The sequence below is a fragment of the Schistocerca cancellata genome, chromosome 8 (assembly GCF_023864275.1).
Source record: "Schistocerca cancellata isolate TAMUIC-IGC-003103 chromosome 8, iqSchCanc2.1, whole genome shotgun sequence".
In the NCBI taxonomy this organism is placed as follows: domain Eukaryota; kingdom Metazoa; phylum Arthropoda; class Insecta; order Orthoptera; family Acrididae; genus Schistocerca; species Schistocerca cancellata.
The window spans coordinates 185,885,226-186,029,404 of NC_064633.1; the positions used below are offsets into that span (position 1 = coordinate 185,885,226).

At 42.7% G+C, this 144,179-nt stretch overlaps 1 protein-coding gene, 1 non-coding gene and 1 pseudogene across 2 annotated transcripts; 1 reads left to right on the top strand and 2 right to left on the bottom strand.

Annotated features, from left to right (window-relative positions):
• Nucleotides 1-7,622: 7,622 nt before the first annotated feature.
• On the top strand, nt 7,623-87,083 carry LOC126095458 (insulin-like growth factor-binding protein complex acid labile subunit; the record flags this gene model as incomplete). Its single annotated transcript, XM_049910250.1, has 6 exons — nt 7,623-7,667; nt 14,450-14,671; nt 30,727-30,888; nt 37,935-38,321; nt 51,056-51,302; nt 86,992-87,083. Coding segments are annotated over 6 exons (1,155 nt in total), but the record flags the coding sequence as incomplete, so codon positions are not given.
• On the bottom strand, nt 38,577-38,651 carry Trnat-ugu (transfer RNA threonine (anticodon UGU)). The gene has a single exon. It is a non-coding gene; the product is annotated as a tRNA-Thr (tRNA).
• Nucleotides 52,608-52,725, bottom strand: LOC126096081 (5S ribosomal RNA; annotated as a pseudogene).
• Nucleotides 87,084-144,179: the final 57,096 nt, after the last annotated feature.

Consider the following 144,179-nt stretch of genomic DNA (forward strand, 5'->3'; position numbering starts at 1 on the left):
GACGACCGAGCTAACATACCCATCTGATGGACGGGTAATCAATAGCGTCACATGATGTCACATCACGAAACACTTCGGACTTGTTTTGAATTTAATCTAGGACACATCTCAATTGAAAACTGGAGACGTAGCTGTAAGTCGTTTCGCTTCAGTGCTTGTATAATCTGAGTTTTCCAATCGTGCAAGCGGAGCCGTTTATGTAGTAGCTTGTGAACTATGGAGAGCGGGTTGTTTTGGTCTCCTGATGCCCGGAGAACTGACCTTCATGGGCTTTTTGGAATTTCCCTCTGAGCTCCTCTAGCACATCATCAGCTCTGCGTTTTGTGTCAAAATATGACTGTCTGTTTACACTCCAAGTGGCCAGGAACTAATCATAAAAACTCTTAATCGTCTAACGTTAGGAGACTGCATTTGAAACTGACGTTGAAAATTTCTTTCGAGAGCTGTGGACGATTTCGTTTCCGCGTACACCACGCTCCAGGCTATCTCTTGAAGTGTAGATAGTTTTCGTTATTATTTACCAACCAACACCACAAAAGGAATCGTCTGGAAAGTACATAAGACTTCTTTTGTTGTTTCCCATGATGTCACCAAATGCAAGTACATATGTATCATTTATTTTAATTCCATTTGGGAATTCTGGAGGTGTCATGTGGAGACCATATTGATCTCACGTCGTGGTCCCGAGGATAATACACATTAGGCGCGTATACGCTTTACGATTGAAACCTTCCCGTCGAATAAGTAAAAGAAATAATTTAACTTACTTTCCGTCTAATGAAACAAAGAAAGAGAACTGAACTCTTCGGGCTTTGCATCTTTCCTGTTAGGACTTGCTTTTGACAACGTATCTGATCTGATAGTCTTTAGCGTTCACAATGTTCTACGCCTTGAGGCTTTATTGGTAACAATATTAATGTGACTGATCAAAAGAAGATTATTTCGACGTGAACACATAGCTTATGCCATGCCCTTAATACTGGTTGTCTATGCAGTGAACCTGAAAACATACGTATATATTTTCCTTACCTTTTATTTTTACTGGGTCGCCTCTGGATAACGTCATCTGACTGCATGTCTGAATAAACTCACTCTTATCTATTGTTGATAATCATTTGGATTGGCATTTATTTACTGGTATTGCAAATATGTGAGCTAAAACTGTACTTCATACTCATTTGCTTTTTGTGGTCGAGCGGTTTCGTGGCGCTTCAGTCTGGAACCGCGCGCTACGGTCGCAGGTTCGAATCCTGCCTCGGGCATGGATGTGTGTGATGTCCTTAGGTTAGTTAGGTTTAAGTAGTTCTAAGTTGTAGGGGACTGATGACCTTAGAAGTTAAGTCCCATAGTGCTCAGAGCCATTTGAACCATTTTTGGCTTTTTTTTATGGAAGTTATTGGTGAAAAATTCAATGTCATTATTAAATAAAAAAACTGACAGAACTCAACAAAAGTTAAATCTTGTGGTTACTGGTTTCAATGAAAAATAATACGATATTGACTAAGATAAACTAATCTATTCTGAAAATGATTGAATATAAATATTTAGCTCTTTATAATGATTCAATTTATAAAACTTTATTTCGGGGATCTTTTACATAAAACAGATTAAAAATGTGACAACGAACTTGCGATATGAGTTAGCGCTTAAATACCTTTGATGTCTTCATGACGTCGATTTTTATTAATTCATACATAATTAACAATTATACAATTATAGTATTCTTCATGTAATATATAGCTGATGTTGAACAGGCTCACTGCTCTGTCTCTGGACACAACTTCATTGCACAAAGGTTGACTCAAGGGTGTTCTATCGACAATACTGCGTGCTTCTCGCCGCGCTCCCTACGTATCAATGTGCGGGCTCTCCCGCCAACAAAGAGCTTGGTGCGAGTACATCACTGTCACTATCGATACGCATAGAACTTAAATAAATTTTACAAAACATTTTTCTTATCATTTTTCTTACACACTAAAATTGTTACTTACTTATTTCTTAGCTTATAAATATTTTTCATGCCCTGTTTGATTTTCTACTGACATATTTCACGACAGAAAAAAGAAAAAAAGCAGCGCACGACAAAGGAGTTAGCCATTATCCGAATGGGACGGAAATCGGTAAATGTGACGTACGTGTACAGACAAATAAATGGTTGTAATTTAATAGAAGTGGGATGATATATTCAAAATGATGATGCCGTGTGGCTAGGGCCTCCCGTCGGGCAGACCGTTCGCCGAGTTGACGCCACTTCGGCGACTTGCGTGTCGCTGGAGATGAAAGGATGATGATAACGACAACACAACACCCAGTCCCTGAGAGCAGAAAATCTCCGACCCAGCCGGGAATCGAACCCGGGTCGTTAGGCAAGACATTCCGTCGCGCTGACCATTCAGCTGCCGGGGGCGGACATATATTCAAGAGAAAGAGCCTCAAAAAATTGACTAAGTTAATAACGCTTTGTTCCACCTTTGGCCTTTATGCAAGCACATGTTCTGATTGGTATTGATTGATAAAGTTGTCGCATGTCCTCTTGTCCTCCTGAGTGATGTCGTGCCACTTTATGATCAATTGGCACATCAGATCGCCAAAATCACGTGATGGTTCGAGAGTCCTGCCATACTGCACCAAACGTTCTCAACTGGGAAGAGATCCGGCGACCTTGCTTGCCAAGGTAGGGTTTGGCAAGCATGAAGAGGTCTGTAGTGTTATTTTCGTAGCAGAACCGCTTTGGTTGTCATCTGTGGCATCCGTAAAGTAGAGCGGCACATTGACAATGTTCTACGCCTCGGTTTGTTACCCTTTCACGGAAAGTTATCTTGGGCTTACATTTCAGCAAGATAATACCCGCCCAATAACGATGAGAGTTTCTACAGCATACCTTCGTCCTTGCCAAACCCTGCAAGAAGGCCGTGGACCTCTCCCCACTTGATCACGTTTGGAGCATTACGGGAGGTCCCTCCAATCAGCTCGGGATTTTGACGACCTAACGTGCCAATCAGACAGTATTTGGGTCGATATCCCTCAGGGGGTCATACAAAATTTCTATCAGTCGATGCTAAACCGAATAACTGCTTACAAAAGGGCCAGAGTAGGACCAACGCGTTACTGTCTTGCTGAATTTGTGAGGCTCTTTCTCTTGCGTAAACCATCCAGTTTTTATGAAATTGTGATCATTTATTCCTCTGCACATGTACATCACATTTACTGATTTCCGTCCCATTCAGATAATTCCTTCTTGTTGCGACTTTTTGTCTTAGAATGTATATGCTTACAGGCAGTCATATTTGTCTCTCTCGGGACGTGAATGGAATAGGAAAGAAAATCGGTTGACATTGGTACGATTTTAATCATAATGATGGATATACATTTTTTTAAATAGTTGTGTTTCGTGTCGGGTAACTGGAATTAACATTACATGAACATATAACTTTTGTTATGTACTCTTTTAACATTCGTCCGACTGACGCATCTGCTCCCCGTATGTTTTTTTTTTAATGTAGATAATGTTGTACATATGTTCTTTTGTTTTTTAATTAATAAATGTGTTTGTTGTTGTTGTTGTGGTCTTCAGTCCTGAGACTGGTTTGATGCAGCTCTGCTTGCTACTCTATCCTGTGAAAGCTTCTTCATCTCCCAGTACCTACTGCAACCTACAACCTTCTGAATCTGTTTAGTGTATTCATCTCTTGGTCTCCCTCTTCGATTTGCACCCTCCACGCTGCCCTCCAATACTAAATTGGTGATCCCTTCATGCCTCAGAACATGTCCTACCAACCGATCCCTTCTTCTAGTCAAGTTGTGCCACAAACTTCTCTTCTCCCCAATCCTATTCAGTACTTCCTCATTAGTTGTATGATCTACCCATCTAATCTTCAGCATTCTTCTGTAGCACCACGTTTGGAAAACTTCTATTCTCTTCTTGTCCAAACTAGTTATCGTCCATGTTTCACTTCCATCCATGGCCACACTCCATACAAATACTTTCAGAAACGACTTCCTGACAATTAAATCTATACTTGATGTTAATAAACTTCTCTTCTTCAGAAACGCTTTCCTTGCCATTGCCAGTCTACATTTTATATCCTCTCTACTTCGACATTTTGCTCCCCAAATAGCAAAACTCTTTTACTACTGGAAGTGTCCATTTCCTATCTAATTCCCTCAGCATCACCCGACTTAATTCGACTACATTCCATTATCCTCATGTTGCTTTTGTTGATGTTCATCTTGTATCCTTCTTTCAAGACACTATGCATTCCGTTCAACTGCTCTTCTAAGTCCTTTGCTGTCTCTGACAGAATTACAACGTCATCTGTGAACCTCAAAGTTTTTATTTCTTCTCCATGGATTTTAAACCTACTCCGAATTTTTCTTTTGTTTCCTTCACTGCTTGCTCAATATACAGATTGAATAACATCGGGGAGAGGCTACAACCCTGTCTCACTCCCTTCCCATCCACTGCTTCCATTTCATGTCCCTCGACTCTTATAACTGCCATCTGGTTTCTGTACAAATTGTAAACAGCATTTCGCTCCCTGTATTTTACCCCTGCAAACTTTAGAATTTCCAGTCAACATTGTCAAAATAATGTAATGAAGGTTAATTAGACTTTCTAATATGATTCACTGAAATCAATCAGTGTAGAAGTTTTTCGAAACACCCTGACTAAATAAATCCATTAGTAGGTAGATTAATTTCTAACGTGGGGCTTTAACACGTATTCATCCTCGCAGTGTTACACGCATATTTGACGGAGCCACAGTATTTTGTCGGATATTCCTGTGTCATTCGTCACCAGGCGTGCAAATTGCGGGGCCCCAGAGAGACGAACGTACTCGGCTGGCGCCAGCAGCTGCACAGAGGAACTTAGGCGAGACGGAGTCGGGCGCAGACGGATGGGCCGTAAGTCGCGGACGGCGCATAATTGCTCGTTAACGGCGCGACCGCCACACACGCCGACCTCTGGCGCACCGCGGACCAAGTTCCCTCATTAGCGGCGGCGGCGGTGCCAACTGCCGCCTTCCCAGGTAAACTGGGTCCGCGACTCTCAGGTGGTCCGAAACAGTCGCTAAGCGCTCTGCGATAGTGTGCGAACAAGCCCGGGCTGCAAAGTCCACTCAAATTATTGCGACCACCGCACTTCGTATGCCGGCAGCGGGTACGGTTGCCTGCGCAACGTGACCTGTTTTGAGACACCGCCTTGATGTTTCGAGACACTTTAATCTATACCAGAACCTAAAACCTGTCGATACGTCGATAATTTTGGGACAAACACATCTGTACAAGAAAAACTGCAAGGTATTGTATCCTTAAACGCAGTTTCAAGCATTTCTTGTACACCTGGACTAGCTTTGATTATGAGACGAAATATGCAACTTATGCTATATTTTCATAAACCAGCCATTGTGTAATCTGAAGTAAAAAAATGTGGTGCGAAGAAAAAACACTCCAGTCTAAACATATATAAAAATGTATGTATGTTGTAACACCCCACCCGTCACTTATCTGATTTTGGTGTGTGTTCACCCCAGCTAATTGATTAACAGATCAACAAAGAGTGCAAAACTGCCGCAATATCGGATAAGGCAAATAAAGTAATAAGGCCCTGTGACTCCTGATTGATCTGCGGTGGCAGTGTTGACATTAATTGATTCAGAATTGATCCATTTTAATTAAAAAGGGGCGCACATTGATGTTATATTCAGCTGTTGAACACCAGATGCAAATGTTGAACATTAAATTAATTAAGAAAGTCACTTGGGATTTCAACTGCATGACTGAAAACAGATGCAGTCGATTAGCACAAATTTATTTTAACTCACGACCTTCAATCATCATATTACATGACTCTCCTAATAGGCAGTGAGAATAAATTGCGTTTACGTGGAGTAAAACTCGATAAGTCAAAATTAATTCCTATCTACTGACCCAGGCGTAATGTGAAGTGTGAGAAGAATTCTACAATACACGGTCCATGAAACCCACATGGAAACTTTCCTGTCGTGATCCAACAAATTAATCAGTGGCCTAACTCAAGCCGGACTGGGCGCAATATCACCGAATTCAGTGTGGCGGGGCGGCGTCATTGTGCGGACGTCAGCCGGCCTCGTGGTGCTGCAAGGCTGCACTTGTCTATTCACTTCTAGCTATATTGCTCAGTTCATAGCTGAACGAAAACTTTCTCTCTCCAAGCTCAATCGTTTCGTTTGCTAAGTCCTATACTGCATAGATGCTCACTCTCTCTCAGGCAAGCTGAGTCAAGAGTGCCACATCCGCACTCTAGGCAAGCTGGGAATGGAAGACTTCTACCGAGACTGCTGCCAGTCTGCTTTTCGCTTTGGTTTCCCCTCCAGCAAGATCACTTACACCAATTGCAGCGCAAGTCGCGTTAATTATGCATCGCTTCCCAGCGCCGACCAGTGCCTCTCAACTTCTTCTATTTAGCTCCTCCCAGGCCACCCATCAAGGTTAGCATCTGCATAAAACAATTTTTCCGAAATTCTGACTCCCAGGAGAGTACTTCAAATTCCTTGGTCCTACGTTCCCATCGGAGGCCGGCGTATTTCATTCTGTCGCTCTTCATTTGATTTACTTTACACTCTGTGAACCATGAATTCAGCATGAAGCTGCTATAGTCACGAACACACATATTTCGGCCTCTGCTGACCGCTCCACCGTAGCTTAGCGTGGCTTTCTCACATGTTTCACTGAAACAAGTTCTCCATCTGCTTCCCGGTACGCCAGCATGGGGTCAAGCACCCTCTCACTGTCACTCATCTTAAGGCAACCTCTTTCTCAGAGTTTGAGCCTCCATAAGCTGCCTATTGTAACTTCCCTTCGTCGCTCCCCAGCCGCTACCTGGCCACGATCAACTCTGAATACTTCCCTCAGATAAACTAGCCTCCAGCGTTTCCATAAAGTTTTCATGTCACATGAATTACTTTAAAACCATCACCCAACATTAATTATTCCAATACGTCCATACTATACCCTCTACATGATGCATTGTGCCTTGTCAGTCATTTTTGTTCAGCCCTACTGTTCGCTCAACGTGAGTTCGGTGCACTTTAATGACTTCATGTAAGGGGCATAGTTCTTGCCATCTCACAATGTATGTGTATATGTGTTTTTATGTTATGTTCCACATCTCCTCCTAAGCCACTGGACGGATTTCAACTGAACTTGCTATACACATACGAGTAGTTGACTGTCAGGCGACAATCACTATGGGGCTATGAACCACTTGCCCATCGAAGGAGGAAGGAGGGGGGGGGGGGGGAAGTTGCACAAGAAGAGTAGATCGTGACGTGTGAAATTCCAGACTTCATTCATCCAGTATTTGAGAATGAGAGCATTTACGTACTTGCAACAAACTCCACACATAATTTCAAACATTTAACATATTTTTTCGGACTGACAACTCCTACAAAATGGTGAAAGGAAAAATGTTAATCGCTTATCACTTTTCCGCTGTCAATATGCACATCTAACACTGTATGTAAGTGCAGACTTATATCACTGTACGACACGTAGTTATCGAGAAACGACGTCACAAACAGTGAGTTTCTTGAATAACTGCCGCTTCATTCATGACATGTAAATTTGTTAACGCTTTGCTACTAACTCTCTTCGCAATTAATTTTGCAGACAGCATCAAAATATGTCATACAATGTACCTACAAAAATATACCGTTCTAAGACATATAGTTAAGGAGATAAGTCGTCATAAACAATGAGATGCGTGAAAAACTGAGGCATCGCGCATGACGCTTAAGTTTTAACTTCGTTGCTACTACTCCAGTCGCAATACATTTCGCAGGTTTCCACATATACCGCTGGATGTAGCTACAAAATTATATCATTGTACGACACATAGTCCAGGAGATAAGACGTCATAAATATTAATCACAAACCCACACGCTGCGTGGTATGGACGTGGTCGCACAATTATAAATACCTAGGCAAGGTGGGTTTCTCCACTAGTAAAAAATAAAATATAGGACACATGGAATTAAAAAACATTAGCTACGTGTGTTCAAAAATGGCTCTAAGCACTATGGGACATAACATCTGAGGTCATCAGTACGTTAGACTTAGAACTACTTAAACCTAACTAACCTAAGGGCATCACAAACATCGATGCTCGAGGCAGGATTCGAACTTGCCATCGTAGCAGCAGTGCGGTTCCGGACTAAAGCGCCTAGAACCGCTCGGCCGCAGTGGCCGGCTTCTGCGTGTGTGCATTGATTCATATCAATGGTGCAAACTGAAATTTTTGCCGGACCGGGATATGAAGCTGGTTTCCTGGTTACTAGACAGATGCGCTGACCACAATACCATCCAGCCATTCTCTGCTAATACCTTACCCTACTGATGTAATGCTCCTGCTCATTAGCCCCACTGCTCGCGGAATCTCGTCGATTCCAGTAAGAGTTCGAGCTTGGGCATGTCTGGAAGGATTCTCACCACATTTTGGCGATGGTGGCCAATGATCCCTTCAGCGTAGATGCACGTCGCGCACGAACTCTTATGATAATCGCTGAGATGCCTCCACTAATAAAGCCAATGAGCAGGGACATTACATCAGTAGTTTGCAGTATAAATTGAGAATTCGGATCTGATGGAAGGCGTGCTAGGACAGTCCGTGCGGTTATGGTGACCACTATGTTTGGATGGCGAGGTGGTCAGCTCATCTTCTTAGAGACCCGAATTCGAATCCCAGTTCTGAACAAATTTTCAACTTGCCCCGTTGATATAAGTCAACACCCACTGGCAGCTAATATATCAAATTCCATTGGGTCTTGATTGATAGTGGTCGTGTCCGAAAGCACACTCAGTAAATATAAAATATAGAACTTGTGACAAATTTTATTATAGACATATACCGACGAGCAGAAACATTACTGCCACCTGCTTAACAGCGCGTTCGTCTACCTTTGCAAGAGAATACATCGCCGTGTCGGCCTGTCATGCATTCGACAAGTCGTTGGTTAGTGACCCGAGATATGTAGCCCCACATTGAGAGTAGGTCACACAGTTAAGCCATATTATTGCCTCGTGATATGTGGGTGTGCATCTGACGACCGATAGCGTGGGTGGTTAGTGTTTAACGTCCCGTCGACAACGAGGTCATTAGAGACGGAGCGCAAGCTCGGGTTAGGGAAGGATCGGGAAGGAAATCGGCCGTGCCCTTTCAAAGGAACCATCCCGGCATTTGCCTGAAACGATTTAGGGAAATCACGTAAAACCTAAATCAGGATGGTTGGAGACGGGATTGAACCGTCGTCCTCCCGAATGTCCGATAGCATCTCGGACGTGTTCCATCACGTTAAAGGTAGGAAAATGTTGTGGACAAGACACCAACGTGACATCTTCGCATTACATGATGCTCTTAAAACCATTGTAACACGATTCTGGACTTGCGACACGGACAGTTAATCCTGCTGGGAGATGCGTCGCCGTCGTGGAATATATGAAACATGAAGGAGTGTAGCTCGTCCACGATACTGTTCACGTGGTCCCGTGCTGTCACGAAGCTCTTCCTTTAATACTGCAGGTCCATGGCAGCCCAGGTGAATGCTCCTGCAGCCACCCCCTTCCCCCTCCTCTCCCCTCTTCACCTATCCTCCGGCCAGTGTATGATGCATATTTCGAGAAGCCACTGGCCTAGTTGACGACCCATATCGTGCATCGATAGAATCGTCGAATGAATGGTCGTCATCGACAAGACACGTGACTCATCAGACCAGCCGACACGTTTCCATTCAAACATGCGCTCCGAAACACTTGTGCCCGCACCAGTACTGTACTCTGTCGTCATATCTGCCACAGATCGCCCGCATCTCGTGGTCGTGCGGTAGCGGTCTCGCTTCCCACGCCCGGGTTCCCGGGTTCAATTCCCGGCGGGGTCAGGGATTTTCTCTGCCTCGTGATGGCTGTGTGTTGTGTGCTGTCCTTAGGTTAGTTAGGTTTAAGTAGTTCTAAGTTCTAGGGGACTGATGACCATAGATGTTAAGTCCCATAGTGCCATTTTTTTTCTGCCACAGATCGCCACCTATCCCGTTTTATACAGCGGGTGTGCCTCCGACCGCCACATCCTGTTATTAGGCGTAGACCTCCAAGACGTTGTCGGCTACTCGTGGTTTTACCGTCTTCGATTAATTTCTGTAGACGCTCGCTACAGTTGCAAGCGGACATCCGACCAGATTTACCGTTTCCGAGATGCTCATTACCAGGCACTGATCCATAACAGTGTGACTTTCGCCAAAATCGTTAATTTCAACTAATTTCCCCGTTATAAGCCTGTATCGTAACTAGAATGATTCCCTATTCGTCTCGCTTCCGTCCATGTAGGTTCCTCACCGCTTCCCGTATCTACGACGCCACCAGATGAACATTCACGATGGGTAATCGTTATAATGTTATGCCTCATCACTATAGGTCCCTTTTCTACAGTGGATCTGCTGAGCATCGTCACTCAATTCTGTCACTATTGCCAACGGCCTTGCCGCAGTGATAATACCGATTCCCGTCAGATTACCAAAGTTAGGCGCTTTCAGGGTGGGCTAGTTCTTGGATGGGTAACCATCCGGTATTCCGAGAGCTGTAGGCAAGCGGGACGCACTCAGCGAATTGAGCAGCTAGTTGATTGAGAAGCAGCGGCTCCGGTCTCGTAAACTGACATACGGCCGGGAGAGCGGTGTGCTGACCACAAGCCCCTTCATATCCGCATCCAGTGACGCCTATGGGCTGATCTTTGAAGAATCCCAAATGCAATTACCCTTAAGGGTGACGGGGCACGTTTCCACCTAAATGGCTCTATTAACAAAAAAAATTATCGTTGTGGGCCCCTAGGCAGCCTTGCGTTGTTCATGAAAGACCTCTTTACTTGCCGCGCGTGACTGTGCGATGTGCCGTAGATTCTGCTGGAGTAACCCGTCCTTATGTTTTTGAAGAACGACTACTTAACAGTGAGGGTGAGTTCCGAATGGTACCTAAGCATACTGAAAATGCTCTTTCTGACAGAACTGTATAGGAGACGGAGTGTGTTTCTAGCAGGACGGTGCAACATGGCACATTGCGTTCAAGGCAACAATGAGGAACCTATTCCCTGGACGCGCATTTCTTTCTTCAGTGACATGACGTGGTGAACAAGATCATCAGAATTGTCCGCTTTTGGCTATTTCTTGTGGGGGTATATAGGAGAGCATACCTATGAGAAAATCCAAAGTGTCATGAAGTTGAAACCTGCAATTAAATAATAAGTGACAAAATTAGGACGAGTTGTAACTTCTGGCGAAAATTGAAAATTGTATTCGAGAGAGCGGCCACATACAGATGATATAATTTTTCGTAAATGACTACGTTAATCAGATAAATAGATTATCTTAATCTTTGATTTTATGTAAATAAAACTGTTTTCTTAAAGATCAATATACAACTGTTGATTTGAACATAGTCCATTTCATAAGTCACCATGTATTTAAATCTTGAGTTCCCATTCTCAAGCCGAGATTATTTGCAGATCTTTAATACATAGTACTACAGCAGTTCATAGTCCTAACTGCAAAGTTTTACTGGTAAAAAGCAAACTAGACTGGGTAGTGAAAATATCACTATGAATCTACATCCAGATTTTCTTGCCGCACTCAAAGGCTCTAGTGTGAAATAAATTCTCGCAACGTACGAGGTGCGTTCAATAAGTAATGCAACACTTTTTTTTCTGAAAACAGGTTAGTTTTATTCAGGACACCAATACTCCTTATTATTCCCGATTCTTTTATCTACAAGACCCTATTTTCCAACGCGACTGGCTTACGCCACCTCTCTAGGAGGGCCTGTATGTCTAAATGGTACCAGTCCACTGGTCGACGTTTGAGCTAGCGTCTTTCTGCATCAGTAACCTCCCCGTCATCCACGTACTGCTTCCTACGGAGTGCCAACTTTATTGGGCCAAACAGACGGAAGTCTGAAGGTGCGAGATTCAGGCTACAGGGTGGATGAGTAAAAACAGTCCAGCGAAGTGAGCCCATCTCGGTTGCGCAGACTTGTGGGAGACATTGTATTGTTATGGAAAGGAGAAGTTCGTTTGTATTTTTGTGTGCAACGAACAAGGTGAAATCGTTAGTTGAATTTGCTGAGGGTAGCACAATACATATCAGAGTTGGTCGTTGCATCATAAGGGGGGATGTTGATGAAAAACACACACGATTTCAAAAATGCACCAAATCCACAGTCTTGGAGATATGGCAATGAAATTTTGTACCACGCTTTACATGAAAGTAACACATTTACACATAAAATCCTTTGAATATATATATTCAACGTTTTTGAATGAAATTTGAAGTTTTATTTTCAAAAAATAATGTAGTTCCCTTTTTCTCAGAAAGTATTCAAGAGATTTCTACAAAAATTTATCTGTTTCATATCTTTATATGTTGTAAGCTTCTCTCATGAGGTTTTTCGAATAGGTCAAATAGGAGGATTTTCATAAATTTTTTAAAGTATAATTCCACAAGTACAATTTTTGCCCCATATCTCAGCTTGCAACCAGAATTTCAAAATTTGCTCCTAAGACAACGTTTATTAGTTTTACAGAAATGTGTGTACAACATTTCATAATTCTAGCATTCATAGAATCTGAAACTTTAAACTTTAGAAACTTTAAAAAAACAAAACAACTTTAAACTTTAGAAACTTTAAAAAAACAAACTTTTCAGGAAACGCAATTTAAAGTGCAACCTCACGTTTTCCTTCATGTCTCTTCTTCAGATGGCACCACATTTGTACTCTGGGTCGTCTTTCCCTTCAAGTCTTCTTTTCTGGTTTTTTGTTGTCTATCTTCTTTCCTTTACCAGGTCTTCAACCGACCTTTCAGCTGCAGAGACGCGCTGTAAATCTATTGTTCTCAGGATGTCTTGAGTAAAATTTCCTATCTTGAAGCCCATTTTTTCTAATATCTTCATCCTCCCGACGTTTCCATCATTAAATACAATAACTGCATCATAAGTCGCAATTCTGACAACTGTAGCAGATGCAGATGTGTTTTTAGGGCATCGTTTCCATATGAGTGAATTTAGAGACTCATTTGGATTTTGGGTTTTGTCATGAACTCACTTTTTCAGAAGTGCAGGATCGGCCAAAGATGATCATTAAAACCAAAGGGTATGTATCACGGCCTTCTAGATGTATCCCGCGCACATTTGGTTGAAAGTAATACACAGAAACGTTGTTCACTGAGCTGATATTGAAGTGCTGCTTCAAAACGTGGGCGTGGTAGGGAGGCCGCGTCACATTTTTAATTTTCAGGCACTTTGTATGCGATTTCAACACTGAAACTTGGGGAACTTATTGTCCATGAGTTGTACTAACAAATAAAAAATAAATCGAAAATTGACATTTTTGGTCAATTTCATCAACGGCCCCCATAAGGGAGGACATCAAACAGGATAGCCCCGTCAGGGTCTAAGAAGACAGTCGCGATGAATTTAACGGCTGAGGATGCGGGTTTGAAAGTTTTCTTAGGAGGTGAGGTGGGGTGACTCCGTCCCATAGATCCCTCTTTGTTTCTGGTTCTAAGTGATAAAACCATGTTTCATCGCCTGTGACGATGTCAGACAAAATTTGTGTCGCAGTTCCGCACGAATGGTCCTTCGTTGCTGTTTATGGTCTTCTGTTTCACGGCGAGTAACTCAGAGGGCAGACACGTTTGATTATGATGATGATGATGATGTGTGGTTTGTGGGGCGCCCAACTGCGTGGTTATCAGTACAAGTTTCCAATCTTTTTTACTGTCCAGTCTCGACACTTTCCTGAATGATGATGAGACGACGAGGACAACAAAAACACCCAGTCCGCGGGCGGAGAAAATCCCTGACGCGGCCGGGAATCGAACCCGGCAACCCGTGATTCAGAGGCATCAACCATTAGACCACGACCTGCGGACGACACTTTTGAGTGTCCTAAGTGGTGGGCGAGTGTGTCAGCACTAACAGAAGAGACGTCCGGACGAGCAGTTAGGTGTTTGGTTCTGATCCGTCGACGACCTCGAATGAGAGTGTCCGCACGTTCCAACACTGCAGGAGTCATAGCTGTGTGCGGCTGTGCACAATGACTTACCCTCTTTCTCCTTATTGCCAGGTGTCCGTAGACATTCTCAAGCGCCGGTGAATATCCAACCAAAAGAAACTCAATAACAGCTCTCTGCTTGGAACGCACGACCGCTACAGACGACATTTTGAAGGCTACTTCAAAACTTCATGAAACTATAGGGGCTGAAACAGGAATATTCCTCGATGTCCCACAACAAACTCTGTTTTTTTCAACCAAAACTGGTCGCCAAAAAATGTATTGATTAAACATTGGTCGCCCCTCGTCCTACCGGCCCGTCGTCACGAGTGGGTGATAGTTTGTGGAGCAGCCACTACATAAAATGTCCTCACCGCAGGTGCTGTGCAACACGGGCGGCCTGACGGAGATCCCGGTGAAGGCGCTGCCGGAGACGGTGGAGCAGCTGTCTCTATCCAAGAACCACTTCCCAGTGATCCGCAGCGACGCCTTCTCCGGGCTACGCTCGCTGCGCAAGCTGTCCCTCGATGGCAACAACATCTCCGTCATCAAGCCGTTCGCCTTCCGCGGCCTGCCACGCCTGCGTGAGCTCTCCATCCAGGTAAGTCCACACTATCCACCAACCCATCCTGCATCTAAATCTCGTGTCGTGACTTCGTGTCGCGTCAGCAAGTGTTTTCTTCAACAGCTTCTAAGTAGGCAGAAAAGGAGGCTAGAAGATTAAGGTCTAACGTCCCGTCTGCGATTATGTCAGTGGAGTCGGTGCAAACAGCAGGATTTGGAAAGGATAGAGAATGAAATCTTCGGCTCATTTTCAGAGGAATAATACTAGAATTACCTTAATTTCCTTTTAGATACCAAATCCGATTGTTGACAGTAAATCTGGACGGGAATGCGAACCCCGGTACAACTGACTGCAAGTCTCTAGTGAGCAGCGCAGTGGTAACACGGTAGACTCACAGTGGGACGACGGCGTTCAAGTCCCTGCCTGGTCATCCAGATACACAGATGAAACTGGAAAGTATTACCATTTCGATATTTTCCAAACACTTTGGAGTTGTTTATCAAGCAAAAAAATATTAAACGATTAAACTTCCTTTCCATTTGGGACTAATATCCTTCATCAACATCAGTATGAGGTGTGGCCCACACAGGCAAAATGCACCCTTGTATTCATTGTGGCATGGAAACATACAGCCTCCGGATGTCATCCTGAGGAGTGACTGGCGATTGCTGAGACTCAAGCTGAATTAGTTGACGACGATTGCTGACAGGAAACTGGTATGAATATATACGTGTTCCCATCACATCCCAGATATGCTCTGTGGATGACAAATCAGAGGACTGGCAAGGCCTGTCAGGGATGCATACGTTCCTCAAGACGTTAGTGGTGTGAACGAGGGTGTGTCTTGCATTAAATTGCTAGATTTTTACATTTGGTATCCAGGTCATTAGCGGTCAGAGAATTCAGTCTTCCTACAGCACTAACCGAATCAACACTTTCGTCATAATGCACCATAATTGCAAGAGTTGGAGAGATATCACTTATTCCTGTGACATTTCACCAGGTTGCTTGCTGACAAGTTGCCGTCGATCTGACTGCCACAAGTAAAGGCGAGACTGAGCTGAACACCACTGACTTCTACTAAATGTTCCAGTTAACTTTCACTCCACACCACACAAGTCTCTGTTAAAAATGGCTCAAACGGCTCTGAGCACTATGGGACTTAACATCTGAGGTCATCAGTCCCCTAGAACTTAGAACTACTTAAACCTAACTAACCTAAGGACATCACACACAGCCATGCCCGAGGCAGGATTCGAACCTGCGACAGCAGCGGTCTCGCGGTTCCAAACTGACGCGCCTAGAACCGCTTGGCCACACCGGCCGGCAAATCTCTGTTATTTGTGGTTGTGTGCCACCGATAACGGAGCATGGCAGCTCAAGATCTCTATTTATTTCACGCTCTGCATATAACCTATGCCCGGTTTTCAGCTGTTGACATCCGTCTATTCGTGACAGCCAGCCGGGCAAGCCTACGACCTTCTCGTGGTTTCGATCTTCCGGAATAACCTCTGCCTATTATTCTTCCCACACAGTTCTCTTGTAGTCGTCCCTCGTTTAGCATTCATTGGATCACAACAAACTCGCTGTGCAGTCTGTCGGTGTAATGCCTCCATATCTTTCAAACCAATAACTTGACATTTCTCGATGTCTGGAAGATGATGATAAGCTTAACGTGTCCGTCCTTTGGGCGTTCTGTGTTCCAGTATCTTCAGTTTAAAAGTTCTAGCAACGTTATACCCATCAAGCAGCAGTCATGTACTAACACCATTCCACGTCTGTAGGGATAGCTTATTTCTGTAATGATCATACCACATATCCTGAGTAAGCATGAAAAATTAATCAATGTATCCAACCGGTACGATAATACTGGAGTTCAGTTTGGTACCCTTTGGTCCAGGTGTTCATGAGGTAATACTTCTCAGTTCCATCATTGTATACGTTTTCTCTGGTTTCCTCAGAGTGCTTAAGGCAAATCCTTAATAGTTCCTTTGAAACAGCAGACCGAATAGTTGCCCATCATATCTCAGTCTGGGTTTCTGCTATGCCGCAAGAGACATCATTGTCCACGAAAAGTCAAATCCAGAGTTTCCTAAATTATTTTGGGAATGATAGTCCAATATTTTATCCGCTGCGCCAACTTGGTCGATGTAGACAGTATAATGCGGCTCTAAGTGACGCCTTTAGCACGAGAACACTATATCTGAAATAATTTCAGCACATCTTATTTCATTCTAGTGATTATATAAGCTGTAATATATAAGTATTTCCATACCGTCATCTATGAATCAAAATTTCATTTAATTAATACTCGTGGTACACGAATTTGGGAAAGACCAGAATGCTTCTAACGAGTGGGCACCCCAACTTTTTTTTTTTCAACTTAAACCCAGCGTATTTTCACCAAAACACCTTTTTTGGCTACCTCACCCCGTTATGAACATGGTTTTTAAGGAACGTTTCTTCTTAGCGTGCATAGTCTCCTCCCAACTTCTTATACGCTATATAACATTATCAAATCAACCTATAAGGCGTTCTTCGTTGAAGACCATGATATATTTTTACTAGCTGTTTTAATGAAATACACCCTTCTTAAAGCCTAAAATTCTTCGTCCAGAACTTCTCTTTCAAGCTGCGTTTTGTGATTTACGTAGACACTATTTCATTCATTAATATTTCTATCGCTTATTACTCCTAGATGAACAATTAGGCCATATGAGCATGCCTCCTGATCCAAACCGGACGCTTTTCTTTTTAATTATTTCTACATAGTTATGTTACCAGTGTTGATTGTTTCGTTTTGTGCTGCTGGGATTGTGAGAAGACATAACTGCTTAGGGCGCCTACTCGCGAGAAACAAGAGGTCGAAGTTCAATCTGGTTTTTTTCTCTTTTGTCCTTTTTTTTCTTCTGACTGGTTTGATGTGACCCGAATTCATCTCCTGTGCCAATCTCTTCATCTAAGAGTAGCACATACAACCTGCGTTCTCATTTGCTGGATATATTCTAATCCCTGTCTTCTTACCGAGCGAGGTGGCGCAGTGGTTAGCACACTGGACTCGCATTCGGGAGGACGACGGTTCAAACTCGCGTCCGGTCATCCTGATTTAGGTTTTCCGTGATTTCCCTAAATCGCTCCAGGTAAATGCCGGGATGGTTCCTTTGAAAGGGCACGGCCGATTTCCTTCCCCGTCCTTCCCTAATCCGATGAGACCGATGACCTCGCTGTATGGTCTCCTTCCCTAAACAAGCCAAGCCAAGCCCTGTCTTCTTCTAAATGTTTTACCCTCTACAGCTCCTTCTACTAGCTTGGAAGTTATTCCACGATGTCTTAACAGATGTCCTATCATCCAGCTCCTTCTTGTTTTCCATATATTCCTTTCCTCGCTTATTCTCAGAGAACTTCTTCACTGCAAAACTTACCAGTCCACGTGATTTTCAACATTCTTCTAATGCACCACATCTCAAGTTATTGATTCTCTTATTTTCCGGTTTTCTCACAGTGCATGTTTCACTGTCACACAATGCTGTGCTAAAAAACTACATTCTGAGAAATTTCTTTCCCAACTTGAAGCCTATGTTTGATAGTAGTAGACTTCTCGTGGCCAGGAATGCCCTTTTCGCCAGTGCTAGACTGCTTTTTATATCCTTGCTCCGTCCGTCATTGGTTATTTTGTCACCTAGGTAGCAGAATTTCTTAACTTCAACTGTTTCGTAAACGCCAGTACTGGTCTTAAGTTTCTCGGTGCTCTCATTTCTGCTACTTCTCACTATTGCCATCTTGCTTCGATGTACTCTCAATCCACGTTCTCTACTCATTCATTCATTCCATTCAGCAGGTCCTGCAATTCTTCTTCGCTTTTACTGAGAACAAAAATGTCATCAGCGAATGGTATCATTGATATCCTTTCATCTTGAATGTTAATTCCACTCTTAAAACTTTCATTAAATTCGATCATTGCTTCTTCTATGTAGAGATTGAAAAATAGGGGTGAAAGACTACATCCCTGCCTTACACCATTTTTAATCCGAGCACTTCGTTCTTGATCTTCCACTATATATTTCCCTCTTGGCTCTTGTACATATTGTGTTTACCCGTCTTTCCCTATGGCTTATCCCTGTCTCGATCAGAATTTCGAACACCTTGCACTGTTTGACGGTGTGAAATACAAATTCCACGACGAAAAATCCTATGGACGTGTCTTGATTTTTCTTTAGTCTTGCTTCCATTATCAGCCGCAACTGAAGAACTACGTCTCAGGCGCCTTTGCCTTTCCTAAAGCCAAACTAATGATCATCTAACAAATCCACAATTTAATTTTCAATACTTCTGTTTATTAGTCTCATCAGCAACTTGGATGCGTGAGCTATTAACCTCATTGCAATGATTCTCGCACTTGTCGGTTCTTGCAATCTTCAAAGTTGTGTGGATGATGTTTTCTTGAAAGTCAGATGATATATCGCTAGACTCATACATTCTACACACCAACGTAAATCGTTTTGTTGTCATTTACTCCAATGATTTTAGAAATTATGATGTAATGTTATCTATCCATTCTGCCTTATTCAATCTTCAGTGTTCCTAATCTCTATTAAATTCTGGTTCTACTACTGGTGACCTTCTCTCTTCCGTATCGAATCCTGTTTGTTCTTCTATCACGTCATCAGAAAGTATTCCTCCTCAGAGAGACATTCAGTTTACTCTTTCCTCCTAACAGCCCTCTCCTCTGCATTTAACAGTGGAATTCCTATTGCACTCTCAGTGTTACAACCATTTCTTTTAATTTCACCCGAAGGATGTTTCGACTTTTCTATATGTTGAATCAGTCCTTCCGACGACAATTTCTTCGTCGATTTCTTCACATATTCCATGAACCATTTCCCCCATAAGTTCCCTGCATTTCCTTCTGTTATCGATCAGCTGAAGCTGAAGTATTTCTTCTGTAACCCATGGTTTCTTCGCATTTACCTTTACCTATGTTGTTCTTTCCGATTCCTGTGGTTGACCTTTTCATAGCTCTCCATTCCTGTTCAGCTGAACTGTCTACTGTTTTTCCTTATCGCAGTATTTATAGGCTCAGAGAACTTCAAGCGTACCTCTTCATCCGTTAGTACTTCTTTGCACTTTGTTTCTTCCTAACTTGTCTTTTAAACTTCAGCCTACTTTTCATCACCACTTAATTCTGATCTGAGTCTGTATCTGCTCCTGGGTAGTGGGTAGATTTACAGTCCAGTATAAGATTTCGGAATCTCTGCCTGACTATGACGTAATCTAACTGAAATCTTCCCGTACATACCGACATTTTCCACATCTTCCTCCTTCTTTTTTGATTCTTGAACAGATTATTCGCTTTTGCTAGCTGAAATAAATCACAAAATTTAATTACTCTTTCTACTCTCTCAGTACTAGTACCAAGCCCATATTCTCCCGTAACCCTTTCTTCTACTTCTTCCCCTACAACTTCATTCAAATCCCCCCATGACTATTACATTCCCATCTTCCTTTACGTAGTGAATTACCCATTCAGTATACGCATATACTATCTCTTCATCTTCGGCCTACGACGTCGGCATTTCTATCTGAATTATTGCTGTCGGTTTTGGTTTGCTGTAGATTCTGATGAGAACAATCCTATCATTGAAATGTTCACAATATCTGACTCTGTGCCCTATCTTCTTATTCATAACGAATCATATTCCCGTCATACCATTTAGTACTGTTGTTGATATACCCCACACTCATGTGACCAGAAATCCTTGTCTTCTTTCCATTCCACTTCACTGACCTGACTATATGTAGACTGAGCCTTAGCACTTCCCTTTTCAGATTTTCCAGCTTCTTTACCACTTTCTAACTTCTGACATTCCATGCCCCGACTTGTAGAACACTGCCTTTAGCGTCCTCATGCCATTGGTCGTTGCTCATTCTTCCGCATTTATGGGCAGTTCCCCCCCGCCCTCCCCTCTCGTAAGGACAACAACGTGCTCAGAAGCTCTGTCCGCTCTTCCGCCCTATTTCACCAGGGCCTTTGGCAGAATGAGGGCCACTGCTTATATTGGAAGTCTTAAGTCACCATTGCTGGTACAGATTTAAATTTGCCACAGATATTCATTAATCTGCTGTTCAGGTTTTCTGAACGGATTTCCTTTCATTGATTTAATCCTCATCAATCGAAAAATTACTCGTAATTTCCATACAGATAAAGAACAATTTGTAACTGAATACTGACAACCTTTATATCTAGATTAAAAATAAAAAGACGTAAAATATGAAAAATCACTCAAAAATAAAAAGTAGTAAGAGATAAATATGCAGAAAAAAAGACAGAACGTTTCCCTATCCTACAGCGTCGTTCTATTGTGTTTCCGGGAATGACAGTTGCGCACTAGACCAAACTGTCGGTTACTAATCCGTAATCTGTTATACTCCACATCATCACATACCGTCAATAGTGTGGCTGATTCTTTACGTTCAAACAGTAACTATTTTAGTCAGCTAAACGTTCACTCCTGATCACACGGTAATGATTGTGTTACTATTATTCGTGACATTATAGAACTCAACTGCTTCGAATGCAATTCAACTCTATTTTCGATACACGGATACTTGACAGATACACGACCGGTTCTTTTCAAAATACGTTTCTTCAGTTACATATACATCTTTCTATAATTTACATCAGGGTATATTTCATTATTATTTGAATTCGGTTTAATATACCTTATGGCTAAGAGCTTGGTACAAATGTAAAAACGTATACAGAGAGTGTAGAGAATATAAAGTGTTTGAGCAATGTCCAAAATTATTTTATGGTATCAACATAGGCATAATACCAGTCCTCGGGCAGAGAAAATCCCCAAACCGGCTGGGAATCAAACCCGGACCCCCGTCATCCAGAGGCAACAACGCTGGCCACTAGACCACGAGCTGCGGACTCAAGTTTGTGTAACCGCAGCCGGTACACCATAGTTAATGAACACAAGTTACTATCTCATGTAAGGGCTGTATGTTTCATTAAGGGTTTTATGTTTCAGTACCTTCATCACACAATAGAACCCGAACACTTGTGAGAATAGGTACCTTCAATTTCACAAAGTTTCACAGTAAGCAGTGTTGCTGTGGTTCGTAGAAACTATATGAAAACCACAAGTGCCTTAAATCTCCGTCTTCTGTCCTCTGACAGTCACGGAAAGTGTTAACCTTCCTACCTATCTAATATTAGTGGAAAGGAACTGGCACGTAATTGGTACGCTTTCGGACCAGTGTAGATACCAGCTTCTTGTTCGCTGTAAATTTTCGAAATCTGTGGGACTTCCTACTTCATTTTGTATTTACAGATGGCCAATAAAAGGAAAAGCTCTCCTGCGCGCACGCTTGCACACACAAACGCACACACACACACACACACACACACACACACACACACACACACACACACACGCGCGCGCGCGCCCTCACACGTTACCTGGACCATCACTATGTTAAACACCTGTAAAAATCAATCTGCCCTTTTAAACAGTTTACATTGTTCAAACCGACAGTAATTGTTGCCATGCGGAGATTGAAACGTATATTTGCACTATATCGAGCGTTGCTGTCCTGAGACAGAGATTAACACCAGCAAAGTAAAGGATGCCTTCAGACGCTCAAACCTTTGGAGAAGATCATTTCTTTGGATGGATCAGGGTAAGAGTAAAAGCACGGCGAAGACAGTGTACGAAAACGTCGAAAATCACATGTGACAATGCATCACACTTGTTGTTAGGCCGCCTTCCCATAGTATGTACCATCTACAATGCAGAGTTCCACGTAGCCCTTAAGGCACTGCAGCAGCTGCGGAGAATCCAGATTGAGAATTTATAACCTGCTCCGATTTTTGTATTATCGTGCTGGCCGTGCAAGAAATGTACTCCTTGGAGAAGATGATGCAAAATATATTACACACAATCTACTTGGGGTTGAAGCTCTTTTTTCCCGTGATTGCTTTAACAATACGTATGTTTTTGGATGGAGTCCGCCTTTAGCAAAAGAAACTGTTAAATGAATATACAGCTCTCTGTAAAGGAACTCTGTTCTCTGCCCTCAAAGAATAATCAGATAAGACCAACCTATAGAGCTCTTCGCCCCCTCTCCACACATGTGAACAGTCAAACCTGCTCTCTCTCTCTCTCTCTCTCTCTCTCTCTCTCTCTCTCTCACACACACACACACACACACACACACACACACACACACAAAATGCACAGACACCTCTGAAAGATTCAGAACAATCGCCAGAAACACCTTCAATTGTTCCACGGTCCGCAATGTTTGTTTTTACAGCTGGTAAACAGTGAAACAGTGACAGTGACAGCTCAATATACAGGGTGGTCCATTGATCGTGACCGGGCCAAATATCTCACGAAATAAGCGTCAAACGAAAAAGCTACAAAGAACGAAACTTATCTAGCTTGAAGGGGAAAACCAGATGGCGCTATGGTTGACCCGCTAGATGGCGCGGCCATAGGTCAAACGGATATCAACTGCGTTTTCTTAAATAGTAACCCCCATTTTTTATTACATATTCATGTAGTACGTAAAGAAATATGAATGTTTTAGCTGGACCACTTTTTTCGCTTTGTGATAGATTGCGCTGTAATAGTCACAAACATATGGCTCTTAATTTTAGACGAACAGTTGGTAATAGGTAAGTTTTCTAAATTAAAATACAGAACGTAGGTACGACTGAACATTTTATTTCGATTGTTCCAATGTGATACATGTACCTTTGTGAACTTTTCTGAGAACGCGTGCTGTTACAGCGTGATTACCTGTAAATACCACATTAATGTAATAAATGCTCAAAATGATGTCTGTCAACCTCAATGCATTTGGCAATACGTGTAACGACATTCCTCTCAACAGCGAGTAGTTCGCCTTCCGTAATGTTAGCACATGCATTGACAATGCGTTGACGCATGTTGTCAGGCGTTGTCGGTGGATCACGATAGCAAATATCCTTCAAATTTCCCCACAGAAAGAAATCTGGGGACGTCAGATCCGGTGAACGTGCGGGCCATAGTATGGTGCTTCGAACTCCAATCCACCTGCATGAAATACACTATTCAATACCGCTTCAACCGCACGCGAGCTATGTGCCGGACATCCATCATGTTGGAAGTACATTGCCATTCTGTCATGTAGTGAAGCATCTTGTAGTAACATCGGTAGAACATTACGTAGGAAATCTGCATACATTGCACCATTTATATTGCCATCGATAAAATGGGGGCTAATTATAATTTCTCCCATAATGCCGCACCATTCATTAACCCGCTAAGGTCGCTGATGTTCCACTTGCCGCAGCCATCGTGGATTTTCCGTTGCTCAGTAGCGCATACTATGCCGGTTTATGTTACCGCTATTGGTCGCTTCGTCGCTAAATAGAATGCGTGCAAAAAATCTGTCATCGTCCCGTAATTTCTCTTGTGCCCAGTGGCAGAACTGTACACGACGTTCAAAGTCGTTGACATGCAATTCCTGGTGCATAGAAATATGGTACGGGTGCAATCGATGTTGATGTAGCATTCTCAACACCGACGTTTTTGAGATTTCCGATTCTCGCGCACTTTGTCTGCTACTGATGTGCGGTTTAGCCGCGACAGCAGCTAAAACACCTACTTGGGCATCATCATTTGTCGCAGGTCGTGGTTGACGTTTCACATATGGCTGAACACTTCCCGTTTCCTTAAATAACGTAAGTATCTGGCGAACGGTCCGGACACTTGGATGATGTCGTCCAGGATACCGAGCAGCATACACAGCACAAGTCCGTTAGGCATTTTGATCACAATAGCCATACATCATATCGACCTTTTCCGCAATTGGTAAACGGTCCATTTTAACACGGGTAATGTATCACGAAGCAAATACCGTCCGCAATGGCGGAATGTTACGTGATACCAAGTACTTATACATTTGTGACTATTACAGCACAATCTATCACAAAGAGAAAAAAGTGGTGCAACTAAAACATTCATATTTCTTTAGGTACTACGCGAATATGTAATAATAGATGGGGGTTCCTGTTTAAAAAAACGCAGTTGATATACACTCCTGGAAATGGAAAAAAGAACACATTGACACCGGTGTGTCAGACCCACCATACTTGCTCCGGACACTGCGAGAAGGCTGTACAAGCAATGATCACACGCACGGCACAGCGGACACACCAGGAACCGCGGTGTTGGCCGTCGAATGGCGCTAGCTGCGCAGCATTTGTGCACCGCCGCCGTCAGTGTCAGCCAGTTTGCCGTGGCATACGGAGCTCCATCGCAGTCTTTAACACTGGTAGCATGCCGCGACAGCGTGGACGTGAACCGTATGTGCAGTTGACGGACTTTGAGCGAGGGCGTATAGTGGGCATGCGGGAGGCCGGGTGGACGTACCGCCGAATTGCTCAACACGTGGGGCGTGAGGTCTCCACAGTACATCGATGTTGTCGCCAGTGGTCGGCGGAAGGTGCACGTGCCCATCGACCTGGGACCGGACCGCAGCGACGCACGGATGCACGCCAAGACCGTAGGATCCTACGCAGTGCCGTAGGGGACCGCACCGCCACTTCCCAGCAAATTAGGGACACTGTTGCTCCTGGGGTATCGGCGAGGACCATTCGCAACCGTCTCCATGAAGCTGGGCTACGGTCCCGCACACCGTTAGGCCGTCTTCCGCTCACGCTCCAACATCGTGCAGCCCGCCTCCAGTAGTGTCGCGACAGGCGTGAATGGAGGGACGAATGGAGACGTGTCGTCTTCAGCGATGAGAGTCGCTTCTGCCTTGGTGCCAATGATGGTCGTATGCGTGTTTGGCGCCGTGCAGGTGAGCGCCACAATCAGGACTGCATACGACCGAGGCACACAGGGCCAACACCCGGCATCATGGTGTGGGCAGCGATCTCCTACACTGGCCGTACACCACTGGTGATCGTCGAGGGGTCACTGAATAGTGCACGGTACATCCAAACCGTCATCGAACCCATCGTTCTACCATTCCTAGACCGGCAAGGGAACTTGCTGTTCCAACAGGACAGTGCACGTCCGCATGTATCCCGTGCCACCCAACGTGCTCTAGAAGGTGTAAGTCAACTACCCTGGCCAGCAAGATCTCCGGATCTGTCCCCCATTGAGCATGTTTGGGACTGGATGAAGCGTCGTCTCACGCGGTCTGCACGTCCAGCACGAACGCTGGTCCAACTGAGGCGCCAGGTGGAAATGGCATGGCAAGCCGTTCCACAGGACTACATCCAGCATCTCTACGATCGTCTCCATGGGTGAATAGCAGCCTGCATTGCTGCGAAAGGTGGATATACACTGTACTAGTGCCGACATTGTGCATGCTCTGTTGCCTGTGTCTATGTGCCTGTGGTTCTGTCAGTGTGATCATGTGATGTATCTGACCCCAGGAATGTGTCAATAAAGTTTCCCCTTCCTGGGACAATGAATTCACGGTGTTCTTATTTCAATTTCCAGGAGTGTATGTTTGACTTATGGCAGCGCCATCTAGCGGGCCAACCATAGTGCCACCTGGTTTCCCCCTTCAAGCTAGACGAGTTTCATTCTTTGTAGTTTTTTCGTTTGATGCTTATTTCGTGAGATATTTGGCCCGCTCAGTATCAATGGACCACCCTGTATAGTGCTTCACAGTGAAGAAGATGGGGAAAAGACAAAACGTAAGAGAAACATAATGCGAAGACACACACACACACACACACATACACACAACCTTCCAGGCAGAATTAATTAATTTGAGGAATGTACACAACAATATTGAAATCGGAATTTTGGCTTAAATAATTTGTCTACTTTAACGTGTATGTGGTTGCTGATAACAAAATGTGAAACAAAACAGTCACTGTAGCAACATAATGCATCAGGAAAACCACACCATGTGGTAGAAAGGTATGAATTCATAATTTTATGTGTTTCTTCAAATATCTGTAATCACGGTTTAGAAAATAATATTTACTTGCACACAAAGAGTAAAGAACGTTCTTTATATTTAACAGCAATAAAGTAAAAGCCCACTCAAGGTGCTGCAACTGCAGTAAACATGTGCGGATAAAAAACAAAATTCAGTTTTTCTAAAGACGGACCACATCCAATAAACATATGAATATTGTATATTCTTTCGTTTCTTATTTCTGAGCAGTAACGGTAGCACGTTCATTCTCCTTGATACCAGGGACATTTAGGAATGTGGGGAACCGAACAAGTAGAGCTAGCAAGCAAGGAGATCTACAGGAAACATAACGTCGTACAGTGTGCCAGTCCTCCACAGGCTGTCACTTGGCTGTTGAATCGGATATCCACGCCAGTGGTAGGAGTGGCTAGCCGTGAGGGACAGTAAGGTGCAGTCGAAGCAGCCGATTATGGAACCAAAGGAACCTCATACCAGTGAGGCTGATGAGGTGCAGTAGCTCTGTCCGGCCACTGAATACCTTGCCGTGCTGACAGACCGATATGCAGCAGAGCCCGAGCTCTAGATCAGACTGTAAATCGATTGTTTGATGGTGAGTCTGCGAAGCCAAGAAATGTGGAAGCAGAAATCTACCAAAACTTCTTGGTCTCCACATAAATGTCAACACATTTCGTATCCTGACAAGTGTCACTCCACATTTTTCATCCGTTCTACACTCATGTTCATAAATTAAGGATAATTGCAGAATGTGGTGCCACACAACCGTGAATTACACAAAACTGGTGCTAATAGCATAGGGGAACACACACGATACAGATCTGTAAGTCGACGGTATTGGTGATAAGTTGAGAAAACCGTTCCGAAACACATATGCTACAAACCGCCACTGTTTCCTGCGCATTTACCCCGACATCAATAAGTGATATGATCACCATGCACACGTCCACAGGCCGCACAACGGGTTGGCACACTCTGGATCAGGTGGTCTAGCAGCTGCTGGGGTATAGCCTCCCATTCTTGCACCAGTGCCTGTCGGAGCTCCTGAAGTGTCGTAGGAGTTTGAAGACGTGCAGAGATACGTCGACCGAGAGCATCCCAGTCGTGCTCGATGGGGTTTAGGTCTGGAGAACAGGCAGGCCACTCCATTCGCCTGATGATGATGATGATGATGTTTGGTTTGTGGGGCGCTCAACTGCGTGGTTATCAGCGCCCGTACAATTATCCAATCTTTGCTCAGTCCAATTTCGCCACTTTCCTGGATGATGATGAAATGATGAGGACAACACAAACACCCAGTCATCTCGAGGCAGGTGAAAATCCCTGACCCCGCCGGGAATCGAACCCGGGACCCCGTGCTCGGGAAGCGAGAACGCTACCGCGAGACCACGAGCGGCGGACAAAGCCATTCGCCTGATATCTTCTGTTTCAATTTACTCCTCCACGAAGGCATCTCGGTGGGGCGGTGCGTTATCATCCATCAGGAGGAAGCTGGGACCGACTGCACGCCTGAAAATGCGGAAATACCGGTGCAAAATGACGTCCCTATACGCCTGACGTGTTACAGTTCCTCTGTCAAAGACATGCAGGGGTGTACGTGCACCAATCATAATCTCACCCCACACCATCAAACCACGACGTCCATACAGGTCCCTTTCAAGGACATTAAGGGTTGGTATTTGGTTCACGCCAGATGAAAATCCGGCAAGAATCCCTGTTCAGACTTTACCTGGACTCGTCCGTGAACATAACCTGGGATCATTGTTCCAATGACCATGTACTGTGTTCTTGACACCAGGCTTTACGGGCTCTCCTGTGACCAGGGGTCAGTGGAATGCACCTTGCAGGTCTCCGGGCGAATAAATCACGTCTGTTCAGTCGTCTGTAGACTGTTTGTCTGGAGACAACTGTTCCAGTGGCTGCGGTAAGGTCCCGAGCAAGGCTACCTGCAGTACTCCGTGCCCGTATGCGGGCACTTATGGTGAGGTATCGGTCTTTTTGTGGTGTTGTACCCTGTGGACGTCCCGTACTGTAGCACTTGGACACGTTTCCTGTCTGTTGGAATCGTTGCCATAATCTTGAGCCGGCCGTTGTGGTTGAAGGCGCTTCAGTCCGTAACCGCGCGACCGCTACGGTCGCAGGTTCGAATCCTGCCTCGGGAATGGATGTGTGTGATGTCCATAGGTTAGTTAGGTTTAAGTAGTTGTAAGCTCGAGGGGACTGATGACCTCAGATGTTAAGTCCCATAGTGCTCAGAGCCATTTGAACCATAATCTTGAGATAACACTTTGTGGCACACGGAGGGCCCGTCCTACGACTTACTGTATTTGACCAGCCTCCAGTCACCCTAGTATTGTACGTCTCATAACGCCCTCAATATGTGTTCTTTGAGCCATTTTCAACACACAGTCACCATTAGCACGTCTGAAAACGTCTGCATACTTACTCGCTGCACCGTACTCTGACATGCACCAACACACCTCAGCCTATGTGGACTGCTGCCAGCGCCACCGTGCGACGACCGCTCGTCAAATGCACCGCATGGTCATGCCCGGAGGTGATTTAAACCCGCAAACCGCCAACCAGAGCGTTGTTTCACCATGTATCAGCATTATCCTTAATATATGAGCATGAGTGTAGTTTCATAATTATTTATTATGGGCACTAATATTGCTGTTGTGCGTCCATGTCAACACGTTATCATCGTTGTGATCATCATCATTGCCTCTAGACGGTTGTTTTGGCAGCTGGTGCAGTTATTCATCAGTGGGGGATATTTGTTTTGGAATGACGGTGCTTGTGGCCTCCTCGTTCGCAAGTTATCTGACATGGCCCTCGAGCAAGACAGGCACTATTTTGAACCAGGTCCTAGAAATTTCCATTAGTGGTGAGAGCCTTTGGGGCAGTCATAAACTAGGATGACTGTGTAAGGTGTTTACCGCCCTATTGGAGCAATTGTAATCTCGATGTAATGCTCACTTGCTGGAACGACAATTCACAGGCGCTGCTTGAGACACAAAATATCTTTGCCCCTGTCGCAATAGAGTCGCAGGTCAGAGCAGCCTCAGCCGCAGTTGCAGTCGCTCGCTGCAACAGTGTAGTTGTAGACTGTCGCTGATACAGTGCTGTTTATAGTTAGTAGTTGTTAAAGCCACAGTACACAACAAATTGTAAAGTTTTATTTTATGCAACTGAATAATAATTGTGATCAGCCGCAGAGCTAAATGATACTATGGAATGAGATGATGATGAACGAATGAATAATTTTTAATATAATGAAAAATCAACAGTGTAATTAAGGCAACAATCTATTGTAAGGTAAATTTTATTATTTTTATTGCCGTGCGCGTAGTTGAGTCACTTGTCTGAGATGTTAATATGAATTTGCTTCAATCTTTTATTTTATGACTCGTCAGCGCCAGTTGTCCCAAATTTGTAATATATTCAGTTTTCACGTGTAATGGTTCAAATGGCTCTGAGCACTATGGGAATTTACTGCTGTGGTCATCAGTCCCCTAGAACTTAGACCTACTGAAACCTAACTAACCTAAGGACATCACACACATCCATGCCCGGGGTAGGATTCGAACCTGCGAGCGTAGCAGCAGAGCGGTTCCGGACTGAAGCACCTAGAACCGCTCGGCCACAACGGCCGGCTGACTTTAACAACTACTAACTATAAACTGCGCTGTACCAGTGACAGACTACAACTACACTGTAGCAGCGAGCGACTGCAACTGCGGCAGAGACTGCTCTGACCTGCGACTCTATTGCAGCTCTCTTTTGACAGGGACAAAGATATTTTATGTCTCAGGCAGCGCCTGTGAATTGTCGTTCTAGCAAGTGAGCAATACATCGAGATTACACTTGCTCCAGCAGGGTGGTGAACCCTTTACGACTGCCCAATGGTTACAGTGCCTTGCGGAGCCCACGGCCTGACTCATCGTCGCCAACATAAGTGTGAAACGGGATGCCACACACCGCTAAGTAGATGTGTCCGGACCACTTATTTTCGACTATATTGAGGTAAAATCTTTCCTAATTAGAATGAAACATAGCGTAGCCTGTGGCAGGAGATGTGGGACTGGTGGCAGGGAACTGACGGATGCGTCTCTGCTTTTCTCTGTCCCACGCGGCAGCACACTCCGCTGACGACGGTGGCGCAGTTCGCGTTCGCGGGCCTGCAGAACCTGACCGCCATCCTGCTGGCGCACAACCGCATCACCCGCGTCGAAGGCTACGCGTTCGCCGGCACCTCCAGCGTGCGCCTGCTGCTGCTCACCAACAACCCCATGCAGAAGGTAAGCGCCCTGCGCGCAGCCACGTGCACATAAAAACTGTGCGACGCTTTACTTGCAAGTTGTTTGTCGGGAAAATCTTCTCTCGTTATCACCCCAGTCTTGGCGTCCTGCTATCACAACGTTTCGATGAGTTTGCTACTCGTTATCTTCAGGGAAAGATGACGAACGTGGAAACGCCACGACTCGACTGATAACACGAAAAGCCCACTGAAATTCCCCGAGAAAGCCCAATTTCCCTTAATTTTGTTTCCTGCACGCTGAAATTATACACCGCACTAAATGATGAGTTCACCAGATTGTATTAGTAAACCAAAAGTCACACGTCCCCGTCGTAACGAAGTGATGCCGTTAATACTAATGAACTTACGTTTCTTGTTACAATTGGTGTAAAACAGTAAGAATGAAGTGTGAACCTAAACAGTGCTGTAGCTTTGTTTACACGGCGTGTTCCTGGAGGAGTGGTTAATATAATGGGATATGACAAGAATACTCATTTGAAGCAAAAGCCTTCCCTAATCCAAATGTTTCCGAGATAGAACATATTTAATGTACGTTGTTATTAGTTTTCTGTATTATTCAGTGCATCGTCAGGTTTACACAAATACACGTGTACAACAATTTTTAAGCATACAACATTCATTTTTCAAAGCATCAATAGAAAAAACCATTCAGGGTGAGTCAGGAGGAAAGGTACATGCTTTAAGACGCGATAGTATTAGTGATTCTGAACAAAAAACTTGATACGGACAATGCCCAATTGCGAATGGTTTCCGAGATAGAACTCGTTTAATACCATTTTTGTACGTTTTTCTTTAATAACTCGAAAACCGCACACTCCAATAAAGACGTGTCTCCCTCCGTACACAATTAAACTAAATTAAATTTGCTACAAGAAAGGTCCTATTTATTTTCAGTCCAGGACTAACAGTTGGGGCGGAGAGATCGTGGGAATATTGAAAACCTAGCGCGACGCGGGTGCATTGTAGCTTACGTACTTTTTGTAGGCCAGTTTGAGGTAGTTTTCTGGTTTGATACACCAAAAGCATCCGGTATCAAAATGTTCGTCTCAACTTCCTCTGTATTACTGTGGTACGTTGTAAACAATGACAGTGGGTAATACAGAAACTAAATAGAAATGTACATTAAAAATATTCTTAATGGTTCAAATGGCTCTGAGCACTATGGGACTTAACATCTGAGGTCATCAGTCCCCTACAACTAATTAAACTTAACTAACCCAAGTACATTACACACATCCACGCCCGAGGCAGGATATGAACCTGCGACTGCAGCGGTCGCGCGGTTCCAGACTGAAGCGCCTAGAACCGCTCGGCAAAAGTGTTCTAACTCGGAAGCCATTCGGAATAGGGCATAGGTCCACATCAAGTTTTTTGTTCAGAATCTGTAATGGTATCACCCGTCAAAACACTTACCTTTCCTCCTCACTCACCTTATATTTTAACACAGTCGTCTCTATACTTTATGAAACACGTGCAGAAAGTCGCCGTGTGCTGGTAGAATCACTACGCGATTTCAACAATGCGTTGCTGTCACTGCACAGGTTGTTGAAGTACATATTCAGTAGAAAAATGGGAATTTGGAAGAATATCTGTTTCACTCAATGCGCTGAACATTCTGGGTAAACATCCTATGATCAGGAATTCGAAGTGTCGGAAACGGCGTGTTCTTCGACAGCAACAGGATCGTTACCGTGCCAGAAGCCGTAAACGTACACCATATCTACGTATTCTTTATTAGCGTACATGTGGGACATCTTAGCCAACGCGTGCACAAACTCAGTTAGCAGACAACTGTGCGTTCGATCGACTAACTTAATGGCAGAAAGAGGCTAAAACCAACGCGGCAGGTGAGGTTACAATTAAATGTCAAGAGACGTTGGCAGGGTAAGAAAATTATTTAACTATATGAAATAAAATCGACTTTTTTTCGCTAGGGCGTTCAAACTGCACGATTCGTCCTGGGGCATTATAGGAATTAGTATGACCAGAAAGGTTTGGTTTAGCGATGATGCCAACTTTCATTTGGATTGGCTCGTCAATAAACAAAATTTGCGCAGTTGGGGGACTGGGAATCCGCGTCTCTACACCCTCGACGGGTGACTTTGTGATGTTCAATGTCCAGTGACGGAATAATCGGTGCGATATTCCTTGATGGCACGCTGACTACCGAGCGGTACGTGAAGGTTTTGGAAGATGATTTCATCACCATTAGTCAAAGTGGCTCTGATTTCGACAAGATGTAATTCATGCAATAGAGAGCTCGACCCCATCGGAGCAGGAGAGTGCTTGTTGCCCTGGAGGAGCACTCTGCGGACCGCATTCTAGCTCCGGAGTACCTAGAGACCATTCGCATGGGCCTCGATTGGCGGCCATATTCTCCGGATCTGAACATCCGTGGCTCATTCTTGTGGGCCTATATTAGAGTCAAGGTGTACAGCAATAACCCCCAATTCATTACTAAGCTGAAAACAGCCATTCGGGAGCTCACCGACAGCTTCGATGTTCCGGTTCACGAATATTTGGCTATTCGTCTGCGCCACATCATCGCCAACGATGGCGGGCATATCGAACATATCATAACCTAAATCCGAATATCTGTAGTGACGTTTACGTGTTGAATAAAGTGTGTGCACGCCGTATTGTAAGTAATATACGATTATTTCCACATGGTTCAATACGTATGCGGCACTAGCTCAAAAGCAAATGTATATTAAATCCGTTCTTTCTCGAAAAATATTCTGAATACGGGATATGTCCATATGAAGTTTTTTACTTCAAATGAACGTTCCTGTCTCATCTTTGAACATTCTCCATAACATTCACATTTTGCTCTTTTTAATGATAAATATGAAATCGTTGTACCAAGTGCCCGCAGAAGAACCTATTAATATCTTCAAGTGTTTAATATGAAAGGATTATCTCCATGTAGAGTTGGCGATTTATAACTGGACTGTCCCCTTGTTAAAAACTGACTGAAACGTTTCATCAAGGCACTGTTGATCGAGTTTGTTCCACTCCTCAACGGCGATTCGGCGTAAATCCCTCAGACTAGTTGGTAGGTCACGTCGTCCATTAACAGCGGTTTTCAATCTATCCCAGGCATGTTCGATAGGCTTCATGTCTGGAGAACATGCTGGCCACTCTAATCGAGCGATGTCGTTATCCTCAAGGAAGTCATTCACAAGATGTGTACGATGGAGGCGCGAACTGTCGTCCATGAGGCGAATGCCTCGCCAATATGCTGCCGATATGGTTGCACTATTGGTCGGAGGATGGCATTCACATATCACACATCCATTACAGCGCCTTCCATGCAGCGGCGTACGTCGACCCCACATAATGTCACCCCAAAACAACAGGGAACCTCCATCCAGCTACACTCGCTGGGCAGTGTGTCTAAAGCGTTCAGCCTGACCAGGTTATCTCCAAACACGTCTCCGACGACTGTCTGGTTGAAGGCATATGAGACACTCATCGGTGAAGAGAACGTGATGCCAATCCTGCGCGGTCCATTCGGCAAGTTGTTGGGCTCATCTGTACCGCGCTGCATGGTGTCGTGGTTGCAAAGATGGACCTCACCATGGAGGTCGGGAGTGAAGTTGGGCATCATGCAGCCTATTGCTCACAGCTTGTAACACGACGTCCTGTGGCTGCACGAAAACCATTATTCGACATGGTGGCGTTGCATTCAGGGTTCCTTCGAGCCATAATCCGTAGGTAGCAGTCATCCATTGCAGTAGTGGCCCTTGGGCGGCCTGAGCGAGGCATGTCATCGACAATTCCTGTCCCAGTCTATCTCCTCCATGTCCGAACAACATCGCTTTGGTTCGAGACGCCTGGACACTCCCTCTGTTGAGAGCCCTTCCTGGCACGAAGTAACAATGTGGACTCGATCGAATCGCGGTATTGACCGTCTAGGCATGGTTGAAGTACAGACAACACGAGCCGTGCACCTCCTACCCGGTGGAATGACTGTAACTGATCGGCTGTCGGACCCCCTCCGTCTAATAGGCGCTGCTCTTGCGTCGTTGTTAGCATCCTTGCGCGGGTTTAGTGACATCTCTGAACAGTATCCACAGTCAAAGTCAATCTTCAGGAGTTCTGGGAACCGGGGTGATGCAAAACGTTTGCAAAACGTTGGTTTGGTGGAGTCTTCCACAATTTTCGTAACCATATCAGACTCTTCATCTCAGTGTGGCATCTGCATCCCTCATGCACAGTTAGTTGTTGTATTATTTGCAATATCTCTCTTCCTCGGCAGGTTTCGTCCTCTGCAGCCACCTTTGGTACCATGGACTATATTTTTTCCAACGCAGTAAATACAGGGTGATCCAGAATGCGTTACTTCACGGAATAAATGCTTGAAGTAACATGGGGTTTATTGAAACAAAAGAAACAGAAGAAAGGTTTAGAAGTGATCAATATATGGCCCTTCATGTGATGCAAAAGCAATAATCTGCATAACGATTGATTTTTAGCAAAGGCGATATTCATTTTGACAAATACTGAACACTTCGGCCGTCATTAATCAACAATGCTTGTAGTTAACGGACAGTGTTGTGAACAGCATTGTACAGCATATCAGTAGGTGTGGTGAGAAACTGTTGTCAGATGTTATCTTTTCGGATTCCTAATGAGATCGGATGATAGCGGTAGACTTGCGATTGCAGCTAACCACACAACCAGTAATAACACTTATTCAGATCTGGGAACCTCTGAGGTCAAGCACAATGTTAGTGACGGCTCAGTACGCGATCCTCACCAAACTATGCGCACAAGAGACCATTCACACGCGTGGAAATATAGGGTGGAGCGCTATTCTGCATAAAAACAGTTGTTTATCAGTCATTCTAGGGATGATATGACCTTACTGAAGTGGTAATACCGGTTCCCGTCAGATCACTGAAGTTAAGCGCTGTCGAACTTGGCTAGCACATGGATGGGTCACCTACCTGGTCTGTCGAGTGCTGTTGGCGAGCGGGGTGCACTCACCACTTTTGAAGCCAATTGAGGAGTTGCTTGGTGAGAAGTAACGGCATCAGTCACGAGTACTGACAACGGGCGGAAGAGCGGTGTGCTGGCCACATGCCTCTCCATTTCCGGTGACGCCTCAGGGCTGACCGTGACATGGCTGCCGAACGGTACCGTTGGCCCTTCAAGGCTTCTTCGGATGTTGTTTTTTTTTTTAGTTTTTTAGGGATGCTGTGATTTTGTGACATATCGGCGTACTATGCACCGGTCATACCGACAGTCTGAAAAGCGGCACAATGCAGTTCCTCGAAGTAAAAGTTCCTATCACGACTGATATGGTAAATCTACACCGATCACGATTGAAATGGTGTCTATAGCACACCGTAACTTTCCCGTCATGCAGTAGGGTTTCCGCGACAGTTCCAGGATTTTCGGTAGCTCAAATTCTGCAGTTTCGGATGTTCACAGACCCTCGGAGTGCGAAATGGACTTTGTCGAACCACAACACGATAGACAACTAATTGTTATCTTCCCCTATTTTTTGAAGTGCCTGCACAGCAAATGCTCTCGGCGTCACAGAATCGGTAGTAACAGTTTATGACGATGCTGGATTTTGTACGGATAGCATTGGTGTGTACGCCTTACTGCTCTCCAAACAGTAGTACGTGGAACACCGGTGCGACGTGCGATTTCACAAGCGTTGACTGCCCCGTGCGGAGATGAACCCGCTGAAGTCTTCATTTCTTCCAGAACTGTCCGAGCAGCAGTACCACTTGTGTCTGGTCGCCCACTACGGGAGTGATCGTCTAAACAACGCGTAGCTTCGATCTTCAAGGTCATTTTCTTCACAGTGACACTTATCACAGGACGTTTACCAGATCGAATAACCTTCTTTCGGCGATAGGATCGTTAAGCTGTAGTTGCGGATTCTTCTTCCTCATAGTAATAGTGGCTTTCCTGGTAAAGTTCACATGCCGCGATTGCTGGCGCATCTGGCTTCATGTCTCACTTTGAAAAATCCCCTTAGAAAAATTAATGAATTACTGTGCTGATAAATCTCTTACATAATTTGGTTTTCAAACAGCTGAGCAGAACTGAACGTACTCAGACATTTCTCTCTTTGCTTATTCTGATCAACACTAAACTGACACACAATATTTTTAGCGCAACGCAATCTGAATCTCAATAATCCCTACAAAAGAATGGCCCTGAATGACAATAACCTATACCTTCCATGAATCACTTACCTCACAAAAATCTTCGTTACTCGAACTACTGCAATACAGCGAGGGCTAATATTGCCAGCTATATAAAAGATTTTAACTACTGAAGGCACTAACTACTGATAGGCATAGTTAACAAATGAAAGATTTTGCTAAAGAACAAACAATGTATTTACCTTAATAGTGTTCAAAATTCATTATATATATATATATATATATATATATATATATATATATATATATATATATATATATATATATATATATATATATATCAGTTCATGACATCCAGTCTTACAAATTTACTCTCCCTGATGGACGCACGTCCAGATCATCCGCTCTCAAAACTCCGCCATCTCACTCCCCACATCCACCACTTCTGGCGGCTCACCTCCAACTGCGCAATGCTACGCGCTGTTCACACCCAACTGCCCAACACTACAATGGCGACTATTCCAACAATGCCAACCAGCCACAGACTTCACACAGCACATCCAGTGATTTTCATACAGAGCGCTAGGTGACGTTACTCAACATAAAAACCTAAACAGCCTATTGACAACTACAGCCCGTTTTGTACACGAGTCTTACGAGCCTTAAGCGGCGTCCACAGTCATATCATGGCCGATTTTTGCACCCGTTTCTGATTAAAAAAAAAAAAAAAGAAGTCATTTAAGACACTTCCGTCCCACTGTAGATTATTTACCGGTTTTCCAGCTGGCTGTCGACCTAGCAAACCCTCTTTCCTTCATATTTTGGGTGTGGGAACGGACAAGGGCGGAGTGAACTGCATTGCACCGACAGGAGGTGCACTGACTACCGTCTGTCGCAGGTGGAGACGTCGGCGTTCTCCGGCATGACGAACGTGGAGCGCCTCATCTTCCCGTCGGGCATCCGCAACGTGGAGGTGGACGCCTTCAACGGGCTGGACACGGTGGGCGTGATCAAGATGGCGTTCATGGACCTGAAGTCACTGCGCGCGCACACGTTCCGCGGCCTGAGCCACGTGCACGTGCTGTCCATCCAGGAGAGCGACCTGGGCGTGATCCGCGCCGGCTGCCTCGAGGGCCTGACGCACGTGGGCACGCTCAACGTCGTCAACAACAAGATCGACGCCGTGCAGCAGCTCGCCATCCGGCCGGCCAACCGCATCCGCGCGCTGCGCTTCCTCGGCAACCACCTGCTCGAGACGCCGCGGCCCGGCGCGCTCATCATTCAGGTGCGGCGCTCGCGACGAGCCTAACGTGTCCACTGCGACAAACTATCTGCCGTATAGTTTTAGACGGCCTGCAGCCAAATTTGTAGTCGAAATTAAATGAAACTATAGGAAATGAATTTGCAATTGTGAATTATGTATAGTCCAGCAAGGTTGAACCTGAAAATTGGACAAATCAGAAATAAAATGATAATTAAATGGACACCCTAGCTGCAAGCAGGCGTTGATGTACTTCATTGGGGACATGTTGAAAATGTGTGCCCCGACCGGGACTCGAACCCGGGATCTCCTGCTTACATGGCAGGCGCTCTATCCATCTGAGCCACCGAGGGCACAGTGGATAGCACGCCTGCAGGGACTTATCCCTTGCACGCTCCCCGTGAGATCCACATTCCCAACATGTCCACACCACTACATTCGTAGTGCGCCTAATAGATGTTTGCCCATCATACTCATTACTCGTGGCAGATTAATCTACCAAGTCCCGTACGAGTTCGGGCATAGCGTGTGCGTTCGCACAAGAAGGTCAAAGGCCGGGAACCCATATTTTTAACTATATATGACGGTAGTATCTGTCCCCGAAAGAACAGTTACCGTAAATGACCATGCAGCTTTGCTAGAAATGAAATGATAATTAAATGGACACCCTAGCTGCAGGCAGGCGTTGATATACTTCATTGGGGACATGTTGAAAATGTGTGCCCCGACCGGGACTCGAACCCGGGATCTCCTGCTTACATCGCAGACGCTCCATCCATCTGAGCCATCATATATAGATAAAAATATGGCTTCCCGGCCACTGACCTTCTTGTGCGAACGCACACGCTATGCCCGAACTCGTACGGGACTTGGTAGATTAATCTGCCACGAGTAATGAGTATGATTGGCAAACATCTATTTGGCGCACTACGAATGTAGTGGTGTGGACATGTTGGGAATGTGGATCTCACGGGGAACGTGCAAGGGATAAGCCCCTGCAGACGCACCATCCTCTGTGCCCACGGCGGCGCACATCGATAGAGCGTCTGCCATGTAAGCAGGAGATCCCGGGTTCGAGTCCCGGTCGGGGCAGACATTTTCACCATGTCCCCAATGAAGTATATCAACGCCTGCTTGCAGCTAGGGTGTCCATTTAATTATCATTTCAATTCTAGCAAAGCTGCATCGTCATCCACGGTAACTGTTCTTTCGGGAACAGATACTACCGTCATATATAAATCAGAAATAATTGATACAGAATGTTTTATTGCGTTAATCTCGCCATTTGTGGCCCAATAAGACTATGTTAGGTTTTTCCTCTCGGCGGAGTTGTGGAAAAGTGGTGGGGGGCAAAAATGTACCCGAAAAAGGGGTATTTTTCGGTTTTTTGATTATATCTCGTAAATGACTCACAATATCGAAAACATAGTGGAACTCTATCTTTCAAATTCTAATGGTGGCAGGGGTAAAGTACAGGGAGCGTAAGGCTATTTACAATTTGTACAGAAACCAGATGGCAGTTATAAGAGTCGAGGGGCATGAAAGAGAAGCAGTGGTTTGGAAGACAATGAGACATGGTTGTAGCCTCTCCCCGATGTTATTCAATCTGCATATTGAGCAAGTAGTAAAGGAAACAAAAGAAAAATTCGGAGTAGGTATTAAAATCCATGGAGAAGAAATAAAAACTTTGAGGCTCGCCGATGACGTTATTCTGTCAGAGACAGCAAAGGACTTGGAAGAGCAGTACAACAGAATGGACAGTGTCTTGATAGGATGATATAAGATGAACATCAACAAAAGCAAAACGAGGATAATGGAATGTAGTAGAATTAGGTCGGGTGATGCTGAGGGAATTAGATTAGCAAATGAGACACTTAAAGCAGTAAAGGAGTTTTGCTATTTGGGGAGCAAAATAACTGATGATTGTCGAAGTATAGAGGATATAAAATGTAGACTGGCAATGGCAAGGGAAGCGTTTCTGAAGAAGAGAAAATGGCTCAAATGGCTCTGAGCATTATCCGACTTAACTTCTGAGGTCATCAGTCGCCTAGAATTTAGAACTAATTAAACCTACCTAACCACACCCGAGGCAGGATTCGAACCTGCGACCGTAGCGGTCGCTCGGCTCCAGACTGTAGCGCCTAGAACCGCACGAAGAAGAGAAATTTGTTAACATCGAGTATAGATTTAAGTGTCAGGAGTGTACCCATGTGTGGAAGTGAAACATGGACGGTAAATAGCTTGGACAAGAAGAGAATAGAAGCTTTCGAAATGTTGTGCTACAGAAGAATGCTGAAGATTAGATGGGTAGATCACATAACTAATCTGGGGGTACTGAATGGAATTGGGGAGAAGAGGAGTTTGTGGCACAACTTGACAAGAAGAAGGGATCTGTTGGTAGGACATGTTCTGAGGCATCAAGGGATCACAAAATTGGCAATGTAGGGCAGCGTGTACGGTAAAAATCGTAGAGGGAGACCAAGAGATGAATACACTAAGCAGATTGAGAAGGATGTAAGTTGCAGTAAGTACTGCGAGATGAAGAAGCTTGCACGGGATAGAGTAGCATGGAGAGCTGCATCAAACCAGTCTCAGGACTGGAGACCACAACAACAACAGTGTAATTAAAAATTGTAGGGCATGAAAATCTACATTGAATGAGACCATCCGCATATTTTTTGGACCACCCGTTTCCATACTAGTGCTCTTCAAATTTGGACCAATTTTACAAGCTCATGAAAAACTTCCGTTTTAACCTCTGTTTTTTGGTAATATCGTTGAAACCAATCCATCTATCAATAAAAAGGTTCATACAAACGATATAGAGGAATATATTCTGCGTTTGATGAGACCAAAAGTGAAATGGACCACCCGTTTCTATACAGCTAAGTTTGTACTTGCATTGCTATGCATGTAAGGTATTCCGCATTTACAAATCTAGGTCTCTAGATCAGTTTTATGCAGAGAACTCAAAAATAATATTATAATGAGTAAAGATTGAAAAAAAAATTAAAAAAGACTGTTCAAAGTCAGGGGTAAATTCCGTGACAAGAAATTTAAGGTCAACTTTGGTAATCCCTTATTAAAGGGCTAAGCCTTTTTGCCCCTTGTTAATCTGCCTTTGTGTGTATGTTCTACCTGGCAAGCCAGTGTAATAATGAAGTGCTTTTTTTTTATAATTCCTAATGGTAATCGTCCAGAAAGTTACCTTCAAAAAATCAGAACCTTACATTTGACCAAATTTGGAGGCAAATATATTTATACAGGTCACCTCTGATTTTAATTTAAGTTGCACCATTTGGAAGAGCAGCTTTTCCTTTAGTCGAGTATTGTGCATAATGTGAGTGTGCAGTTACGAGGCGGCAGCATCCTGCGTCCGGTCACTAGGCGACGCAGTTTATTGCTTTCTAGTGGCGCCTGGCGTCACCCGTGGGCAAAAGGACAGGTGTGGCCCAGGTAACAGCTTTTTCTGGCCGAGTTTCGCCAGTTCCCACCTGTCTTCCGGGGTGGATGCCCGCCAAACGACGCAGTTCTTAACCCATAGAGAACGACACGCCACGCGGCGATAAGTGCTTCCGCGCCATTGGAATGATGACACTGAAAATTTGTGCCGGACCGGACTTGACCACGGATTTCCCGCTTTAGTTAAGGGGTTGCCTTTAACCGTTTTCGTTGTACGTGCACGACCCATGGCCAGATCCGAAGTTCCGCATGTCGTCGTTCACGCCTCACAGCCTGTGCTCGTACACACATCATACAACTCGCGTATAGGGGAAGACGTTTTAACTGATTGGCGCTGCCTGGTTGTTGTTGTTGTTGTTGTTGTTGTTGTTGTTGTTGTGGTCTTCAGTCCTGAGACTGGTTTGATGCAGCTCTCCATGCTACTCTATCCTGTGCAAACTTCTTCATCTCCCAGTACCTACTGCAACCTACATCCTTCTGAATCTGCTTAGTATATTCATCTCTTGGTCTTCCTGTACGATTTTTACCCTCCACGCTGCCCTCCAATACTAAATTGGTGATCCCTCAATGTCTCAGAACATGTCCTACCTACCGATCCCTTCTTATAGTCAAGTTGTGCCACAAGCTGCTCTTCTCCCCAATTCTATTCAATACTTCTGCTTGGTATTGGTGGATAAATACGAAATAGTAGTGCCTGTGTTATTAGGAAATGCAATGCAATGCTCATTCGCACACACATGCATGTCCAAAGAAACAGGCACTGCAAGCCATCAAGGAATAGTTGAAATGTATTCCCAATTGCGAGTGTGAACCGCCATCTGCTGTATATTGGAACGACGACAGTGAAAATTTGCGTGTCCTAAGGAGCATTTGGTTCTAGGCGCTACAGTCAGGAACCGCGCGACCGCTACGGTCGAAGGTTCGAATCCTGCCTCGGGCATGGATGTGTGTGATGTCCTTAGGTTAGTTAGGTTTAAGTAGTTCTAAGTTCTAGGGAACTGATTCCCTCAGCAGTTAAGTCCCATAGTGCTCAGAGCCATTTGAACCATTTGGATGGGAATATACGAAACGAACGAGTGCAGTTTGTTACAGATGGACGACGACATATGAAATTTTGTGTCTGGCCGTGATTCGAGCACGGATAGCCGAAGAGATTGCGGCAAATGCTTGCTTAAAGCGGTCAATCCGGTTTCAAGTCCCGGTCCGGCACAAATTTTCACTGTCATCATTCCATTATACAGCCGACGGTGGTTCATATCCGCAATTAGCAATACATTTCCTATATTTCTTTATGCCTGTTGTCCCTGCAGTGCACGTATATCCGAAGGAATATTGAATTGTAATAACACAGGTACTGTTGTTTAGTAAATTAAACTAATTTTAATGTGTTCATTGACACCATAGATGATAATAAGAAGGTTTGTAGCTATAATAGTGGCAACTATTTATTCACAATGTTGACTGGAATGTTGTCCCCGAAATTCTCAAGCTAGCAGGGGAAAACTACTGGTTGCGAAAATGTATCTACAACTTGTGCAGAAACCACTCTATAGGTCAAAGAGTCATGGAGGGAAAGCTGAGAAGGGATGAAGCAGCATTGTATCCCCTCGATAATATTATTTAGTCTGTACAATGAACTAGCGGTACAGGGAAGCAACAAGTAGTTTAGAAAGGGAATTGAAGTTCAGATGAAATATGAAATTTTTGTTGTTTGCCAGTGAGACTGTAACTCAATCAAAGTAGTTTAGAACTTGAAAGAGCAGTTTGAACGAAATGTTTAGTGTTTTGAGAAGAGATGAACAGCAACAACAGTAAAAGAAGGGTAATGGAATGTAGTCAAATTAGGTAACACTGGTAGAACTTTATTAGGAAATGAGAAACTAAAAGTATACACTATATGTCCGAAAGGATAGATACCGTTTTGATCCTGCAACCACTATATATTAAGAAGCAAAAAAATTACAGAAAGCATAAGCTGCCAGTGGGCATTAATTTATGTCAGTGGGCCCTTCAGTGAAGATGCACACCGAGCTCTAACTTTTATGGAGTCGGCGAGACGCCGCGAGTACCATGGCTAATGAGCAGGGGGCGCTACATCAGTAATGTGTGGTATAAGTTAAGGAAATTAGGTCTGACGGGAGGCCTGCTAGGGTTGTGGTGACCAGTGGGCCCGGATGACGTAGTGGTCAACGCAAATGGCTAGTAAGCAGAAGACATGAGTTCGGTACCAGTCCGGCACAAATTATGAAGCTGCTGTCTCACTGCTTAGCTGAGTGAAAAAGTGCTTGCCTATCATGCTGCAGGCCCGGGTTCGACTTCCGGCTTTTCCCCCCCCCCCCTCCCCATGGACTGGGTGTTGTGTTGTCGCCCAATGTGGCTTCACCTGCAAAAAGAAATAAGACTTGCATTGCATGCGGCCGAACGCGGCCTCCCCGCCAACAATGCCAAATGATTATTTCATTTTTTTTCTTGGTCCTGTTTTTTTTTTTTTGTTGCCCTGTTAATATAAACCAGTGCCCACTAGCAGCTGATATCTTTAATTCCTTTGTGTTTTGACACTAAAAGCAGTCCATGAGTATTCTGTGTCTGTGCAGCAAAATAGCGAACTACTGCCTAAGTAGAGATCTACACTGGCAATAGGAAGAAAAGTGCTCCTAAACGAATTGTGCTAGCAGAAGATTTAAGGATTTGGAAGTCTTTTGTGAAGGTATTTATATAGGATGTAGCCTTGGACGGAAGTGGAATATGAAGGGTAAGCTGTTCAGGCAAGAAGAAAAAGAAGTGCTCTCAATCATTGAACGCTGCGTACTTAAGAACGACTCCCTATCCAGAGGCGAAGTACAGAATCGTATAAGTTCGAACACTACAATGCCTAAGCGTTCACAAACTAAAAAATCTCCTGAGATTGCAAAAGGCGACTCATATTCCGGAAACCACGGAATATTCTCCTCTCTACAGATTCTTCCGAGCTACAAAACCGGCCAGCCACTGCTCTATTGTGCTTCAGCGCTCAGGTGGCCCTACCGTCCGTCGTGGGCTACTTACTGTGTTAAGCAGCCAGGATCTCAAACTGGTCATTTCCTGTCACTCAACCTGTGTTAAGCTGGACCAACACACCTGACCGGGATTTTCCATCCAGGGCCTGAATTACGCCTGCCGTTTCGTTTCCACTGGCATTCCAATCTCTACTAGCACCAGCAATCGTTCATTACGCCATTTTGATAATAAAGACAATCCATCACATTTCATGCAATAAACGTTAACAACTATTTACCAAGTGTACGTGACAATGTCAGTCTTCGTATTTGTATATACGATGTACAACCTATCAAATGGTACCTAATTCCGATTGTAAATCACGGAGAAGTATGTAGATGAGTCATTTTAAGGTGCGAAATTATAGCCACCTTACAAATTCATATGCTTATACCTTGAATTTTAATTCACTCTTTAACCTTCATATTATTTCCGTCAATGCTTCTTGGATGTATGTATTGAACAATAGAGTCGAAAACTATATCGCTGTCTTACACACATTTTAATCCGAGTTCTTCGTTCTAGATCTTCGTCCTTTAGTGTTCCTTCTTGGTCCTTGTAAACATTGAACATTACCAATCTTTCTCTATAGCTAACCCCAATATTTCTCAGGATTTCGAGCATCTACCAAAATTGTTATTGCCGAGCGCTTTTCCCAGTTCGACAAATCTATGACCTTGTCTTTATTTTTCTTTAGTCTTGCTTCCATTACCAGCCGCAATGTCAGAATTGCCTCTCTCGTGGCTGATCGTCATCTAGCGTATCCTCAATTTTCTTTTCCGTTGTTTTGTATATTATTCTTGTCAGCCACTTGGATGCGTGAGCTGTTATGCTGATTGTGTGATAAATCTCGCACTTGTCGGCCGTTGCAATCGAAATGTTGTTTCTTCGAAAATCAGGTGGTATATCGCCAGACTCATACATTCTACACACCACCGTGAATAATTGTTTTGATGTTACTTTTTCCAATGATTTTAGAAATTCTGATGGAATGTTATCTATTCCTTCTTCGTTATTTGACCTTACGTCTTTCAAAGCTCTTCCAAATTTGGATTCTAAATCTGGGTCCCCTATCTCTTCTATATCGAGTCCTGATTCTTTTCCGTCACGTTATCATACAAGCCTTACCATTCATAGAGTCCTTCAATGCACTCTCTCCTTCTATCCGCTCTCTCTTCTGCATTTAACAGTGGAATTCCCATTGCACTGATAATGTTATCACCCTTGCTTTTAATTTCACCGATGATTGATTGACGTTTCTATATTCTCAGTCCTTCCGACAATCATTTCTTTTTCGATTTTCCCACGTTTTCTGCAGCCATTTCGCCGCAACTTCTCTGTACTTCCCATTTATTTTATTACTAAGTGACTTGTATTTCTGTGTTTCTGATTCTTCCTGAACATCTTTGTACTTCCTTCTTTCATCGATCAATTGTAACACTGCCTCTGTTATCAATGGTTTCTTGGCAGTTATCTACTGTGCAACTATGACTCTCTTTCCAACTTCTGTGACTGTTCTTTCTGAGATGTCAATTCCTCTTTAGCTGAAGTGGCTACTGACCTAATCATTATCGCGTTATCTGTAGCCTTAGAGTACTTCCAGCGTACTACTCCTTACTGCTTTCGTATCAGTCATCTCTGCGCATTCGTTCCTCCTGACTAATCCATTAAACTTCAGCCTACTCTTCATCAATTGTACATTGTGATCTGAGTCCATATCTGCTCCTGGGTACGCCTTACAATCCGATATCTGACTTCGGAATCTTTGCAAACCACGATGTAGTGTAACTGAAATCTTTCCGTATCTCCCGGTCTTTTCGTGGGTACCACCTCCTCTTGTAGTTCTTGAAGTCACGCCATTACTAGCTGAAATTTATTGAAGAACTGAATTATGCTTCCTGCTCTCTCGTTACTAGTAGAAAGCCCGTATTCTCACACAACCGTTTCGTCTGCTACTTCCCCTGCAACCAAATTCCAGTTCCCCATGACTATTATACACTTCTGGAAATTGAAATAAGAACACCGTAAATTCATTGTCCCAGGAAGGGGAAACTTTATTGACACATTCCTGGGGTCAGATACATCACATGATCACACTGACAGAACCACAGGCACATAGACACAGGCAACAGAGCATGCACAATGTCGGCACTAGTACAGTGTATATCCACCTTTCGCAGCAACGCAGGCTGCTATTCTCCCATGGAGACGATCGTAGAGATGCTGGATGTAGTCCTGTGGAACGGCTTGCCATGCCATTTCCACCTGGCGCCTCAGTTGGACCAGCGTTCGTGCTGGACGTGCAGACCGAGTGAGACGACGCTTCATCCAGTCCCAAACATGCTCAATGGGAGACAGATCCGGAGATCTTGCTGGCCAGGGTAGTTGACTTACACCTTCTAGAGCACGTTGGGTGGCAGGGGATACATGCTTACGTGCATTGTCCTGTTGGAACAGCAAGTTCCCTTGCCGGTCTAGGAATGGTAGAACGATGGGTTCGATGACGGTTTGGATGTACCGTGCACTATTCAGTGTCCCCTCGACGATCACCAGTGGTGTACGGCCAGTGTAGGAGATCGCTCCCCACACCATGATGCCGGGTGTTGGCCCTGTGTGCCTCGGTCGTATGCAGTCCTGATTGTGGCGCTCACCTGCACGGCGCCAAACACGCATACGACCATCATTGGCACCAAGGCAGAAGCGACTCTCATCGCTGAAGACGACACGTCTCCATTCGTCCCTCCATTCACGCCTGTCGCGACACCACTGGAGGCGGGCTGCACGATGTTGGGGCGTGAGCGGAAGACGGCCTAACGGTGTGCGGGACCGTAGCCCAGCTTCATGGAGACGGTTGCGAATGGTCCTCGCCGATACCCCAGGAGCAACAGTGTCCCTAATTTGCTGGGAAGTGGCGGTGCGGTCCCCTACGGCACTGCGTAGGATCCTACGGTCTTGGCGTGCATCCGTGCGTCGCTGCGGTCCGGTCCCAGGTCGACGGGCACATGCACCTTCCGCCGACCACTGGCGACAACATCGATGTACTGTGGAGACCTCACGCCCTACGTGTTGAGCAATTCGGCGGTACGTCCACCCGGCCTCCCGCATGCCCACTATACGCCCTCGCTCAAAGTCCGTCAACTGCACATACGGTTCACGTCCACGCTGTCGCGGCGTGCTACCAGTGTTAAAGACTGCGATGGAGCTCCGTATGCCACGGCAAACTGGCTGACACTGACGGCGGCGGTGCACAAATGCTGCGCAGCTAGCGCCATTCGACGGCCAACACCGTGGTTCCTGGTGTGTCCGCTGTGCCGTGCGTGTGATCATTGCTTGTACAGCCCTCTCGCAGTGACCGGAGCAAGTATGGTGGGTCTGATACACCGGTGTCCATTTCCAGGAGTGTATTTTCATCTTCCTTTACGTACTAAATTACCCTCTCAGTCCCCGCATATACCTCCTCTGTCTGTTCAGCTTCGATCTGCGGCGTCGACATGTATGCATGAACTATTGTTGTCGGTGTTGGTTTGCTGTCGAATCTGGTAAGAAGAATTCTATTATTGAATGGTTCACAGTATCTCACTCTCTATGTTACCTTCCTGTTCATAACGAGTCCTACACCTGTTATAGCATTCTCTTCTTCTGTTGATATGGCTTTATAATCAGCTGACCAGAATCCTTGTCTTCTTCCCATTTTACTTCACTGACCCCCAATAAATCTAGACTGAGCCTTGGCATTTCACTTTTCAACCTCTGGCAGCAGTACAGGCGTGATAACGACGGAGCATGATGTGAGTGATGTCATCAGTCTCATGTTGAGGCAATAACGCCCACTCTTCCTGCAGAGCTGCTCACAAGTCTTGGAGAGTGGTTGGTGGATACTGACGTCTCCCTGGCGCATCCCAGACGTTCTCTACGGGATTCAAATCGAAAGAGCGAGCAGGCCACGCCATGCAGGCAGTGTCTTCCATTTCCAAGAAAACATCGACCACCCGTGCTCTATGTGGTCGAGCGTTGTCGTCCATCAATACGAATTCTAGACCGACAGAACCTCGCAACAACCGCACGTAAGATCACGTCGCGATACTTGAGAGCAGTTAAATCTTGTCGTTTCACCCGTACAGTTACATGAAGAGGTAACCGAATCGTCAATATAATCCCTGCCCACATTATTAAGGATTCTCTACGATATCGGTATCTTTACACGTTCCCTCCATATGCGAATACGTCGAGAATCACTCTCCAGACCAAAAAGAACGTTGGATCACTGTTTGACCGTCCAGGTCGAATGTTGACGACTACTCTAGACGTTGCCTTCCGTGGAAAAGTACACAATAGAAGGTAACCGACAATAAAGGCTACTCTACCGAAGCCTTCTGTACACCATTTGTCTCAATACAAGTCCAGTAAATGCTGCGAGGTTAGATGCCAGTTGACGTGCAGTACTAACGCGGAATCGTCTTGCCGTTACGCCCAAATAATGGTCCTCTCTTTTTGATATCACACGTGGGCGGCCCTGCCCTGGTCTTCGGTATACTACACTACTGGCCGTTAAAATTGCTACAGCGCGAAGATGACGTGCTACAGACGCGAAATTTAACCGACTGGAAGAAAATGCTGTGATATGCAAGTGATTAGCATTTCAGAGCATTCACACAAGATTGGCACCGGTGGCGACACCTACAACGTGCTGACATGAGGAAAGTTTCCAACCGATTTCTCATATACAAACAGCAGTTGACCTGCGTTGCCTGGTGAAACGTTGTTGTGATACCTCGTGTAAAGAGGAGAAATGCGTAACTTCACGTTTCCGACTTTGATAAAGGTCGGATTGTAGCCTATAGCGATTGCGGTTTATCGTATCACGACACTGCTGCTCGCGTTGGTCGAGATTGTTAGCAGGATATGGAATCGGTGGGTTCAGGAGGGTAATACGGAACGCCGTGATGGATCCCAACGGCCACGTATCACTAGCAGTCGAGATGACAGGCATCTTATCCGCATGGGTATAATGGATCGTGCAGCAACGTCTCGATCCCTGAGTCAACAGATTGGGACGTTTTGCAAGACAGCAACCATCTGCACGAACAGTTCGACGACGTTTGCAGCAGCATCGACTATCAGCCCGGAGACCATGGCTGCGGTTACTCTTGACGCTACATCACAGACAGGAGCGCCTGTACTCAACGATGAACCTGGGTGCACGAATGGCAGAACGTCATCTTTTCGGATGAATCCAGGTTCTGTTTAAGAATTATGATGGTAGCATCCGTGTTTGGCGACATCGCGGTGAACGCACATTGGAAGCGTGTATTCGTCATCGCTATACTGGCGTATCACCCGGCGTGGTGGTGTGGTGTGCTATTGGTTACACGTCTCGGTCACCTCTTGTTCGCATTGACGCCACTTTGAACAGTGGACGTTACATTTCAGATTTGTTGCGACCCGTGGCTCTACCCTTCATTCGATCCCTGCGAAACCCTACATTTCAGCAGGATAATGCACGACCACATGCTGCAGGTCCTGTACGGGCCTTTCTGGATACAGAAGACGTTCGACTACCTCCTTGGCCAGCACATTTTCCAGATCTCTGACCAATTGAAAACGTCTGGTCAATGGTGGCCGAGCAACTGGCTCGTCACAATACGCCAGTCACTATTGTGGTATCGTGTTGAAGCTGGTTGGACAGCTGTACCTGTATGCGCCATCCAAGCTTTGTTTGACACAATGCTCAGGCGTATCATGTCCGTCATCACGGCCAGAGGGGGTTGTTCTGGGTACTGATTTCTCAGGATCTATGCACCCGAATTGCGTGAAAATGTAATCACATGTCAGTTCTAGTATAATATATTTGTCCAATGAATACCAGTTTATCATCTGCATTTCTTCTTGGTGTAGCAATTTTAATGGCCAGTAGTGTATTTCGGTCTCTATAAATTGTTGCCACAGAAGCAACAGAACGTTTCACATTAAATCTTCGGGCCAAATCAGTTTGCAACCGCCCGCTTCCATTCTTCTTATCGCCCGGCATCATTGACGTGATTGTTCATTAACCGGAATGCCATCTTCCGCACAGAAGACGACTGTACGGACACCGGTTGACACTTTGTATGATTTTATCGTGAATTAGACACAAGACGTTGAAACAGCGGGTATGTTGCTTTAATTTTTGACACCAGTGTATGCTCCTCAGTTCTGGACGTCAAATATTTTCAGTATATCAAACATTTCCTACACCGACTTGTTTGCATGTGTTCTGGCAGGGCGTGGACACGATGGCTGTGCACGGCAACCACTTCCCGTGCGACTGCCACGTGCACACTCTGCTGGAGAGCGCGCTGGCCAACGGCAGCGCCGAGTTCCGCGCGCGCAACTTCTGCATCTCGCCGCTCGAGATGAACGGCAAGCCCATCTCCGAGCTGGACCTGGAGGCTATCGGTCGCTGCCAGGAGCAGGTGACGCGCGGCAACCTGGAGGCGCCGCTGGGAGCCGGCGCCGCGACGCCTTCCAGCCGGCTCACGTTGCTGCTCGCCGCCGCCGTCGCCGCCGCCTCCCGCTTAGGCAGCTGAAGGCCCCGACTCACATCTCGAGCGGCGATCACCCCTTCGCCACACTGCCGCTGTATACTACATCCCAAACCTACCAACACTGCTATACACCGTGGAAAACATCACTTCTTGTTTACCGTTATCTTCCAAATTCTTTCATTCCCAATATTTCATAGACCTTCACGTCAACTCTAGAACATCTAAAGTCTATTAAATTTTTACGTCTCCTTGGAACATTCAACGGACGTTTTTCCGAGAGCTAAAGACCTGATGTTACGATCAAGTATACTCTAGTAGGCTTCGTTGTCATCAATTCTGACGCAACAGAAACAAAAACAAATCGAATGAGGTACAGTGAGTCATTCAGGATTAGTATGCATTGTTGGGTTTGGTGAAGCGACGTTGGTATAAACGATTAAGGCCTAGCAACTAACATTTACCCTGGTTGTAGTAAGATGTTACAGATTTGTGCACTGGTCTGTTATTACCTCTAAATTCTAATCATTGAAGGATATCTGTAAAATGTAACAGGGTGGACTATTTGTAAGGGAAAACTTCTTGACTGACGAAGGAACCTCATAGAATGGACCCCATCGAATAGCTTCGGACTTATATAATTTGAAAATCACTGACCAACATCAGTTTCTTCAAGCAGTAAAACACGCTTTCAAAAAACGCCCATAAGAAATGTCAATTGTGAGGATTTCCAACAGCTCTTAAAAAAAAAGTGGAGTTGTTTAACAGAGCTGTTCGCTTCTTCATGTGTAACTGTCTAGTCTTGTAACCGGCATGTATCTCGTTCAATTCCCGTGATGCGTAATATTTAATTTTTCACTTTTATTTGGATCGTATATTTATTATCAAATTGAAATTTGAGTTAACAAATACTCAATAGCAAGTGATTTAATAACAATAATATTTCATTTTTAATTATAGCATAATGCTATTATTTACTATAAATTAAAATTGAGTACAAAAGATGTAAATGTCTTATTAGTTATGAATACTCGATTTACCATTCAATTTACAATTGAAAATAAAAGTTATAATTTTTATTAGGCCACTAAAGCACTCCGTCGTCAGGCCACGAGTGGCCTTCCAGGACCATCCGACCGCCGTGTCATCCTCGGTGGAGGATTCGGATAGGAGGGGCGAGGGTCAGCAAACCGCTCTCCCGGTCGTAAGATGCTATTCTTGACCGAAGCCACTATTATTCGGTCGAGTAGCTCCTCAATTGGCATCACGAGGCTGAGGGCACCCCGAAACATGGCAACAGCGCATGGCGGCCCGGATGGTCACCCATCCAAGTGCCGACCACGCCCGACAGCGCTTAACTTCGGTGATCTCACGGGAACCGTTGTATCCACAGCGGCAAGGCCGTTGCTTTATTAGGCCACTATGGTTCTATATTCGTTTATTAAAATTTAGACTTGGTAATAAATACAGAATGCAAAAGCAAAGTAAGAAAACGTATAACAAGAGTCGAAATCAGCAACATCACGGTTGCGTGCTTGACGTAATACCCACACAGTTACAAGTGGTTATGACAGTTACGAAGTTTGTTGTCCCTAACACTGCTCACAAAAAAGTAAAAATTTATTTTTCTTGGTGTTTTTGAAAAGTACTTTGTACTGCTACAGCTAACTGATTTGCGGTCAGGTATCTGCAAATCACGTAAGTATGAGGTAAATTTAAAAATGCTAGTTCGTAAGGTCTCCTCGATAGATACAAATCCATATTGGCAGTACTCCAGAGTCAAAGTTGTCCATAATATCATGTGTTCGATTTCTCCCTAAACAATCTGTATACGACAAATATTAATTTGCTATTTTTCTGTCTTAAGTGTACTGTAATTTCACTGAGTGCTACACCTGGTGTGTTCGGTTTTCATCGAAAAACTTCAGAGGTAGCTATGTAACTGATGAATACATTTTGCTGCTGATACATTAAAAACAATTTTGACTCATAAATTTTTCCGCCTCTAATAATCAAAAAGTAGAAACGTTTTATATGTGAAACATTTGCTGACGGAAAATAGTTTGTCAATAGAAGCAAAATGCATTTGTTGCAACGCTCTCCTGCACTTCGGTACACTGAAGACAGAAGAAAGTGATAATAACAACTACGGAATATGGACACCTGAACATATAGTCTGTTTTCACTTTTTGTATGGAAAATAACATTTTTTGTGGTGCAATAACATTCATACGTTGACGTTCCCCGAAGATAACATCATGGTTCGCATGCAAAACTACCTTCTCTAAAATCCCTAAACGAAAATTTCTGCTCACCTCAGGATAACGAATATGTGAAAATAAATACTTGAAGTATTCATAATTTCAATATAAACTCAAAGGAAGGGTGACATAATAGCTTACATTTACGTACAGTTGACGGCAGTTTATGTCGAAAGGCTTCATACTTTTTACAGTGTTTCAGGTAGGAAGTAAAGTTAAGGTTGCTAAATGTTTGCAACCCATGTATTAATTCTCCAGCTCCCAAACTTCGAGGCTAAAATCTTCCTCAAAGGAACTTTCGGGGAACAGCATGATGTGTCGGACCACAATAGTCACTGCAGTTTCTGTTACCGTAATGGAATTGTTTGAATTGTAGAACTGTGCTGGAGCCATTTCTTGTGTGTTGCTGGCGACGGAATATCTGTTTATCTTATGTGTGTGAAGACTGAGAAACCCCTAAACTACTGTGCCAAAAATCTCACGCGCTTTTTTATTTGGTGTCTGCAGCAAACTGGAAGGTACGAAATAATCTGAAAAATAAACAATATGTGTTATTTTTCCCATGACGAAATGTATTTGGCTGAAATATGAACGGTACCTTAGATCAAACTCATAAGCTCTGTTTGAATTTGTTTATCGGAATTGTTCAGGTCTAAAGAGAGAAAGTGTAGTTTTCATACTGTTACAACCACTGCAGTCAGCATGTTCAGCATGAGAGCTTAGCAAACATACACGAAGAATACTCAGAATGAATGTGTCTGATTCATTTTACAAACATTTTTAATTGCGAATAAGATGATGATGTGTACTGTTTTCCTTTATCTTTAATGCACTTTGTGACACCTATTCGTTGCAATTACGCATGTAATTTTCAAGGCATGGAAAATAATATGGGCTTGATATTCATAGCAGGTAAAAGAATAACAATACACTTCCTATATGTGTTTAATTAAGAATAGTATGTGAATATTAACAGACAGTTTTGTGTTAGTGATGTTCAGCCTCAAAAAACTAAAGTGCTTTCCTTTCAGCTGCAGTACTTTACATTAAGGAAGCGTTGTTTTAAGGAAATAAGGTTTTATCATCAGATGTTGTTCCACGAGTAATTGCTTCAGTTTTTCAGAACTCTTCTAAAGTCTCTTCCTTACATGAAACAATACATACTACCTTTACTTATTGCTTTGCGCAGCATCTGAGGGAATCTGGAAATGTGTCGTGAGCCTGTCTGTGGCTAAAAACTGATGCTTTTGTATTCCGTCTCTGTGACACAATGAACCAATTAAACGACAAGTGTTAGTGAGTGAATCCCAAGTAAAAAAATGAAACATAAGATAAGACTAACAATATGAAGTCATTTAATAAATGAACATCACTCTCGTTTGATTTTTGGTAGAAAATGAATTTCATATCCCAATGCTGATACGTTTAATGTATAAGTGATGAAAAGTATACTAAATGTTAATAATGAATGTTGCTGAATGTTACTATATACTACCCACGTCCAAGACGTTAGTAGCTCTTCTATAGGTCAAGAAACTACGCTTTAAGTGGGCGGTCGACATATTCGCAGAACCTGTAATAACTCTTTCAAAAGTGTGGTAAGTGCATCGCCAAATGGCCTAAATATATTGAAGATGATATTTCCTACGCAGTTGCGTATAACCACTGGTTTAATTAGCAAGCAAATAGTCTAAAAATAATATCGGGCATTCACCGCAAAGTTGTATATTCATACTGCACGTCTTGATGTAATTCAATATGTTTGTCAATGTTCAGTGTGAAACGGTGGACAGCGAAACGTTTCGAGGACTCTGTAGTGAATGGAAATGAACGACTTACTTGTAATCAACGAAATGAATTTTTAACTTCTCCTTGCGAGTAATCAGGCCAATATTTTGAAGACACTTTGCTAATGCATAGACTTTGTCTTTCTACTTAATGTGAGCTCGCAGAGAGGAATATGGGTAGTATTCGATACGCCAGCCAGCTGTCCCCTCAGATGCCACATTCTTTTTTCCACGTACCCCACTCTCTCCCGCTCTCTCTCTCTCTCTCTCTCTCTCTCTCTCTCTCTCTTTGTCTTTCTCTCATTCTCTCTCTGCCTCTTTGTGTCTGTCTCTCGTTCTATGTGTTTCCTCGTCGAGTACGGAAGACAGAGGAAATAAATGCATACGACGTCACCATGTTCAGCTGAAGTAGTTACTCATATCCCTAAGTTCCGTCATAGACGAGTGACAGTTTTGCGAATCTGTTCTGTGGTCACTGTACAGGAAACTTTAGCCATATCGCCTAGACACTTTTACTATAATTCCTTAAGTATACACAAAACGTTTACTGAAAATGTGACACCTGTTTCCTCTGTTACGCAACTGAGTCACGTCATAATTTTTTCGTAAGTTGTAATTAATCATCATTAGACATTAATACCTCTTCTGTGTCCTGTGATTCAGGTTTGCTTAGCAATGTCGAGGACGTAGTGTTTTAGTTTTTAGGCTTGTATCATACATTGTACGACTACTAGGTAGTGTGGTTAAACTAGAAAGCGATAATAAGAGAATGTCGCCTTTACAGCCACATGAAAACGTGTGTCCCATACTATAAAAAGTAGTCTACTTGTCAGTTTCATAGAAAAATACAATTAGTCTGTGACGTTCAGAGTCTGAGACAATATGTAATCTTACCTGAACCGTTAGGCCTCGGAGACTGTTACATGCTGCTTGTCATGATCAGAGTATTATTACCGTATCCCTGTTAAGAGGGCTATTAGAATAAACAGGTTTTGCCCTATGAATCGCGCTGGGTATTATTCTGAACGCACAGCCACAGTTATCAGTTACCGATAACATATTTCTGCGTCCATGAACAAAATGTTTTTCTCGTCTCAGTCATTTTTGTCACATTCAGGACGCTTCCCTATGCTTACGCCGTCGTCTTTAGACGGAAACTGAGTCGGTGAGTTCGCGTGGTTTATTTAGCACTGCTGAGCAAACAGACCAAAACGTCATGTATTGCATTGTATCAGAAACCCGGAATTTAAAATTCGATGATCCAATTTTAAACATAAAAGTGTTTATGTGGCTAACAATCCGCTAAACGTAAACATCTACTTCATCTGTACAAAACATAAAGTTGTTGCTGGACTTCCGTATTAGAAATCGAGGTATTCGTAACTGCAGATGAAGTGACACAATAATTTTCGAAACTTGTAAACTGTTGTAAGTCAATCAAGTACGGTAAAGACGTCTGTGAATAACAAAGATTCTCACAGGAATGCCCGTAATGTTGCTTCACAGTGAATTTACGAGAGTAATGATGCTACATATTTAAACAAGAAATGCCAATCTACAAAATGTGCAATTACTATTTTTTTGTAAATGGAGAAAAATTTGTATGGCAGTTTCCGATGTCTATCCCAAACGAATGGATAGCCCTGATTCCAGGCATGGAATAAAATGTAGATCCTTCTATATAATTTTCGTTGGATAAACCATCGCTTTTAAGGACCCTGACAAAACAAAAATTCCTGATAAAAATCGGGGAGTCAAAATAAGCGTCTGACTGCATAATGTAAATATTAAGCAGCTGCACAGAGCCTCTCGTCAGACAGACGAATTAAAAGTTGAAATTCCAAAGAATAAACAGTTGCCGTAGTTTGTAAGCGCAAATGATGATTTTTTTGGTCACAAGTTTTATATACTTTAAACAAAATGTAGCAGTTGCAGGCACACTTTTCTCATCAAATATTCCATACTTCATAAAATGCGGAGCGGTAGGAAGGTAAACAGTTACTAATTTGAAACTTTCTGGCAGATTAAAACTGTGTGCCCGACCGAGACTCGAACTCGGGACCTTTGCCTTTCGCGGGCAAGTGCTCTACCAACTGAGCTACCGAAGCACAACTCACGCCCGGTACTCACAGCTTTACTTCTACCAGTACCTCGTCTCCTACCTTCCAAACTTTACAGAAGCTCTCCTGCTCGCTTCGGTAGCTCAGTTGGTAGAGCACTTGCCCGCGAAAGGCAAAGGTCCCGAGTTCGAGTCTCGGTCGGGCACACAGTTTTAATCTGCCAGGAAGTTTCATATCAGCGCACACTCCGCTGCAGAGTGAAAATCTCATTCTAGTTACTAATTTCTTTATGCAATATGCAAACTCTACGTCCAGTTGTTTTTACTAACATTGTGAGTCTAAAAGAGGACAATCGATAGTTCGAGCCCGACGTAAATAACATTCGTCAGTTTAGTGCGAATATAAAGAAACAACTGAACTTCTTACGAAACCATCTTGAAGTTCTTTCTTCACAAAACTTCTGTTGGTTGTGGAAGTTATCTCTTCGTATTCTGAGTTAGACCCAGTTCGTCTCGGCCTCCATCGCATCTACATCGGATTTCCGGGTACTCCGTCCCCCCGTATGCGAAACTGTGCGACGGCTCCCATGTTCTTTGCGTACCATCAGTATGAAACGTGTTCTTCATAGTATGCACCACAGCCAAATGTTTATTAAATGAATGCGGAATTATTCCACTTGTGCTATAATTTAAGCCATTAATGAATGTTTACCTGTATAAAAGATCACACTGCATTACCACCATTAAACATGAACACAATGTTGTGTAAGTAAAAAAATAGAAATATGGTTACACAGAAAAATGTGCCATACGTAGCAAATGGTAGCGAAGGCACTTTATGTGTAAATTATGTAAACAAGTCTACCTGTCAGAGTGGAAACTAAAAAAGGAATTTCTAAATTGATTTCTGTTAGTCGTAAGTATAATGTGAGTAAAGTTATCGAAATACCATATGTTTTCTAGATCAGTTTGTGTATTTGTATGTATGAAAGATTGGATTTTTCTATTAGTTAATTGTTTTAAATTTTCGAATATCCCAATTAAGTAAGCCACTTTTTTGTAATTTTTATTAGTTTTTATTTCTTTAAGGTATGTGTATAAATTTACGTGAATACACCCCGAAATTTTTTGTCCGACCAGAATTTTATTCTTGTTTCATCGTTATATCGTATCGCATTTTCCTGCATTACACGCACCAACTATCTGTCAGAACAATAAAATTTCCTAACCAAAACGAAAAGAAATACAGCAAGTGAATACCCTACGATTTTCACACTTATCGCTCGCTCTTTTGGGCAGCTAGCTCTCCTTCCGTTAATTTACATTTAGATCACTGTGTTCACATTTCCTGGAGGTGATGTAGCACGGTTTTGTACGGAGATGTACACTCGATAATGGCCTAAAAAGCCGAAAGTAGTTCTGAATCGAAGTCGAAGACTAAACTCACAAAGAGTTAGCGGAAAATTCAACATTCAGTTAAAATGAAACATTTTATTTATTATTCCCCTTTTGTTTCTCTTTTTCTATCATTCATTTTCGATACACACTCTTTTGATTTAAATTAATATTTTACGGGGAATAGCACCTGCTGATAGTGCTGGACAGCTGCAGTGAATGCTGTCGTCTAACTAGCGTCAGGGCATTGAGAGAATGCGAGGAATGAAATCCAAGAGCGTAGTCCCACTTTCCCAATCCTCCCTGCCTACTACCCACATCCCAAATGTGGAGCTGGCCTGGACTGGGGCAACTGAGTGGCGCACCCACGGCCGCGGTTCCCACTCTTTGAGTTCTGCAAGGTTCTGCGTAGTGTCGAGCGCCCACGTTTCTGTCCCAGCGGCAGCCAGCTGCAGCTTACACAGCACCTTGCGACAGCCCCTGCTTCCCTGGCGGCTGTTAAGCCGTTCCACCAAGTAAAAAAGTGTCCAGAAGCTTCATGTCGGAAAGAGTGCATTTTCCGCGGGAGAGGTTTCTGCTGTTTCTGTAACTACTGAGCGACGGATTTTACCACTCGTGAACTGGAGGTACGTTTCGGGCGCACTGTACCTTGTGCACACCAGGGGTTACCTCGCGTGGTAAGGCGGAACCGTATTCCTTAAATGTAGGAAGCAACTGACAAGAAAAGGTACTGGTTACAAACATATAAATCTGTCAAAATAGTTTCATTGCTATAGTGTCACTGCTGTTGTTCTTTAAACAATCTGACAGGCGATGGTATCCTGGTAAATCCGGAAAACAGAAAACACAGGTGCTTGAAACATTCTGTTGGGATATGATGTGACACAGACAACTATATAGTACGGAGCTTGACTCCGGTTTTTTTCGTACGCAACAGCAGAGGACCGCTGATTCACAATGCGTGTAATATGCGTAAGACTTATTTCATGAAATTATACGTTAACTTCTAGCGTATCAGAAGGGACGTAGGAAAACCAATTTCTGCTCTACGTACATCCCCATGTTTAAGGGAACAGCCTTTGTGCAAACACGTAAACAATCTAAAAGCTTGATACCTCGAAGGAACTAGGCGTAAGAGCGGTGTTTGCAACTCGATTCCAGACACCGGGTCATTCAGTTTCAGCACATTTCTCGGATATGTATGATAAACGTTTCACGCTAATATTCACAAGCGCTATGCAGGGATTAACGGCATAAGTGCAGGACGGTGTACTGAACAACATTACATTAGTATTTACTTCGTTTGTACACTGTAATTGTAGCTATTACGAGTAGTACGTTTTTAGATTGGTTAGTACCTACAAGTACATATGGCAAGAGAAAGCCGTTAATGATTATTTTCCCATGGACAGCAAATCAGGTTTTGAAGTGTAGACACGTGGACGAAGGAAGGTTAGTCTATATATCACAAGCGTAATCCATTTGTTGGGCAGTTTTGGCCATGCAGAAAATATCAGGTCGTAAATTTTGCGACGTGTTTGTGGGAAGACTCTTCCGCGGAGAGAAAAAACAACCAGCGCACTCACGTGTGCGTGTATATTAAGGTATCACATACAAAAATATTTGAACTTACACCACTTACACCATGCATAATTGTTCGTTTTTTCAAGAGCTTTCGAATGTTGTTTAAAAATGAGCACTGCGAAATAATAAAAGCATATTTGATTCAATATCTCGAATTCCAGAACATTTAGGAACATTTGCAGCAAAGTTACTTGATCCTCTGGATACAATTATTTGTGAGAAACCACATAAAGATATCTTCGAACCGTTTACGAAATGAAAAGGGTGTTACATCTCATGTTACCTACCATACATTATTGTAACGTTCAGGTATCTTAATAGCCCTTGAAACATTGTTTCATCCTGTCGCAGTCAGCAAGAGGCAAAATTATTACAATTGTATTTGCAATCAATCTAGTCTTCCTAGAATTCTTTAGAGGGCACAGACGTCAATGCACCCAACCTGAAGAAACATAAAGTTGAGCATCAGTCAGTTATCCGAAAAACAACTAGGGATGCAGGGGCTGGGGGAAGGGGTGTGTTTGGATAACTGACCTCTCACATAACCAATAATTTATGAAAAAAATATTGTATCTGTGATCATAGGAATATGAAACAAGGAGGCACAGAAATAAATGCAGAATTAAAAGTATATACTTTCTATCACACATCTTACGAAGCAGAGAACGGCCTACACATCTTAATTTGAAGAGTTTGAAATGTTTATTGAAGTAAGCCATAAGTAACAAAATAAAATATAAGAGACTTAAATATGAATGATTTCTACGTTGTTTCTGCCCATTACTTGAAATTTCTCCAGAATCGTTCTCACCATTGGGTTGGTATCAAGAAGAACACAAATTCTGGATACTATATTTAAATGTGAAATTCATAAGATGCTTATTTTTATTTCAGTTCGCTAATAAGGTCTACCAGTAGAGCAGAAATTGGTGAAATCTACCTTCTAAGTAGAGGTAATAGTTGTGTTTATCACAGTACAGACATGGTCCGGATTAAGGCATAAAAACGTTACTGAAGAAATGGGAAGGCGACCGCTGTAAAATAACATTCCATATAGAAATGAGATGTGACTAAACGTGATTAGACCGCCAAGTAATGGTATATTCTGTTAAGAAATGGTACTAATTTCCAGAAGACATAAATTGTCACTGGACAATTTCATTTGCATAATTGCTGCTTTCGTTCAGCCAGTGAACTGTTTGGTGACTGTAGAGAGGGACAAATCTTCAGAATTTCACGTGCATGCCCAGCAGTTTTATTTCTAAGAGCGTTATAATTACTCTCTGTAAGGGCGAATCTGTCGCTCAGACAGCAGTAGTAACCAGGTGATGTTCTACAGGGGCCGTCGCAAGTTGCTATGTCTGGACTACGAACTGTCTTTGTGTGCTATACTCACATGGTGGTACTTGTCGTTATATGTATACATGTTGATATTGATCGAAATAAATCTACTAATCAAACTGTGTAAGATAATTAATTCTTTTTCTGACTGTTCCTCACAAAAGAATAATAAATTCAACCCCACCCAATTTTCTTAGTATAGTTTAGATGGTTATGACAATTCTTGTACAACGTATTGATAACAGTAGTATTAGTAGTATGGGATTAGTGTGTAGAATTCCTTCCGCTAGTGCTAAGCTCAAATCGATGACAACTCCATCAAGAATCGGAAGGGAAATTGTACAAATGATGAAGGAACACTGACATTTAGAATCACGAATGACATTTTATTTGTTTCTTTATCACCTAGTACCCACACAGATTCACACCGAGGCACAATAAAGGGGGTTCCGAAACTTTTTATGCGGATTGTCGATATGTGAATTTCATTACACAGTCCAATCAGTGACACAGGCTCAACAGCTTACGTCAGCTCCACTAGCTAAATGTTCCCTAACACTACAAGTTGACTTCAGAAACCATATTACATTCCTTATCGAAATACATTTGTTTTGATGTTCTTGTTGTAATTCTTTTAAATGAAAAGTTTTGGAACACCTTTTATTTAGCTTAGTCACCTGCATCAGTCGACAGTGCTTCATTTTCAATGTACAACTTGTAGATAACTCTTACCAACACACATGCCAGAGATACAATTTCCCTTGCAGAAGGGTCATTGACAGTCCTCGGGACATGCGAGCGACTCACAGTTCACGTCCTTGTTATGAAAGATGTTCCTAACATTCGGCTTTCATTACTTACGGAATATTGTTAAATTACTGTTTAGAAAACATTCTGCTAATTATTTAGCGGGAGATGTTTCACAAATGACTTAAATCACCAGACATATGCAGGATGTACTTTCTCAGAGTACTCAAGCGAATGTTCTCTGGTGTTTGCAGTTTTGTTACTTCAAAGTGTAGATGGAGTCAGTGCTGACACGTCATTTGTGCGACGCTCAGTGTCTACGGAGAGCGTCGGTTGGTTTTCCATAACAAAGGAAACGATATTTAAAGCGGAATTTATAGTTGTCTTCTCGATAGAGCGATCCAAAGTTAGTCTAGTGCAGTATTCGCTTCATCGATATGTATTAACAGCAATAATAAAACACCAAGAACAACAAGTACTCCAGCAACGAATGAGCTCCGTGGCTGCGTGGTGCTAGCAGTCAGCGCAGGCCACGGTGGTGCTTTTATTAGTGGAGTGTCGGTTGTTCATCGTGTTTAGTATTCCTGTTAATACACACCGCCAATAAGGAATACCGCAATATCGTAATTTGGGACCTCTCCATGGAATGGCCAAAAAATATTCTGCGTTAAAAATCATATTGTTTGTAACGGAAAACAAACCAACGCTTTCCATCGACACTGAAAGGTGTGATGACAACATCTGTTTGGCTTGGCTCCAACTATACATTGAAAAAAAAAACTGCTGAAACAACATAGAAATACCTATTGTAAAAGATGTAATAGATAGGAGTATAACACCTGTTATTATTTCTCAAAGTAGCACAAAGATTCATCATTAAAACAATATGCAGAACATGAAATGAATGTGAAACAGTCCTGCCTGTAGATTAAACATTAACATAGTTAAAAAGTAAAGAGGGAAACTGTTATTGAAATATACTGAGGACTGATACACGTTCATTTTTTTTTTCGAGTGAAACGTAATCATAATTGTGCGTAAGAATAAAAATTATTTGTCCAAACAAAATTTAAGCACAAAAATTAAGAAGGTATCAAGTGGGAATGCGACATTGTGATGATATCCTTTACTATTCAAGGTCTTGCGATTTACTTTTTAAGAAATGAGTTTTCCCGAAACCTAAACGCAGAGTGAGAAAAATTTATTAACTTCATTCATCAAACATCCATTTGACTTAGCGGCACAGGCTCTAACGCACAAGCAAATGGGACTTAGGTGTGAGGTGACTTCAGTTCTTATTGCGGAGTTTGCAAGCGACAGTTGGGAGGGCTGGGGGAATCTTCCTGTGAGCAATGAATAACTTGTTGATGGTGCGGACTAATGGCAAGATGCATCGCTCTATTTACTATATGGCTCATGACACACTTTTTATTGATCCCATATCACCACATGCGACTGCGGTGGGCGCCCTTCCACTTCACACCCCAGTGGCAATGAAGTCAAACTTTGTGAAGTCTGTACCTCATCCTATGTGGGAAACTGATTTCAATATCAGTCAGGTGTTAATATCTCTCTGCAGGGCTACTGACGTGTCGCACTGGTCCTCCATATTGTCCAAAGCTCTCCACCGATCGAATTACATGATTTTTCCGTCTTGTCAAGTTGGAGAGCTTTCCAGAAATTACCAGTCTGTTAATCTGTTAGTGTGATGTCCCATATTGCTTCGTAGTAATAGAGTAAAAATATTTATGATGAGAGTATGGAAGAAAACACCTGTGGCCAGTCATCAATACTTCACCTACCATATGAAATAACTCTACATATTCATACCAGTCAGGACAAAAGGAACTGCACAGAGCACATAGCAAATTAGATTACCAAGACAAAAAATACACAAAAAATCTGGATACACATTCCGAATAAAACTATCATATGCAAGAACACTCTACTCGTTTTCATCAGTCACACATAAAAAGTGTACACTACCTCATGTTATATTTCTCACATTATGTGCATAGAGTAGATAAAAATAGAACAGATAAAAATCTCATGACTGCTTGCAAACAAAAAAATCTAAACGCATCAAAATTATCCCAAAAAGAACATGTGGAATATCCTTGGCTACACCAATAAAGACTGCTAAATAATAAATAGGTCAAAAATAGAATTTTTCGTAGTGGGACTGTAACATTAGAAAATGTGATGCTCCCAAAGTTTCTCACACTGAGATCTGCTCTCGACTCAGTTAAAACCTGTGAAGTTGGTATCTTATTCTTCTCCATTTGGGCTCTATGTATCTTACATGTAGTGTCACATGAATTGAAACATGAGACAGTACGTGCCGAAACTTCCCTCTTAAACTCACCAGCTCCCAGACACATTAAAATCCCATTGCATTGGTGCCACCACATAAAATCAGGCGATTCCTCACCCACATCTAGAAACAGAAACGAACACATTTTGAAACATTAGCACTTGAAAGTATTCGCAAAGTTACACTCTTTTCTACAAAAATTGTCACAGCAGTAGTGACCTGACCTCTCCTAACTAAAAGTTTAATCATTACTTCCTCGTTTGTTATTGACTGATTTTCAGTAATGTCCTGACAGGTTCCACACCTTGTATGTTCTGTTACTCTTCCATTATTTCAACAGTTAAATCATGCTGCACATTCACTGTAAATAATTCTGTCTCATATCCTTTCTCAAGCTGTTATCAAATACTGTATGGTCAGCAGCGGTGGAGAGCGTTGGACAACATGTAGGACCAGTGCGACACACCAGTAGTCCTGCACAGAGATATTCACGCCTGACCGATATTGAAATCAGTTTCCCACATAGGACGAGATACAAACATCACAAATTTCGACTTCATTGACCCTGGGGTGTGTAGTGAAAGGGTACCCACTGCAGTCGCATGTGGTGATAGGGGATAAAGAAAAAGTGCGTCATGGGCCGTATAGTAAATACAGCGATGCATGTTGCCATTAGTCCTTACCATCAACAAGTTATTCATCGTTCACAGCCAGAAGCACGTTCTGAAAAGCTGTAACCTGCTACTTCAGTCTACTCCGTTAATTAATAAGCCTTATTTTTTGAATGGTTTTGTGCTCCCCTTATCAATTCCTTAACATTAGTGTCCATCTATTCACACTTTTCTCCTAACACATTGTAATAAGCCTTCTTCTGCCTATTAAAAGATTCCACTTTGTTTCTTTCTCTTTTAAAACTAGTGTCAAATTGGAAATTCCGTTCTTCAGGGAGTTGTATCTATTTGTTCCCATAATTCATTAGTATTAGCCTCCATTTGCTTTATTCAGCCATCAGTGTTAGTCTTAATTTTGTCAGCATTAGCTCTTAATTGTTCACTACACTTTCATAAACAGCCTCTTTCCCCATCAATGCGTTCAATATAATCTCAACTCACTTTTAGTAGCGACACACCCATAAGCGTAAAGTGGCTATCATCCAGGTACTCGAACACTCTACATTTCCACACAAGAGAGTTGCAATAACTACAGGCGATTTTCACTACACGTTCACACAAAATAATTGAATAATAAATCATCAAATCACTTGTATTAAGCACAAGCAATAAATGGTCAGTATTTACAGACAAATGAACACAAAAAGTCAAGTGATACCCAGGAGTATCTTATACTTCATCGGGCTACAACATTTTCAGATTTTCTTTTCCAAGGATACATAAATCAAGCAAAATTACTAGCATGTATATGTTTGAGAATTAATACACACACCATCGTAATGATTCTCACACGAGATCATCAAGGGTGCGGACGGAGGTGCTTGATCACTTCCTGTATGCTGTGAAGACCTGCAGTTTCTTTCCAATGGAAATCGTGTTTATGGAACTGACATTCAAAACTTGGCCCACAGTTCACATAATTCAGCTGTCACAATGCCACCTGTTACAGCAAAACACATGAACTCTGAAAGTGAACTTTATTAAAACAGCCAGTTGCTAACTGACAGACTGCGTACCTACATGAACAGTCTATAGTACACACATAGTTCCAGTTAACTGTGTATGAAATTGTCAAATACAAATCATAGACAAGGATAAGCATCACATTCACAGCCATTTCACGTAATCTCAAGTGAAGAAAAGGTAAGTTGCAAGCAGACTTACATATTCAGTTCCATAAACAACTTAAATCGTAAAACTCCACATCAAGAGCACAAAATAACTGCCGAATGCAAAATAAAAATTTGTATTCATTCCACAATGGTGTAAAATATTATACAGCATCAACAGAATCTCGAAAACGAGTAACATGCCTCAAAAAATCAAAATTCTCTACGTGCATATTATTACAGCATCACTACAAAATCCTGATAAATTCACCTAGTTTCTCAACTTTCCTAGCAATACATCTTCACAAAGTTATGGAAACGTCTGATGTTAACGATGCAGAAAACTCAGTTTTCACCATATTATTGAACACATAACCCACCGTCAACTAGAGAATATATTACATCTATCACACATAAGATCACGCACAAAAGACAGAAAACGAAAACTGTGTATCAAAGAACTATATACGGTCTTGCACTATCTTGTACAAGTGTAACACTCCCCCTAATCAATTTCCATTAGTTGTATAGGGAAACAACATGTATATCAAGGTAAGTGCAGTAAGGTAAGTATGTTGTACCTTATTCAAAGCATTAACAAAATAATGAAGCATGATTGACATGGTCACTTGAAATTCAAGACACAACAAAACAATTCAACCACTTAAGCTCCAATTAATGAAAGAAATACGAAATATGAAAAAAATATGTTAATGCTCTCAATTGCGACGCTACACATCACAGTATTTGCACACAAGCAATGCAGTATCCCCCCAAGTGAAATTCAGAGCTAACATTCACAATTTATTGAGTAATTTCAGCCTGAATGCAGCATGCCAAAGACATAGCTTTCACGTTGTCACCATTACACACAAAATAATATAGTTAAAAGCAAGATTAATGGATGCAGAGAACCTTCCCAGTTAACTAGCAGCACCAAAACACCACAAAGCACCAGTTAACGGTATCACCCCTATTCAAATTCATTCTCCTTACATCTTTCTTAGTTATCGTTATCTGAAAGAAACAATGTTTTACACTGGCATATAACTGTATGTTAAAACAGAAAATCGTAGAATCACCAAACAATAGAATATGCTCTATAGTTTGCATAAGAAAATTGTAGCTATTAAAGATACATATTATATTCTTATAAAATAATTACTTCTGCTGAATCTCATCAAAATATTCAGCACAACTGTACAGAAGTCTTCTCACAAGTTAACTGAAATTCGTATAGAAACAAAATGAACTAAGTACAACTTCAACAGATAATCACGCTTTCCATTAAAACTATCTGCAACGCGCCTTATCAACTCAAGCTCCCAGTGCTGCATTTATAGCAATTTGAAACCCTCATATCATGAAATTTTCACCGAGTTTATCTATATGAATAGTTGCAGCATAAATGATCTTACCGACAACACACTTCTTTCAGCTGATTTCCAAGAGAAGATTTGAAATATATTAATGTAAAAGTGAAATTGCAATTAAGCTGAATTTTATTCCTTTCAGGAGATTCACAGAAAAGAAATCTTGGAACTGATGCCAGATGAGTGGTTAATGCTACTTATTAGACTTTAAATGGAGTGCATATGAGCTATGTTTTTGGTACTAATACCCTGAACGTATTCCATCTCTTGTACAAAATTATGACCCATGAATGAAAAAAACGCCATCTGACTGTTGTTAAGGAAATAGAATACATAGAAGAAAATATGCTGTCTACTGAAAACAGGTTGTAATCCTATTAACTCTGCTTAAGGCAATTTGTTTTCAATAAGCAGTACCACTGGATCTCACCACTGAATTGGGCACTGACATTAATAAGGGAGTGAGCATAAAAGTAAGATCGACTAAGGGAGGAAAATAGTTAAGTAGGAACTTGAGATTAATTCCAGTTATTCAATAAATGATCATCAGAGTTCAAGAACAGTACATGCATATATCCCCCAAAGGACCACATGGAAACACAATGCCACAAGATAAAAAAAAAAAAAAAATCCGTACGGCTCCAATCTCCGTAATTTCTTAACTGAGTGAGGAAGTAAAATAGAAAGTGATTAATATCTGTAGATGGCTCGAATGGAAGTAGATGCTAAGGTTAAAAACATCAGGCAAAGATGCACACTGGCCAAATGCCTAATATTGCAACAAAAACATATTTACAAAGCTTAAAAAAATCATGCAATACAGAATTACCTCAATGCAACATTAACAAGCAACTCTCTCCCCATGGGTACTGCATACTGTAGCTTAGGAATGCGTATCTCAGCAAAGCACAACACAACAACGTATCAACGGAATAAATACAATGATCCTGGTTGCTGTGGGTGGCTAGCTCGCAGAGAAGCAGAAAAAAAGCAAGCGCTTGCCATGTGGCCCTATTGGAACTGAATAGGTTTAGCCTAGTCACCTGATCAGTGGGCACGCCTCTGTTCTCAAAGTATAACTTGCAGATATGTTGACCATGCAATCAGAGATGTGACTTCTCGAGGAAACAAGGGCTTTGAATACATTGTTGCGCGTTTGGAGACTTACGGGTTAGTTAACACTACCCACTACCTGAATCGGTGCATGCATGTGTAGCCTTGCTTCTCTTGTTACAGGGCTGTTACATTCTTCTTCTGAATTTGGTGCCTTATACTGTGTGTTTATAAATTCTCTTACCATTTCTGCCTTACCTTTTGAAGTTTGCTGCTGACCAACTACATCCGGGACTACCTGAATGCCACATTTCCTAGGAGATGGAATGGCAGTGCATTGTCAAGCCTCTGGGCTCCCCGCTCGCCTCATGTGACCCCAGCGAAATTTTTCATTTGGGGTATCAGGTTCGAGGTGAGTCAAGTGAAAATAAGTAATCTTCAGAAACTGCAAAACCGCAATCCAGTGGAGTCACATCAGCCGAGCGGATAGCCCAATGTCTTGGCGACGAACAGCAGTTCCATCTGCTAGGGAACGTGGCACTCAGGTAGTCAAGACCAACAGCTGTTGTGTATATTCCTTTACATTTCCTTCAAAAAAGTCAAAATGTGTAGCTATAAGACGTAGATGGTAAAGGACTTTAGAAACACCCCGAATAATGGGCAGTCAAATGAAAACGATATGTATAGAAAAGAAGAAAGTAACCTGATTATCATTTCTAAGGTAATTGGCATAAAAGTTAATACATTTATCCGGCTGTGAGACATATGGAGAAAAGAAAGGAAACTGATTATTTTTTCCAAAATAATTGTCCTAAAGTTAATACATTGACGCGCCTCTGAGGCATGACTGTCAATGGCTTCATGAAAAAATGTTTGCGGTTGCCTACTGAATCATGAAAGTAACTAGGTGTGAAGCTCTTCGTCCAAAGCAAATCGACGGCTACAGATATCTTACTTCGGGGTTCAGGAATATACCGGGTGATCAAAAAGTCTGTATAAATTTGAAAACTGAATAAATCACGGAATAATGTAGATAGGGTGGTACAAATTGACACACATGCTTGGAATGACATGGGGTTTATTAGAACCAAAAAAATACAAAAGTTCAAAAAATGTCCGACAGATGGCGCTTCATCTGATCAGAATAGCAATAATTAGCATAACGAAGTAAGACAAAGCAAAGATGATGTTCTTTACAGGAAATGCTCAATATGTCCACCATCATTCCTCAACAATAGCTGTAGTCGAGGAATAATGTTGTAAACTGCACTGTAAAGCATGTCCGGAGTTATGGTGAGGCATTGGCGTCGGATGTTGTCTTTCAGCATCCCTAGAGATGTCGGTCGATCACGATACACTTGTGACTTCAGGTAAGCCCAAAGCCAATAATCGCACGGAGTGAGGTCTGGGGACCTGGCAGGCCAAGCATAACGAAAGTGGCGGCTGAGCACACGATCATCACCAAATGACGCGCGCAAGAGATCTTTCACGCGTCTAGCAATATGGGGTGGAGCGCCATCCTGCATAAACATCGTACGTTCCAGCAGGTGTTTATCAGCCGGGCTGGGAATGATGCGATTTTGTAACATATCGGCTTACCTCTCACCCGTTACGGTAGCAGCTACAAAACCAGAATCACGCATTTCCTCGAAGAAAAAAGGCCCGATAACGGTAGATGTGGTAAATCCAACCCATACCGTGACTCTCGTCGTGCAATGGAGTTTCCAAGACAGTTCTAGGATTTTCGGTAGCTCAAATTCTACAGTTGTGGGCGTTGACAGACCCTTGGAGCGTGATATGAGCTTCGTCGGTCCACAACACGTTACTCAACCAATCGTCATCGTCCGCGATCTTTTGCAACGCTCACACAGCAAATGCCCTCCGCTTCCCTAAATCGTCAGGTAACAGTTCATGCTGCAGATGGATTTTGTACGGATAGCATCGGTGGATACGCCTCAGTGCCAACCAAACAGTAGTGAATGGAAAGCCGGTGCGACGTGCGACTGCACGAGCGCTGACTTCCCCGTGCATAGACGAAACCGCTACAGTCTCCATTTCTTCCTGAACTCTCTCAGCAGTATTACGCCTTGTGCTCGGTCGGCCACTACGGGGTCTACAGTCTAAACAACCCATGGCTTCGAACTTCGAAATCATTCCCACCGCAGCTGCATTTGTCAATGGACCTTTACCCGTTCGAATCCCCTTCCTATGGCGATATAACAGTAACGCTGAACTAGCACATTCCCGATTCTGATAATACAGCTTCACTAAAAGCGCCTTTTCAGGTAACGTCAACATGCTGCGACTGCTGGCGCATCTGATTTTCTCTCTCATTACAGCTCATTTTATACACGATTATCATGCGCAGCCACTGACGTTTTGCTGTCCAGCGCCATCTGTCGGACATTTTGTGAACTTCGTTTTTTTTGTTCTAATAAAACCCCATGCCATTCCAAGCATGTGTGTCAATGTTTACCTCTCTGTCTACATTATTCCGTGGTTTATTAGGTTTTCAAATTTATACTGACTTTTTGATCACCAGGTAGAAATGGCATGGGGAAGAGAGAGAGACTGTACGTTTCCCAGCGACGCTTCTGCTGCGTGGTCGAAGTAACAGGTATGCCAGCTCGGTCAAAGTCATCATGACCTTTTCATTGATTGTAAGGGCCCGCTGCTCATTGACTTTCCGGAACACGGTGCCATAATTAACGCACAGGGGTACGGGGGACACTTTGCAAATATTTAATCGTGGCATCAAGTCCATACGGCCAGGAATGTTGACGGAAGTCATCATTCTGTCACAAGACAATGCCGTTCCATACATTAGTGTTATAGAGAAATGAACAGGACCGTATCTCTATGTATGTAGTTTAATTTTGTACTGAGAAACATTTTCGGTAGAAGACGGAGTTTTCGATTTATTCATGAAAAATTTTAAAAAAAATAACTTTTTACCTCCTCCCCACCCACGCTCATACCCCACCGGTCGAGAATTTTAGTATTTTAGTCATGGTATTCCTTCCTCTTAAGGTTCATAAGTTTGCGTCTGCACCAATTTTTTCCCCTATTTTTTCTTCGCTGACTGGGCTATTAATGTCATCCACCACCTTTTATTTTCTTCTTATCTTTGAAGTGGCATAGGTCAAGTGAGACAAGCCTGGTGCCGTAAGCAAGGCACTTGCATCATCATCTTGCCATGACAGCAGCTCAGTAATCACGATCCATTTGATGGGGCAAAAGTCAGTATTCAAGCCATTTTGGTGGCTGGCTGTGTATGCGACACCTACTGCAGGAATACATTGCCTGACATGTATAAATTCCAGCTGTCTGGTTAAGCTGAGGATGGGTACAGCTGGGCTTCTAATCGGCGTCCGTAGTATGTCAGCTTTCTCTGTGAGGTCACCAACTTCCTTCTGCTAACTCGATGGGACTGCTAGCCAGGTGGTCCAATCACAGCCTGGATGGACAGAGCATGGAACTAAGCTCCTCCCAACTCCAAGCCACTTGACTCCACCAACACCAGCTGCCCCTGTCTAGACATCATTTCAGGATTTGACCCTGGACAAAACTGCCAACTGCCACTGCGACTGAATGTGTGAGCATTCCACTCACAGTTGCGAGAAATGATGTGTGACTGTACAATACAACGCTGAGAGAAGCCAGGAATGCGCTGCTAAACAAGGTCGCTGCAGAGCCACGTGGACGAGAAATGCCGATGCTGGCACTTATATGCCAGCCTCCTCCAGCCTGAAGTTCATCAATTCACATCTTATTCCTGCCACCTGTCGGGACACATTTTATATAACTTTCTAGCAAGAAAATCAATGAATTGTTTCGCTAAATGCTGGCTGCCTATGTCTTCTTCACTTATCCACTCCCACCAGAGAATTTCACACCCAAACCCAAACCCAAGTTCACCTGGCCCAAAAAGAAGAGTTGTTGGAGGTTGGAATGATTGTCCAATGGAGAGCAGTGTTCATAATGGCAGTGAATCAGTGGCTTTTAAAGAAAATGTACAAGTGAGTGTATTTTAATTTTTTATGTAGGAATGTATATTTGGATCTGTATGCCCGTTTTACTTTTCTGCTATATATTGTACGTTTCTGGTAGTAATATACGTTCGATTTCTTTCAGATCTGGCGATCTGGGGGGTCAGTACATCAATTGTAACTTGACACTGTGGTCCTTGAGCCATCCCATTACACTCCTTGCCCAGTGACATGGAACATTATCTTGTCGAAAAATGCCACTGCTGTTGGGAAACATGATCGTCATGAGGGGGTGTATGTCGTCTGTAACCACATGGTGCCTTGCATGAGCCCCACTGGGCCCGTCAGTACCCACGTGAATGTTCCCACGAGCATAATGAAGCAGTTGTCAACTTGTCCCCTACCTGCATTGCAGGTGCTATAGAGCTGTTCTCCTGGAAGACGACGGATTCGCACACTACCATTGCCATGATGGAGAAGGTATCGGGGTTAATAATGCCATTAAACGCTATGCTACTGCGCCAACATCCAGTGCCATTGGTCACATGCCCATTTCAGTCGCAGTTTCCAATGTAGCAGTGTTAACGTTGGCATGTGCGTGACTTGTCGACTACAGAAGTCCATCATTAGGAGTGTTCCGTGCACTGTGTGTTCAACACACTTGTACTCTGCCCAGAAATAAAGTCTAATGTTAGTTCTGTCACAACTCACCGCCTGCCTTTTTTTACCAGTCTGCACAGCCTCCAATGTCCGATATCTGTAATGAGGGGTAGGCACCCAAATCATGCAACTCTTAACTGACTGATATCATCATAAATATGTACCACATGCCCTTGGGTGTCCTTGGAAAAGCATCTAACGTCACCCAGGCAAACAATATATTGTTTTGCTTCAAGACTTGTAGCACACCATCCAATAGGAAATCCATGGTCACAAAGTAATGCAATTGCCAAATGTCTTATGAGGTCTTTGTGATGACAGGCAGTGGGTATGCATCCATGACTACCTACTGATTTAAATAACGATAGTCACATGAAAATCTACAAACCTTGCATCCATCTGAGCACTTTTTTGATACAATTGCCTCTAGCGCCCTCTTCCCCCCCCAAGGCTGGTACTCTCTTTTTTAAACCAATTACAGTGCTGCTGATTATTAAATTTTTAGATTGTACTAGAAAGATAATTATTAATAGAGATGAATTAATAGATAACACCACTGTGTGATACACTATATTGAAAGGAACATTATCTCAAACCAACGACGATGAAATTTATTAGTGAGCACCTCCATGATGGGATTAGAAAGGAGAGTACCAGGCTTTGGGACACATGAGTGGTAATTTCTCCAAAAAGATACACCGACGGATAGGAGGCTTATACTTCCACCACTCCTCTGTGTATATACTAACATAGTATATACATATATGAGTGCCGGCCATTGTGGCCGAGCGGTTCTAAGCGATTCAGTCTGGAGAGAGAAAGCCTAGCATGCCTGCTGAGATACATGACACAAGTCAAGTTACTAATGTTATGTTTAGACAACGAGCAGCAAAGAGACTGGTACACTTGCGTAATATCGTTCAGGACACCCGCGAGGACGCAGAAGTGCCGCAACACGACTTGGCATGGTCGTATGGACACGACTAATGTCTGAAGTAGTGTTGGAGGGAATCGTCACTATGAATCCTGCAGGGCTGTTCAAAGAGGACGAGGGGGTGGAGATCTCTTCCGAACAACACATTGCAGGGCGTCCAAGATATGCTCAATAATGTTCATGCTGGGGAGTTTCCTGGCCAGCGGAAGTGCTTAAAATCAGAAGAGTGTCCCTGGAGCCACTCATTTGCAATTCTGGACGTGCGGAGTGTCGCATGCCCCGCTGGAACTGTTCAAGTCCGTCGGAATGTACAAAGGACATGGATGGATGCAGGTGATCAAACAGAATGCTTACGAATGTGTCATCTGTCAGAGTCGGGTCTAGACGTATTAGGGGTCCCACATCGTTCCAACATTACACGCCCCACGCCATTACAGAGCCTCCACCAGCTGACGTACAGGGTCCATGGATTCATGATGTTGTCTCAATACCCGTACGTGTCCACCCGCTCGATGCAATTTGAAACAAGACTCGTCCGACCAGGCAACATGTTTCCAGTCATCAACAGTCCATTGTTGGAGCTGACGGGCCCAGGCGAGGCGTAAAGCTTAGTGTCGTGCAGTCATCAAGGGTACAAGAGTGAGCCTTCGGCTCCGAAAGGCCATGTCTATGATGTTTCGTTGAATGGTTCGCACGCTGACACTTGCTTTTGGCCCAGCATAGAAATCTGCAGCAATTTGCGGAAGGGTTGCACTTCTCTCACGTTGAAAGATTCTCTTCAGTCGTCGTTGGTCCAGTTCTTACAAGGATCTTTTTCCGGCTCCAGCGATGTCGGAAATTTGATGTTTTACCGGATTCCTGATGTTCACGGTACACTTGTGAAGTGATCATCAGTGAAAATCGCTACTTCATCGCTCCCTCGTAGGTGCTGTGTCCCATCGCTCGTGCGCCGACTATAACACCTCGTTCAGAAAAACTTAAATCTTGTTAACCTGCCATTGTAGCAGCAGTAACCGAACTACCAACTGCGCCAGATACTTGTTTATATGGGCGTTGCCGACCGCGGTGCCGCACGGGGTAGCCGCGCAGCCTTGGGCGCTTTGCCAAGGTTCGCGCGGCTGCTTCCGTCGGAGGTTTGAGTCCTCCCTCGGGCACGGGTGCACCTGTTGTCCTTACCGTAAGTTAGTTTAAGCTAGATTAAGTAGTGTGTAAGCCTAGGGTCCGATGACCTCAGCAGTTTGGTCCCATGGGAATTTAACACGAATTTCCGAAAATATCCGACCGCAGCGCCGTATTCTGCCTGTTTACATATCTCGTATTTGATTACGCATGATTACACAAGTTCCTCTGGCACTTCTTTTGCGTGAAGCGCAACCCAAATATTTCTGAGGTAATGCGGAATGAGCTGTGTCCGCTCGTTCTGTGTTCTTACATCCATGGCTACTGGCGCAATCCGTCTCTGTTAGTTGTCTCTTTGGTTGTAGTTTCTTGGAGCAGGTTGTTGACTACTTGGGCAGGCAGTCGCTATCAGGGAGAGAGAGAGAAAGAGAGAGAGAGAGAGAGAGAGAGAGAGAGAGAGAGAGACAAGAGGAACATATAACTTACAGTGAACTGTTCACAGAGCTTAGGGGCGCACGACTGTATAAGAGGCTGGTGGTCGGTAGAGTTGTGATAGTCGGCAATATTTCGGCCTAATGTCGACGCAGCCGGTTTACTCTAGATTAAGGAGACGTAGTTGCTGATGTGGGTGTTGGAGTGCTAATCATTTTCTGCTGCCATCTGTTCTCTCCTCTGAGGGTAAGGTACATGATACTTGATTCACATACGTCCCCACGTTTTTAAGTTGCCCCCGCTGTGCTGGATTGTCTGTGGTTCTCCATCACTCCATCTCAAGTATCAAATTTACTTTCTTGTGCCATATTTGTTGTGTTTTAAAATTTCTGTTAACTGCAATCTGTTCAGTGTCTGCCTAGCTTGTCATTCAGACCAGGAATTAATTGTGTCGTATGTTCTACGCCGTCAAGTTTATTAGTGACCGCTGAGGTCGAAATTAATTGAGTCTTATTTGTATTCGAAGTTGTTGTTTCCCTCACTGATGTAACGACTATAAAATTGCCTGCGGCCACCGTATGCAAACGCTAGCAACCCAGTGAATCTTGGCTCATCTGGGTAATTAAGTTCTGAGACCTTGTTGGTTGGTATTCAGAGAGAGCACAGGATGAGGTTATGATTGTGGACGGGGCAGTAAGCAGTTATTGTGAGTTGCAAAATCAAACACACAACTTTATTTTTCTGAGAACCATTTATTTACACATTGCTTTAAAAGATCACAATTAGACAATACGGCTCAAGGCCTAGTTAATGAAATGAAAAGCAATTAAAAACAGAAGGGAAACATTTTTAAAAATCATGGAATTGAAAACAATTAGCGGCTGAAAGCCTTCACTACACGTCTGAAAGACAACTATAATTAAAACATATTATTAAAGAATTTTTTCTAACCAAGAAATTTCTTTTTAAACTTACAACAGAACGGCCGAAAGCCTAATGAAAGAAATATTAACTTATTGCAAGCCTTAAGGTCACAAAGAAATCTGAAACAACAGCTGAGGGCCTGAACAACAAGTCAGACAAACAACTTAAAATAAAAACCTTCCTTCTTATAAAAAATTTTCCTTTAAAGAATACACACGGCTGAAGGCCTTATTGAAAGGGGTCCACGTAAATCCTCGGCTGAGGGTCACACATAACACACCGAACATGTAATGGCTTAGGGCCTAGATTACAAACAATTTCAGAAAGAACAAATTTTAAGGAATTTTTTTTAAGATAAAATCAATCTTCAAAAATTTTAACACGGCTGAAGGCCTTTATGTAAAATGTAAAAGGAACTGAATTAATACACGGCCAATGGCCTCGCACAATACTTCAAACTAAAATGAAAATCACAATATAAAACAAACAGAACAAGCGGTGCTCAGAAGTGTTCCAAGGGTCGGCCTGAGAAGGTAGCTCAAACATAAAGTGAGGTGAGACAGGCAGCCAAGAGGTGAAGTTTAATAATCGGATGGCAACCAAAACTAGGGACGGCTCAAGGACCAACCAACAATTTAACCAATTCCCTTCCGTCTGACCAACAGCACAACGATGGAAAATATCGGCCTAGGACGAAGACACTAACAGCACTATGTCTTCAGAAATTGGAGTCTAAAACAGCCAAAGGAACAATAACCACTCTAAGCAAAATATGAATCAAACACTTAAAAGGCTGTCGAACTACACGCCGTGCCAGACAACATTAATATGACGAGGAAAGGCTCACTGCCGGAAAACTACACTAACGACCAGGGTAGGTAAATGGGGCGTTAATGGCCACAGGGCAGAAAATACCGCTGGTACACTTCACTGGCAAGTAACAATCAATTTAATAATTAATCACAATATTGGAAGACGGCTGCAAGATTTCGGCATCTCCAACACATCATACGTTTCTCCTAGACCGAATGGTCCAGGGAGTAACAACCCACAAATGAATGAAGAGATGTCACAAGAATTGAGGTTTCATAACAGGTTAACTGATCGCTCAACGTCAGCGTCCAGGTTCGGTGGACAACGAACTTTGCACTCTTGCAGCTAGCGCCTCATGTTTCGACAGTGTGTGCACACCGCCAGTGGTCCCAGCCTGGACGCGCACTGCGGAGACTTCCTCACTGCTCTGTGGGAATCGACTAAGCATCACACACACCACCACCACCTGGAAATACTAGCGGTCACACCAAAGATAGTACGACAGTACCAGTATCGACAAGCGCTGCTGCTCCCACTCAAGGAGGCAAGCCAGCAATTTCGTTACGCCAGTAAGTAAGGAAGAAACAAGACGCCACTCAATGTTACAAAAATGCCAAAGAACAAATGGCGTGAACACGAGCCACACACGGCTCAAGTTCCCTAACTCAGGTGAGATTTTACCCTTTCAAAAAATATTTATTCTTCTAAATACAATTACTATTATTGTTGTTTGAGCGTTAGTGCTTAAGATTTGTCTGTTGCCTTTTAAGTCACTTAAGTTCATGTGATTTCTTGGTTGTTACATTAACTTGTTGTTACATTTTATTGCAAGATTAATGGGTTAATCCAGTTAGCAATCCTTATTGAAATATTCTTACTGTAATTCGTAAGATTTGGTTGGGACTTGGGCCACGCTCACATCGAGTTCCTTTTCTTGGCTTGAGCATTTTTGTACGTTTTATGATTATTATACATGAATTATATGTCTGCTTGTTTGTTCTCGGCTTTCCGAGCTGTTCGTAGCGTTCAGAGGCACTGCCACAGGGTGTTATCTGTTACCCACTGGTGCATCGAGCATAGCCTGTCCTTGTCAGTATCCTGGTTATGCCAAAGTGGATTCTCTCATTGATTAAATATTGGATACGTAGGTTGAGAATTGTTCCTGTGCTCGATGCATATAATGTTAGTACTTAACTGGCCTCAGCTCCTCAGATACCAGACTTGTGAAATTTCATGTTACTACCCTTCTGTAAGTTATACTCATTAATGTCAATTACCCCCTTTGACTAGCCAAATGTTGGAATTGTAATCGGTAGGATCATTGCTGTCATTTGCACAGCGCTAAGAAAAAAATGGTTCAAATGGCTCTGAGCACTATGGGACTCAACATCTTAGGTCATAAGTCCCCTAGAACTTAGAACTACTTAAACCTAACTAACCTAAGGACATCACACACACCCATGCCCGAGGCAGGATTCGAACCTGCGACCGTAGCAGTCCCGCGGTTCGGGACTGCAGCGCCAGAACCGCTAGACCACCGCGGCTGTCACAGCGCTAAGAGCGCAATAGAGTTACATTTGATTGTACTACTTGCTTATTAGTCATTCCTAAATTGGTGCATTTTATTCTTTTAAATTAACTAATTCATCATCAATTGGTTTAATTGAAGAAATTTTGGATAAACTGCCTGGATTCCTTTCCTTAATGATTTTATCTAATTTTCTGCTGAAATTCGAACTGCTGTTAACATTTTAAATCTGTTACTTGCGGTAATTTATGGCACTCATTAGTTGCACCTTCTTAATTACGTTCATTGCAGCAGCTGTATTTTATTAGAGTTTTTGGTATCTGCGCAATAAGAGATTGTTGGACTGTGGTGGAGTAACAAATGACTTGTGATAAGTGGCCTGCACCATTCGCATCCCCATCCGGTTGTTCCTTTATACTGAGCGTCCACCAACATTTCAGGAAAGAAAAACAAAAAATATCTACATATTCCAAAGTACATTACTAAAATTTTGACAAATATTTTACATTCTATGGTTTATTATTTTTGCATTCTCATATCATGATTTTCTATTCAGTATTTTTACATTTTCATATCAAGTTTTTATAAACATCCAATCTTTTTACACTTTCATTCAGTATTATTTTATTCAGTTTTATTACGTGCCAGCATTTTTTGGATAATTACAATAAAATAAATCCTCAATTTTTCACATATTGATGGCCCCAAGCTAATTTATTTACCCTATCCGGAAGTTTCAAAAGTTTGTCGTGTGGCACAGATAAAACCTTTACTACCAAATCGAACGCACATTGCCTGAAATCATCGATCATATTAACAGAATAATGTCTTATAACTTTTGGTTTGCAAATTATGCGTTGATAGCATAGATTTGTCCTCGTAGCCTGAAAAATTATAGAATAAGTTCACCGTCAGATTCAGCCTTCATCAATGGAACCTCCTTTTTATTTCAGTAGAATATTTTATATGTTATTCGCAGGGAAAACCGAAGTATCAAACCTTATTTGGACATCATTCCTGATTTCCTCATAGATATTTCGAGCTCTATTGTGATAGATTAAGTTATCAGTTTCTATGATGCGCATAATACATATCCGTAATGGAAATCAAAAAGGGTTTCTGAAATATCTAAAACAGCCATTACTACTACAATGGGTTTATCAAAGACTTCAAGAAGCATGTTCAGTTCACTGACAACTTAAATTCCGTTAAAAATTACACTCCTTTCAAAATTAGGTTTGACAACTAATGCAACTGCTCCGTATCTGTCTTCCCAGTATATTGGTAGTCTGATTTCCTGCATTTGTCGTACATTTTGCATGATTTATCCAAGCACACTATTATAAATTTCGAAAATTGTTTCTAAAAATCATTGCGTCCACTCGTGCGTTTTTGAACATTAATTTCAATTTATGGCGTCAGCCCGTCAGTTTGCCTAAGGAATAGAGTTCAATGATTTTTCATTAAAAACCAATCATTGTGGTAAACATTGTTCCAAAATTGCACATGATAATAATGTAGTTTCTCATATCCTTCCTTCTAACTATGATATGGCGGTGACACTTTTTCCAGATATAAAGGCAAATTTGTATCAAAATCGTGACTAGTCTCGGGTTATTCCTGATACACTTCTAAAATGTACCCTACATCAGAATCGCCCGATGCATTTTCCCGTAGAAAACTTTCAGCACTATGTGGAGATAGTCATACAAAATTGGACACCAGAATATACTGCAACACCACCAAGCTGTATAGGTATTCATGTGAATGGAACTAATGTAAGATTCGTTCATTTTGGCATTATAATTGAACATGAATCTATTGGTGGCAGCTGCGTGTCTACGAGAACATTGGACAGTAACACTTATAATGCCTTTTATAACAAACTGTTATAAGCTCCAATTCCTCTTTAGTAATTTTCAGCAGAAAATTCCATACCAAGCAATGTAAAGTGAAAGATGAATTTCATATAACTTAAGGCAAAGATCGCAATCGTTTTCGACCATATAAGCAAAGTGTAGCATGTCATTTTTAAATATATATCGGATCATTCTCCAGGTGTTTTGCGCTTGAACACATTACACACTTTACAAGGTTTCTGTTATCATTTCCCCTGTTAATAAAGTATTAAGCCGTTCAATTGAGTGTAAGTGACTTTGCAGTGAAATCGATTCATTACTCACATACTTATAGGAAAAAATTACCTTCTCATTCACCACATTAAATTCTTAATCACTGGGAAAATATGTCCTCATTGTCTTGAATGTAGAGTGAGCACGTCAAGAAATTTAGTAAATCGATGTATCCGAAATTTATATTGCGGTGCCGGTCTTCATACAATACTGCAACATTTTTCATAAAAGATTTACACTGACGAGCCAAAACATTATGACCACCATCTTAATAGCTTATTTGTTCGTCTTTGGAACGAAATACATCACTGATTCCGTGTATCGGGTATCCGACAGTTTGTTGGTACGTTTGAGGAGGAATGTGGCATTAGATGTCTACTCAAAGGTCATGTAATTCACGTAAACATCTAGGCGCCGATTTCAGTACGCGTTGATGGCACCCGATAGTGATGCAGGTGGGTTCCATAGGATTTACATCATGTGAATCTGGACACATCAACATGAGTTCACTATAATGCTCCTCAAACCACTGTAGCACGGCTCTGATTCCGAGACACAAACAATTATACTGATGAAAGACAACGTTGCCATCGTGGAAGGCATCAAACATGAAGGGATGTAGGTGGTTCGCAGGTGTCAGCGTGTCTTCGATTACTACCACAGGTCCCATGCAAGCGCAGGAGAATGTCAGAATGTCTCCTGTAGCAAAATATTGCTCTCACCAACATGCGTTCGTAGTGCACTGTACGTTTAGAGCCGCCATTCACTTCGATGACGGTGGAGACGACAATCGACCTAGTGTAGCAAAAATGTGATTCACCTGAAGAGCCGACACGTTTCCGTTGATGGACGGTCGAATCCGATGGTTCCGTGCCGACTGCTATCTTAATTGACGATTTCGTTGGATCAACACGTGATCACGTAGGGCTGGTTCGATGTGGCGCTCCGTGTTCAACAATGTACGATGAACGGTGTGCACTGAAACACTTGTTCATGCACCAACACCTACTCTTTTGGCAGAGATGCCACAGATCACCATTTATCCTACTTTACAGATCAGAGAGGCCTCAGAACTCACGTTCTGTGAAGAGTTGTGGGCGTCCAACCATTTAGCGCCTAGTGGTACTTTTACTGTCCTTCTACCTCCTTCAGTAGATTCTCACGACAGTAGCACGTGAACATTCGAGCAGATTCGCCGTTTTCGAGATACTCGTCGTCAGGCTCTGCGTGATAAGAATCTGCCCGTTGTCAGAGTCGCTTATCTCAATGGATTTCCCAATTTGGAGCCCATATCTTCTATAGGGTCTTCCTCCTCCGCTTACATACTTTTGGTACCACCTCACTTGCCCGCAACGCTACCAGGCGGCATCCAGGCATCCAACGTCGCGGTGGGCAGTGCTCATAATTCTTGGCTTATCAGTACATATGTCTCCACACTATCAGAAGTGAAATGTGACCTGGATATAAATTAACATCTTCTTCGGCCTTATTTTGTTCACAAATGTTTGTGATCAAGAAATACCAGTCATAAATGCTCGGATTTTGAAATATTGAGGGGAATGTGTAGTTCATGTTGCAACACAGATTGAATGTCATTGTTTGCTTTGTTTAGTATCACCTTCCTTGAATGGTTTCCAGCAAATATGGCAGACCTCTACTTAGCAAAATGCTAACTCTTCTTTGGGACTTATTTTCGTGTTTTTATTTTGCTATATAAAGTCGTTCACAATCTCGATGGTGCTTGCAGCTATTCAGTAAACCATTCCAAGCAATCACTGCCACTGAAAAAAAGTTTAAACTTGCGAACTCCTTCGTCATAGCTGCAGTGTTTATAGTTGACAGTGCTGAACGGTATATGCAAATGTATCTCATCAGGGTATGCATTCTCTATCATCGTGGATTACAAACTGCAGCTTCAGTTTGTTGCTGAACTTGGTATATCAAATAAACTATTTTTTGTAACTAGGAAATGTACTATTGTATGGTTTTAATTGTATGCAGTCAACTAAATGAGCACGTCGGTTTTCCTTGGAATGAAAAAAGCAGATGCAACATTTACTTGTTGATAAGCCGTAATGCTACTTTGAGCAGTCTTCCATAAATTTTTTATGCACTTGATATGGTATGTACTTGTATTACCAACCAACATTAATAAGTTTATATCTTCCTGCCGATGACACTTCTTGGCACGTAGTTTTACAACTGTAAATTTTTCCTCATCTGTCCTATCTTCTACAGTCACCTATTCACATTCTGAATATTGGAAGCCGGAGACGTTTCCATTCTGTTTTTCGAATAAGTTAACGTCTTCCAGTTCACTATATGTTAGAAAGTGTAATTAATTTCCATATACCATAGATTTAAAGTTCTGTATGATTATTTATTTGATATGATCCAGCCATCATTGACCAGCTGAACCAGGCATTGTCTTTTGACTGGAAAATTGATACTGTTGGTTTATCGGCTATCATGATTGTCTCTTTTTGTATAGTCCTGGGTAAACCCCTTTGTTTTAATTGAAATTGACATACAACTGAACTGTTTCTTTCAGCTTCCAGCTGTAATCTCTCTTCAAAGGTTTCAAGTTTCTTTAACAACTTATCAACGGCACTGGTCAGATGCTAATCATTACTAATTTTGCATGACATTAAACTTCGATACCTTGTGTAGAATTACACTTATCCTTTCCTTCAGCTGAGTTTGGCAAACCAAACATGCAGAGTAGCAACGAATTGATTTTAAGAGCTTTGTTAATAAACTATGTTCTCGAGAACACGAAAACAGGCATCCAAGATATATCTAGGTTCTTTAGACCCAAAAATATTACCTATCACACCTGTACATATTCGACTTCTGAATGCAGACTTAACAGAAACCCACTGAAGATCATTGGCCGCATCGAACTAAATGCGTTTTGGTGCTAGTTCACACATTTCTATTAATTCAGTTACAAAATGAGACTAGTATCAAAGTCGATGACACCCACGAAGTTCAGTCTACCAAGAGAACTCTCGCCTCTGTATGTCCATCTTTTCAGTAATGGTTGCTGTCTAATTTCCGAACTTATTGTATTTGGTTGCCAATTAGTTACCAGGTTATGGTTGAAGGTATCGCTATAGCAAGCAGAAATTTACTAATACCAGTATTGCTGGTTCCTGTTTGGATCAGAACTGAGGTGTAATCTTCCTACACGTCGGTCAGGAGCCTGAAGATGGCGTGGTAAATCGCCGAAACTGGTAGCCAAATAAAATAAGTTTAGAAGGCTGAAAGGTGTTTAATTGAACATCCTGAAGACAACTCCCTGTCGACAGTCTTCGGCGTCCTTGTTTGACCGCTTCTCCTAGTACGAATATTTAACGACAGCTACTGCATTTCTTCGACTGCTGCCCTGATCAAGTACTAGGAAGCAGCTGCTTGCAGATTCTGCAATAGTGAGTGAGAAAAACCATGTCTGAGGTAGAGATGGCTGCATTCATAAATGTGCATAACAAATGCGTGAACAACAGAATGCATAAGCATATTTCAGAAACCAAAATAAGTGTTGCGTTTCTTTTTTCAGACAGTTGCTACACACGTCGAATTTTGGTGTACTTTTCAGGGAGATAACAAACGGTCACGGCTATCTCTGCAACTGTTTGCAAAGTCAGCAACACTGAATGAGAAAAGAACATGCATGAGTTACAGTAAGCAACTGGTAGGTTAATTATATAAGATCGTTAATACTAACGTGAATTTCTCAGGTTCAAATTTTTGGTTGAGCATGTGTCTAAAAAGAAAAAATTGTTGAGTGATTTTGACAGCTAGGATGACACACTACTGCCTTCCTTGACCTAAAGCTTTGTTTTTATAATTTCACCTCCCATTGGAACAGTTCTGAATATTTCTGAATAATTCTCAACCTTCCCGTTGGGGGAAGAGTCTACACATAAATTTTCCTGTAATTTCTTTTCTCTCGTGAAATTCCTCGTGCCACCCAGTTCCCTACAGCTGTGTTCTGACAGGCAATAAAGCGACAAGCTCTCCTGTTGTAAACATCTTTCTCATCCTCATTTCCAGGAAACATGGTGTCGCTTCCTTATGGCTCAAATGGCTCTGAGCACTATGCGACTTAACTTCTGAGGTCATCAGTCGCCTAGATCTTAGAACTAATTAAACCTAACTAACCTAAGGACATCACACACATCCATGCCCGAGGCAGGATTCGAACCTGCAACCATAGCGGTCGCTCGGCTCCAGACTGTAGCGCCTAGAACCGCACTTCCACTCCGGCCGGCTGTCGCTTCCTTAGCTTTGTGCTGCATGCATTACATTTGTTGGCAATAATTATAATTTCGGAATCCAATTAACCACGTTTGGCGGCATGTAAGAACCCATTATGATATGCAGGTCAGGAAAGCTCTGGTTGGAGACTCACGTCACATGCTGGCCATACTGGGGCACACGTTGCTGTCCATCAGCAGGCCTCCACAACCCACCAGAGTATGCCTCAATGCTGAATGTCTTCTCCCCCAAATACACACGATCTTCCGTTACCGTGTCAGCACTACTACAGTATGAATTGTTTTCTGTGCTTAATTTTAGAATCTTTGCATGTGAGATCTGATTTCTCTAGTCATTTCTCGCTATATAGGCAAGAATCAACAAAATATTTTCGTTATATTATGAGTATGTGAAAATCTTCAAGTCACCGAGATATTGCACAGAAAAACGAAGAAAGCACCAGACCCAAATGGTTTTCTTGTCTCTGCACAATGATCTCTTTTCCTCGCCTATATTTATTGAGACGTTATAGTCCAACGAATAATCACTCCTGACTGGATAATACTGCACGTCATCTATAAGAAATGAAGATAAAGCACATATGTCAGAAGTACAGACCATATTGGTGATATGCATCCGGTGCAGGGTCCTAGGGCACGTTACAGACACGCTTACCTGTAGTTCCATAGAAAACACACATTAGGGCTCACGGAGTGCGTATAGAGTAGCAACGTGCGACTCCGACGTCACTGATGACCCTACCACATCTGAGGAGAAGTGAAACTACTGCAGGCTGTCGCAGACTATCATAAACAAGCGTAGACTAGTTTTCCCGGTAGCATTGGTCAGTTAACCCATTAAGTATCAATTTTTTTCCTTCGACCTACATTTATTTCTGTGTTGTTTGATTGACATAGAAATGAGGAAAAGTAATATAAAATAAATAAATGCAATAACCTTGAAATAAAGGATTTATTTTAATCGATCCTCAAATGGGGATCATGGTACATGCAACTTCTTTTTACATTTTCTTTTTCTTTTTTTTTTTTTTTTTTTTTGCCAGACAAGAAAACAATCAATTTTGACTCCCACATAGCACAGAGAAGACTGTTTCCTCACATTTTTCTTGCAAATTACACATTTTCGTTGTTACTCCAGTGTTATCCGCTCAACCACATGTGCGTTTCCAGACCCCCTGAGGTCAATGGGAACACGTGAGGAGGATGATTTTGGTTATGATGGACGTCCTGCCCTTTCTGGATCAGAAGCACCAGATGACTGAACAAGATATGCCCTTGCCAACATTCTCCAGAATTGAAGCAGTGGAATATTTTCATTCGACAGGTAGCAAATGATGCGAGCATTGACCAAAGCTACATTGGTGAATAATGGGAAGTACCATTTCTTACAATGAATTCTCACGTGGTATTTCTGCACATTCCAGTCCAGTTCGTCTACGCCTCCCATGTGATTGTTACATTGTGAGACTTCCACTTCTTTCTTCTCAGCTTTGCTTCTTTACTTGGCTTACTGGATTCACTGTCTCATGATTTGACAAGAGCTTTACAGAATTGTTATTCTTCCACATTACTGCCATTTCTCCATTTTCTTGCCAAATCTATAGCTAAGCTCCATTTCTTCTTCAACCTATTCTCAGATTCTATTGGACAGTTATTCATTCGGTTCATACGAGCAATTCCAGTTGCCGTTACTCTCATTTCTGAGAGCCATTTCATCAAACGGAAGCTCTGAAAAAGTTATCAAAATATCTTTTTCGTTCAAGAGTCTGCAGAAAGGAAATCATATCAACACAACTGATTTGCAGAGTCCCAGAAATGAAATATCTCTTGTATCCTTTGATTTTCCTTCATAGGCTGACATATGGTAACAGAAACCGCTTTGAGAACAGCACATGGCCCACTGTTTGAATCCACATCTCACTGGTTTCCAGCGAATGAACAGTTTTAGGTAATGGTGTTCATAATACTGTACCATTTGCTCATCAGTACTCAAGCTGAATTTTCATGAAATTATTATTCAGTAAATTCATAACGGACGAATTTTAAAATTTTTATCCCTTTCGTCAGGTGGGATTCTGTTCAGGCGTGTGTTATCATTGAAATGAAGGTGGCGCTTTATTTCCAGATATCTGTTGCGATTCATACACTGTCGTACACACCTTATATCAAAATACTCCATTCCAGAAAAGCTTTTCCTGTGGAAAAGCGTGGTATCCAGTGAAGAGTAGTATACCTATGAACTATTTTATGCATCTATTGGATAACTCATAGTTGTGATTATTATTCTGTGTAGCATATAGGACACTTTCACTGACAATCGAGTTCAGTACCTGCTCATCAAAAAATTCTTCAAAACTCCCATCAGCAGATTTCTCTTTTAGTGCTACCACCAAAATGGATTTTCGCTCTTCAATTTCTACTGTATCAGGTTAGGTTGTCGAGTAAGTCGCATCTTCTATTGTCCAGTTAGAAGTGATAATAGCTTCCGTTTTCCTGCATGTTCCTCATTTTCCTCTTCTCCATTGGCATGAATTTCCAAGGAACTTAGCACATCAGATGAAACAGTATTTTCAAATATATTTTCGTCGATATCTTCACAGGCAGACATCTCATCTACATGATATAGAGGGAGCTCGACAATGCCAATGGTCTCATTCACATCAACATATTCACCAAAAGAAGCCATGAAGTTCGGGTCATTTATATTTTTTCAATTTCCCCCACAGAAAATGTTTCAAAGCGACTCATTGTGCCTGATGAGCAAATAAACGCAAAATAAAGTTTTACATGGAAACTGCCATGAGCCCCAAATGGGGATCGAAGGACAGACAGGTGTCATGCAGAAATGAAATAAATGATCGATAAGCATCTTCCCAAACCATTACAGAACATGTCTGTACACAGATATTGGAAGTTATTTACGTAATAATATAACTTACACAGTTTTGAAAATGTGCAACTCCTGTAACGCCGGAAACGAGTGATGGCATACGCCATCAACAAAACCATTGCTTATAAAATTAAATTTATACATTTTAAGGATATGAAATACACAGTGGACTAACAATGAACACTGTTCAGTTCTAATTATGTGCAAAACTAACAAAAAACAAAGAGATGTCTTCGGCTCCCAGGTTCTCTCTCACTCATTCACATTATGTTCTACCAAGCCGTTGTTTTGGTAGAACGCAATCCTACTCAGCAGCCAACTTCTGTCATCAACTGTTGGGTCGCGTTCGGTGTTTTCAGCGAATTCACGGTTTTTCTAACGGATCCGACTCCTTCCACTGATTATCCTGCATTCGTGTGATCATGCAATAACGGGTCTTTCTGCCTCTTTGTGTACAGACATTTACGTTTGTTTATTCTGGGGATCAGTTGCCAGTCACTGCACCAATCGCCACTTCTCCACAGGTCTCCTGTTTTCGCTGCAGTTTTCTGTCATTAATAACTCTCTGTATGCCGGGGGAGTCAACTGCCCCTGCCAATCCATTTTATGCGGCATTAGACTGTTTGCCGATGATGCTATAGTCTACAGGAAAGAAGTATCACACGGAAGTTGTGAAAAGATCAATGAAGATTTGCAGAAAATAAATGCGTGGTGTAATGACTGGCAGTTGTCTCTCAATATTTATAAGTGTAACTTACTGCGTATAACAAGGCGAATATCCCCATTAATGTATGAGTACAAAATGAATGGTTAGTCTTTGGAAGCGGTAACATTAGTCAAGTATCTGTGTGTGACTATTCGAAATGATCTCAAATGGAATGATCAGATTGCACAAGTAAAGTGTAAGGCGAACTATAGATTGCGGTTTATTGGTAGATTCCTGAAGCGATTCAGTCCTTCAACAAAGGAAATAGCTTACAATACGTTAGTTCGTCCAGTCTTAGAGTATTATTCGCCTGTATGAGACCCTTACCAGTTGGGTCTGATTCAAGAGATTGAGAAGGTCCAAAGAAGAGCGGCCAGATTCGTGACTGGTACATTTAGCCATCGCGGGAGCGTTAAAAATCTCATAGAAAGTTTGAAGTGGGACACACTTGCAGACAGATGACTCGCTAAACAGAAGGGGCTGCTCACTAAATTCCGGAATCCAACCTTCGCCGAGGATTCAGAGCATATATTATTACCACCAACTTTCAAATCGCGTAATGATCCCCTCAAAGATAAGGGAAATAAGAGCTCGTAATGAGGCGTTCAGACAGTCGTTTTTCCTTCACGCCATCCGCGAGTGTAACAGGGGGGGGGGGGGGAATATGACTTTTGCGCGAATTTTGCCCTCCTTCACACACCGTTTGGTGGCTAGCGGAGTATATATGTACATGTAAATGCAGTTCGCACTACGTCTGTATTAGGAACTGCCTCCAGATAGGTGACAGTCTCATAATCGATATAGGCTCCCACTCAGAGCTTTGGGTGAATGTCAGCAAACGGAATCATACTGTAAAAATACGAGTGAGGATTGGCCATGAGTTAAACCGGATTTTTTGGGAGATATACCTTACTTCTGCAATACCTGCATGTCTGCAATCTTTCTTTGTGTAATTAGCGGTGCAACCATACAGGTTTTGGACGTCTCTATAAGTTTATTCCTTTCATAAATCTTAATCTCTTATGAATGATTTAGAATCCTTGCCTTATAAAGTGTGTTTCCCCATCAGAAACAACGAAATTAACATACCATGTCAAAATAGGAAGCGTGGAAGTAACACCCTGCTTACATTGCTGATAAACCAGCCTGGAATTTCCATTGTTTAATATGTAACATATTAGCTAGTTTCCAAAATAATTACAGCTGCTTTCTACTTCCGGAGATCGATTTCTGAGGGAATAGGTTGTTGGAAGTTTGGTGGTAAACTTTGAAACCGGTGAAGAAAAAGGATCAGTGGTAGCGTCAGCGTTCGCAACACTTCTGCGCGTGGTACCCGCTGAGCATTCTAGTAAGGGTGAATCGTTATGTCCCATTCGCTGACATCTAACAGTTTGTACCGAGAAGTTAAGAAGGATCGACTAGTGCGGGCAGATTGTCGTGCTATGTAGGTGGGCACGGCTGTTTGCGGAGCCGGCCGCAGCCGGTATTCCGCGGCTCCGGGCAGCCGCTCGCTATGCGGGTCTCGTCCCTCGCAACCCCGACCACCCCACCCTCCCTTCCCTTCCGCACCACCCCGCACACAGCTGCCTTGCTAACTTAATGTAGTTGTTTATTGAGCGCCGGCGGCGCGCGGAATGCTGATGCGGCCGCTCCTTGTCGCTATTATAGCGGCTCTCTAATCAATCTCCGTCGCGTCCCGGCAGCCCGCCGCCTCCTCGCCTTCCCTTTGTTGCACGCCACCTACCACCTACCACCTAGGGGGCGGGGCGCCGCGTGCACAGGCCAACTTTTCCACTTTCGCCTGCATCTGCTGCACCAAGTTTCCTCTCCGTCTGCCTTATCGTGCGTAGCGGAGGGGAGGAGAATACGGGACCGTTTCCTCTCTCTCCGGCAGGAGCAGGGGCTGAGACAGTTTACTTGAGCCAAAGGGAGCTCGTTGAACCATCCGCTGTCTCGTTCGGATTCTTTTCGAGGCTCAATTCGGAGTTTATACTCGAGCATTTCGACAAAAGGAAAAAAAGCTCTGAAAGGACTCTTCCTCCCTCTCTCTCGCCTCTATCTACCTATCTATCTGCACGATAATGTCATGTATTGTCCTGTTAGCAACCGGTACAAGTTAGATATGTCTTCTCCTCTGGGATACGAGAAAAACTTCAAGCTTAGCATCGAAAGCAGTTGTGCCTCTAAAATCGTAGACACTTGACAAACTCTGAACCATTAACATTTGAGAAGCATGACGTAAAGTCTTAAAGAGGTATAAATCCAGTTCAGTGAACATATACGTTGAACTGCCAGAAACTTGCACTCCAAACACGTCTCAAATAGATGGCGGCTTTGAATTCGACAAATTTCTTTCCCTTGGATATGCTATATGCTATAACTTATGGTATGAGAGGAATTTTAAAAATAGCAGAAGATTTAAATCTCTTAAACTATATAAAATAATGGTGGTATCAACATTTTCGTATGAGTATGAATGTTGGCACTTACTAAACGATGTATCAAAAGGATATAACGTTCAAAGATGAGATCTCTAAAACCGTATCGTCGACCAAGGAAAAGTGTTACGTCGTGGTATGGGAAAACTTAACCAGAACGTAAGGTAAGCAGAGCTCAAAGGCTGCAGGGAGTGAAAGCGTAGACCCAAATGAGGTTACAGTTTTAAACACAATTTAATTTTATTAAATATTAAAAAACACTTGTTCACTGGTATATACGTGTACACAATAAAAGTTTTTAAACTCCAGGCCTGAAGGGCCGCTGAACATTAACAACTGTAATGTCAGAATGACAATCTTAAGATTCAAGATAATCACGGTCTGAAGGACCCAACACTTTTGATTAATTATTGACCAATACAATAAGTTACTGAAAGAAATGACTTTAATCATTCGGCCAGAAAGGCCAATCAAATATAACCACAAATGCTGTTTTGATAATGCTACAAGAATGCAAGACCAACAGTTAATTTACTTCATTCAAAAGAGCAGTAATGACCAAAAGACAAATTCTTAGACGAAAGGTGTTTATTTTAATGAAACAAGCTAACAAGATAAAATTAATAACCACAAAGGGGTAGTGACGTCGCCACTCGGCCTGAAGGGCCTGAATATCAGTAGTAATGAATATTTGAGAATGGTTGAAGTTAGTAAGTTAGAACTTAAAACCAGCCCGTGTTCCTCACCACTAGGAAAAATTTATAATCAACTGTGCTAAGATTGCCTGCTTTAGCAATATGGCGCAGACCAGCAGAACAACTAGAAACTTCACCAACGTGGCGAATCGTCCACATAGGGCATGACAGCAACACTCTATAACACATAAAATAAAAATTACTAAAAATTGAAACACATCGTTCAAAATATAACGCCTATCTAGGCAGGAACTGTTAATGAAGCCCACTGGCCTTCGTAAATCTTCGACTCAGTAAATGTGACGGCCTGTACTAAATAATAATATCACTCAAATTGTAAAATACAAGATCGTTATTGCACTTTGGTCAGAATAAAATTTCAACCACAGATAATATTTTAGGTTCAGTTATTAAGGCACAGAGAGTTAACACTCCTTTCTAGTGATAGTTACACTTGACAATATAACAACAGATCATTGAACCGGGATTTCGGGCACGCCTGAGCCTATTAAAATTGCGAAACACCATGGCGGACGACCTTACAGCAAAACACACCCGACGACACGGGCAGAAATTGAATGGGACACATCACGTCAAGAAATTCTCACCGTTAATCCAGAAGGCAGACAAGCATTCGGCGACAGGTTGCAACCAGCACCAACTCGAGTTATGTCATTCCCCCCAGTTCTGCCATAGCAACGCGGACACGCCGCGTCTACAGATGCCACGCCGAGCTTCCTTTTCACACAGCCCGTCCAGAACGACTGCCACCGTCCCGAGTACACACGCTCGTAGCAATCACGTGCGTTCACAGGAAGTTATACCACCTTTCCCGCAACATTGCGCTGCCACACAACCGGAAACTAAACTCCCCGTCTCACTCTGGCAGCAGCACTCGATACTCTCGTCGTAGCAGGTCTCTCTTCGTAGAACGCAGCGCCCTCCGAAATTTAAAAGCAAACGGACCAATCGCGGCAGAGCAAAGCCAAGGCTCCGGAAGAAGACACACCACACCTAGGCAAAGGTGAAGATGGTACGGTTCAAAAATATTGACAGAGGGGAATGCCTCAGTTTGTGGACAATCGAAACTGTCTAATACTTCTGTTGTTGTTGTTGTTGTAAATCATGGTAATGTTAGAGAATGTTGCAGACGTACAGAAAGAATTCATGGTGAAACAAAAATAAAAAAGTAAGTTTCATACCTTCGTCAAAGAAATGTTTCTCAGAAGTTTTTCAGTGCTAGACTACGAAAGAAAAATGAAACAATTTAACTTTTCCATGGAAAGTCAATGAAGATCCATATAAAACCATGCGTAAATAAAAAGGGAATGAAGTTAGTACAGAACACATAGAAAAAAATAGATTTGAAAACGGAATAGATAAAACAAACCCAGTGACAGATGGCGGAAACTTGACAGTAAAACTGGAGGAAGAAAGGTGTAAGGAGGTCAAGGAATACCGAGGAAAATGCAGTACTTGATTTCTGTGAATAATCTATGACTGCGTAATACTGGTATCACTATAACATTCGTCCTGCCTGAACACGGTATCTGCATGACCTAACCCAACGTCCACAGTGCAGCTCCCCAAGAACAGTGCTCTCTTGAATGCCGTCAAAAATGAGCTGATTATCGGGAACGTTATCACTTCTAATGGCGCGACGCTGCATGCCCGCTGTTGTCGTCGCGGGAACGTGGTGCGTTACGGAAGATATTTTAGGGAGAAGCCCTATTTGAACAGATTTTAGTATTTTTCTTTGGTAAAATAAAAAGTAACGCTAAATCTGGTTACAGTTTTATTGCTTACAGTTTTTTTTTGGTAAGAAATCATTCTCATTTCCACATCGGACGCACCCTGAAACCGCTGCGTGGAAGGATCCCTTGCAGCCGGAACATTGGTCATCGGCCAAAATTCCCAAAGCCCTTTCTTGGATATGTAACGCAACAGTTATACATAATTCATTCTGAATATTTTTTCTATCAGCATACACAGGGTACTTTGACAAAATTAAGTGGTAGCAAAATGGCAAACTGCTGACGCAGATGTCATTTTTTTCGCACATAAAATTGAGACAAAAGCCTGTTCCAAAAATAGGCTTTTGAAAATATCGCAAAATGGCAACATACAGGTTGTTTAAAAAATATATACATTTATTAAACTTTGAGACATACGAGTATCAATACACATATTTACGAACCTCTCAAGTCCACATTACAGATGTTTAATATATCCTCCAGCAGCGACATGAACAATAACACATCGATACTCAAATTCCTCCCATACTCGGGAAAGCAAGTCCTTCGTCATGTTATGCCAGTACCGATCCGGTTCTTCAACTCTTCCAGGTTCTGTGGGAGTGGTGGTCCATAAAGAAGTCAGAGGGTGTCAAATCCGGTGACGGTGGAGCCCAGCTGAGACATGCCAAGCCGCCAGCTCATTGACGACCAATCCAACGGTTCGGTAGAATTTCATTCAGACATTCGCACAGTTGGCGACTCCAGTGAGGGGGTGCCCCGTCTTGTTGAAAAATAAAGTTGTCTTCGTGCAGCCTCGGACACAACCAGTTTTATAACATAGTGAGATACTGCTGACCGTTAACAGTTTTTCCATAAAAGAAGAATGGGCCATAAACAGATGATCGGGATATTGCACAAAACACATTCACTTTGGGAGAATCTCGTGCAAGGGTTTCTGTAGACCCCAAATTCGAACATTGTGTTTGTTTACCTGACCATTAACATAGAAAGTCACTTCATCACTGAACATGATGCGTTGTGCCAAAGTGTTATCATTGTCAATAGCACCAAAATCTCGTTACAAAATGCCACACGTTTGCGTTTGTCATCAGGACGCAGAGCTTGTAAGAGCTGTAACTTGTACGGCTTCATAACCAAACGACGTCTCAAACCACTGCAAATTGTTGTGGTAGGCAGTTGTAACTCCTGATTGGGACGACATGTTGATTTTGAAGGACTACACTGGAAAGCAGTTTGAATTCGTGTAACATTTTCTGCAGGATCACGAGGTCGGCAGGGACCCTTTCCTTTACATACACATCCTGTATCTCGAAAGTGTCGATACCATCTGCGAATGTTCCACCCACTCGGAGGATCAGTTTTGTACCTCAACCTGAAACGTCTTTGCACTGTAATCATGGAATTGCACTTCGCAAACTCGAGAGCACAAAATGGTTTCTGCCGCGGAGTAGTCATTTTAAACGTATGACGGTTACCAAGCAAAACAGAAGACAAGTCACATACAGCTGCTATTAATATAAACTATGTAAGTAGGCTGTTTATGTTTTCTTTATGTAAGTTTGATGTTTATGTTTTCTTATTGGCAACGTTACGTAGCGCTCTCTGTATGAAAATCACTGGCTGTGCTGTGTGCAGTATGTGGCTAGTTTGCATTGTTGCCTGCCATTGTTGTCATGAACTGCTATAGCTGGATGTGAACAGCAGATTGCGTTGCGCAGTTGGAGGTGAGCCGCCAGCAGTGGTGGACGTGGGGAGAGAGATGGCGGAGTTTTGATAATCTGTAAGACTGAATGTCAATTATGAATATTAAGGTAAATACATTGTTTGTTCTCTATTAATATCTTTCATTTCCTAACTATCCCTATCAGTAGTTAGTACCTTCAGTAGTTTGAATCTTTTATTTAGCTGGCAGTAGTGGCGCTCGCTGTTTTGCAGTAGCTTGAGTAGCGAAGATATTTGTGAGGTAAGTGATTTGTAAAAGGTATAGGTTAAAGTTAGTCAGGGCCATTGTTTTGTAGGGGTTATTGAAAGTCAGATTGCGTTGCGCTAAATAATATTGTGTGTCAGGTTAAGCACAGGCTTGTATAATTGTTCTAAGTGGACGTTTCACATGTATAATTGTTCAAAGGGGACGTTTCATATGGCGACCCTTAGCCTAGGATACCTCACTGGAATCTTCTGATATTTTTCTTGTAGTTTGTGTAATTAGTGTAGATTTTGTTTATTGCTAGTGCGTAATTGTAGAGAGAATCTCCTTTGTAGTTGCAGCCTTTCATTGTTGTACTGTAAAACAGTTGTGGCATGCATGTAGATTTGCACCAAGTATTTCGCAGCTGCAATTAACTAGATATTAGTTTCAGTGCTATGTTAATGTGTTCTCCTATTTTTGCTCTTCAAATTGTGTTTTTCTGTGTTATCGTGTGAAATATTGTCACAATAATGGCGTGTGAAAAACGTAACACTCGGCTCCAAAGTAAACTGAGAAACGACAGTGAAGACGAAAGCAATGTGTTAGCGCCACTGTGTAATGAGTTAACTAATGTTCAAAGTAGTAATTTGGTAACTGTGCATAGGGAAATGGAGCGGACGTCAAACAATGGCGTAGACAGTCAAACAGGTAGTGAACAGGGAAGCATTATCGATCGGTCGGTCGGCAACAGCTCGCCTCAGGAATCCGAAATGATAGGACACAATATTGCAAATACTGTAGATTCAGGTTTTGCGTCCTCACCGTTTTCTCAAATAAGTCAAGACACATTTTCAGCTTGTCAAAATGTGAATGTTGCCGGCGTAAATGCACTGCCGAAAAGAGTAGAGGAACAGATTCCAGACACTAATGCATTGTTATTACAACTAATGCAACAAATGGAACAAAATCAGAGACAGATGGGACAAAATCTTCAAAAGTTAGACACAATGGAACAAAATCTTAAAAAGTTAGACACAGTGGAACAAAATCTTAAAAAGTTAGACACAGTGGAACAAAATCTTAAAAAGTTAGACACAATGGAACAAAATCTTCGGAAGTTAGACACCACACTTGAACAAACACGTGAAGATCTAACTACTGAGTTACATAACATTGAATCGAAATGCCAAAAAGTCTGTAATGACGTAAAAACACAAATTTGTGAGCATTTTCAGCCTATTTTTTCGCGGCATGAAAATGCATTACAGAATCACGAAGCAGCCATAAAAGAGCTGCAAACTATTGTTCATGAAAATCATGAGACCTTGCAAGCTAAAATGGACTCAGTTGCATCTACCGATTCGGTTACGCAACTTGCAAAAACTCAGGAAAACTTAAAGGACACAGTAGAAAGACACATGGGGGAAATTAGTTCATTATCAGAGAAAGTAGCCGAACTTTCGGATCAGGTCACTAACTTATCTACAAAGGTAGATGATGATCTGAATGACACAAGACCCATAGCCTTCACTGACACAGAAGAGTATGAACAAATTAGAAAATTCAAACAAAATCAAAATCAAATCAATACACAGTACAAAAGAGAAATCCGGGAAGTACAAGATCAGTTGACACAGGTAATACAAGAATTACATATTTCAGAGGATACTCGCGCTCCAACACGGGAAGAGGAACTTAGAAATACGGAAAAGCCACAAAATAATAGCACAGGGCATTTCGGTAATTATGAAAGAAATTGGCAAGGTACACCGAATTTTGAGATGGAACCGCCGAAACGACGTGACAATGACCGACATGCTACTCGCCGACACGATGATTTTGACTATAAGCTGTTCATTACTACACGTAAATTCAAAACATTTAAGAATTCTGGCAACGACATTCATCCACAAGCATGGCTCCATCAATTCTCTCATTGTTTTCCTCCCAACTGGTCATTGGAGCACAGATTAGAATTTATGTGTGGCTACTTAGAGAATGAACCAGCTGTAAGAATGCGATCGGTCATTCACGATTGCCACAGTGAAGGAGAATTTTACCATGCCTTCCTCTCAGCATATTGGTCTCAAGCCACACAAGACCGCGTAAAACATAGCATCATGATGATGAAACACTTTGAACAATCTGAATTTTCCAGTCTTGTCAAATATTTTGAAGACATGTTGCACAAGAATCAGTACCTATCAAACCCATACAGCCCCTCAGAACTCATCCGCATTTGCTTAATCAAACTGCCTGAACATTTACGACATATTATTTTGGCAGGACGTTGCAAAGACGACATTGAAGCTTTTCAGGGATTGTTACAAGAACTGGAAATTGACACAGACAGTCGCGGGATGCGAAAACAGGAAAACAATCACTACAGGTCACATCCGTCTCAATTCCGTGACGACAGAAACAATAAATGGCCACGACAAACCTATTCTTACAACGTAAATCGTGACCAAAACAGACACCACCCATATGACAACCACTGGCAGAGTAATAGTTACAGGGAAAGATCACCTTTCCGCGGTAATGACTATCACAGAGACAATCAGAGAAACAGACAATATGGGAACCAATATAACTATTATCAAGGGAGACAGAATAACTTTAGACGCAACGGTCCAGCACGCAGTTACGACTCAGGCAGAAATTCTCCACCACATGACCGACAAGAAAGAAACTATCGAACCTACCGACATGACGACAGACGATATGATCGTAACGACAGACCTGAATTGCATCAGAACTGGCGAGTTTTAAACAGAGCTGGGCCCTCTGGGCAAGGCGAATTTGTGGAAGTTAGGCCTCCAAATCCCAATAATGACGCGCGCCAACAAAGAGACAATAGGCGATGACTCACACCACTGGCAGCCACAAGACGTACTTATGAAACGTCCCCTTTGAACAATTATACATGTGAAACGTCCACTTAGAACAATTATACAAGCCTGTGCTTAACCTGACACACAATATTATTTAGCGCAACGCAATCTGACTTTCAATAACCCCTACAAAACAATGGCCCTGACTAACTTTAACCTATACCTTTTACAAATCACTTACCTCACAAATATCTTCGCTACTCAAGCTACTGCAAAACAGCGAGCGCCACTACTGCCAGCTAAATAAAAGATTCAAACTACTGAAGGTACTAACTACTGATAGGGATAGTTAGGAAATGAAAGATATTAATAGAGAACAAACAATGTATTTACCTTAATATTCATAATTGACATTCAGTCTTACAGATTATCAAAACTCCGCCATCTCTCTCCCCACGTCCACCACTGCTGGCGGCTCACCTCCAACTGCGCAACGCAATCTGCTGTTCACATCCAGCTATAGCAGTTCATGACAACAATGGCAGGCAACAATGCAAACTAGCCACATACTGCACACAGCACAGCCAGTGATTTTCATACAGAGAGCGCTACGTAACGTTGCCAATAAGAAAACATAAACATCAAACTTACATAAAGAAAACATAAACAGCCTACTTACAACTAGGCTATGTAATCGTTTCTCCAATAGCGGAGCCGAGGCGCAGCAATCGATAGTTTGGGCAAAATAATACTTTGTAATATGTATATTTTTCAATACCCTGTACATTAACAGAGAAAAAGATTCAAATGGCTCTAATCACTATGGGACTTAACATCTGAGGTCATCAGTCCCCTAGACTTAGAACTACTTAAACCTAACTAACCTCAGGACATCACAAACATCCACGCCCGAGGCAGAATTCGAACCTATGAACGTAGCAGCAGAGCGATTCCGGACTGAAGCGCCTAGAACCGCGAGGCCACAACGGCCGCCCATTAACAGAGAAATGTTTAGAATACCGACATCAAATTGCAATCAGAGCCGTATGTATCGTTCTCAAGTTACATTTCCCGCAATTTTGAAAACAAAGGTTTGGAAAAAAAAACGTGTTAAAGTTTTGGATAAAATTTTTTGTAGTTAAGTTAGACATACCTCTAGTCAGCGATTCCTAGACCATACATCAATTCTTCCAGATCCAAAACGAGATCTTCCTCGATCTTATTCCTCACCATGGTGGTCCTGCGGGCTAATTTGGCAGGTTCTGTCATCCATTGTTGTGCTCGCTCGGTAGGCCTTTCGTCCACTTTCATGCAGAAATTGTAACATTGATCTGATCTCAAGTTCAAGCACGTTCACAATTTCCATAATGCCCATTAGGGCAGCGGTGTAAATGAGATGTCGATTATTTTCTCCTGCTGTGAATGGTTTTCGGAGACACTTTCTTACAAAGTGCCCTCTAACTGGATACCGCAATTTCAGACGGACTTGGGATGAACACTCCTGTCAGTCATACATCCCAGACAACATTTTGAAGTCAAGAAAAAAATCGATTTCTTATCATTTTCAATGAGGTCTAACCCCTTATGGTGAATCACACAGGCAACGCCACGGCACGTAAAAGGATAAATACAATGGCTTAAGCTGCTTTGATGAAGGGCAGAATATTATAGTCCTACGCATGGGAACGAGTACGTCGGAAACAACGAAGCTGGTCGGCTGTTCGCGTGCCACTGTCTTGAGCATCTGTGGAAAGTGGATCAAGGAAAGTGTGTTATACGTCAACGTGTCACCACGGAGCGTGGAGATCGGAGGCTTGCCCGCTCTGTAAACAAAGATCGGCAGTGATCTGTGGCATATGTGATGAAAGAGCACAATGCTGCTGTGGACACGTTTCGAAGCACCCATACGTGCTCTCATTTCGACCCAACGAAACATGTTACCGTAACAGGCACGGGATCGTCAAAAATGGACCTTGGGTCAATGGAACCTTGTCGCCTGGTTGGATGACTCACGTTCCTAGTTATACCACGTCGATGGTCGTGTCTGGATACTCCGGCATCCAGGTGAACGGTTCCTCGATACATGCACTGCGGTAACGTACAGGTCGGTGGAGGCAGTAATACAATGGGGCGAATTCATCTTCACTTCCATGGGACCTGTGGTGGTAATGTAAGGCGTTATCACAGCGTGGATTATGTGAACATTATTACAGACCACCTATATCTTCTTATGTTTGATGCGATGGCATATGCCAGTAGGGTATCCATCCACAAAGCCACTGTCGTGTTACGGTGTTTTGAAGAGCGTTACAGTGAAGTCACGATGTTTTGATTACCAGATTTGTCTGATCCGAACCCAATGGAATACATTTGGGACGCTATCTGGCGACATCTCCGCGTTCACAAAACACTGGCATCTAATTTACGCGGCTTGCGTAAATCCTCCGGAAACATACCAAGAACTTACGAAATCCATGACACTCTGAATTGTTACTATGCTACTATCCAGAGGTGGACCAAGACATTATAAAGCGAGTGGCCGTAATGTTTTGGCTTATTAGATTAGATTGTCGAATGCTAAGGTGCAAAGTAGTGGATTTCCCAGTCCAGTAGCCGTTGTCGAGATTGGATGAAGAAAAATGAAGACTTATCCACTGTTATTTTAAATTATTTTTAGGTGTCGTTAATTATCTTGATAGATGAGCTGATTGAACTACAGTTCAAGGGAGCAGTGTAGCTTTGGTTACAGTCAGAGTCGTCGTAGAGAAGAAAGTTGACGGAAGAGGATGGTTTAGAGATCTCTGTAGAGTGAAGGTATTACAGGAATTAACTCTGAGCGGAGAACACCGGGGAAAATCTGTTATCTGACTTTGCACACGGGAATCACAGCCTCAGAGATGTTGACGCATTCTATGAAGATGCATCGAGCTCTACGAAAGAAGTCTGTTGCTATGTGAGAAAAGAAAGAAAAAAATTGCCTCTTTTCCCTCATTTCTTTGTGAGGAAATGTGGCTGAAGTCCATTAACAACGCGCCTATTAACGGTAAATGCCCGCTCATTAAAAATCTCATTAAGTAAATAAATGAAAGGCGACGTCCCGAGGCCCGTGCGAGCTTCGCCTGCGGCCATCAATAAGGCCGCCTATGTATCTCAGCCCGCACTCTGTGGGTGGCGTGCAAGCCAGAAGCTGGACTGGCGCTAACTCCGAAGAGGCTAGTGCTGTGCACCCGCCACAACCGGCTACGAGTGTGGGATGATAACCCTTGTAAAGGAACAAAGAATAACTGTGTGCACTATCTGTTCCTCTGTGCAGTCGATATTATATTTGACCATAGATAGTCCACTTCCCCCATATTGGGCAGGTAGGTGTTGTTAAACATTCCAGTCTCATTCCCTAAAACACCGGTGCCTTCTTCATTTCACAAAAATATCGCATCATCAAATCAAATTAATTAAGTAGTGGTAATTATACTCGCCATCTTTTTCTTTCCACAACTTTAGTTTACAGGGAGTGGTACACAAACTCTCGACATTTCTTCCAGCATTTGTACAAATTTTGGTGCGTGACATCTTCCCAATCCCAGCTTTTCTTCTCCTCCTACAGATTTACTGTTGCTAACTATCGTATCCCTGGTCTTTCTCTTGGAAATTCTACGTAAAAGGATTTTCTTGTAGTTTTCCATTTCTGCATTATTGTCAAAAATCATATCTTTGCAATATGCACATTGGTATCTCAGCTACGGGTAATTTGAAATTATCTTCGTTCCTGTTTCTGTCGTAACTGATCTCGTCTTTTTCTATCCTGTGATTTAGTGCGCCAGATTTTGAGTTTTGTAGCTTGGATTTTTCAATTCCCCTTGAGGCAAATACTTCTAGTCCATAGGTCACAGTTCATACGAAATAAGTAATTGTGTAGAATACTTTGTCGTCACGGAGCCTGCTCTCACTTAGCCGTTGAACGGGGAGTCATTTTTGTGCTGTATTAGTATTTTCTGTTCCGTTATAATTTCTAGGCTATGACACTGTTAGGTATTTGAGGGTGGAAATTGATTTTAGTCTAGTGTCATGAAAAAGGATACAAATTTGATTGTCATTCCGACTGACTTGATTTTGCTTATTTCAAAATACGAACACACACATTCGTTATTTTTAGCATTAAGTTTATCTATGAATCATGCTACTCTAGGAATAAATCACTCTGGGCTAAATCTGCAGAGGATGTGAAACCATTTCCTGTCGCCCTATTTCAGGAACTACGATCTCTTTGTGTCCCACCATTCTTGTTACTCACTGGAATACAGTTTAAAACTAACGAACAGCGAAGCACAACGCTATTGAGGGAGAAGTCGACTAGGGCGGCCTAGAATGCCATGGCCACCAACTTTTCACCCGACAAAACTCTCGTTGATTTCTTTGAAAAACTGACACACGTTTGCGCCTGACAAAAATGTTATTTCATATTTTAATCGTTATGTGGACTAAGGACTGTGCTAACAGAACCAATTTTCACCCTCAGTTACGTCTCACAGCACGCAGCTTCCACATGGTGCCAAAATATTGACCGATGTTTCACTAAAATGTGTGCTGTTGTACCTCATTTCACTTTTTCATAGAAACTTATGGAGCGTGTTAATACATTCTCGTTGAATATTACATTAAATGTTTCATCAGTTTCATAGGGACTTGCTATTAATGTAGTTCTCCAGTTTCAGAGTTTTGCTTGACGCTTACGCGCCGAAATTAGAGCTTTCGTATTAGACTGTGGACATCAAAAATTGTGTGACTTAATTCTATACTTACTGAGCTGCAGGATGACATAGCGCACATTTTAAATTAAACATATTGATCTTGCTGATAAAGGTGCTTGCCTCTTTATTTCTTCACAGTATTACAATCAAACAATTAGAACCACATATTCAGTAATGAAAAGCAGAAAACTAAATATCTGCGGAGAGTCGGTACTTTCATAGTATCTGTAAACCGAAAGCTTCTGTTCCATTGTGTGAGGTAGAGTAACACTTTGCAGATGCTGAATTACATATTGATAAATTATAAACAGACAAGTACTTCCCAAAAACTGTAAAAATCGGGTGGGGCTGAAAGACGCGGAGAATTCCGAGAGATAACTGTCCAATAAGAAGGATTCAGAACGGTGCAGCACCTTGTGTTCATCGTATTTTAAATGTGAGAAAATTAACGAAAGAAGTGCATAAAAGTTTCAGAGATGAAATAAAATAGCGACGGTAGAGTCCGCAAACAACCGATTTCTATCCACCACCCAAGATCTCTAAAGCGAAATGGGCCTAATTCTTAGAACGAAAAGAACAGATTAAGAAAAAATAAATAAAAGGAAATTGGCGAAACGTAGCAGCAACTTGACTAGCAGATTGCTCAAAATCTAAATTGGGGAGAACACCGTAGGAAGAAAATGAAAGAATTCCTACATCTAATATTCAAATTTACGGGAGACTGTACGTGATAAGTCGGTAGATTTGTTTAATTTTTCTTATCAGAATTTCTATATTAATGCGCGTTGTTGACTAACTGAATAATCCATTTCTGTTATTCTACGATTAGAGCAAAACGTTGTCGTGTCCTTGGCGGTGGAAGGTTCAGGCGTTGGTATTGCCCTCAACGTTGTCCAGGGTACGTCCGATATTCAATCGTCGAAGAGGCAGCGGCGTTACGGACAGCAAAAGAGAAGCTACCACCAGAATGCAATCTTCAATACGGGGCCTGGAAGACCTAACGGTTTGAGAACAAGACTGATTAGGTGCAAGGCTAATCCGAAGACGTGAGATGTAACAGGAGATGAGCTTTGTGAGGGAAGTATGGGGCAAAGGAAGATTCAGACTACTTTTTGGGCTGCAGTAATCTGAGCCAACTCTGGGACACTGAAATGTTTGTTTGCAGCAAATGACCTTGCCCTTCTGGCTGAAGAACATTCGTTTCACAAAGTGTGAAGTTAACACTATACTGTAGTTTCATACTTCGTTGCATTTTAGTGTTGATCAGAAAAAGTGTGATAGCTTGTAAGGGTGTTGCAGAAGAGATTGTGATGAAAAATAATTTTTAAACAAAAATTGGATACGTTGCACACTTTCTGGGTTAATTATAATCGAATGTACCGAATTATATCGTCGGGCGCTCAAATTCAAACGCTTGCATGCGTTAAATTGTGGCAATGCGCAGAAATTTGTGGGTCCAAGAGTTACTTGTTCAAATGCTCTTTACAAGTTACAATGTGCCGTTTTCGAAAGTGATAAATTTAAGCTCTATGAGCAAAAGATACGTTTTTTAGGATTGAGGAAACCAAATGAAGAACAGGTTTGAGGACACCGCCCATGGCAGGCTACTGCAATTTGCGCGCATGGCAAGCCGATTGGCTAATTTCGTTGTTAAATAACTCCGAAATGGATCAACTTATGCAATTTTCTTACTAACAGTTATTTCTCAGCGACATCGTTACAAGATTTTCAGACTGTTAATGACGATCGTCGAAAGATGAGAAATTCTTTGGAAATGGAAAGCTGACAGAGGGACAATGAAAAGGATGTATTCTTATAATAGGAGAGAGGAACTCACCAACATAGTTATCCGCGTGAAGTGTGCGTGGCTCATGTCCCCGCCATCATGTATTTTACACCCTGTTTTTAACCTACTTGCACCTCACTACGTTAATTTAAATTACTGGTGTCAGCGAGTTGCTGCTTTGTCTGACCATAAGCGACGCTAGCAGCGCACATCGATATATCCCATCTACTAGTATCTTTGCTCGACTGCTATTACTTCCCGGTCGTTGTCTGTCGTAAGCGAGTTCGGATCGCGACTTCGGGCGGCCTGTCAGTTGGAACGCGTCTGGAGTGCAGTTCGGATCTCCCAGTCGGGGAGTTACAATGCGGCACTAGTGCAGTCGGGTTGGAGCAGTGAAGTCGGCGCCGACATGGCCCGCCCGACCATTGCCGCCACGCATCACTTGAGCTGGGCCACGGTCTTGGTGGAACGATGGTCGGTAGTCCTACCGGACGACGCGTTTTGGCTCGATGATCGTTCATGAGTCGGCTGTGTATGTGTGCATCGACTCCCGATTTGTCTTTGTGCATGCTTAGTTATTGTTTGGTACCGTTCAGGTCTTTGTGCAAGTGTTTGTCAGGTTGTGTGTGTAGTTGGCGTTATTTCTACTGACGACTATTTTAGATGTTATCGGCATTCTGAGGGGAGTCGGTCGGTCGGTGTAGACCAGGGAGGATATCTCCGTGTGGCGCGGTCGGCTGGGTCTGCTGGCGGTCCCTCCACAGTGTCGGAGCGTGTGTGGAGCTGTCCGATCGCTACGAGCTTCGTGGCTCACCGACCCGGGACGTCAAAGTTGAGAGGTGTCTTTAAGTACCCAAGCCACGTGCGTTCATGTTGTGTCATTTGTTTCGGTGGTTCGCTGTTTGCGGAGCTTTTCCTGTGAGCAACACCGAGTGTTGGTAGTGGTGAAATCGAGCCGCCATGCGGTGAAATTAACTATATTGGTTCACTACAATTCAAGTGCACCAACGGAATTTTCTGCCTTGTGACCGTTAATGTTCTGGTTACCTGCCCTGGCCACTAACGTTATTTCAGGCAGTGCCCTTTCCTCACCTGTTGTCGCTGTCCAACACGGTGTGTAGTTTTGACAGCTTAATACATATTTCATTGTGGATGATCACGTCCATAACAGTTTGGTCTCTGAGTTTTCATGTACCGATTGGTGGCTAGCAAGTCGATTGGTTGATGGGTCCGTGACTGTCTCTTGGTTGGGCTACCGACGGATCAAGTGTAGTTGGTAGTTGGGCCCATCACCTGTCTCATCTAAGTAACGTTAATGTTTCGAGGGCAAGCACCTCCCCCCCCCCCCCCCAACTGGAGGCGTTTGAGTGCCGCTGTCTGTACTGTCCTTTTCATGGGCTGCTGGTAATCTATTATAGCCGATGTTTTAAAAAATAATTTTTATTGTGTTTTATGTAAATCAAGGGCCTTCATCCCGTATAAGTAAGTTTGAATTCTGGCAAGTGGATATTTTGCTGAAAGTTACTGTTGTTTTGCTATCTTTTCATTTAGTGCGCTGTCAGCCACTTAAAACTTAAAGGTTTAAGGTATTTTTTGAATTTTTGGAAAATCAACTGTGGGCCTTCAGCCGCCTAAAACCTTATTCTTAGAATTTCTCCTCAAGCTAAAACATTGCGGCCTTCTGCCTTAAAAGATTATGGTAATATGTTTTAAAATTTCTTTTAACAACTTTTGCCTTAGGCTTTCAGCCTAGTTGTGATTTTATTTGCAATTTTACCTGCGTGTCTTCAGCCACTTGAAATTTATCTAGTTGATATCTGAGATTTCTTGCTTGAAGGCCTTCAGCCGTGAAAGAATTGGATTTTTAAATTCGTAGTTGTAGAGATTCGACTATGTGCCGTTTTGGTTTAAATGTGTTATTAAATTACAATAAATTACAATTTTGTAGTGAAACTGACCGCCACCTTATTTGGCCCTTTCCGCAATCCTAATCACCTGTTCTGCCCTGCGGAGTGGCCGAGCGGTTCTAGGCGCTACAGTCTGGGACCGCGCGACCGCTACGGTCGCAGGTTAGAATCCTACCTCGGGCATGGATGTGTGTGATGTCCTTAGGTTAGTTAGCCTTAAGTAGTTCTATGTTATAGGGGACCGATGACCTCAGAAGTTAAGTCCCATAGTGCTCAGAGCCATTTGAACCATCTTTTTTTGTTCTGCCCTGCGGGTTTAGCAGGCGTTTCACCGCGTCCATACGCGATTAGATAAAATGTTCCAGGTACATTGGGCTATAAACATAATAGTAGACTAAAAATATTGGTAACACAACAACATGAATTCTAGAGATAATTTTCCTGTGAAACACAAAATGAAAATACATAAAAACAAATAAACAGAAAAATATTACTCCCACGGCTGTATAATAACTGCGTGCTGGGAGCAACTAGCCACTGATCGAAAAATTTTGGTGATTTGTTGAGGGTTAACACAAAAATTTACAAGGCGTATGTGATTGCAGGCCTTGCGTTTGATACTTTGTGTATCACCGCTCACACTGGTGTAACTAGTCACTGCACAGCACTACCATTAGCGAACAGTGTGCATTAAATCAATATGTGGGGTACTGATGCTTGCATGGAAGAAGCACCACAAACTGGTGTGTCGTCTTACTGAGGGAGGAATTCATGCATCAGGTGACAATGTCTTATTTGGAGAGCGGTTCGGTACGAGCTATGTCGTAGGTTGGCAGACGGCATTATCAAATGTATCTTGTCTACAACTGAATTATCTGCGCCATGACGGTGTAGTCGGTTTTAGCAACAGTTGTTTGTTGGCTGTCACTTCCAGCTAAGCGTTAATGAGCTCCATCGTGTCCGAGTAGTTTGCTTTACCGATCGCAACTCGTTAGCTCTCAGTTCCAGATACTCATGAGTGAGCAGCTTCCCCGCTAAACAGTTGGCCTTCCCTAGACTAGCTCATTAGTTATGCACGCATGGTTACGTTACGATCAGTTAATTTGGTTTACTTTTCAAGCACCTCTCTCTCTCTGAACGAGACACACGTTGTTGATCTCGATCATTGAGGTAACTGCATGTAAAGTGGGCTACATTAAGCGAAGCCGATAATAATATTGAGAGGCACCCACATGCCTTGCTCATACTGTGGCATCAAGCAGTCAGGCCTGCAAGATGAAGTGGTCTGCCAAGCGAGTGGATTCATTTTTTTTATTTATCAAGTAACATGAACTCTAGTACTCACAATTAAGTTAAAAGTTATCCTCCTGCTTGGATATTACGCAACGGAAACGCACATCTGACTATCAGTAATTTACACAACACTGACTGCTCCCTACGCACTGTCAATACCACATTTTCTTTCTTATTTAATGGCTTTTATCAACACGTGGCCATCGCACTGAATATGAATGGCGCACACATTATAAATTCTGGATATCATGACAACATACAATTCGAAGGAAAAGGCCACCAATCTTTTTCTTTTCACTATCTTATTCATTCCGATAAATTCTATAACCTAAACACACAAATTCTATATCCTACAACAATAACACATGAGAAATTCCGCCCAGTGGGCATGGCTTTACATTGGCGATTCTCTATCTTATGGTCTCGTAGTTATTCAACGCTACAGTGCACTTTCTGGATAGGATGGTGGATCTTTTTTTGCTATATCTTACACTTCGACTCTCACAACCATCATCACGAAACTTTCCTCCAGACCGAGCGGTACAAAAGGAACACTCTCCCATGCAAACCACACATACCCAAATTACATGACATACACCACACTACAACATGGAATACAACACAATAAATAGTCACAACACTATCACTTTCAGCTTTCTAACTTCAATTAGTATTTATCCCAGTTTCACACGACACTGCCCCACTTCGTAATTCTTCTTTCCTACTATGAACTCTGGAGATATATGCCCGTCTTCCTGTGCAATGCAAGCCAAGTGGCGTTGCTGGATAGACGGCTGACTCACCTTGCTTCTCTCTCAGAGTATTATAGTTTGAATCAAGCGTTACACGGAAACATAACACGCAAAGTAATATTAAGAACATTTACATCCCACACGCGAGTCCTCAACTGATACCATGGACGAGTACTTCTCTTTATCCTTTGTCTCATACACAGATTGAGACTCACACAGTACTCACCACGTGGAAGTACTCGTCTCTAATTTCAAGTCCTGCACACGCCATTTCTTAAATATTTCCAACTTATAGTACACACGCTAGTAATTCAGCTTAACTTAAGCACTCAGAAGTATTTCAACTTATTGCTACACGTGGTTTCATTGTGACCGTTGGTCACTTCCGAAGATTACTACGATCCCATTAATATTACCTGCCTGACATTTAATTCTCCCCACAAAAGTTCCTGAAATAGAGAAATTATTATTCTAAACTACTCTTAAGTATTTCACATGCATACCATGTCTCCACTCTTTTGTCCTTACGGAGCACGCCTAAGACAGGTCTTACCAACACTAGATCCAGCGGCAGAGTGCTGAAACATGGCCGTTCTTCAGGTCATCTCGCACCTCTGTTGAGGTCGGGGAAGACCATGCTACCATATTGGTCAGCCACATTTCAAGCGCTCAAAGCTCTGGTAAGTTTCATCTCTTTGGTTCCACCAAAAGTGGCCAAAGGATCGTCTCAAAGATGATCATATATTCACATTCACAATCTGCGGTTAGCAGACGACCATACATTCATTCATTTCACAGATCTCACCAAACTGGATGTAGGGATTTATTTTGTGGGAGTGCACATGTGATCAATTGAATAAATAAATTGTCATTCTTTCCCACACTGGTATCCGGCTTCGCTGTATTAATTGAAATTGAGTTATTTTTACAAAAGATATGTTGTACTGACAAGAATAACGAAGAATGTCGTACCTATTTTCAATGTCGGGCGGTACTGTACCCTTTCAATATACGCCTCATTAAATTTTGCGTCCACTAACTCATTGGCCGTAAAACCCTCTATTCCCTGTAACCAGCGGAATAGCACTCCCTTACCTAACATCTATGAGCGGAAAGAATGGTGTGGCAGTCGGAGTGTCTCATGGCTTTAGTTCTCTTCGTCATATTTTACGTCTAAATCGACTATATACTTCGTCAGCCAATGTATTGTGAGCTCCTGAGAATACTTGGTACCAATATTAGCGATTTTCTATCCTAATCCATCGATTATCTAACTGGTTCTCTACAAACCTTTACCTTTCTTACAGTAATGGTCCCTACACGAACTACGCGATGGAGGAACCTATTCCGAAATGACAGTACGTAGAAGGGCGTATCTCAATTCGATTTATGTCTGCTATCTATCCAGCATCATAGGGACTCCAAACGTTGGAGCAATATTGTAGAATTGATAGCGTTAGCGTTAGGTATGCGATTTTCTGTATAGATGCATTACACTTTCCTAGAGACATCCCAACAATTCTTAGTCTTCCATTCGCCCTTACTGATTTTCCTGTTCGTACCTCTTCATATCCCTTTGGATGTTCTCGAATGATGTCCTAATAGGATACTGTCGTTTATTACACAAAAATATTTTCCAAGTCTTTTGCATTACTTTACGAAGGCTCAGTGACGTTTATTTCCAACAGAATGTAGCTTATTAGCAAGTAAGTGCTATTGCTGGTTGTAGTGTGTATGACTGAAGGAGCTGAATGGAATGGGGTAGATTAATTGAACTACGAGATTCAGAAAGGACGCTGTGGAAGGTTTCAGTACAAATAAAAACATTCATAGACACTTTGAAACAAAAAGTTTTAACTCTAAACTTCCCTGCTGTTTTTGTCACAATACTGAAAGGAGAGCTAGTCCAACATGCGATATATCAGGCAATTATTGTGAATTATATGTATTTTACATATGCCCTTTGTGCAAAGCATAATTTTTACGAGCATACGAATTATAAAATATTTAATGAATGAAGCAATAAAATGCTAGAAAAAACTATATTATTATTTTACATGACAGAATTAAGAAGTGAGCAAAAATAGTAAGAATCTTCATAAAAACAAATGAATGGGGTAATTAGGGCAGTTTTTCTTCTCACTCATTGTCCGTTTCCTCTGTATCGATTTGTATGGTGTACCATGTGAAAAGTGTCTAATAAAACTTAATATATCCTACAGGAAAATGTTTTACAAGTTTCTGCATGCTTCGTTTTTTGTCATTATTGGATTTGTCAGTAACGTATGCTTTCTAATGAGAAAGATTCGGCGGATATTGTTACACTTAAGAGAGAAAATATTCAAACGCAATACTGAATACGCAACAACATGAATAATTGAACAGTGATTTTATTTTACGTAGGTATACCCCTTCCTGCTGCCTCGCCTGGTCTGTACCACAGATTCTTCAAAGCTAGAACGTCATCTGAATTCACTACTTTTAAGAATAAATGTTTTCTCTGTGGATCTCCACAACAAACTGTTCTGAGTCTGCTATGCGATTGAAATATAAGGTGTAGGAAGAATATATTTACTTTACAGAAGGGAACAACTATGCTGCATATTTCCATTCTTCATCTTTAATGATTATCAGCGTCCAGAGAAATCATGTTCCTGTGGGTATCAGTGTGGCCTTCCAGCACAGCAGCAAACAGTGCAATTCCATATATTGGTTGACAAAAAATGAAGAATTCAAATTTGCTTATATATGGTCCATTTGCATCTTATGGTTCGATTGAATTAGTTGTCCTACCTGATACCACTTCCCCGTAAGCAGATACAAGAATTGTTACCTGCAGATCTTCTGTCCCCCGGCGGAGGCAGCCTCCGATGACAACTCTGAGGTAGGTGTTCCCGACAGAATGACAGGTATTTAAAAGAACAATTATGTATTTAAATGTAGACACACGTTTGAATGCGAAGCAGCATTGTTAAGGCATCGGCAAAACACAGTTCTCCATTACTCGTTGGATAGCCCGTCCTCCATAGGCAATTACAAGTATCATCGTCCAGCTACTGTGGATTTGCAAGTAGTTGAACGTGAGAAAGCATCAGAAGTACTCTACAGGAGGTATAGTGGTTGGCCATGAGAGATGCTAGATATGTGTGCAAAAAGCGGCAGTTTTAACCACAGGAGCATCGGTATATGGACTGTGCAGAAACCTCACGAAGCAAACTGCGTCCGAGCGTCTGACGCACCACAATGAGTGCTTGCTCCCAGAAAATGTAGTTCCTGATGGAAAGGGGGGCCGGGGCGGGGCATCACAGACCATTCCTTTGACTGGAGGAGAGGACAGGATGTACAGTGGTGCTCAGATTGCACATCTTGTGGTGGAGCAAGACGTACGACGTCGGCATTCCTGTTCTTTATCGATTTTCGCGATGTTTTGCCTTTCTAAATAAAATTGTTGAGACACCATAAAAATTATTCAACCCCCCCCCCCCCCCCCACTATCACAGGGTGCCACACACAGGCAACACATCGGTGGGTCAGGAGGGCAGAATTAAACTGTTATTACCAGGTGCAAACAAAAAGCAATGTACCACATTTTTTCTGAAAGCAGGTTGGTTTTATTCAGGATTCCGATACACTATAATACTTCCCACTCCTTTGCTACAAAACTCCATTTTGCAACATAATCTCCGTTCAATGCGAAGGCCTTAAGCCTGTCTGCCAGCGTAGTGCCACTCTATTGGTACACGTTGGATCCACCGTCTTCCTGCATCAACAACCTACGCTGTGGCTATTAGATATTAAATTTACACGCAGAAACACAGGAAACTGAACTATTAAAGCACACAGATGATATAATAAAATTCGCTCCTGGTTAGGAGCTCGTAAATGACAAATGTGGTTACTCCCCTGTTGCTGCGTCTGTCTCAGTCGGCTACTACTGCCTGAGAGACGATCTCCACTCATTCCAAATTAATAATATAAGTGTAGACCAGTTGTGGCTTAAATTCAAAGAAATAGTATCGGCAGCAAATGAGAGATTTATACCAAATAAATTGACAAACGACGGAGCTGATCCTACTTGGCACAGAAAACGGGTTAGAACACTGTTGCCGAAACAACGAAACAAACATGCCAATTTTAAACAGACGCAAAATCCCCAAGATTGGCGATCTTTTACACAAGCTCGAAATTTAGCGCGGACTTCAATGCGAAATGCCTATAACAGTTTCCACAAAGAAACTTTGTCTCGAAACCTGGCAGAAAATCCAAAGAGATTCTGGTAGTATGTGAAGTATGTCAGCGTCAAGAAACAATAAATGCCTTCCCTGCACGATAACAATGGAGATACTATCGAAGACAGTGCTGCCAAAGCAGAGTGTGTGTGTGTTGGGGTTTATGGGCGCTCAACGCCAAAGCAGAGTTACTAAACACAGCCTTCCGAAATTCCTTCACAAAAGAAGACGAAGTAGAAATTCCAGAATTCGAATCGAGAACAGCTGCCAACATGAGTAACGTAGTAGTGAAGCAACTTAAATCACTTAATAAAAGAAAGTCTTCTGCTCCAGAATGTATACCAATTAGTTTCCTTTCGGAGTATGCTGATGCATTAGCTCCATACTTAACAATCATATACAACCTTTCCCTCGACGAAAGATCCGTACCCAAAGACTGGAAAGTAGCACAGGTCACACCAATATTCAAGAAAGAAAGTTGGAGCAATCCACTAAATTACAGGCCCATATCGTTAACGTCAATATGCATATTTTAGAACATATATTGTGTTCGAACATTATTAATTACTTCGAATAAAACGGTCTATTGACACTCAGTGAACATGGATTTAGATAACATCGGTCCTGTGAAACACAACTATGTCTTCATTCACATGAAGTGTTGAGTGCTATTGACAAGGGATTTCAGATCGATTCCGTATTTCTAGATTTCCGGAAGGCTTTTGACACTGTACCACACAAGCGGCTCGTAGTGAAATTGCGTGCTTATGGAATATCGTCTCAGTTATGTGACTGGATTTGTGATTTCCTGTTAGAGAGGTCACAGTTCGTAGCAACTGACGGAAAGTCATCGAGTAAAACAGAACTGGTTTCTGGAATTCCCCAAGGTAGTGCTATAGGCCCTTTGCTGTTTCTTATCTATAGAAACGATTTTGGAGAGAATATGAGGAGCCGTCTTCGGTTGTTTGCAGATAACGCTGTCGTTTATCGACTAACAAAGTCATCAGAAGACCAAAACAAACTGCAAAATGTTTTAGAAAAGATATCTAAATGATGCGAAACGTGGCAGTTGACCCTAAATAACGAAAAGTAGGTCATCTACATGAGTGCTAAAAGGAACTCGTTAAACTTCGCTTACACGATAAATCAGTCTAATCTAAAGCCGTAAATTCAACTAAATACCTAGGTATTACAATAACGAACAACTTAAATTGGAAGGAACACATAGAAAATGTTGTGGGGAAGGCTAATCAAAGACTTCGTTTTGTTGGCAGGACGCTTAGAAAATGTAGCAGACCTACTAAGAAGACTGCCTACAGTACGCTTGTCCGTCCTCTTTTAGAATACTGCTACGCGGTGTGGGATCCTTACCAGATAGGACTGATGGAGTACCTCTATAAATTTCAATGAAAGGCAGCACGTTTTGTATTATCGCGAAATATGGGAGACAGTGTCACAGAAATGATACATGATTTGGGCTGGACATCATTAAAAGAAATGCGTTTTTCGTTGCGACACAATCTTCTCGCGAAATTCCAGTCACTCCACTCTCTCCTCCGAATGCGAAAATATTTTGTTGACACCGACCTACATAGGGAGCAACGATCACCAAGATAAAATACGGGAAATCCGAGCTCGTACGGAAAGATACAGGTGTTCATTCTCTCCGCGTGCTATACGATATTGGAATAATAGAGAATTGTGAAGGTGGTTCGATGAACCCTCTGCCAGGCACTTAAATGTGATTTGCAGAGTATCCATGTAGATTTAGATGTAGATGTACTCATCATCCACGTACTGCTTCCCGTGAACTCCTCTCTGATGTGTACACTTCTGGGGGCCCTCACATAGTCATGGAACAGCGCTATATTGATTGTGATTCGTTGGTCACCTCGAATGAGAGTATCCCGACGTTTCATCATTGCAGGAGTCACAGTATGTGCGACCGGCTGGCTCGAGGGAGATCAGATAGGATTACGCTGCGTCGTTGTGATAATGATGATAGACGCCTCACCTAACGGCTCACAGCACTTTTGTTCACTGCCCGTTCTGCGTAAACATTCTGCCTATGAATATCTGCGATGCTCTTGTTTTCCGCCAAAAGTAATTCAGTGACAGCTCTCTGCTTGGAGCGCATCTCATTTACAGAAGCCAATTTGAAGGCTTCGTATAGCGCTGCCGCCTATCGGAACTTCCTAAAACTATAGGGGCTGAAGCAGGAATATTCCACGATGAGGCACAAAAAATTCTGTTCGTTTTCAAAAGAAATTTGTCGAGAAAAAAAGTGTTGCGTTACTGATTGAAAGTCCCTCGAGTATAAATTTAAGTAAAGACATTTCCGACTCTTTAAATACTAACACAGTCTTTAGCAATAAATGGTGTACGAGTACAGAAAGATGTGTTTCGCACTAGTGAATTACCTACATGTATTTTCATTCATTGAGAGAAGATTTTTCCTTTAATAATGTCATCACATTTGAGCTGTCGCGTCGCAAATGTGAGTGTTGCTTGGGATTGGGCGACAGTGTTAGGGAAGAAGGGAGATAGCCCTCAGTAAGAGGAAGTCTTGTACTATGTTTCTTAAAGCTACCTTATCAAAAGGCAAGGTTTGGACTGAGTGCCGAAGTGGTAGACACTGTGAGTATTTTACAGCTTCTGACTTCATTCAGAAAACAGTATCAATTCCTGATATACTTGGTCTGAAGGAAATGTAGCCTTGACGTGATCAAGTTTTACAGAGAGAATGTAACTAATTATCAGGGTTTCGTCTACTTGAAACTATCAGTCCTAACTGAGCCTGCGACCACGACAGGACCAGCAGAAGTCCGTAGCTACATGACTAGGATTCTATCAGCTGCACTGCAACTGCTGCAGACAGCTCTGCTTACCTCTGCCTGGGTACACTCTCCGGATGGCTCTGCAGATACGACAACCAACTTCCTAATCTGACTGCAGTAGACCCATTGGAGCGTCCTGCTTCCGAATTTTATCCAGTTTTCGCCTTCGCCCCCGCTGACATGGCATCTTGTTGAAGAGCTCTTGCCATTTCATTGGCTCCAATTGTGGACTATTCTAAGGAGACTGATTAGAGGGAGTGAGAGAGGTGTCTGTCGTTAAATCACGTCTTATTCCTGTTACAGGCTTCTCATGTTGTGTAGGTATCCCTTCCAAAGGCTCACTCGCATTATCCCTCTCTTACTTTCACTCTTTCTGTGCAATTATATCACTCTTGTTTTCACATCTTATAGTCTTATCTCTATAAGCGCCCGTCGCTACCCTGGCGCCTCTGGTCAGTCTTTTTCCTCGCTGCTTTCAGGAACCTTTGATATTCCATCTTATCGCCCTCCAACGTGTGGCTGTTGTTACGCACAGGCGACTAGCATCTCTTTTCTCGTAACTTTCCCTTTGTTATGTTTCGAACTAACAAGACTTGGTCTTTTCCCGTGGGTACTAGAGAGCTTAGATATCCAAAAGCACCAGCGATATTCGTCCGAAATTCTGTGTATCCATTCCCTGATCATTTCTATAAACAGGAGTAACCTGCAGTCTTCTAGAGACGTGGGATTACTCTCTGCATGTGATACTTTCGATAAATACAAACGAGTAAAGAGATTAATTCCACAGTTTACTCAATGCGAAATCGAACTGGTTTCCTCAGGCCCCGCTGCTTTGGCCATTTGAGCAATCTTAAAGCATTTTTCAGTACCAGCGGCGTGTATATCAATATTGATCGTCTGTGAGACTTTTATGGTAGTGCCCTCGTGGCTGAATACAGTTTTCACGATCAAATTTAATATGTCTGTTGTCTTTTTCCTGTTAGCAGTTTCAAATGCAGGCTGGTCCACGAGAGGTTGCATGGAAGGTTCGCGATGTGATTGTGAGTCTAAACTCCTCCATGTTAGATTTCCCTCAAACAACACAAGCTAAGACGAGCAGTAAAATGAAAACGAGACAGGTAGAAAAAAGTAAGTAATCTGTTTAGTATTTCAAAAACAATCGTCAAAACTGTTAACATATTTATCGCACTTTGAGGAAAGCCTGTAAATGGCTTCATTAGAAAAGTTTGCCGTTGCCTACGGAAACATGATTGTACGGAGGAATCCACCTCCTCGTCCGAAACAAGTCGACGTCTAAAATTGTCTCACTTCAAGGTCCAAAAACACTGAAATCGCATGGGGAGAGATCAGGACTGTGTAGAGGATGCGGAAGGGACTTCCGGCGAAATTTCTGCTGAGTACTCGAAACAACTTTGGCAACGTCTGGGCTAGGTGCTCACCTGGGTACAGTAATGACTCCATAGGAAATCGCAAACATATTCCAATGAAGGAATTTACTGGCTTGTCTCACAGTAGGATTAACGTATTACCGGTAACAATTATGTCGATTACTTTTGAAATAATAAAAATTCTACTCACATTTTTTTCCGTCTGCCTCGTTTTCATTTGAATGCCCTTTATACGCTGATTAACCAGAATATTATGGCCACCCTTTATCTCACAGTAGCACTTGCAACCTACGCCCTCAGTTATTTGCTGGATGTATTCCAATCTCTGCATTCCTCTACAGTTTTTTTCCCTCTACAGCTCCATCTAGTACCATGGAAGTCATTCCATGTCGTAACAGGTGTCCTATCATCCTGTCCCTTATCATTATGTGTGTTTTCCACATATTCCTTTCCTCTCCGATTCTACATAGAACCTCCTCATTCCTTGCCTTATCAATCAACTTTATTTTCAACATTCGTCTGTAGCACCATATCTCAAATGCTTCGATTCTCTTCTTTTCCGAGCGTACATTCTCAGAAATTTCTTCCTCAAATTAAAGCCGATATTTGATATTAGTAGACATCTCTTGGCCGGGATTGCCTTTTCTGCCATAACTAAGGTACTTTTGATGCCCTGCTTGCTCCGTCCGTCATTGGTTATTCTACTGCCTAGGTAGCAGAATTTCTTAATTTCATCTACTTCGTGACCATCAATCCTGATGTTAAGTTTCTCGCTGTTCTCATTTCTACTACTTCTCATTACCTTCATCTTTCTTCGATTTACTCTCAGTCCATACTCTGTATTCATTAAACTGTTCATTCCGTTCATCAGATCATGTAATTCTTCTTCACTTTCACTCAGGATAGCAATGTCGTCAGCGAATCGTATCACTGATATCCTTCTCCCTTAAATCTTAATTCCACTCGTGAACCTTTCGTTTATTTCCATCATTGCTTCCTGGATGTACAGATTGTACAGAAGGGGTGAAAGGCTACATCATTGTCTTACACCCATTTTAATATGAGTATTTCGTTGTTGGTCGTTCAATCTTATTATTCCCTCTTGGCTCTTGTACATATTGTATATGACCCATTTCTCCCTGCAGCTTACCCCTACATTTTTCAGAGTTTCGAACATCTTGCAACATTTTACACTGTCAAACGCTTTTCCCAGGTCGAAGAATCATATGAACGTGTCTTGATTTTTCTTTAGTCTTGCTTCCATTATTAATCTCAACGTCAGAATTGCCTCTATCTATTGCATACTCAATTTCCTTTTCATTCTTCTCTGTAATGTCCTTTTAAACAACTTGGATGCATGAGGCGTTAAACTGATTGTGTGATAATTCTCGCACTTGTCACCTGTTGAGATCTTCGGAATTGTGTGGATGATGCTTTTCCGAAATTCAGATGGTATGTCGCCAGACTCATACATTCTGCACACCAACGTGAATAGTCGTTTTGTTGCCCCTTCCCCCAATGATTTTAGAAATTCTGATGGAATGCTATCTGTCCCTTCTGCCTTACTTGATCTTAAGTCCGCCAAAGCTCTTTTGACTTCTGATTCTAATATCGGGTCCCCTGTCTCTTCTAATTGGACTCCTGTTTCTTCTTCTATCACATCAGACAAATTTTCCCCCTAATAGAGGCTTTCAATGTATTCATTCCTCCTATCCCATCTCTCCTCTGCATTTAGCAGTGGAATTCCCTTTGCATTCTTAACGTTACCACCCGCATTTAATGTCACCGAAGGTTGTTTTGATTTTCCTGTATGCTGAGTCTGTCCTTCCGACAATCATTTCTTTTTCGATGTCTTCACATTTTTCCTGCAGCCATGTCGTCTTAGCTCCCCTCCAATTCCTATTTATTTCATTCCTTAGCGACTTGTATTTCTGTATTCCTGAGTTTCCCGGTACATTTTTGTACTTCCTTCTTTCATCAGTCAACTGAAGTATTTCTCCTGTTACCAAAAGTTTCTTCGAAGTTACCTTCTTTGTACTTATGTTTTCCTTCCCAATTTCTGTGATGGCCCTTTTAAGAGATGTTCATTCCTCTTCAACTGTACTGTCTACGCCGCGCGGGATTAGCCGAGCAGTCTAGGGGGCTGCAGTCATGGACTGTGCGGCTGGTCCCGGCGGAGGTTCGAGTCCGCCCTCGGGCATGGGTGTTTGTGTTTGTCCTTAGGATAACATAGGTTGTGTGTAAGCTTATGGACTGATGATCTTAGCAGTTAAGTCCCATAAGATTTACCCACATTTTTTGTACTGTCTACGGAGCTATTCATTATTGGTTTATCTATAGCCTCAGAGAACTTCAAGCGTATCTCGTCATTCCTTAGTACTTCTGTATCCCACTTCATTTCGTATTGATTCTTCCTGACGAATATCTTAAACTTCGCCGGCCGGAGTGGCCGTGCGTTTCTAGGCGCTACAGTCTGGAACCGAGCGACCGCTACTGTCGCAGGTTCGAATCCTGCCTCGGACAGGGATGTGTGTGATGTCCTTAGGTTAGTTAGGTTTAATTAGTTCTAAGTTATAGGCGACTGATGACCTCAGAAGTTAAGTCGCATAGTGCTCAGAGCCATTTGAACCATCTTAAACTTCAGCCTACTCTTCATCATTACTATATTGTGAACCGAGTCTCTTTCTGCTCCTGGGTACACCTTACAATCCAGTATCTGATTTCGGAATCTCTGTCTGACCATGATATAATCTAACTACAATCTTCCCGTATCACCTGTCCTTTTCTAAGTATACCTCCTCCTCTTGTGATTCTTGAACAGGATATTCGCTATTACTGGCTGAAATTTGTTACAGAACTCAATTAGTCTTTCTCCTCTCTCACTCCTTGTCCCAAACCCATATTCTCCTGTACCCTTTCCTTCCTTCCCCTACAACTACATTACAGTCCCCCATGACTATTAGATTTTCATTCCCCGTTACATACTGTATTACCGTTTTAGTATCCTCATACACTTTCTCTATCTGTTCATCTTCAGCTTGCGACGTCGGCATGTATACCTGCACTATCGTTGTCGATGTTGGTTTTCTGTCGATTCTGAAAAGAACAAGCCTGTCACTGAACTGTACACAGAAACATACTCTGTGCCCTATCTTCCCATTCATAATGAATCCTACTCCTGTTACGCCATTTTCTGCTGCTGTAGATATTACCCTATATCCGTCTGACCAGATATCCATGTTTTCTTTCCCTTTCACTTCACTGACCCCTACTATATCTAGATTGAGCCTTTGCATTTCCCTATTCAGATTTTCTAGTTTCCCTACCACGTTCAAGCTTCTGACATTCCACGCTCCTACTCTTTGAACGTTATCCTACCGTTGATTATCCTATCTTTTTCTCATGGTAACCTCCCCCTTGACAGTCCCCTCCCGGAGATCCGAATGATGGACTATTCCGGATTCTTTTGACAATGGAGAGATCGTCATGACACTTCTTCAATTACAGGCCACAAGTCCTCTGGATACACGTTACGTGTCTTTAATGCAGTGGTTTTCATTGCCTTCTGCATTCTCATGCCGTTGATCATTGCTGATTCTTCCGCCTTTAGGGGCAGTTTCCCACCCGTAGGACAAGAGAGTGCCCTGAACCTCTGTCCGCTCCTCCACCCTCTTTGACAAAGCCGTTGGCAGAATGAGGGTGACTTCTTATGACGGAAGTCTTCGGCCGCCAATGCTGATTATTAATCAATATTTAAGCAGCGGCGGGATTTGAACCCTGGACCGAAGATGTTTTCATTATGAGTCAAAGATGCTACCCCTAGACCACAGGTCAGCACATACAAGTCACCTAATTCCCGTAAATTCCGAGGAGGGGGGGGGGGCGTGCAATTAGCTTTGACGCCACGTCCAATCACATTCAAGACGTGCTCGATCGGGTTCAGATCTGTCAAGTTCGGGGACCAGCACATCAATAACTCGCCACTGTGTTCCCCGAACCACTCCGTCACGCTCCTGACCTTGTGACGTGGCGCATTATCCTGTTGAAAAATTCCACTGCAGTCGGAAAACATTATCCTCATGAAGGGGTGTATGTTGTCTGGAAGCAGCGCTTGATAACCCTTGGCTGTTATGATGCCTTACACGAGGCTCACTGGACCCATCGGTGCCCACGTGAATGTTCCCCAGAGCATGCCGCCAGCAAGTCCGTGTCCCATAGTACGGGTGTCAAGGAGCTGTTCTCCTGGAAAACGACGGATTCGTGCCCTCCCATCGAAAAGATGAAGATGGCTTTGGGATTCATCGGACCATGCAACGCTCTGCCACTATGCCAACATCCCGTGCCAATGGTGATGCGCCACAATTCACTGCCTGTCCTCCTTTACCAGTTTTCCCAACCTACGAATGCATATAAGAATGCATTGGAGACAACATGGTGTCGAGTATTGAGTCCTGACGAAAGCTAGCCCACTTGCTCTAGTAACAAGGATCCCACAGTAAACGTTTCAAGGAAATGAAACAATTTTTGACGGTGCTGGGGCCTGGGGATAGCAGTAATGAGCCGTCGAAACTAGTCGTGTGATAGAATAAAGGCATCCTCAGGATATAGCCGTGGTGATACTTTTTCTCATGTAATTCCTTTTTTCCCTATTTTGATTCAGTATTTTCTCTTCGGTTCTGTATCTAACCAACTAATCTTCAGCATTCTTCTGTAGCACCACATTTCAAAAGCTTCTCATTTGAAGAGTCTATCACCCACGATTTGCTTCCGTACAACACTAAACTCCGAACAGTTTCCTTTAGAAAAGAATTCTTAAAACACAAGTATATATTAGATGTTAATCAGTTTCTTATTGATGAACAATTCACGTTGGTCCCATACTGAGGAAAAGGATCGCAGGGCAGCAGGTGCGGAATTTCGCATTACCGACCTGGGCAGGTTCCTAGACGTCATGGTTTTCCGTTGCCTTCCTGCGACTTCGTACAAAGTGTCAAGAGTGTATCTGTGACGTGCAGGTGATTGCGGTCAGTGTGTGTTCGGTGCAGTGCTGGGTTCCTGTTGCTAGGGATGAAATGAAGGGAGAGGGTGAAACCCGGTGCCGACACATAGCTTACTCGTCACAAACAGCACCTATGGGAGAGGGGGGGAGGGGGACAGCCCAGCGCGTCGTTCCCATCCTACAGGCGGATCATGCCCTCACTTCATGAGACACTAAGGAGAGGTTCGCAAAATAAAGGGGCTAGTCCTCTTTTAAAATTTCTAGAAATCGATTTTTTTTAAATTTTCTCTGAGAGATTTACATTATTGTATTGTTCATCAAAAGCTTCCCACAAACTCCTTTAGCGAGTTAAAAGTGTCTTCGAAAACAATCACAGTGAGAAAAATTAATAGTCGACATCGCGGCCAATGAGACAGCATGTAATTTCAGCCACGACATAACGGGCATTACGGAAAATACGACCATGGACGATCTTGGGGTTGGACCAGCCTATCACAACCTCCGCACAAAAGTGTATGAAAAGCGTGTCGAGCAAAACAAAGCAGCAGGTGGTTGAACTGCTGAAGAAGACCTTAGGACTACAGTGTCCACGAAAAAATTGAACGAGAACCTCCTTTTAATCTGGAAGGATTGCTGTACGAGCCAGAGATCACTGAACAGAGGTACGTTTAACTTAAGCAGGAAAGAAATGTAACCCAAAACTTTAAACGTGCTTTTCCCGAAACTGATTCATAATGGGGGGGAATATTAATGAAAGAACGTTACATCCAATTTTGATTCGAATAATGGCATTCTAAATCCAACTCTCTATCAGCGTACTTATCCATTTTGCGATATCTTCCAAAGTCTATTTTCAGTGCCCGTTCTTTGTGCATTGTTTGCTTCAGTCCGGAACCGCTGCTGCTACGATCAAAGTTTCGAATCCCGTATCGGGCATGGATGTGTGTGATGTCCTTAGTTAAGCTCAAGTAGTTCTAAGTCTAGGTGACTGATGACCTCAGATCTTAAGTCCCATAGTGCTCAGAGCCATTTGAACTATTTAAAAAATTACATTTGTATCAGCACGTCCCCGTTTTGTTAGAAGAATGTTTTTCAGTTAGCTTATAACACTCCTGTCTGCTACTGCTATACCATAACCTCAAAACTGGAGGCAATTTGCAAAACAGAATTATTTTGTTGGTTTGATAATAGTATAAAGCAACAGAACAGTGTTACCCTCTGAGAGGAATTTTGCTAGGTTGACCGTGTTGTTCCTAACGGAGGTGGCTTATCGGAAATGAAAGTCAGAATTACGTAAGTATTTGAATAGTAACAAACAAAATTTCGCCTAGCTATACTGTTTATAGAATAAGGGAAACGGTCGCCAGCCTAATTAGGCAAGAGAAAGATTAACGTTCTCGTTTAAGAAAGTAGGTATAAGTAACTATAACGGACATACACAACCTAGACTTAGCCACACGCGAGTGCAATGAACTCTGACACACATATGTTTTAAGATTGAAGCTAACAGTTAGAGCAGCACAAACTATTTGCTAAATTATAAGAGATACCGAAACGCTCTATTACTTTCAGGCTTACATAAAGTGAATGGTCTTTATAACATTACTATTAACATGCACTTCTAATACACAAGACACACAAACACTTAGCAGACATGAATAATAATGTTTCACAACTGCAGCTTTCTCACTTTTACTACAGCGAAACACAATACTGACCAAATTGCAAGAAACTGACTTACCTTTTAGAATTTATTACAGACAATAATGTGATCATTTACCTTATAAGCCTCAGTCTTAAGAACTTTTAATACTGAAGTTAGCAACAGCACTTTAAATAGCAGTTTTAATAGGAAAATTATTTTTGAACAAATAACGTTTACTTTAACTCACTCTATTGCCACATTAACTTTAACTTTCCTTTTACTAAGTTCAAGAGGCATTAATTAGCAAAACTTTAGGCTTTAATTTCTTTTAGTAAGGACACTCGGATATCACTTCAGCTCAAACGGAGAGGAACCTGAGAGGTGTTGTGATGAGGAGAAAAATCAAGGTAGGTACATAAATTCAGATACAAATTACCTTACATTTCAGCACATTAGCACGTCCATTAAGCTGATCCTTCACTGTACATCATTATAGTATTACGTTGCAATGATTGCGCAATGTGGTGGCAACTGCATGTTGGTAGGTGGAATTGTAGGCAGAATTGCTGGACTCTGTCATTTCTTGGTGGCGATGATAGATACAAACTCCAGAATAGTTCCAGCTATTTATCCATCCATCCGAGGCCTTGGAAAGAAGCAGGAAAAGCCTCTCTCGAATCAGCACAATATGCATCTGTTACATGGCAGTGCACGGACTGGTAGCTCGTCTCCGACTCGTAGCTCGTCTCCGACTGCTGGCTCGTCCCCGACGACTATCAGTTCTACCTTTTCCACCTAGGCCAACCACAATTTGCGCGCGCTACACAGTTCCGTTCCCGAGGGGAACCACTGCACCTTTTACATACAGAATAACTAAGAGCCCTAAGTGAAGATCAGCAATTTACATAACAGCAACCAAATACATTAAATAAAACAAAACATTTACACATATTGACATCTCTACAAAAAATTATTCACACAAAATTACAATCATATACAGTAAGTTTAGTTCCCTCCAAATGGGACAAAGAATATAAATTACAGATACACTACTTTACATAGAATCAAATCACGACATCAAAGGTTTGACAAAGAAAAGAGTACACAATTTTGTGTTATCTATTCAATCAAAAACATTTACGGGTTCCTAACGATGTAAAATGTATCTAAAAAAAAAAATGAGTACAGCATTAGAGCTATGGTGTTAAAAGCTTATAGATGCTGACAGTAAACACATTTAAAATGACTCACACAAAATTAGTTTGTTATCGGCTAAATAGGAGGGCCTGGGCAATTCCCGCCGATGACTCAGGTTCCGGCTGTGAGGAGCCTTCCACCAGGTGAAGAAGTTACAGAGAGAATCTTAAGTGGACACAAAATGAGTTCTTAAAGACAAAAGTGCAAGGAAAAACCAATGTAATCTGATTTAAGACAACTTTTTATTCGACTTGGAAATAAATCACGGAAATCTACTTTTTTCATGCTTTCAGAGAGAGCTACATCCTTAATTCAGTACACAGGCACAAATAGTAGTGATGCAGAGCTTCGTATCACCACCTCTCCTTCCCCTGCCGGACTGATACTGTTCGTGAAATTGTCATTCACAACAGTGGCTTGAACCGACTTCCCTCATGGTTTGTGCTAGCAACCTCGGTTGCGGATGCGGGTCATGTTACTCACACAACTAAAATTATAAATACATTTATAAGGTGCCTCTTGATGTGAGAGTTAATACCTGTCGTGAACCCAGCTACCCCTTTCTAGCCCCCTTTCCCTTGTATCCGGGCCTGTTTAAAATATGCCTTTCAGATGGTTCAAATGGCTCTAAGCACTATGGGACTTAACATCCGAGGTCATCAGTCCCTTAGACTCAGAACTAGTTAAACGTAATTAACCTAAGGACATCACACACATCCATTCCCGAGGCAGGATTCGAACCTGCGACCGTAGTAGTAGCGCGGTTCCAGACTGCAGCGCTTAGAACCGCTCGCCCACATCGGCCGACAAATATGCCTTTATCAGCAATAATGATCAAGTGATTGATGGTGACCATGATGAATTAAAAAAAGTGCCATAGAGTGGTGTAGGAGGGATAGGGTGAGGGGAGGAATTAAGAAGTTGTTAAGGAATCAGTGGGATCAGAGAAGAAGCAATAGAGTAAGAAATTCCAGGTTGGGAATGAGAGAAGTTATCACAGACTGGAGGTGAAGAAATCAAGAAATCTTGCTAGTGATGGCGAGATTAGCGAGTGTGACAGAGTGAGCGCTCACTCGTGGAACGCCTCCATCGAACGGGGGCGGCGCCCTCTCGCAGCCGAGCCGTGCGTCCAATCTGGGTGTCTGTGCGGCGCGCCTCCGGCTCGCCAGCCGTTTAATCTCGTGGGTGGCGGAGGCCCAGCGCGTTATTAGACGCATAAACAAACCCACTGCCAGCCGGCGAGCGGCGAGCAGGTGTCCGAGTGTGGGCACAAGACGGCCTTCCCGCGGCCGCAGTCTTCGATGCCCTGCGTTGGCATTCCGCTAAAAGAGCGGAGTGCTGAGGCGCCATGTAACAACTTACCGTAAGTATTCTTGAGAAAGCTAAATAATACGCTGAAGTAGCAATACAGAAGACATTTAGTGAATCAATAATTACACTACTGGCCATTAAAATTGCTACACCGAGAAGAAATGCAGATGATAAACGGGTATTCATTGGAGAAACATATTATACTAGAACTGACATGTGATTACATTTTCACGCAATTTGGGTGCATAGATTCCGAGAAATCAGTACCCAGAACCACCACCACGGCCTTGATACGCCTGGGCATTGAGTCAAACAGAGCTTGGTTGGCGTGTACAGTTACAGCTGCCCATGCAGCTTCAACACGATACCACAGTTCATCAAGAGTAGAGACTGGAGTATTGTGACCAGTCAGTTGCTCGGCCACCACGTTTTTAATTGGCGAGAGATCTGGAGAATGTGCTGGCCAGGGCAGCAATCGAACATTTTCTGTGTTCAGAAAGACCCGTACAGCACCTGCAACATGCGGTCGTGCATTATCCTGCTGAAATGTAGGGTTTCTCAGGAATAGAATGACGGGTAGAGCCACGGGTGGTAACACATATGAAATGTAACGTCCACTGTTCAAAGTGCCATCAATGCGAACAAGAGGCGACCGAGACGTGTAACCAATGGCACCCCATACCATCACGCCGGGTGATACGCCAGTATGGCGATGACGAGTACACGCTTCCAATGTGCGTTCACCGCGATGTCGCCAAACGCGGATGCGACCATCACGATGCTGTAAAGAGAACCTGGATTCATCCGAAAATGACGTTTTGCCATTCTTGCACCCAGGTTCGTCGTTGAGTACACCATCGCAGGCATCACAACAACGTTTCACCAGGCTACGCCGGTCAACTGTTGTTTGTGTATGAGAAATCTGTTGGAAACTTTCCTCATGTCAGCACGTTGTGGATGTCACCTACGGCGCCAACCTTGTGTGAATCCTCTAAATAATTAATCATTTGCATATCACAGCATCTTCTTCCTGTCGGTTAAATTTCGCGTCTGTAGCAAATCTTCTTCGTGGTGTAGCAGTTTTAATGGCTAGTATAGTAGATCGACATCCAAGTCTGAAATAACGATGATCATCATGACTCTAAAAAATAAAATTTCATATCGTGTGCATAACACACCACTGTTCGTAAAAAGTGAAAAACTCAGAATCAATGGTCTGCAGCACGCCACGATAAGAGAACGAGTACAACTTCGGAGCCGTAATAAGTAATGTAAACGGCAGAGAGCTTGTGTGCATGTAGGCCCAACAGCGTCCTACTTTGTGTGAGCGGACAGGCCAGTTTCACGCAAAGCTCAGTCGTTTCGGAGCCGTCATACGAAGTGAAAACGTGTCACCAAGTTTCACGCTTGTAGACATCACAGGGCGGAATATCACCATGCGAGTGCGTTCGAACTGAGCAGAATGACTGGTCTCTGGGAGACGGGACTGCCGTTGCATGACATTGCAGCTCCTACAAGACACACAGTTTTAAAAGTGAGGCTTATGAGGAACCAGTGGAGCGAAGAGGGCCATACACAGTGCCGACAGGGTAATGCACGACACAGTCACCACAGCGCAAGATGATGACCATCTTGTCCACTAGGTCGTAACGCTCAGAACAGGTTTGTCTACAGTGTTGGTGCGTCGTCGGAGCACTGCAACGGGTGTGGAAATGACATCGTCGACGTTCGACGCCTTCTTATGCAGGCTTGACCGGTGGCACGCATGGCATTGCGTTGCCTTCCGTTGACCAAAGCACACCAACGCCACAGGCTTCAGTGAGTACATGAACGCCCACACTGGCACGCCAGGTGCTAAACTGTAATGTTTTCTGACGAGTTCCGCTTCAACTCGTGATACAGTGATGGCAGCACACGCGTTCGACGCCGCCGTGGTGAATGCTAAAGGCAGACTGTACTGTTGAGTAACATAGTGGACAAACACTCTCGTGGGTGGGAGTACTACTGCCTGTTACACGCAAGCTCACCTCCTACATCTTAAGAGCAATCTGAAGAGTTACCACTACGCCAGTAAGATTTTGCAACCCGAGGCACTGCCCTTGCTGCACAAGCCATATTACAGCAGCACAATGCCCGGTTGCATGAGGCGAGCAACGTACAAGCCTCGTCGAGGAACAACGAGTACGACAGTTCCCTGATCTGCCTGTTCGCTTGACATGTCGCCCATCGATCATGTCTGAGACATTGTGGGCCGGCAAGTTGTTCATTCAGGTCCTCCTGCAGCCACGGTTGATGCTACAAACCGCGTAGCAGAGTATTCCCAGCAGCACATTCAGGAGGTCTTTGATTCCATGCCACGATGTCTAGCGGCTCTCATTGCAGTACATGGTGGCGCTACTCCGAACCGAATTTCCGCAGTCACAGTGCATGTACAGGTCTGTAATGCTAATCATCCCTAATCAGTGGAAAATTTTTCCAGATAGTAGTGTATCTCCATCAAGACACTAAACAGTTGTGTCGTTACAATATGAAACGTTGTTAGTCACTTGCGTAATGCATCATCAACTCAGAGTTTTTAACAAGAATGACTGACATATGGCGTTGTTAGACTTCTGTATAAAAGGGAGACGCCACAGACGTGAATAACTATCGTCCAGTGTCACTCCTTATGCCAGTTTCTAAAATTTTTGCCAAGATAATATACACCAAGTTGTCACGCTCAGGTGTAGCTAATCACAGTTTGGATTTCTAAAGGGCCATTCCACTGAGTCAGCTACTTATACATTTACTGAGCACATAACAAAGTCTTCAAACGATGAAATAACACCAACTAGGATGTTACGTGATTTACCGAAGGCATTTGATTCTGCAATCAAACTATTCTATTGGAGAAGTTAAATTTGTATGTAACACGCCTTTTTTAGATCTTATGATGCAGAATGCAGAAATTTACCCTGGGCTGTTCTAGCAGTACAAGGAAGGACGCAACATCATCTGCTTGAGAAGAAATTACAGTGGGATCCCACAGGGTTTGATCATTGGCCCACTACTTTTCTTGCTTTATATTTATGATCTGCCTTTTTCTTTGAATAAGGAGCCAGAATTAGTCCTATTTGCAGATGATGTAAGCATTGTTGTGAAGCCGAGCAATGGCCCATCAACAGAGAAAATAGTAAACGATGCTTTTTTGAGAGTCACTGAATAGTTTTGTAAAAACAGGCTAGATTTCAACTTTCAAAACAAGCATTTCATTCACTTAGTACTAAGGAAAGTATTTCACCTAATAATGTTGAATACCAACGAGAAGTAATAAATTGGGTCGAAAATTGTAAGTACGCAAGTGTGCATATTGATGAAAACTTAAACTGGTATATGTTTCACATATTTTCATTCATTGATGTCTTATAGGACATTATTCTGGGTTAATTGTTGGCTTCGGAAAAAGGAGTATTCACTGCACAAAAGAAAGTAATTAGAATTATGTGAGGAGTTCACACACGTACATCTTTCAAGTATCTCTTTAGGTAGCTGGGAATATTAACCACAGCTTCAAAATACATTTATTCAGTATCAGATTTGTTACGAACAAGTTTGAGAGTAAAATAAAAATGTTCTGAAATTACCCTGTAGTGAACTAGCTTTGCTGCAGTATATGGCGAAACAAGTAGATATAAAACTCTTTGAAAATATACTCATGGAAATAAATTTCTGGCAGATAGCAGAAATGATTTTAAATCTGAATTAACTATGTTTCTCCTTAATAACTCTTTTTTTAAGATAGAGGAACTTTTGAATGCAGAATATTAGTCATTAAAAGAAATTGTAAATTGTCGGGATATAGCCACAGAAATATTATTTTTGTGTGCATGTTCTAAGTTATATATAACGGTTCTATGTTTGTTGGGTTGACACATTGCATATCGTAAAGTTTATTCTGACTTTTATTTATGAAACAGCTAACGAATTAAGCAGCAGTTCCACTTATCCGTAAGGAATCTTTCCTTCCAGTAGATGTATCCTGTATTAATCTTCCTGAGTGGTTTAAACACTTTCCTGAAACTTCGTCTGTTGCACGATACTGGATCATATCCCAAGACTCACCATCGTGGCATTTCTCGACTAACATCAACTGGGTTTTCAGGAAACATCACTCATTCCAAACACAGCTCGTCATATTCACATACGATATGTTGCAACTGAAAAAGATGTATTCTACGTTTCCACATCTCGCAAGGTATGAAAACTGTATCCTATTGCTGGCTTAACACGAAGGTATGGCCATTCAAGTGTAGAAATCAATGTCTCGAACTAAGGCAAGTAATAGTTTATTCCATTCTTAGGTTTAAAGAAAGCTGATGATGATTTTGACTATAGTACACCATTTGAGATTCTTATGGTAGCTGGGGTAAAGAACGTTAACCAGAAGGTTGTCTGTCACTTGTAGCGAAACCAGACTGCTGCTGTAAGAGTCAAAGGACACGAAACGGAATCAGTACTTGATAAGCGAGTGAGACAGGTTGCAGCCTCTTCCAATGCTATTCGATCTTTATAGTGAGAAGGCATTAAAGCAGACCAAGTATAAATATAGTCAAGGGAATTAAAAAGCAAGAAGACTTGGAAAAACAATTTTATGGAGCGAATAGTATCGAGAAATAAGACTATAACGCGAATATTAACAGAAGTAAAACAAGGGCAATTGAACGTATTCTAATTCAGTCAGGATATTCTGTGGGAATAAGATTAGGAAATGATATACTTAGAGTAGTCGATGTGTTTTGCTATGCAGACTGAAAATAGCTAGAAAAACACTTCTGAGAAAAATAAATTTATTAACATCGGTAACAAACATAAATGTTAGGGATTTTTATCTGAAGGTAATTGTCTGAAGTGTAGTCTTGCACGGAAGTGTACCGAATACCTTAATGAAGCGTTACTGAATAGAATAGAGCGAAAAAGTTATGGCACAACGTGAATAAAAGAACACATCGGTTGATAGGACACATACTGAGACGTATGTTACAATAATCACGCAGAGATAAAGAACCTTGCGTTAACCAATCTTGTATATACGACCACAACTAAACGAATGTCAAAATATTGTCGAGGGAAATCAGTAAATTCATAAATACCTTTATGAACTCGCATTGTACCTATGATTTTTCCTTAGGGACAGTGTTATTTTCGAGTCACATAAATGTTTAGAGAGCAAACTACTGTCTTTCTAGAGAACAGTCTTTGTCATATGCCTTATTGTGTGTGTGTGTGTGTGTGTGTGTGTGTGTGTGTGTGTGTGAGAGAGAGAGAGAGAGAGAGAGAGAGAGTCAAGAGTTGTAACTTTACACTAAATGACGCAGGTCACTGTGCGCTATATTGTGAGCTTTCCTTGCTTAATTAATAGAAAATGTAGGAATGTGCTCACATAGTTCACATTTTGATACGTTAATGAAACTTGTACTCCCTTAATTTCATTGGTTGAGCAAGGAGAACCATCAGCAGCATCCCCACGAACAGGAGTAACCGTCGAAAAAGTTTCCGTTTGATGGTATTACTCGCTATTTCACTGGCGGCTAACGAGAAGCAGCCGTTGCTCGTTTCAGTGCGGCTCTGTCGTTTGCGAGCGCACCTTGCCATCCTATCATTCTGTGCCTGAGCTTCGTTCGGATCCGATCTTGGTGAAAACAAGATGTTCCGTCTAAGACAAAGAAGTGGGGCATTCAGGTGAGTAGTCGTCAGCCCAGGGCATCAATCTTGGCCTCTTTTCTGATATAGACATACGCGCATGTTTAGCAAGTGGTGGCCAGCAGAGAAAGGCAGGCGTCTTAAGCCATAATTTTAAGAACATTAAATTTAAGAACTACGTCATGATTTACTAAGTGATTCACTGCCGCCGTACCTGCTTCAACGTGAGAACCAGCTACCTGCATTAAGGATTTAGTAGTCAAGCCTAGTAAAGAACTTACATTGGGAATTCCGTTTTGACAGAGAATTCCGGCCTTCACTACGCTCTTTCCTATCATCTATAAATTCTTCATATTTTTTTAATTAGACGTTCAGTGCGTTCAAGTATTCTCCATACAGATATGCTATAGTCAAAAACCATGATTGTTAGGAAACTATTTTTCTTCTAACAGGAACAGGATATTCGTGATCATATTTCTGTTAACCGATTACCATGAATCCTTAGGACGTGGCACCTGCTTTGTATCGTAAACAGTATTATATGTTGTTACTTAAAATCCGTCTTGATTGCAAAAAAATTTGTTTTATTATTCATATGACCGGTTTCGGTTCATTCAGAACCATCTTCAGATCTGATATTTCAGTTACAGGAGTAACCCGTCCAAATCCAGCAACTTTCACATGCTACGTCACATCAAGACGGATTTTAAGTAACATTATAAAATCACTGATTGCTGTTATCCCATAAGACATTATGTCTGTTTTTTGCAAAGTATTATATGTTGTCACTGTTTCCTTTCTGTGATAATTCCCATGTTTGTTAAAGAATACAACACAGTTTTCTTTCTTCGGGGTGACAATTATTGAACTATATGAGAAAAAACGTAAATGAGTTACAACACCACGTCGTGCGCACTCTTTATTCAAATTGTAAACGTCACTACAGGTATTCGAATTTAGATTATGACACGTTCGATATGCCTGTCATCATTTGCGATAATGTGGCGCAGACGAATAGTGAAATTCTGCATGACATTGATGTGTCTGAACATCGATGCTCTCGATGACCTCCTGAATGGCTGTTTTCAGCTCAGCAATGGGTTTGGGATTATGGCTGTACATCTTGTCTGTAATATGGTCCGGCACAAAGGAGTCGCATGTGTTCAGATCCGGAGAACATGGCGGCCAATCGAGGCTCATGCCAGTGGCCTCTGGGTACACCAGAGCCAGAATGCTATTCCCAAAGTGCTCCTCCACGACATCAAACACTCTCTTGCTTCCATGGGCTCGAGCTCCATCTTGCATGAACTACATCTTGTCGAAATCAAGGTCACTTTGAGTAATGGGGATGGAATAATGTTCCAAAACCTTCACGCACCGTTCGGTAGTCACTGTGCCATCCAGGAATATCGCACCGATTACTCCATGACTGGACATTGCACACCACGGAGTCACCCGTTGTGCGTAAACAGATTTCTCGATCGCCAAATGTGGATTTTCAGTCTCCCAAATGCGCCAATTTTACTTATTGACGAGCCCATTCAAATGAAAGTGCGTTCTTCGCCAAACCATACCTGATAGCACATACTAATTCCCATCATGTCCCGCGGCGAACCGTGCACTTTCAACATTCTAACGCAAACCGTTCAGAAGTTATGAGGATTTTATTTCATATGTTTCAATAATTGTCACCCTGTATGGATCTGACTAAGTATTATGCTTGGTTGTAAATCCTCTGTGCTTGTGCATCCTTTCCTTCAGGGTTCTATTTGCCACAGCCACCGTCTTTTCTGGAAGAAAGCCTATGCTACAAGTAAGTGATGTTTCTACTCGCCAATTACCATCATTTTTAATAATTAGAAAGTTTGCTTCTTGTTACCGGGTTGTGAATGAACAGTGTGAGCACGGCATCAGGCCGTGACTACGAAAGTGACTACCATCTGACCTTGGGAGAAGTACCCGTCTTCCCAGGGACGATAAGATCGTTGCCCGCAACACAGGCAACAAGACAGAATACAGTAAAATTTCTCTGAATGATGTAGCGTGTGGAAATGAAGTTCAGCGGTAGGTCAATAGCCGACAGCAAACGACGTGATTTCCCGTCAGTAGCAGTGATCGAAAGCCAGAATCATCATGCACAACAACATTCAATAGAGATTTAAATCAACGTCCCTGTTGTATTCAAGATTTGAGTGCAGCTATGTTTTCAGAAAAGAAATACGAACCGATCTGCCGGCCATGCTTGTTGTTTATTTCTGGTAGGTGGCTAACTCACACCTGTGCAGCAGCGCTCTGTTCAGGGTGTAGATACAGTTTTCGTTGTGTTTACTTGAAAGTCGTAAGATTTTCTGCAAATATCTAGGGTTAAGTTCGGAACTTGTGTACCGTGTGTAATGCAGAGAGGACGTATGACACTTTTGTGGGTGACCATCCATCGGATATGGACATTAACTCTTACAATGCCATATGTACGTACAGGGGTGGCCAGAAACAGTCAGAAGAGCTTCTAATGGTGTTGCAATATAGCTTGTGGTGAGAGATAATGCTTAAGAAAAACAATCCTGTTGGAAGAACATAAGCATCTGAGCATTATAGCAGAGGCTGAAAATACCGCTTCAGTTGTAAATTACTTTATTTTCACACGACCGGTCTCGGACTGTTGTAAGCCCATCCTCAGGAATCGTAGATGTGCTGTGGTCCCCGAGCGCCGCGTGTACCAGGCGCGGTGTGCTTTGTATGAGCGCAGAACAGGGAAATTTTTACACTAAATCTCTCCCTGATGCACAAGGCGTCTCTAGTAGGGTCTGGCACTGGATTTTGCTGACTTTCTCGGTAGTGCTTGCACTTACAAAGCAGACCCGTAGTGCAATGCGTTGCTCTTTCTTCTACATCTCTATTGATCTAAACGGTCAAGTCACATTAATATGACGGTGCCTGTGTTCAACGTCAACTTGCAATAACCACACACTGACGGTAGGTGGCAGTACTAGCACTGAAGGATATATAAAGCATGTTGGGAGTACGCGAAAAGTAGTGCAGTCGTTGTCGTAATGTGGAAACGGAGCGATTTATCTGACGTCCAAAAGAGCGCGGTCTTTGGCTTTAGGGTCAAGACTGGAAGAATTTCCGGAACGGTTAAAATTGTAAATTGTTCGCGTGCTGCCGTGTTAAAAATACCGTGCATGGCAGAACAGCGCTATCCGAAACCGACGCCGAGGTAACTATGGCCCACCATAGACCATAAGCCGACCGGAGTGGCCGAGCGGTTCTGGGCGCTTCAGTCTGGAACCGCGTGACCGCTACGGTCGCAGGTATGAATCCTGCCTCGGGCATGGATGTTTGTGATGTCCTTAGGTTAGTTAGTGTAGTGTAACGACGCAAGTTTTGTATGAATGATTTTCTTTTAACATATGATCGCGTGCAGACTTCGTCACCTACGTCAGTTACAACACACTTCAAAATTATTTAAATTCTTTTTAAATAGTCTCTGAATGGATCTTGAACGAAACTGTAAAACATCATGATTTGAGTCGTATGCGCAGAATTACGTCACTCAGCCCAATTTGTTTACACAAACTTTTTTCAATTTAGATGTCGTTTTGTTTCTTCTCAGAAATTATATTAATGCAAGTTATCTGATTTAACAAATATTAGAACCACATTGAATAAACATTCCAGATTCAAACTCGCGATGAACGTTGTCAAAATTAATAATCAATTCATTCACATAATTCTTCATAAATAAATTCTCGGAACACGTATTTGAACTTTAGCAGTATCCACTAGTTTATTATCTTCCAACATACAGACGTGAACCTGAGCCTTGACAAGATAGGACTGACCATTTACAACGTGATTAAACTTTCTATGACGTCATTGTTGTACAAAATTACAAAATCTTACTTTTTCAGTTTTTTAGAAGCACGACGCAACAACTCGGTTTCAGGATCTTCTGTTGCTCTCTGGCTGTCGACCCGCGACGTATAGTGGCCAGCAATTTTCTGTCTGGCCCCGGCACTGAAGATGCTGTCTCCGTTCGTTGCGCCGCCCTCTCCGTACATGAAACATAAAAAATTAAATACAAAACTTTAAACAATTCATAACAATTACAAAGATTACAAAAATACATAAACTAAACACTAAATTAAATTTATATTCACCTGCAAACTGGGCTGATACTGGTGGATGGGTGACGCTTTAATTTCGCGTCCCACTACATTAGGTTTAAGTAGTTCTAAGTTCTAGGGGACTGATGACCTTAACAGTTAAGTCCCATAGTGCTCAGAGCCATAGACCATAGATGACAGGAGTGGACGACAGCTACAGAGATCTGTACGCGAGAATGGACTTGCATCTGTTCAGCAACTGACCTCTCAGATGAACCAGGGGGCTATCAACAGTGTCTCCTCAACGACAGTTCCACCGACGTAGCAACCTATTGCCCTCTGCAACAGGTGCTTGGTGCATCCACCCATGCTAAATGCTGTTCAGCGGCGACGGAGGCTGCAGTTTGCGCCCCAGATATCTGCTGATTGGCGACAGATAGCCTTTTCAGATGAAGCACGTTTTATGCTCCGTCGGACAGATGGCCGTTGGTCTGTTCGGCGTGAAACATTTGAAAACAAAGTACCGACAACATAGAAGGGAGAGTTATGGTCTGGGGAATATTTTCATTGCGTTTCCTGGGATATTTCGTCTTTCTGGAAGGCATGATATCCAGGTTGTTCTTCCTCGGCACTGACATCTGCCAGCAGGACAGTGTAACGTGTAAACAGCTCGCAGTGTATGTGTGTGGTTCGAAGACCATCAGCAGGAGTTCATCGTACTCCTTTGGCCACAAAACCGGATTTCAATGCAACCGATAATCTGTGGGACCAGCGCGATCGGGCTGTTCTCGCTATGTATCCTCAACAGAGGAGGATGTGGTGTCACCGCCAGACGCCACACTTGCTAGGTGGTAGCCTTTAAATCGGCCGCGGTCCGTTAGTATACGTCGGACCCGCGTGTCGCCACTATCAGTGATTGCAGACCGAGTGCCGCCACACGGAAGGTGTAGAGACACTTCCTAGCACTCGCCCCTGTAGTACAACCGACTTTGCTATCGATGGTTCACTGACAAAATACGCTCTCAGTTGCCGAGACGATAGTTAGCATAGCCTTCAGCTACGTCATTTGCTACGACCTAGCAAGGCGCCATTACCAGTTACTATTGATACTGTAAAACATGTACCGTCAAGAGCGACGCTCATCATTAATGGATTAAAGTTAAGTGTTCCACCAGCTACGTCCGTTTTTCTAAAGTCTAAATTCCTTATCCTGTTCCAGACCTCACGCCAGCCTGCGTGAGCTGAAACGAGTGTCTTTCGGCTTCCTCTAATAATACGGTGTTGGCTCTCCTGCCAACCCACAACAGAGGACATATCATCTGACCGTGGCACTGGAGTCAGACATTCTGGCTGTACCTTCGAGAATCACCTTCCTTCCCATCTCAGAGCGGTCCACGCTACAAATGGTAAGGTTCTATGTGACCAAACTGCTGAGGTCATCTGTCCCTAGGCTTACACACTAATTAATGTAACTTTATTTTACCCTAAGGACAACACACACGCCCATGCCCGAGGGAGGACTCGAACCTCCGACGTGGGGAGCGGCGCTAACCGTGACAAGCCGCCGCAGACCTTGCGGCTACCCGGCGCGGCTGAACTTAATAAGAATCCGACACTGACGAGCAATAATCAAGAATGATTTTGTACGCCCTTTCTTTCACGGATGAATTACATTCTTCCACCGAACCTCAGGAAGGCATGTGCTTTTCCTACAGCTTGTCTAATATGGGCTTTCCCACTTTAGGTTACTACTTTTTTAATGGACTTAACCTGTTCCTAGTGACTTACGGCTGTCATCAATAGTGTAACCCAACAGTACTCCATCTATTCCTCTATTTATGAGCATTAGGTTCCATACATTTACATTCAACTCCAACTGCATCAGTCTTCAAATCTCTGCGACATTCCGGCAGAAAACAGTAATTTCAATTAAGAGCCATGCTGAGAATCCGACTACACCATTTTTAACTACTCTAAGCAGCAAGAGCCCTAAAACACTCACTTGGGGTAATCCCAATAATGCCTTTAGATTATTCAATTTTGCCGCGTCAACAAGATGTGTTGAGATCTTTCTTCAAGGACGTCCTAAATCCAGTCATTAATCTTTTTATAATAACGTCTAGTAACGCACAGATTCTCGTCGATGATACATGCTGACAGCCGACCATTGTGACCGAGCGGTTCTAGGCGCTTCAGTCTGGAACCGCGCGACCACGACGGTCGCAGGTTCGAATCCTGCCTCGGGCATGGATGTGTGATGTTCTTAGGTTAGTTAGGTTTAAGTAGTTTTAAGTAGTTCTAAGTTCTAGGGTACTGGTGACCTCAGATGTTAAGCCCCATAGTGCTCAGCGCCATTTGAACCATTTGATAGTTGCTGACACGTATTTTCACGTTCGCACTCTGTTCTCACTCCGCCTTAGTCACGCACCAGTACACAATTCTGGACATTTCACAACTAGGATTCACACGGACCATTCCTTCTGGTGCTGCGCTTTCCACAGACCACATTATCTCTTGACTATTGGTGTGAAAATAATTATCTGTAATATCTCCATGAAACCTCTCATGTTTATATCTGTGTGTATAGGAGGTGTGGAAATGGTTGGATCGAAGGACTATAGTACTGTCGAACTTGTCCGAAAGTAAAGCAATACTAAATATCTCCAGTTGTGTCGTAGGAACAACAGCATAAAGGCAGTGGCAAGTTTTAGTCGGATTTAAATGCGAGCGGACGGGAAGATATTGCTTGGTGGACTAGGGAGGTAGGAGAGTAATTTTCCGCACGCAGCTGCGACGACATGATTGGACGAGCCAGCGCGCCATCGGCAGTAGCTCAGCGGGACGCATGGCCTGTCCTGCGGCGTCACGTGATCTAGGGCCGCCATCCAAGACCACGGCCTCGGGACGCCTCCCTTCATATCATGGCGAGAGTAAGCACCAAAGGAGCCAGGGCGCCCGTGAAAGGCTTCTGTAGTGCTGTGTAGGTAACTGTTACACCGTTCCACATTACTTCCCTTTGAGACCTAACATAACCGTGTGTCACAACAGCCGGTCGAAAATAGACTAGACTGTCTCATCCAGCTCACACGAACTCCATAACTTCTAATTGCTCAACATGCGAGCTCCTCAGCTTGCTTGATGCCAGTACCCTAACTCCGCAACTAGCCGCCTGCGATTTTGTTTTTGCCACTGCCTGCAACACTCCCGTAAGCCATATTGTAGGAGTATATCAACGATAAACGAAACACCAGAGTTACATCTATAACACAAAATTAACAAAGACATTAATTACCATACTGAATGCTCTAATTGACACGAGCATGACGAGAAATTCGTTAAATAAAATGAACTGTATAACAACAAGTTCTATTTCAAGTACTATTGTTCAGAAAATATTTTAATTTAATACATAAGCTTTAAACAAAACTCACTTCATTACGTACTATATGTCTATTTTACCTGTTTGCTATTGTGCAATTTTGTTCTGGATGAATAACTTTCTGCACTCGGTTTTCTTGTCAGACGATACTATTTCACTGACTGTATGAGTCTGTTTGTGCTGTTCCCCAGTCCCTCATAAAAATGTAGGTTAGCAGATTCAAACAAAGGGAAAAACAAAGGTGAAAACTCTCACACAGAGGTGTAGAGGACTCCTCTGACTAAATACAATGCGAGAAAAGCATTTTTCCAAACATTTTCTAAGAGGCAATCACTGAACTTTCCGAGTAAAAGAGATCTGAATGATGCTCATTTGACCCCAAAACGCATCTACTACTTCATGTTTCAATAAAGCCACTTCCCTTTTTCAGACTCAATTTCCACTCTTTTCATTGCATTTATAGCGATTTCCTGTATGCGTAGTGTCCTGGAGACAGATCATGAGAGTGATTTCCCACGCACCTAGACAATAAATCTGTCAGCGCTACTGTTATATCCATGGGCAGATGATGTCGGTACGCATGGACGAGTTCCGGGTGAAATGGAGAAGCAGAAGAAGCCGAAGGGCGGAAGAGCCGCCTGGAGAGGAGTAACTCACACTAACGGTAGGCGAAAAAATGCGACAGACTGCGTACGAGAAAACAGGCCCGGGGAAAAATAAACAACCTAGATCACAAGAAGATGCTATGCCAAAAGCAGCAGAGAGACAAGACGTGACTAAAGAGAATAACCGGATGACAAGTAACGTAATTTTCAAACAGTCCTTGTATAGTCAAGACAGGTTCGAAAGTATCGAGCGCGAGCACTGAACTGACTGGTTCTGTGCTGGATAGACTTGGCCACTGTTTCTATGTTTCGATACAGTGTATCGATACGTGGAACTGTTTCAGTGTTTCGGAACGGCTGTGGTTCACTGTTTCGAAACAGTGGTGTTTCATTCCGCCCCTGTCTCGGATATCCGGACCAGATTCGATCTCGAGCCAGACACAGAAACTGTATCGTTGTTTCAAAATAAGGCTGTTTCAGTCCACCTGTGCTTGGAACGGACTGATTGTATCGAAACAGTGATGTTTCATTCCGCTCTGTGTCGGACGAGATTCGGGCTCGGCACAGATACTGAAACACAATATACCACTTCCTGAAACACTTTCAAGAGTGTCGAAATCGTTTTGACAAGCAATAGCATGAAGCTTAAGATATCCGAAAATAAAGCTTCGTTTCTAGATGACTGTCCTATTCCGAAATGGCGTAACATTTGCTTTATAAACATTAACCAAACAATAAAACAACGCATACTATTCACATTCAAAATAATAAATATGTGAAAATCATTCAGTTAAATTACACTTTTTTTTATAACATACGTTTCTCGGTTCAAGTACAGTAATCATATTAAGAAACGCAAGTAAGCCTAGAACATTTTGAATAAAAAAAAGGCGTAGAGTGACAGTTATTATACATATACATAAATTTAATGTAGGTATAATTGCAAGCAATCTGTTTGACATATCACTGATAGTGTAATGGTGAACGGGAAGCCTGGGAAGCATGGTGAATTTATAGTTTCGGTTCGAAACACCTTGGTTGGTTGGTTTGGGGAAGGAGACCAGACAGCGTGGTCATCGGTCTCATCGGATTAGGGAAGGACTGGGAAGGAAGTCGGCCGTGCCCTTTCAGAGGAACCATCCCGGCATTTGCCTGGAGTGATTTAGGGAAATCAGGGAAAACCTAAATCAGGATGGCCGGACGCGGGATTGAACCGTCGTCCTCCCGAATGCGAGTCCAGTGTCTAGCCACTGCGCCACCCCGCTCGGTTCGAAACACCTTGAAAGACAAAAATTTTTCTGTTATATTTTGTTATTTATTCGAATTATTTGTAAGTGTATAGAAACTGTGCCTATTATCCACAATGATTCCCTTTGTGTGCATGGGAATTAGCAGGATGGGTATATTCCCATACTAGCGGAATGTGGGAATCCCAGTACCATATCCGTTGTTTCTGCAGTTCGCTCCCACGTCCAGTTCCGTTCGTGGTGGTTCTTCTGTCTTCAGCTATGGCTGTCCTCAGCCAATTGAAAAGTATGAAAGTCACACGACACGAAAGCAGCGCATTTGCTGCATGAAATACGAAACTGCCAAGACGCCTAAGTTTCATACTTTCTGCGATATGATTAGCGCTCTCGCACCTCATTTGTGTTTATATGGACATACCTATACAGTAGACATTCAAGATGATAAAATGTCTAGGTTTATTAGATTACAAAACACAAACTGTTTCGAAACAGCGTATCGAAACATTACATTGTACTGTTTCATTTGTTTCGAAACAGTTACGTGTTTCAGTTTGCCCATCTCTAGTGCTGGGCGGCTGCCTATACACTGATCAGCCAGAACATTATGACCACCTACCTAACACCAGTACGTACACATTTGCCACTGGTGACCTATTGTGGGATGGAAGAAATGAAGCCTTGGAGGATGTTAACACTACATCTGCACACACAAGTCATCTAATTCCCGTAAATTCCGGTGATGAGCAGTGACGCCACATTCGATCACATCGCAGATGTGTTCAGTCGGGTTCAGATCTGGCGAGCTGACGGCCAGCACATCAACTGAAACTCTTCACTTTGTTCCTCGGACCACTTAATCAGGCTCACGGCATTGTGACATGGCGCATTATCTTGTTGAAAAATGTCACTGTCATTGGGATACCTAATCGTCATGCAGGGGTGTATGTAGTCTGCAACCTTGGCCGTCATGATGCCTTGCACGAGCTTCAATTGACCCATGGATGCCTTCGTGAATGTTTCCCAGAGCATAATCGCCAGCTTGTCTCCCTCAAGCAGTATAGGTGTCAAGAAGTTGTTACTCGGAAAATGTCGGCTTCGCTCCCTCCCGTCACCATGATAAAGGAGGTATCGGTATTCATCAGACCATGGAACGCTCTGCCACTGCACCAACATCCGGTGCTGATGGTCACGTGACCATGTCAGTCGTAGTTTCCGACGTCGTAGTGTTAACATTGCTTTAGGAGTGTTCGGTGCACTGTGTGTTCAGACATACCCGCACTCAGGCCAGCATTGAAGTCTAATGTTAGTTCGTGTTTTACCAGTCTGCTCAGCCTAGAAGTCTGACATATGTAAAGAGGGGAAGTGGTTAAGCCAAGTGTTCAAGATAATCACCATAGCACTCTTCGTTCCTGCAATGCTCGTACTGAGCCTCTGGGTCATCCCACTCTCCTCTCCGTCAAACTCTAATCGCGCGCCTGCCCCATTCTACACACTCACGGCATGCTCACTGATACCACATGCACCGTAGGTTTGTCTGCGTAGCAGTCATTCCTCGCCTGGTGACGCTGCTATCGCCTGGACGGATTTATGTCGGCGATCATAATGTTCTGACCGCTCAGTGTAACCGACTGCATGAAACCGGTTTTCGCAGACTGTAACAACGATGAATCTTCAGGTTTTCGCGGCGCAAAGACTGCTCCATTAAGTTTCGGGAATGCAGCCGCATGAATTCTGCTTCTTCTTCTTCTAATATTTCGGCTGTATACCTTTCAGCCATCTTCAGAGAGAGTCGTACGACTGACGCTCCAGCGCTCGCTCCATCCTTTTAAAGTCGCGGACCGCGCCACTGCGCATGCGGCCACAGATAAACAAGGCGCCAGTGATGTTGATCGGCGGCAAAGACGTACAATATGCATGAGTTACGTCTGTGGCTGCGCATTCGATCCATGCTGGGAGGTCGATGTATTACTGGGAGCTGAACTTTAGCGACGTCTTTGTAAGTTCAATATTGAATGTGCCGG